General features: G+C 40.9%; 7 protein-coding genes and 1 pseudogene across 8 annotated transcripts; all 8 read right to left on the bottom strand.

Annotated features, from left to right (window-relative positions):
- Positions 1-6847: 6847 nt before the first annotated feature.
- On the bottom strand, positions 6848-12823 carry LOC311497506 (sialic acid-binding Ig-like lectin 5; the record flags this gene model as incomplete). The annotated part of the gene is made up of 8 exons (XM_084557824.1): positions 6848-8082; positions 8161-8254; positions 8498-8570; positions 8885-9271; positions 9673-9936; positions 11697-12008; positions 12142-12480; positions 12778-12823. The coding sequence occupies 8 exons, from the start codon at positions 12821-12823 to the stop codon at positions 7651-7653; spliced, it is 1947 nt and encodes a 648-aa protein (XP_084413950.1). The 3' UTR covers positions 6848-7650.
- Positions 12824-16694: 3871 nt separating this feature from the next.
- LOC311497118 (myelin-associated glycoprotein-like) lies at positions 16695-27093 on the bottom strand (the record flags this gene model as incomplete). The annotated part of the gene is made up of 9 exons (XM_084557267.1): positions 16695-17850; positions 17932-18025; positions 19007-19085; positions 19388-19702; positions 24918-25229; positions 25363-25701; positions 25965-26276; positions 26410-26748; positions 27048-27093. The coding sequence occupies 9 exons, from the start codon at positions 27091-27093 to the stop codon at positions 17419-17421; spliced, it is 2268 nt and encodes a 755-aa protein (XP_084413393.1). The 3' UTR covers positions 16695-17418.
- Positions 20111-22424, bottom strand: LOC311497470 (B-cell receptor CD22-like; the record flags this gene model as incomplete). The annotated part of the gene is made up of 5 exons (XM_084557791.1): positions 20111-20131; positions 20260-20444; positions 20579-20842; positions 20958-21221; positions 22184-22424. The coding sequence occupies 5 exons, from the start codon at positions 22422-22424 to the stop codon at positions 20111-20113; spliced, it is 975 nt and encodes a 324-aa protein (XP_084413917.1).
- A 22568-nt stretch (positions 27094-49661) lies between the features above and the next one.
- On the bottom strand, positions 49662-54858 carry LOC311497125 (uncharacterized protein). The gene is made up of 2 exons (XM_084557275.1): positions 54167-54858; positions 49662-49989 (listed from the first exon to the last, which is right to left on the bottom strand). Exons 1-2 carry the CDS (start codon positions 54442-54444, stop codon positions 49860-49862), a joined length of 408 nt encoding a protein of 135 aa, XP_084413401.1. The 5' UTR covers positions 54445-54858; the 3' UTR covers positions 49662-49859.
- Positions 54859-62059: 7201 nt separating this feature from the next.
- On the bottom strand, positions 62060-92268 carry LOC311497504 (Schwann cell myelin protein-like; the record flags this gene model as incomplete). Its single annotated transcript, XM_084557822.1, has 9 exons — positions 62060-62769; positions 62851-62944; positions 63980-64058; positions 64373-64687; positions 65305-65616; positions 65750-66085; positions 91144-91455; positions 91592-91927; positions 92223-92268. The coding sequence occupies 9 exons, from the start codon at positions 92266-92268 to the stop codon at positions 62338-62340; spliced, it is 2262 nt and encodes a 753-aa protein (XP_084413948.1). The 3' UTR covers positions 62060-62337.
- A 4838-nt stretch (positions 92269-97106) lies between these two features.
- LOC311497117 (myelin-associated glycoprotein-like) lies at positions 97107-103804 on the bottom strand (the record flags this gene model as incomplete). Its single annotated transcript, XM_084557266.1, has 9 exons — positions 97107-97816; positions 97898-97991; positions 98963-99041; positions 99341-99655; positions 101655-101957; positions 102091-102429; positions 102693-102995; positions 103129-103467; positions 103759-103804. 9 exons carry the CDS (start codon positions 103802-103804, stop codon positions 97385-97387), a joined length of 2250 nt encoding a protein of 749 aa, XP_084413392.1. The 3' UTR covers positions 97107-97384.
- Positions 103805-110259: 6455 nt separating this feature from the next.
- Positions 110260-119232, bottom strand: LOC311497503 (B-cell receptor CD22-like; the record flags this gene model as incomplete). Its single annotated transcript, XM_084557821.1, has 7 exons — positions 110260-110374; positions 110464-110575; positions 110664-110936; positions 111055-111318; positions 118111-118458; positions 118556-118891; positions 119187-119232. The coding sequence occupies 7 exons, from the start codon at positions 119230-119232 to the stop codon at positions 110260-110262; spliced, it is 1494 nt and encodes a 497-aa protein (XP_084413947.1).
- Positions 119233-126718: 7486 nt separating this feature from the next.
- On the bottom strand, positions 126719-140343 carry LOC311497502 (sialic acid-binding Ig-like lectin 13; annotated as a pseudogene). Its single transcript has 6 exons — positions 140304-140343; positions 138957-139295; positions 138497-138808; positions 131884-132222; positions 131439-131750; positions 126719-127424 (listed from the first exon to the last, which is right to left on the bottom strand). The product of its transcript is annotated as a sialic acid-binding Ig-like lectin 13 (transcript).
- Between the last annotated feature and the right edge of the window lie 1803 nt (positions 140344-142146).

Here is a 142146-nt window from a genome sequence, read left to right as displayed (position 1 = left end):
AAACATTTGATATAATTCCTTGTTCCACATTCCATGTGTTTCATGTTCCTAATAGACTCAGCAGCAACAGTCTCCAAAACACAGAGTACTGTTAACAGTGTCACATTTAGAAAAGAAAAGATCTCACCTCTTCAATGGAACTGTTTGACCTTTTTCTTTGACTTCAAGCTTGTAAATATGACGATTGATCCCACTAAATCAAATGATCATTGAACATTACATTAACCTTGTATTAATCTTTGATATATAGTTATTCTACATTAAAGATAGAATAACTTACATTTTCATGAGGTCTGTAGAAAAGCCAGCTTCCTCAGAAGGGAGGTGACACTTTGAAGAAGTGTTTAAGAAGTGACTAAAAATGAGGAACTCACAGAGAAACCAATGAGAGAGAGAGAATGAGATATTATGGACTTGTTATCAGAAATGTATTTCACCAGGACCACCCTTTTTCCTCACCTTGAAGCTGCTGTAGACATTCAGTTCTCTCAGAAATGATGTTCAAGGAATAATCTTTGACGTCTGTTGCAGACGTTAAATAGACTGATAGTAGCTCTGGGATGTTTCCATTATTTTAGAATCCAGACTGATAATCTGATAACTGGACACTTGGAGATATGCCATCAAATAAAGGTTTTGTTGAACTGATCAGTGCAGCTGTCACTAGTTTTAGTCTTTGATCATTTGTAGTTTTAATAGATTTTCTAGTTATTTACTTTGTCCTACTTTGAAAAGTGGTTTAGGTATTAAATTAGTCACTTTATCTAATAATTCATTATCATATTAGCCTAAACTCAGAACAATATTTTGATTAACATTAGTCAGGTTTGATAGAATGATAGAATCCATCTTTGTTAGGACATACAGAAATTCATATGTCAAAGAAGACATACATTTTTAATTAAAATATTTAATAAAAACATGTCTCACAGCAAGAAGGTTCTGTAGGTGTGCATGTGAGTGTATGGTTGTCTGTCTCTCTGTGTTAGCCCTGTAATAGACTGGAGACCTGTCCAGGACAAGCGGTTACAGCAAATAATTGAATATGTCTAATGGACTGAAAGTCAAATTTAGGGTTTATTTTATTGAATATAATCAATAAGTGTTCACATATCCTTGAACTGAAATAATGACAGCTCTGTCAGAGAGGGTTTTCTGCTCATGCAGTTAACAGGACATTGTTGCAGTACCTAAATCTGTGGGAATTTCAAGTGACTCGACAACCTCCAGTCAGAAAACGCATACGGAGAGACAGACACATCTAACGACAAAAAGGAAGGGGGAAACACACAGGAAATCCTGACAGGTGCAGAGGTGTGGAAAGTTCCCTCTCCTGTGACTGATTCACTGTGATGAAGATCCTTAGACCTGTGTCATTCTGAGGTGATCTCTATGTCGTTATCAGAAACCATGTTATTCAGGGTTGTGGTGCAGTCTCTGTCTGTCAGTCTGCAGCATATTGACACTGTCCACACTGGACACCTCAAACACAGAAACATATTTAAAGACTTTACTAAAGAGTACTTTTTGTATTGTACTTTGTACATCAAGAGTACTTGATAGTATCAGTGCTGTTTTATCTGTTTACTTTCTTCAAAAAAAAACATGATTTCAGAGTTTTTAGACAATCACAAAACAATAAAACATTGATTCCTGCTAGGTATCGAAACAGTTTGACGAGAGACTTTGGAAGTTACTTACAGTATATCTATCACTTTGAAAGATGTTATCACAGACAGTGAGATGCTAAAGAATGAATTCTTTAAATTAGAAACAGCGCACTCTGATAATCTTTAAATAATCTCTTTACAAACTAAGTGTTGATGGACGTCAACAGAATGTTGTTAGTGGGGGCCTTTGGGTCCTATGGGTTGAGGGGAGGGGCCTCTGTGGATCATCAGGCTGCATTCTGCTGAGGATGGCTGCTGCCATCAAGGAGTGTCATTGCTATGAGGTGGGGGCGCCTGGTGTGGTCTAGGTGGGTGGTACATGTCTAAGTAACATCCACATGAATGCCAGGTCCAAACCTTTCCCGGCAGAACATATTTCTAATAGACTCAGCTACAACAGCTTCTAAAACACAGTGGACTCATGGACTGAAGTGTCACATTTAGAAAAAGGAATATATCTCACATTTTCCAGTGGATCTCTTTAACCTTTAGCCTTTAGTTTTATAAATATGATCATTAATCCCAGAAAATCAAAGGATCATTGAACATTATATTGACCTTGTGTTAAACTTTTATTTACAGCTATGCCACATTAAAGATATAGTAACTCACATTTTCATGAGGTCTGTAGAAAAGCCAGCTTCCTCAGAAGGGAGGTTACATTTTGAAGAAGTGTTACAGAACTGACTAAAAATGAGGAACTCACAGAGAATATGCTAATGAGATCTTCTGTACTTATCCCCAAATAAGACTGTATGTTTTGACTCTTATAAACTTTGTTAGTTTCAGTCATTAGTATTTGATGAACTTCATCAACTAATTCCAGCACTAAACCAACTTTTCTGACACGAACTGTTCATTGTTCATACATTTCAAGTTTCTTAGATATTTATATTTATTATATCTGTTAAATATTCCTGCTGTACTATGAGCCATTGTACCGAAATTTCTTTTTGATGAAAATCAAAATGACAAATAAAGTGTGTCTAAGTCTAAGTGTAAGTCTATATGACGATGAGGAAAGTCTTTGTTATAAATTAACAGATTACAGATGTCTATGGACGGCACAGTGGTGTGGTGGTTAACACTGATGCCTCACATCAAGGTTCTGAGTTAGAATCCATCGGCCTAGGGCCTTTCTGTGTTGACAGTAGGCTGTAGGTGAGAGTGTAAATGTCTGGCTCCAGTCCCCCGGCAACCCACCAGAGGACAAGTGGTTACAGACTGATGAAGAATGAGAAATGAATGGATGAATGAAGATCTCTATGATGGAGGTGAGAAGCAGTCACAGTCACAATGAGCCTCATGCTTTAACCGTACATATGCATAGATATGATTCTAAATTGTCTGTACACACAGTTTTAAACCTTTAGTGCCATTCATCAATGAGTTCACACCAACTCTCATTTTGTGCTGTCAAATATTAATGATGCTACAAAAGCTATTGACGTGATTAAACACAGAAGGAAAAGACTCTACAATCATTAATGTGTTAATTGATTTATTTTGGCTAACAGTGGCTAACACAATGCAAATCTATCCACTACACAGGCCACATCAGCCATCCCATAAGGATATGTCAGAAACTGACTTCACAAACTGAATTCACAATCAGGTAACTCACATAAAGATGTAAAAATCATAAACATGCAGCACTATAATTATAGCCTCTTATCATAGCCTGATTGAGAAAATCATATTTATCCCATGAAGCTCATAATGTCAAACAAGAACTGAATTAATAGCAAAGAAAAGAATCATCAGGCTGTGATATGTCCAGATAGGTCATAACACATTACAGTTAGCAGTCATGCATTAGAATTTCTAGAATGGCATGCCAAAAGGACCACTGTGATGTTCTTGAAGTAATACACATATGTAACTCAAGACAGAAAGAAAAATATTAACAATTAAGGTACTGTATATATTCCATATCATCCTGTCTCTACACTTGAACAAATAATATAAAACAGATATTTAACTTATATATGACTAACATCTGCATTTTTAGAAAAAAAAACTACAAACTAAAAAATATGTTCCATGAATATTTACCATGATGATAAATAACGTGTCATTTCAAACCATGTTAATATTGACACAATTTTGCATCAGGCTTTGCAGACTAACCCCACTCTAAACTGTGTTGATATAGAGCCAGACTGTCCCACAGACTAAGATGCTGCTGTGCATTGGTACATTTATCAAATCAACCAGCCAGTCCTCAGTCTTTTCCCATGTGTTGGAAAAAAGACTGGGGCAAATTTTTGCACCCTTCAACTGATGGGGGACCTTCAAGATGGAGGTTTATTGTGCACTCTGGCGTCTGGTAATATTAGGAATACATTTTTGTGTCTTCCTCAACTTTGGTTTACAGTGTTGTGTCCTTTCAATGTTACACAACAAGAAAACATACATGTAAGACAGCAAGACTACCGTAATGTCCGGACTATAAGCCGCTACTTTTGTCACTTGCTTTGGACCCTGCGGCCAACCGGTCAGCCCAGCACCAGTTTGCCCTCCACCATTTCGCTCTCCACCAATTCGCCCTGCACCAACCCATCCAACACCAGCTTGCAACCCCCCAAGTCCCTTTTCTTATGCGGCATCAGACGTCTACCCTGGGGCACCCCCTCCAATGCCTGACTTCGCCACCTACCTGATAAGGAGAGAAATGGTCAGCTCAGGATTTACCCAATTTGACGACCGTCCAGAGAACTACTGGGCATGGAAAACATCTTTCCAGAGCATCACACATGACCTCAACCTAACGCATCGAGAAGAACTCGACCTCCTTGTCAAATGGCTCGGCCCAGAGTCATCCATACAGGCCAAGCGCCTCAGGTCAGTCCACATAACCAGTCCAGCGAAGGCAGTCGACATCATCTGGGAGCGCCTTGAGGACTGCTACGGCTGCCCTGAAGTCATCGAGCACGCTCTGCTGAAAAGGCTTGAAGACTTCCCCCCCCATCTCAAACAAAGATGATCTCATCTCAGACGACAAAGCAGAAATCCCGACACCTGAGCTAGCCAAGGACTTCCCTCACCTCACTCCAGTGGCCAACAAGATTCCAGCCCCAGATCCAGATGCTCAGATCCTCCTTCTCCTGGGGAGAGACATCTTAAGTGTGCACAAGGTACGTGAGCAGTACAACGGACCCCACAACACACCCTATGCACAGCGCTTAGATTTGGGCTGGGTTATCGTGGGAGAGATCTGCCTTGACGGAGCACATCAGCCTGCTAAAGTCAACGTCTACAAGACAAACGTGCTGTCCAATGGCAGAGCTTCATTCTTCACTCCATGCACTAAAAATGTCCAGCTGAAAGAGAAGATAGAACCTCATTCTCTGCACTTACCTGCCTCATCGTGTGAGTTCAGACCACCATGCTCCAGTGCTGCCACAAATAGCCTCGGAGACAGTGTCCTCACGAGGAACGCAGATGACGAAAAGATCGCCCTCTCCATCGAAGACAATGTTTTCCTGGACGTGATGGACAAAGGAGTGCACCTTGGAGATGAAAACCACTGGGTGGCGCCACTGCCATCCCGCTCACCAAGGAGACGGGTGGATGTAGCAAACAGAGTAACATGCATACGAAAATCCACCTCATCAGACCAGTGGAATTATGTCTGGACTGAGAACAAACCCAACCTTCAGGAAGGTGATGTTGTCCTGCTCAAAGACTGTCAGGTGAAATGCAACGAATGGCCTGTTGGACTTGTCACTAAGGCCTTCTCCAGCAGTGACAGCAGAGTTCGTAAGGTCATGGTCAAGACAACAAAAGAAGGGACTGTTAAGGAATATCTGAGACCTATCAGTGATATGGTTTTACTCTTTTCTAGTGTTGATCATCAGAAACGATTAAGTAAAGCAAATGTAGTGGTATAATAGCAATTATACCAGGCGGGGAGTGTTCTGACTCCTGTGTAATTGTTGTTTTTCTATTATGTTTATGTTGCTATGGTGACACCTGGTGCTAGAATTCGGTACTACCGCTACATGTATTCCTTTGTAACATAGCCGTTGCCTGTCAGTTACTCGTCAGTTTGATGAGAAGCGTGCAACAGCTGTTTCCTCGTTTTATTTATTTTATTTATTTGATCTTTGGAGTAAATACGTCCGTAAGTGTTAAATGAATAAGATACTATGAAAGAGTTACATAACTGTTACAGTTAATATTTCTAAGATAATAAGTAACAAAATGTTTGTTTTAATATATGAATACTTGTGTGTTAGCATGTCATGTCTGGCCACTCTGTATATTGCTACCTATACCTAGTAACCTAGCAACCAAATACCGTTATGTATGGTATGAGATCGTTAAATCTGATAACTGTCGTTTACTTTATGTAATATGTCTGACAGCTTAAAGAGGCGTCACTTAGTGACTTTCTGTATTTTTATGTCTTTGTAGTTTTACGGATCTGAATGGAAAGTGAGAGATGGAAAAGAAATTAAATTAAATTGAAAAGTAAAGTTTCATGGAAGAAAAGTCCCGCTCTTCATTCTATTCTCGTTAGCTAGCTATGCAGTGCTTTGTAACGGACACAACTGCCAGGACAGAATATATGGATTTTTACAGCTAACGGTCACCAGGGGCGCACTATCATGGAAGCGCAAGAGCGAGACAGACAGTTTGCGCCAGGTAACGAGAGCAAAACAAACCAAGTGAGTCCAAATGCAGTACGAGAGCTGCTTTTAAGTTAAAGGCGATCGATCTGGCTGACTTTTCTGGTATAGTAGGCTGGTTATTTTGATACAGTAAACGGCCGTGTTACTGCACCTTTACTGCTGTGTTGGCTGTTTTCGAAAAAGATGCTGGTTATTTAGTTGAGCAGCGGGTTACTGCACTTTTGCTGCCGTTAAAAACTAATTAAATTTAGCCATTGCCTCGTCAAGGGTTGTAAGCTTTGTTTGTTATACTGCACTACTACGGTAGGCTACTATGACTGCAGGAAATGCGCTATTATTTGTGCACTGCACAAATGCTGTTTGTAATGTCAAAGATGTGAAAGTTTGATCGATTGATTGATTGAAAGATTTATAGTGTTTCTCAAATGTAAATAAATGGGACGCTTTGCGTTTCCAAACAGTCATTTCTGTCCCAACAATCCCCTCCGTGGTAGAAGAAACCCTTACGGTAATTAAACATTAAAACACCAGGGGCTAATAGTCCGGTGCGGCTTATATGGAACAACCTGTATTTTCCCCAAAATTTAGCTGGTGCGGCTTATATTCAGGTGCGCCTTATAGTCCGGAAATTATGGTAGTTCTTTTTCAGCATCAGTACGTTTACATGGTCTTTAGTATCCCGAATTTGATCGGGATATTGAAGTATCCCGATTTCGTGTTTGTCCATGTAAACACCATATCCCGAATTCAGAAATCGGGATATGCTCATTTCCCGATTTCAAGAAACCCGGCTTTGCTACCTGGAGTACTCCGATAGAAGCCGGGATACTGAAGCATGTATACACCTTATCCCGATCTCTGACGGCTGCCCACTGTCTGCGCAGGCGCGAGTGACGCCAAGTGACGCACTAGATATACAAACAACATGGCGGCAACGAGAACGTTTCACTTTTGGAGCGACGAAGAGACAGAATTTTGCCTTAAAGTAATGAAAGAACTAAACATAACGACGTGTTTAGATGCAGAAAACACAGAAATGCTTATGTATTCAAATCTGTTGCGGAAAAGCTACGTGACGCTGGTTTTCCACCTCGCTCCGTTGAACAAGTTAGGTCGCGTTGGAAAACATTGAAAAAGACGTAAAACACGCATGCGCAGATGGGATGCAGCGATCGGAAAACGGGATACTGGTATTTATCATGTATACGGGGATATGAATAACCGGGTTTCGCTGTGCTCCATGTAAACACCATATCCCGAATATGCTCAAAGCCGGGATAAGCCTCAAAATCGGGATACTAAAGACCATGTAAACGCACTGATTGCCATCAATACAAAACAGTCTATTTATGTCTAGTGCTCTTCTTCTTAAATTTAACTTGAGCATATTCACACTCCACTTCCTTCTCCTCATTTCTAGGCTCTGCTTCATCATACAGGTTTCCCATCACCATTGCGTTGCTTACAAAATTTTTGCACATGCCCTCTGCCATGTACTTTTCCTCCTCCAGATAGGAGCTACCAGATGGATTCATGTCCACAGAGTCTTCTACCTTGTTTTTCTTGCTTTTCTTCTTCCAACTTACATTAGCGTAAACCACATCACTCCCTTCTCCATTCTTCTCTGAGCTTTGGCTTTCTCCTTGTACATTTTCTGGCCCAGCACTTGGCAAGTTTGTTCCGTTTTGTTCAGAGATAGTTCCAGGGTGAGCGCTGTCTGCTTGTCTCAACCCATCTGTGTTGACATATATGTCCTCTTCTCTTTCGTTGGGTACCTACAGTTACAGAGGACATGTCAGTGACAGAGTTTTATTTAGTTAAACAAGGGTACAAAGAGTATCTATTCAGAGTACCTCATTTTCCTCTCTTATCAGATGTTGGCTTGTTGCAGCTGGGCTGGTTTCACCTGTGAGCTGACTCTTACTGTCACGGTGAGTCTTCAGAGTCCTGAAACATACAGTACAATGTCTAGAATATGGGTATGTTTGGTTAATCTTTGTTTTCAAGACAAAGGTGAGTGAAATAAAAGTGTTCTGGTAGAGATCAAAGTAACCACCAAGGGTATGATAGACATGTTACATGGGGGGTTGGTGAATGTTTGATTGACATGAAATCTAGTATTACTACCCCCCCCCCCCCCATGACGAAGCCATTACTTTGTAGGGTCACCTGAGCATTTTGGCATCTTACCTGAAGAGCAGAACACATACTAGAACTAGTAAAGTGATAGTAGTGGTGATGAACACTACCAACGTCACTTGACCTGAAACACAAAATTGAATATTAATATAAAGATGTAATTCAGATGGATAATTATCCTGATAAACTCTGCTTGGTTAGTTATCTCAGATATTAAGATTAATATTGGACGTCTATAATCATGTACGTACCACTGTCAGGATGAAAACAAGATTCTGGGGAAACATCTGTACTGCTTTTGTCAATACTTACTGTATAACTACTATACTGTATCTGGGTGCTTTACTGTTGACATACAATGACATATCTAAGGTTTGTCTGATTTACTTTGAATCATTTCAGTCTTCCACCAATAACACAAGCATACAAAAAACAGACCTTGATTTTCTGCAGAACTTTGAGTCTCAGGGGTGTTGACACAAAACTGCTGCCTGGCAGATCCCAGAGAGTTGAAGCTGTGACAGAGCAAGGTGGGAAGACTCCTCTCCTTTAGTTGATTGACAGTGATGAAGCTCCTCAGGCCTGTGTCATTTAGAGACTCACTGCTGATTAAAAACTCTCCAGATTGATTGACAGGTCTCCCATCCAAATACCAGTGTAAAGTAGGAGAAGGGTTTCCCACAGTCTCACAGGAACAGGTGACCTGACTTTCAGTTTTGTTGCAGTGAGATGAGGCCAGGATCTGTGGAGGAACTGCAATGAAAGTGGAGAGAAGAGCCAAAAGAAGCCATATCAAGAAAAGTCTAAATGAAATCGAAAGATTTACTGAGAAAATAATTATTCAAATGTTTTGTAGAAATTGATTTAAACATATACATTTCCTGTCAAAGTCTCTGCCTTTTGACAGATCTGTCTAAATCACAATATAATGATCAATTGTATGTGCTGTATGTTGAGTGGCTGATGATCATCCAAGCCCAGATATTTGGTAGCTACTACACAGTCAGAAATATGTCCCCATGGATTTCTATCACCCCACATAGATTTTCAGATGGGTTTAATCATTTTATACATATTTTTCTTTTCAGTTAATGAAATAGGAATATCAAAAATAGAGAACCCCATCACTAGATTGTATTTAAAATAATGTCTAAATAATTATATGGATATCAATAAAGCCTGTTACAGAAACACATTCTGTTTTTTGAAACATTTTTGATACATACACTGAACATCTATTTGTGTGTCATTGGATCGTCCAACTCCAAGATCATTCTCAGCCTTGCAGAAAAAAGGACTGCTGACTTTAGAGGCTTCAATGTTTAAAATGTGTCCAGTCCCAATCAAAGTCTCCTGGTCTCTGTCAGCTCTGTACCAGGTGTAGTTCCTTACTGCTGGGTTGGCAGTACTACTGCAGGTCAGAGTCACATTTCTGTTCTCTGGTACTGGACCAGAGGGACTGATGGACACTGTGGTGTCTTTAGGTGAATCTGAAAAATAAATAAGAAATGTTATTATGGGTGCCACAGTTTAATGTAAATTATGATATTTGTCCCTTATACTGCGACCTAAGGATCTCACTTTTTGAATCAATTCAGTTAAAAAACCCTGATATATTTTGGCAATATGAAGGAGAGATTTTGTGCTGGCTGTTTGAAAATGATTTTTTTGCTTTGGCCAAATTTATAGAAAAGGCCTGGTATTTAAGACAAAGTATTCTGTATCCAGTTTAACAAGCTTTTTTATTTTTGTATTTATTTTTAGTGGTGTTATGTTGGGTATCTCTGTGTACGTGGCTATCTGGAGACTATTGTGTAAATTATTGCTTCAGTGTCTAATAAGCCCATGTGGGCTGGGCACCATGGTGTTTGACACTTAAATAAACTTAATCAATCAATCAAAAAAAAATGTAATAGGAAATGAATAAACAAATAAATGAATAAATATTATACCACAGAGAAGTCGTTTGACAGCCTACATTAATGGGCTACATTCTATTTTTAGCAGTAATATGTTTTCTTGATTAGAATTTTGTAGTAAAGCACATAACAGTCTTGGTAGTGTTATGTATGGCTACACATTTTAGAGCACTAAAAGTTTGACAGTTCTTTAAGGATCATCATGAAACAGTGTGGTGGATACAGGAGACACTGCAGTCTGGAGGAGACAGTTCAGTTCAGAGACTGAAATTCATCTCCATCTACATGGAGGTAGTTTGTTCCCAAAGACACAGATTCAACCTAGGGCTGCACCTAACCTTAGTTTGTACTGAGTTCAAGTTCAAGTTTATTATTATAGCCATTTCAACAATATAACAATACAGTTGATAGGAATGTGTTTTGGTATGCTCTCATGTAACACACATAATGACAACACAGCATCACAGTACTAAAGCCAAAAAAGAATAGGCACATAAATAGCAGAGGTAACAACACTTAACACACATAAAAAAAGTGCATGGTGTACAGAAGCAGTAGTAAGGTTGGGTTAAACCAGGTTATGGAGTTAACTCATAAAGTGCTTAGTGCTTAGTGCATGTTCAGGTGGCGAATAGCTTGTGGATAGGTACTATCCCTAAAACGTGATGTTTTACATGTTATGCTCCTGAACCTTCTCCCTGATGGTAACGGTGTGAATAGATGGTGTGCTGGATGGGAGATGTCAGAAATGATGTTTTTGGCTTTCCTTGAAATTCTGGTGATGAAATGTGAGGCTATGGTAGGCAGACTACAGCCAATGATTTTTGAGGCTCTGCGCACTACCCTCTCAAGCCGTTGTTTGTCCTGGCTGGTGGCACTACCATACCAGACCAAGATGGAGAAGGTGAGTACACTTTCAATGGTAGCCCGATAGAAGTGGATCATGCCTGCTTTACTGACCCCAAATTTCCTCAGCTGACAGAGAAAGTGTGACCTCTGGTGGGCTTTGGAAATGAAACAAACAGAGAGCAATACCGAGTCGCCATAGTACGGCGCCATTCATATATTGATCACACATTACCATTTTCTAGGCTCAGACGCCATCTTTCTAAAACCTGTCACTGTTTATAAGTGACAAAGAGGATTCAATTTAAACTGGTTTAAAACTAAATGATTATTAAAGTGCTACTGATGAGATTTAATGTTATAAATGAACTCACATGAAACAGTAAGTGCTGAAGTGTTACTGCTGCTTGATTGATTGCTGCCATCTTGTTTCCTGTAGACAATCTTATTATTTTAGAGTTTTAGCAGAAGACAAAGTAACTCACAGGAAACATCAGCTGTTAAACTTGTGGTAACAGATGCATCAGGGCTGCCATCTTGTTTCCTGTGGACAGCAGTGCAGGAGATTTTCCGTCCATGATGGAGGTGAGAAGCAGTGAAGGTCAGAACAGAGGTCTGGACTTTAGTTTTGTCCTGATTCTCCTGCAGTGTCTCCTGACTGTCACCCAGTCTGGGGCTCCATGTCAGAGTTGGAGGATGAGACAGACAGGGAGCTGGAGCAGAGCACGTCAGACTCACTGAGGTTCCCTCCTCCACCTCCAGTGTGGACGGAGTCAGAGTGGGTGAGGGAGGATCAGCTGGTAGGAAGGAACAGTTGGAGCAGTCAATAAATAATCATTGATTATTCATTTGTAGTAAATCTACAGCTGAATGAAACTAAATGATGGGAACTTTAAAAGACAAAACATAACAATAGATATCAAAATTTACCTTTGGTCACAATGTTGATTACGTTATTTTTGAAGCCGTATTTCAAGGGATCGTTACATTCCAGTCTGAAGTAATATGTGTCATCAGAAATCATGTTATTCAGGGTTGTGGTGCAGTCTCTGTCTGTCAGTACTCCCATCAGTTCTCCATTTTTTCTCGTTTTACTGTCAAACACATCTTCATCGTTACTTTTCTTTCTCCACATTGCTTTACATGTCTGATCTAAATAGTTGTTATATGTGCTCTCTATATCAAAGTAGCAGGGGATGGTCACACAGGATCCTCTCAGAACCTCTATAGTCTGCAGCATATTGACTCTCCACTGTCCACACTGGACACCTGAAACACAAACACAGTTTAGAAAGAAGAAAAGGAAACAGTAGTTCTCAGCAGCAGTCTAGTGGTAATGAGTGATACTCACTCTCTACAAAGTCATTACTGTTACCATGGTTTCAGTTATTTTAGATCTTCACATAATAAATCATTGATTTATTTTGTAGTTTACAGCAAATCTCACTTTGAAGGATGTTTTCTCAGACATTGAGACAATGAGCATGAATGCTTGAACTTAGCAAAAGAGTATTGTGGTCATTTGAAATAATCTTCCAAAGCAGGTGTTAATGGACTTGAACTCACCCTGCAGCAAACAGCCAATGATAAGGAAAGTCAGAGCTCCAGCCATCTTTGTTTGTCAGGAGAAAGTCTAGTTTAAAGGAGTCTGGAGTTTACACATGAAACACGTTTGGTTCATTTCTTCTATTAAGCTGTTAAAAGACATTGAAGAAATTCTTCTCTATATATTTGGTTATTTTCAAGTAAAATATTAATCAAGAAAGTGTCTATTTCTTTTAAGACAAAAAGTGAAAAAGCATTAAACTTTATTTAAAACAGTATTTAAAACAGAACTGAATTTCTTTCAGGTATCAGATCAAATACATCACATATGGTTCTCTCATTGGTGGAAACAGTGGTTCATTATTATGATTTTTAGTCAACAAAATTTTAATTCATTAAATTAAGCTCTCCAAAATGATATTCACTGAAAAACACTCCCCACTTTTATTTAGCAATGTCCAGAAGATGAAAAGACAGTAGAGAATAAAAACAGGAAGTTCTATTCTGGAAGCAGTCATGACAAACATTTGATATAATTCCTTGTTCCACATTCCATGTGTTTCATGTTCCTAATAGACTCAGCAGCAACAGTCTCCAAAACACAGAGTACTGTTAACAGTGTCACATTTAGAAAAGAAAAGATCTCACCTCTTCAATGGAACTGTTTGACCTTTTTCTTTGACTTCAAGCTTGTAACTATGATGATTGATCCCACTAAATCAAATGATCATTGAACATTATATTAACCTTGTATTAATCTTTGATATACAGTTATTCTACATTAAAGAACAACTTGCATTTTCATGAGGTCTGTAGAAAAGCCAGCTTCCTCAGAAGGGAGGTTACACTTTGAAGAAGTGTTTAAGAAGTGACTAAAAAAAGAGGAACTCACAGAGAAACCAATGAGAGAGAGAGAATAAGATATTATGGACTTGTTATTAGAAATGTATTTCACCAGGACCACCCTTTTTTCTCACCTTGAGCTGCTGTAGACATTCAGTTCTCTCAGAAATGATGTTGAAGGAAGAATCTTTGACTTTGTTGCAGACGTTAAATAGACTGATAGTAGCTCTGGGATGTTTCCATTATTTTAGAATCCAGACTGATAATCTGATAACTGGACACTTGGAGATATGCCATCAAATAAAGGTTTTGTTGAACTGATCAGTGCAGCTGTCACTAGTTTTAGTCTTTGATCATTTGTAGTTTTAATAGATTTTCTAGTTATTTACTTTGTCCTACTTTGAAAAGTGGTTTAGGTGTTAAATTAGTCACTTAATCTAATCATTATCATATTAGCCTACATTCAGAACAATGTTTTGATTGATATGAGTCAGTTTTGATAGAATGATGGAATTCATCTTTGTTTGGAGATACAGAAATTCATATGTCAAAGAAGACATATGCATTTTTAATAAAAAAAAAAACATGTCTCACAGCAAGACGGTTCTGGGTTCTGGGGCCTTTCTGTGTGGAGTTTGCATGTTCTCCCTGTGTCTGTGTGGGTTCTCTCCAGGTACTCCCACTGTCCAAAAACATGCTAGTTAGGTTCATTGGTGATTCTAAATTGGCCGTAGGTGTGCGTGTGAGTGTGAATGGTTGTCTGTCTCTCTGTGTTAGCCCTGTGATAGACTGGAGACCTGTCCAGGAGAAGCGGTTACAGAAAGTAAATGAACATGCCTAATGGACTAAAAGTCAAATTTAGGGTTTTATTTTATTGAATATAATCAATAATCAATGTCCACATATTCTTGAACTGAAATAATGACAGCTCTGTCAGAGAGAGTTTTCTGCTCATGCAGTTAACAGGACATTGTTGCAGTACCTAAACATCTGTGGGGATTTCAAGTGACTTACCAACCTCTAGTCAGAAAACACGGAGAGACAGACACACCCAACAAGAAAAAAGAGGGGAAAAAACACATAGGAAATCCTGACAAGTGCAGAGCAGTGTAGAAAGTTCCCTCTCCTGTGACTGATTAACTGTGAAGATCCTCAGACCTGTGTCATTCTGAGGTGATCTCTATGTGGTTATCAGAAACCATATTATTCAGGGTTGTAGTGCAGTCTCTGTCTGTCAGTCTGGAGCATATTGACTCCCCACTGTCCATACTGGACACCTGAAACACAGAAACATATTTAAAGACTCAGGGTTAAAGACTTAACCCTAACCCTTAAAGAGCACTTGATAGTATCAGTGCTGTTTTAACTGTTTACTCTCTTCAAACGATGTGATTAGGGTTACCATGATTTCAGAGTTTTTAGACAATCACAAATCAATAAAACATTGGCTCCTGCTAGGTATCGAAACAGTTTGACCAGAAACATTGGAAGTTAACTACAGTATATCTATCACTTTGAAAGATGTTATAACAGGCACGGAAATGCTAAAGAATGACTTATTTAAATTAGGAACAGTGCACTCTGATGATCTTTAAATAATCTCTTTACAAACCAGGTGTTAATGGACGTCAACAGAATGTTGTTAGTGGGGGCCTTTGGGTCCTATGGGTTGAAGGGAAGGGCCTCTGTGGATCACCCCACAGATACTTGGATCAGTTTGGGAACGAGTAAATTTGGAAGCCAGGTCAACACCTTGTGCTGTGCTGCCTGGTCTGGTCTAGGTGGGTGCTACATGTCTAAGTAACATCCATATGAATGCAAGGTCCAAAAGTTTCCCAGCAGAACATGTTTCTAATAGACTCAGCTACAACAGCCTCTAAAACACAGTGGACTGATGGACTAAGTGTCACATTTGGGAAAAGGAAAATATCTCACACTCCCCAGTGGATCTCTTTAACCTTTAGCCATTAATTTTATAAATATGATCATTAATCCCAGTAAATCAAAGGATCATTGAACATTATATTAACCTTGTGTTAAACTTTTATTTACAGTTATGCCACATTAAAGATATAGTAACTTCCATTTTCATGAGGTCTGTAGAAAAGACATCTTCCTCATAAGGGAGGTTAGACTTTGAAGAAGTGTTTAAGAAGTGACTAAAAAATGAGGAACTCACAGAGAATATGCTTATGAGATCTTCTGAACTTGTCACCAAATAGGACTGTATGTTTTAAGTCTAATAATCTTTGTAATTTCAACTAATTCCAGCACAAAAACCAACTTTTCTGACACAAACTGTTTATTGTTACATAATGATGAGAAAAGTCTTTGTTATAAATGAACAGATTACAGATCTCTAACACTGATGCCTCACAACAGGGTTCTGAGTTTGAATCCATCGGCCTAGGGCCTTTCTGTGTGGACTGTAGGCTGTAGGTGAGAGTGTAAATGTCTGGCTCCAGTCTCCATGCAACCCACCAGAGGACAAGTGGTTACAGACTGATGAAGAATGAGAAATGAATGGATGAGTGAAGATCTCTATGATGGAGGTGAGAAGCAGTCACGGTCACAATGAGCCTCATGCTTGAACCGTACATGTGCACAGATATGATTCTAAATTGTCTGTACACACAGTTTTAAACCTTTAGTGCCATTCATCAATGAGTTCACACCAACTCTCATTTCATGCTGTTAAATATTAATGATGCTACAAAAGTTATTGACGTTATTAAACACAGAAGGAAAAGACTCTATAATCAATCATGTGATCATTTTAATTGATTCATTGTGGCTAACAGTGGCTAACACAATGCAAATCTATCCACTACACAGGCCACATCAGCCATCCAATAAGGATATGTCAGAAACTGACTTCACAAACTGAATTCACAATTAGATAACTCACATAAAGATGTAAAAATCATAAAAGTCTCATTAAAACATGCAGCACTATAATTATAGCCTCTTATCATAGCCTGATTGAGAAAATCATAATTATCCCATGAAGCTCATAATGTCAAACAAGAACTGAATTAATAGCAAAGAAAAGAAACATCAGGCTGTGATATGTCCAGATAGGTCATAACACATTACAGTTAGCAGTCATGCATTAGAATTTCTAGAATGACATGTCAAAAGGACCACTGTGATGTTCTTGAAGTAATACACACATGCAACTTAAGACAGATAGAACAATATTAACAATTAATGTACTGTATATATTCCATATCATCCTGTCTCTACACTTGAACAAATAATATAAAACAGATATTTAACTTATATATGACTAACATCTGCATTTTAGAAAAAAAAAAGAATCCACAGCATTTTATATAATTTGCTTAAATTATTATATACAAACGAAAAAATATGTTCCATGAATATATACCATGATAATAAAGAACGTGTCATTTCAAACCATGTTAATATTGACACAGTTTTGCATCAGGCTTTGCAGACTAACCCCACTCTGGACTGTGTTGATATAGAGCCAGACTGTCCCACAGACTAAGATGCTGCTGTGCATTGGTACATTTATCAGATCAACCATCCAGTCCTCAGTCTTTTCCCATGTGTTGTGTGACATATGAGAAAAGACTGGGGCTAATTTCTGCTCCCTTCAACTGATGGGGGACCTTCAACATGGAGGTTTATTGTGCACTCTGGCGTCTGGCAATATTAGGAATACATTTGTGTGTCTTCCTCAACTTTGGTTTACAGTGTTGTGTCCTTTCAATGTTACACAACAAGAAAACATACATGTAAGACAGAAAGACTAGTTCTTTTTCAGCATCAATGCCATCAATATAAAACAGTCTATTTATGTATAGTGCTCTTCTTCTTAAATTTAACTTGAGCATATTCACACTCCACTTCCTTCCCCTCATTTCTAGGCTCTGCTTCATCATACAGGTTTCCCATCACCATTGCGTTGCTTACAAAATCTTTGCACATGCCCTCTGCCATGTACTTTTCCTCCTCCAGATAGGAGCTACCAGATGGATTCATGTCCACAGAGTCTTCTACCTTGTTTTTCTTGCTTTTCTTCTTCCAATTCACAGCAGAGTAAACCACATCACTCCCTTCTCCATTCTTCTCTGAGCTTTGGCTTTCTCCTTGTACATTGTCTGGCCCAGCACATGGCAAGTTTGTTCCGTTTTGTTCATAGATAGTTCCAGGGTGAGAGCTGTCTGCTTGTCTCAACCCATCTGTGTTGACATATATGTCCTCTTCTCTTTCGTTGGGTACCTACAGTTACAGAGGAAATGTCAGTGATAGAGTTTTATTTAGTTAAACAAGGGTACAAAGAGCATCTCTAATTCAGAGTACCTCATTTCCTTCTCTTATCAGATGTTGGCTTGTTGCAGCTGGGCTGGTTTCACCTGTGAGCTGACTCTTACTGTCACGGTGATTCTTCAGAGTCCTGAAACATACAGTACAATGTCTAGAATATGGCTATGTTTGGTTAATCTTTGTTTTCCCCACATCTCCAGTACCACAAAGGTGGATTATATTTCGTACAGCATGAGAAAACAGCAATAAAACATGATGGACAAGTGAAATAAAAGTGTTCTGGTAGAGATTAAAGTAACCACCAAGGTCATGATAGACATGTCACATGGGGGGTTGATGAATGTTTGATTGACATGAAATCTAGTATTACTGACCAGTTTTGCCAACAGTGAGTAAAAAGAAAAATATCACTGCTTCACTTTAGGACTGATCAGACGTATTGGGCATAGTTTTCTGTTTTGCTGACACATGCCAACTTTCTTATTGTGCACAGCTTACCATGTTAGCTCCAGGCCTTCAGACGACCATCAGTGTGTTAGTAGATTTGCTTCTTTATATTTTGTTGAAAAGCAAATTTTGTCTTTAATTTTATTTTTTATATTGATTTTGCTGACTTCTTTTTTATTAAGCTTAATTTGAGAATAATGTTCATTTACTTGTCCTTGTGTAATTCTTTTCTTTGTGTGGACTCCCACTGACTGTTTAATCTTGTATTTCAGAAGCTGAGAACCTAAAGTGGTGGTGGCTGTGCCGCTGTGGTGGTGGCATCTACTGCACTGAATAACCCCCATTAGTTTGTTCATGTGTGTGTGTGTTGGCTTTAGGTGTGTTTAAGGTGACCATTCCCTGAGATACTTCCTCTTGTTAGGCCTCCTCTCCACCAGTTAGCCTCAGCTCTGAAGCAACTCTCAATGGATGTGACCGATTTTTGCATCAATAAAAATGTTTTTGCCTGTCTGCATGACGACCCTGAGTGTGTTTATAAGAATGTGTTTAGTGTTTAATAATCCCTGGGTGGACCTTAGCTCCACCAGCATTACCCCCCCCCCCCCCCCCCCCCCATGACAAAGCCATTACTTTGTAGGGTCACCTGAGCATTTTTTCATCTTACCTGATGACAAAAAGCAGAACACATACTAGAACTAGTAAAGCAACGGTTGTGGTGATGAACACTACCAACATCACTTGACCTGAAACACAAAATTAAAGATGTAATTCAGATTGAAAATTCTCCTGATAAACTCTCCTTGGTTAGTTATTACAGATATTAAGATTAATGTTGAATGTCTATACTCATGGACACACCACTGTCTGGATGAAAACAAGATTCTGGGGAAACATCTGTACTGCTTTTGTCAATACTTACTGTATAACTACTATACTGTATCTGGGTGCTTTACTGTTGACATACAATGACATGTCTAAGGTTTGTCTGATTTACTTTGAATCATTTCAATCTTCCACCAATAACACAAGCATACAAAAAACAGACCTTGATTTTCTGCAGAACTTTGAGTCTCAGGGGTGTTGACACAAAACTGCTGCCTGGCAGATCCCAGAGAGTTGAAGCTGTGACAGAGCAAGGTGGGAAGACTCCTCTCCTTTAGTTGATTGACAGTGATGAAGCTCCTCAGGCCTGTGTCATTTAGAGACTCACTGCTGATTAAAAACTCTCCAGATTGATTGACAGGTGTCCCATCCAAATACCAGTGTAAAGTAGGAGAAGGGTTTCCCACAGTCTCACAGGAACAGGTGACCTGACTTTCAGTTTTGTTGCAGTGAGATGAGGCCAGGATCTTTGGAGGAACTGCAATGAAGGTGGAGAGAAGAGTTAAAAGAAGCCATATCAAGAAAAGTTGACAAAATGAAATCAAAAGATTTACTGAGAAAATAATTGTTGAAATGTTTTGTAGAAATTGATTCAGACATATAAATTCCCTGTGAAAGTCTCTGGCTTTTGACAGATCTGTCTAAATCACAAAATAATGATCAACTGTATGTGCTGTATGTTGAGTGGCTGATGATCATCCAAGCCCAGATATTTGGTAGCTACTACACAGTCAAAAATATGTCCCCATGGATTTTTATCACCCCACACAGATTTTCAGATGGGTTTAATCATTTTATACATAGTTTTCTTTTCAGTTAATGTAATGGGAATATCAAAAATAGAGAACCCCATCAGTAGATAGTATTTAAAATAATGTCTAAATAATTATATGGACACCAGTAAAGCCTGTTACAGAAACACATCCTTTTTTTTTTTAAACATCTTTGATACATACACTGAACATCTATTTGTGTGTCATTGGATCGTCCAACTCCAAGATCATTCTCAGCCTTGCAGAAAAAAGGACTGCTGACTTTAGAGGCTTCAATGTTTAAAATGTGTCCAGTCCCAATCAAAGTCTCCTGGTCTCTGTCAGCTCTGTACCAGGTGTAGTTCCTTACTGCTGGGTTGGCAGTACTACTGCAGGTCAAAGTCACATTTCTGTTCTCTGGTACTGGACCAGAGGGACTGACAGATACTGTGGTGTCTTTAGGTGAATCTGAAAATGAGGAACAGGAATTCCATTATATTAGTATATATTGGGTATACATCTGGGATCTAAAGATTTGAATACTTGAAGTTGGCTTCAGTAATTAACATGTAAAAGAGATAAGTGTAAAATTAAATTCATACACTGAACATCTATTTGTGAGTTGGTGGATCGTCCAACTCCAAGATCATTCTCAGCCTTGCAGAAAAAAGGACTGCTGACTTTAGAGGCTTCAGTGTTTAAAATGTGTCCAGTCCCAATCAAAGTCTCCTGGTCTCTGTCAGCTCTGTACCAGGTGTAGTTCTTTACTGCTGGATTGGCAGTACTGCTGCAGTTCAGAGTTACATTTATGTACTCTGGTATTGGACCAGAGGGACTGATGGACACTGTGATGTCTTTAGGTGAATCTGAAAAATGAGGAACAAGAATTTATATTATTTAAGGGCTCTAAAGATCGGAATACTTGAAGTTGGCTTCTATAATGAATATGTAAAACAGATAAGTATAAAATTTAATCCATACACTGAACATCTATTTGTGTGTCTGTGGATCGTCCAACTCCAAGATCATTCTCAGCCTTGCAGAAAAAAGGACTGCTGGCTTTAGAGGCTTCAATGTCTAAAATGTGTCCAGTTCCAATGAAAGTCTCCTGGTCTCTGTCAGCTCTGTACCAGGTGTAGCTCCTTACTGCTGGGTTGGCAGTACTACTGCAGGTCAGAGTCACAGTTTTGTTCTCTGGTACTGGACCAGAGGGACTGACGAACACCGTGACATCTTTAGGTGAATCTGATAAATGGGGAGCAAGAGGTGCATATTATTGGTATATACTGTGTGTGACATTGTTATCAGGTCTAAAATCTGGTATGTAACAATCAAATAACGGTAACACTGTCATGGTTCTGAGATTTGAGCATTTCCTGTGACCCTGTTTGGTTTTCTTTGTGTTTCCTGTTTTTATTTTGCATATTTCTTCCTTTGTGTTTCTTGTCTTATCTTACTTCCTATGTCCCCCCCCCCCCTTTATTTGTTTGCGCTCCTCCCTCATTTGTTTAACCTGTATCTCGTCATTCCTCCGGCCATGTCTATAAATAGCCCTGCCATTCCCTTCGTTCTCTTTCGAGCCGTCCGCTATGCTACCTCTGTTGTGGTCTGCTGTGTTACCCTGTTTGTCTTAGACTCATGTTTCCCCATGTTCCTTAGGTTTTGTCTTGGTTTTGGTTCTCACTTGTTTTTTTTTTGTTTTTTTTTTTGGATTTGTGTTTTTGGATTACCCTGCCTCTCAGCAGAAGCGCCTTTATTATCATTCATAAGTTTTCATTAAATTTGTTTTGCTATCTACTATCTACTCCTGCCTCATCCCTGTGTCCTGCATTTGGGTCCAACGTCAACAGAAACCATGACAGAATGACTCAACCATCATGAACCCAGCAGTCACAGTTTTTTTATGTTAATGACCTGGCAAAAAGGCAAGTGGATTTGGCCTATTTGGACCAAATGTTGGATTTTAAGCCATGGCTCATGCCAGAGTTTGGGCCTCTTTTTGGAGGCACTCGGCTTGCAATAAAGTACACTGTCAGGGAGGCATAGCCCTCATGGACATGGCATGCCCTACTAGCCGGCAGTCTGTGGAACGCCGGCCTGCCTACCACATGCCAGTGGTTCTCTGGCCTACTAGCCACCAACCTGCTAATCCCCAGGGAAATGTCTCAATATCTGTCTTTCCTGATCTCCCAATATCCCCGTCTTGCGATTTCCGGCCATCCTAGTGTTCCAGTCTGGTGACTTTCTTTGTGTTTGGACATCGGAGACCATCCCCATGTCCCAGACAGCTCCTGAGTTGGTAGTGGATTTAAGTCCAGTGCCATGGATGTTTGCTTTGCTGCTGATGCCAGCCCCACGGACGTTTGCTGTCCAGCCCATGCCTGCACTCTGGTTGTTCAATGCCCGGCCTACTCCTGCACCACGGATCCATTCTGCTGGTGCCTCCATGGCTCAGGGATAAGAGACTCCATCCCGTGTGTCTGGGACTACTCTATGCGTTGTCTTAGTTCCTGTTCCAGAGGACGAGTTAGATCCTTTTCCTGTTTCTAGGGCCATCTCTGGTCCTATTCCTGTTTCTGAGGACGCCTCTGATCCTGTTCTTGTTCCAGTTCCTGTTCCAGGGGACCTTCTCTGATGTTGTTCCTGTTTCTGAGAACAGCTCTGTTCCTGGTGCTGTTATTGTTTTCGAGGACGGCTCTGAACCTGTTCCTGTTCCCGAGGTAGTCTCTGAACCTGTTCCTGAGGCAGACTCTCTTCCTGTTTGGTCTGGTCTGGTTTTCTATGCCTCTTCTGCTCCTTCTACTCCTTCAGCTCCTTCAGCTCCTGGATTGCCTGATGGCTATTCACCACCTTCACCTTCTTCACTTCCTGCAACTCCTGAGTTGTCCGTCGTCTCTCCTGAGCGTCCTCTCCTGTCTGCCTGGCCTCCCAGTCGCCCTCCCGAGCGTCTTCTCTTGTCTGCCTGACCTCCAGGTCGCCCACCCAAGTGGCTTCTCCTCTCGGCGCGGTCTCCAGGTTGCCCTTTTGGTCAACCTAGCGAATGGGCTCAACTCTCTGTGCATCCTCCCAGTCGCCCACCTAAACTCTGACTCCCTGGAATATTTTCTACTCCTTGTTTTGTTCTCTGTCAGGTCGTCTGATATATTCCCCCTTTTGTATTAGGAACATGTGGAAGCACAAGTCTTTGTTTTGATCTTTGTTTTGCTTTGTACCTGTTTAATTTTTTGGATTTGTGTTCTTGGATTACGCTGTCTCTCAACAGGAGCACCTTTTGTAATCATTTATTAGTTTCTTTGTTTTGTTTCCTACTCCTGCCTAATCCCTGTGTCCTGCAATTGGGTTCTATTGGATGTTTCATTTAACTTAAAACATTGTTCTTCCAGTTAGAATATGTGAAACAGATACGTGTGGAATTTAATGCATACACTGAACATCTATTTGTGTGTCTGTGGATCGTCCAGCTCCAAGATCATTCTCAGCCTTGCAGAAAAAAGGACTGCTGACTTCAGAGGCTTCAATTTTTAAAATGTGTCCAGTCCCAATCAAAGTCTCCTGGTCTCTGTCAGCTCTGTACCAGGTGTAGCTCCTTACTGCTGGGTTGGCAGTACTACTGCAGGTCAGAGTCACAGTTTTGTTCTCTGGTACTGGACCAGAGGGACTGATGGACACTGTGGTGTCTTTAGGTGGATCTGAAAAATAAGTAATAAATGTCATTATGGGTGCAACAGTTTAATGTAAATTATGATATTTGTAATAGAAAATGAATAAACAAATAAACAAATAAATATTATACCAGAGACAAGTCATTTAACAGCCTACATTAATGGGCTACATTAATTCTATTTGTAGCAGGAATGTGTTTTTCTTGAATTTTGGAGGAATACACATAGTAATCTTGGTAGTGTTATGTATGGCTACTAGGGATGTGCGATATTTCATCGTTTACGATATATCGTCAAAAACATTCCTAACGGTAAGCATATGTGCGATAAAAACGATAAACTCCCATAGATGACGTATATGTGCGCGACACACTCGCAGCCCAACAAATTAAATATTTGTATTTTTGCTTACCACTCCGTCCGGTCGTACGAGAAACTAGTGCTTGCAAAATGTTCCTAGGAATTTTTTGAATCTGCACAAACCGACATTGGAGTATTAGATGCGTTATTTCGGCTGCAGTCTGAACGGAAACAGTGCGTCCCGAATTCGCGACACTCGGCGTGAAGGGGTTAAAAAGTCTGATGGAGCAGCAAATTACAACATGCAAGGTTTGCAAACAAATAGTGCATAAAAAGGACAGTAACACCGCTAATTTGTTCCACCACCTCAAATACAAGCACAAACCAGAATATGAAGAAAACCAGAAAATGCGCAAGGATGCAGAAGCAGCGTCGACTTCATCCAAAGAGTACGGCAAAAAAACAACTCAGATAAAACTTGCCGATGCATTATAGTCAAAAAAATTAGGTCAAATTGGTGTTTATTTATCGTCATTTTTATCATTACCGTGATGAATACCAGAAATTATCAGGATATATTTTTTAGTCTATATCGTCCATCTCTGATGGCTACACATTTTAGAGCACCAAAAGTTTGACAGTTCTTGAAGGATCATCAGTGAAACAGTGTGGTGGATACAGGAGACACTGCAGTCTGGAGGAGACAGTTCAGTTCAGAGACTGAAATTCATCTCCACCTACATGGAGGTAGTTTGTTCCCAAAGACACAGATTCAACCTAGGGCTGCACCTAACCATAGTTTCTACTGAGTTCATATATTGATCAAACATTCCCATTACCATTTTCTAGGCTCAGACGCCATCTTTCTGTAACCTGTTTATTCAAAGTGACAAAGAGGATTCAATTTAAACTGGTTTAAAACTAAATGATTATTAGTTAAAGTGCTACTGATGAGATTTAATGTTAGAAATGAACTCACATGAAACAGTAAGTGCTGAAGTTTTACTGCTGCTTGATTGATTGCTGCCATCTTGTTTCCTGTAGACAGCAGTGCAGGAGATGTTCTGTCCATGATGGAGGTGAGAAGCAGTGAAGGTCAGAACAGAGGTCTGGACTTTAGTTTTGTCCTGATTCTCCTGCAGTGTCTCCTGACTGTCACCCAGTCTGGGGCTCCATGTCAGAGTTGGAGGATGAGACAGACAGGGAGCTGGAGCAGAGCACCTCAGACTCACTGAGGTTCCCTCCTCCACCTCCAGTGTGGACGGAGTCAGAGTGGGTGAGGGAGGATCAGCTGGTAGGAAGGAACAGTTGGAGCAGTCAATAAATAATCATTGATTATTCATTTGTAGTAAATCTACAGCTGAATGAAACTAAATGATGGGAACTTGAAAAGACAAAACATAACAATAGATATCAAAATTTACCTTTGGCCACAATCTTGATTCCGTAGTGTTTGTAGTCCCATTTCAAGTTATTCTCACATTCCAGTCTGAAGTAATATGTGTCATCAGAAAGCATGTTATTCAGGGTTGTGGTGCAGTCTCCGTTTGTCAGTACTCCCATCAATTCTCCATTTGGTCTAGTTTTACTATCAAACACAACTTCATCATTACTACTATTTTTCCACATTGCTTTACATGTCTGATCTAAATAGTTGTTATATGTGCTCTCTATATCAAAGGAGCAGGGGATGGTCACACAGGATCCTCTCAGAACCTCTACAGTCTGCGGCATATTGACTCTCCACTGTCCACACTGGACACCTGAAACACAAACACACAGTTTAGAAAGAAGAAAAGGAAACAGTAGTTCTCAGCAGCAGTCTAGTGGTAATGAGTGACACTCACTCTCTACAAAGTCATTACTGTTATCAGATTTATAATTATTATTTTAAAAACAGAATAAACTGTCAGTTATTTTCATGATTAATTGTTAAAAGTAAAGTATAAAAAAACATTCGGTCAGTAGAACATTTCAATTATATTCTAATTATTTTAGAGTTTTAGCAGAAGACAAAGTAACTCACAGGAAACATCAGCTGTTAAACTTGTGGTAACAGATGCATCAGGGCTGCCATCTTGTTTCCTGTAGACAGCAGTGCAGGAGATTTTCCGTCCATGATGGAGGTGAGAAGCAGTGAAGGTCAGAACAGAGGTCTGGACTTTAGTTTTGTCCTGATTCTCCTGCAGTGTCTCCTGACTGTCACCCAGTCTGGGGCTCCATGTCAGAGTTGGAGGATGAGACAGACAGGGAGCTGGAGCAGAGCACGTCAGACTCACTGAGGTTCCCTCCTCCACCTCCAGTGTGGACGGAGTCAGAGTGGGTGAGGGAGGATCAGCTGGTAGGAAGGAACAGTTGGACCAGTCAATAAATAATCATTGATTATTCATTTGTAGTAAATCTACAGCTGAATGAAACTAAATGATGGGAACTTTAAAAGACAAAACATAACAATAGATATCAAAATTTACCTTTAGCCACAATCTTGATTACGTCATCAATGAAGTTCCATTTCAAGTTATTCTCACATTCCAGTCTGAAGTAATATGTGTCATCAGAAACCATGTTATTCAGGGTCGTGGTGCAGTCTCTGTCTGTCAGTACTCCCATCAATTCTCCATTTCTTCTAGTTTTACTATCAAACACAACTTCATCATTACTTTTCTTTCTCCATACTGCTTTACATGTCTGATCTAAATGTTTGTTATATGAGCTCTCTATATCAAAGGAGCAGGGGATGGTCACACAGGATCCTCTCAGAACCTCTATAGTCTGCGGCATATTGACTCTCCACTGTCCACACTGGACACCTGAAACACAAACACACAGTTTAGAAAGAAGAAAAGGAAACAGTAGTTCTCAGCAGCAGTCTAGTGGTAATGACTGATACTCACTCTCTACAAAGTCATTACCGTTACCATGGTTTCAGTCATTTTAGATCTTCACTTAATAAATCATTGATTTATTTTGTAGTTTACAGCAAATCTCACTTTGAAGGATGTTTTCTCAGACATTGAGACAATGAGCATGAATGCTTGAACTTAGCAAAAGAGTATTGTGGTCATTTGAAATAATCTTCCAAAGCAGGTGTTAATGGACTTGAACTCACCCTGCAGCAAACAGCCAATGAGAAGGAAAGTCAGAGCTCCAGCCATCTTTGTTTGTCAGGAGAAAGTCTAGTTTAAAGGAGTCTGGAGTTTACACATGAAAGATGTTTGGTTCATTTCTTCTATTAAGCTGTTAAAAGACATTTAAGAAATTCTTCTCTATATATTTGGTTATTTTTATGTAAAAATATTAACAAAAAAAATATTTATTTCTATTAAGACAAAAAGTGAAAAACAACGAATTAAAGTTTGATTTTAAAACAGAACTGAATTTCTTTTAGGTATCAGATCAAATACAATTAATTCATTAATTTGTGCTAATTTAAAAGACTTGACAGAGAATGTAAGTCTGAGGTGATGATATTTCACGAAAAGGTCAATGTTGCTGTCTAATCTCACTACAGAGATAAATGTTCAGCTCTCCAAAATGATATTCATTGAAAAAGACTCCCCACTTTTATTCAGCAATGTCCAGAAGATGAAAAGACAGTAGAGAATAAAAACAGGAAGTTCTATGCTGGAAGCAGTCATGACAAACATTTGATATAATTCCTTGTTCCACATTCCATGTGTTTCATGTTTCTAATAGACTCAGCAGCAACAGTCTCCAAAACACAGAGTACTGTCAACAGTGTCACATTTAGAAAAGAAAAGATCTCACCTCTTCAATGGAGCTGTTTGACCTTTTTCTTTGACTTCAAGCTTGTAACTATGATGATTGATCCCACTAAATCAAATGATCATTGAACATTATATTAACCTTGTATTAATCTTTGATATACAGTTATTCTACATTAAAGAACAACTTCCATTTTCATGAGGTCTGTAGAAAAGCCAGCTTCCTCAGAAGGGAGGTTACACTTTGAAGAAGTGTTTAAGAAGTGACTAAAAAATGAGGAACTCACAGAGAAACCAATGAGAGAGAGAGAATGAGATGTTATGGACTTGTTATCAGAAACATATTTCACCAGGACCACCCTTTTTTCTCACCTTGAAGCTGCTGTAGACATTCAGTTCTCTCAGAAATTATGTTCAAGGAAGAATCTTTGACTTTGTTGCAGACGTTAAATAGACTGATAGTAGCTCTGGGATGTTTCCATTATTTTAGAATCCAGACTGATAATCTGATAACTGGACACTTGGAGATATGCCATCAAATAAAGGTTTTGTTGAACTGATCAGTGCAGCGGTCACTAGTTTTAGTCTTTGATCATTTGTAGTTTTAATTTAGATTTTCTAGTTATTTACTTTGTCCTACTTTGAAAAGTGGTTTAGGTATTAAATTAGTCACTTTATCTAATCATTCATTATCATATTGGCCTACATTCTGAATAAAGTTTGTATTTCATTTAACATTTAAAGGAACTCTTTCATCGATTCTCTCTGTTTTCTATATTAAATATCTTTACATGTTGAAGTCTTTTCTTATAAAATAACCCAGTAATTACAAAGGACATCATCATAACAGACCATTTTCTGACTTTTGTAGATTAACTGTAGATTGATCAAAGATGATGGTAAATGTTTGCATCCCTAAATCTGTTTATAATTGTCAAAAGAAGACATTTGCTTTCACTCATGGTCGACACTTTAATGTCTAATAATACCAACATTTTAGTCTTTGATGGACTTTGTCTCTGAATGTAGTCGAATAGTTGATGTTATGAGTATTGTTGAGAACTATTTTAGTTTAGAAACAACTATGATGGTTTCAGCCCCTAAAACTCTAAGAATGTGTTGTTTCTTTAGGTGCTGGACTGTTAGTTGAACATAAACAAGGAAGTAATTATAAAAGACACTTTTCATAAAGGATTATTTTTGATCATTTTGTAGATTAATTGATAATGATTTCTACTGTTCACATCCTTAATGTGTTCCTAATAGTTGGAAGAGGTTTTTCCTGTCTCTCGTGGCAGACACTTTGCTGTTTTATAATAAGCACATTCAGACACTAATCTATTTTGACCTCAAGTAATCCAAGGTCATCCTCAAAGTCTGTAGTAACCTGAAGTCCTGGGTGAGCCTTCTCCCTACCTTCTCTGTAGTGTTTGTTTCAACCATTCTCACACAGTGTAAATAACCTGCTCCAAGTCTTATTTGTGGTGATGAGACAAGTTGACACTAGATGTCAGTGAGTTCACATGTATGTTATCACTGAGCAGAAGCTGATTGTTCTCAACAAATGTGGTTCAAGAAATCCTCCAGAGAAGATTTACTATCATCCCACATAGTTATATTAAGGGATACTTGTTTAAAAAGTAGAGTTTTGTAGAGACATTAGAGAATAAAAACAGGAAGTCATATGCTGGAGGCAGTCGTGATAAACATTTGATTCAGTTCATTTCAATGTTGTATTTTAAATATACATGTGTTTCATGTTTCTAACAGACTCAGCAGCAACAGCCTCCAAAGCACAGAGGAAAAGAAAATATCTCACCTCCTCCCTGTTTGACCTTTTTCTTTTACTTCAGGATTGATAAATATGATGTTTTGTCCAAATAAATCAAAGAATCATTGGATATTATTTTAAAGTTGTGTTAATCTTTGATATTCATTAAGGATATAATAACTTACATATTTATGACTAAAACGTACAAATATGCTAATGAGAGTGTGAGAATGGGATATACTGTGTTACCAAATGTGGCTGAAATTGTAGTCATTAGTCTTTCATGGACTTTGTCTCTTTGTTACAGTGGCCGAGAGAGCTCAATGAACTGCAATTTTAGAAAACACGTGCAAATAGACTCACAACACCAGCAAACACAGAAACGCCCTGCAAATAGAGAAATGCCCTGCAAATAGAGAAAAAATAAAAAATAAATAGCGATGCAAATACAGAAACGCGATGCAAGTAAAGAAACGTGCCGCAAACTCAAAAACTCACACAACGGAAATGATTCCCCCTAAAAAGCGATGGACGTTTGCTCAAAAACCATGGATTGCTCAAATCAAACCCATCTGCTAGCAGCCGGCTAACATGGTAGCCTCGCTACTTGCTCCTGGTATGATGCTACTACCACCTCACATTACCTGAGGTAAGTTAACCTAAGCTATAGCACACTCTATATGATAAATTGTTTGATTGAAATAATAATACACAAATTAGTTTAACGTTTTTTTAAGAAAATGGTATTGTCGTAACTTGTGTTCAATTTAAACTGTTGTATAGCTTTGGCTAGTTCTCTACAGCAGAAAAACATTTATTACATGTCTAAAAATACGTAGTTAATCAAAATAGTGAAACTAAATTTAGATCTTTACTTGAGCAGAGTAGTTGGATCACTTGATTATACTTTTATTAAGTGGTTTGTTACATTCAATGGTTGCTATTTATTCCTACTATAAACTAGTTATTGATAATGGTTTATTTACATAACTGCTCCTGTTAAAGATACAAAATATTTATGATTTTGACTCTACATCTGGAGGGGAATTAAACAACTGTCAGCTACGTTAACACTTTATTATCTCAGATATGAATGACGGGTGCATTTATGTTTATTACAAGATGATTCTCTCTTTGAGTAACTGGTTCCGCTCATACCCACTGTTACGTGACAGGCAGGGTCAGGGGGCAGAACTGTTTGTATGTGTGTTTTTTCCCTCCTGTTCTCCTCTTCCCCTCCTCCTTCTCACTCCTCTCAGGTTAACTCAACCCAATTAGAGTACACCTGTGGATCACACCTGGCCAATCACCCCAGGTTCCGTATAAAAGGAGCGTGCCTGCAGTGACGTGGACTGCTATTCTCTGCCTGCCTGCATTGTTGGTTTCGTGTTCTGTGCAATACTTGGTGTAGTAAACTTTGTAGTTAAACAATAGGTTTGTGGAGTGAGGAAGTGAGATTAGGTAAGTTTGGAGTACGCCATACATTTTCTCATTCATGCAGTACTTCCTTGTATATACACACTAGGTTTTAGGGTTGGTGCCACCTTTGTATTTTTGATAAGCTCCATTTTAGAGATAAGAGAGAGAGGTTTTTGTTTGTATTTTGTTTCAGTTGTAGCCTCAGTATAGGCCTAGTTTTGTTGTATGTTTTTATGATTATTTGGCACAACTGCACCGTCTCACTCTCCTCCACAATTGTGTTTTTGTATTAGTAGTGTCGCTTGATTAATAAAGCATTTTTCTTTTCTTCACCACACAAACTCTGGCATCATTTATTTTGATTGTTGTATTTATGTGTCCTTGCCTGTAAAACATCTAAGGAGTCGTAACACCCACCTGTGATGCCTCCTCCACGTCTGTCACACTGTCTGTACCAGTAGACAGCTGGTATTACATCATCTTAAATATATTTGGCCTCACAGCGAGAAGGTCCCGGGTTCGAATCCATGGGCCGACTGGGCCTTCCTCATCATCCTCTGAGGTGGCAGTGACATGCGAGAGGTCAGCCAAATCGAGCTGGTCATCGTGATGAAGGAGGACATGCACCCACTTCCACCTTTGCTCTTCCTCATTCCTCTAACCCCACCCTTAAGCCCACTGAGACTTGTACAAACCTTGTTTCACTACCGGTTTACTTTTACATTTTATAGTCTGAAATACAGTCACCATTTTGTGTATCATGTCTTGTATTCAAGTTCTATTACAGTCAGAAGGTATATTTCAAAAAATTCTCTTTGTATTTACACTCTTTAGGTCTTTTGTGCTGACTAAGACATGTTAGACATTAATCCCACGTATAGGAAATTACCTTGTCACAGTGGCGTGGGAATTTGGCAAAAAATATATACAAAAATAATAACGACTTTGATGGGAATTTACCAAAAAAACACAAATACAAATTTGAAAAATATATACAAAAACAACAACACTGATAAATATATAGAGAAATATAAAGACATTCTGTATATACAGTGTGGTGGTGGAAAAAACTTTACTATAAGATGGTGAGGTAGTGGATTGTGCAAAATAAGGCAGTGCAAAAAAAAGCAGATGTATTTGTGCAAAATGACAGTTATTGTTGACTGGTGTTGTACAGCCTGATGGCAGTTGGAATGAAGGACCGGCGGTAGCGTTCCTTCTTGCAGCGTGGATGCACCAGTCTGCTGCTGAAGGAGCTGCTTAGGTCTCCTACTAAGTGAAGTCTGATGCAGTGGGTGAGAGGGGTTGTCCTGATTGATGTCAGTTTTGGCTAACATCCTCCTCTCACCCACCTCCTCGATGGAGTCCAGAGAGCATTTCTGTTACTGGTATATTTGCTTCCTTAATCTGTTTTTAATTTTTGAAAGAAGCGGTTTGCCATCACTCATGTCAGACGCTGTAATGTTTCCGAGCTGAATGAAGCAAATGAAAGGTCATCCTCAAAGACCGCAACAATCTTCTCTGATCTTCTGTAGTGTTTTTTTTTTTTTCAGTTCAGTTAATGAAGCTGAAACTATCAGAGTCTCTAAGTCTCTATTGTTGTGATGAGACAAGTTGACACTAGATGACAGTGTGTTCATTCTTATGGTTATCACTGAGCAGGAGACTGTTGTTAAAGATTTGTTACTATCATACCTCCAACTAATATCAAGGGAAACATTATCAACACTAAACATGTTGGTATTATTGAACAGTAACACTCCACATATTGTTGTGTCTTTTTGTTTCTTTAACTTTCTGTTTAGCTCTTACATTGATTTAATGAAGTACATGGTGCTGTACTCAGGTCAGCTTCACCAGAGGGTTTACTGGTCATCATTCTGCTTTAAATATGTGCTTGACATGAAGACATTCATTTTAACAGTGTGTAAGTGATTATTCTTCATAAATGCTTGTTTCTTTTCCTATTTTACTGAGGGTGATATGTTTAGCAAGATTGTGCTGAGTACTGTCATCTGGATTCTTGTAGACAGCAGTGCAGCAGATTTTCTCTTCATGATTGCCTTCTATTATTTTTATTCACTGACAGCAAATGTAGAGGTTAAGATGGAGCTCAGGTTCTTTGTGGTTTCATTTTATTTTATTACCATGAAGAACAAATGTAGAAATAAAATCAGATTTACAATCACACTGATTCAAAGTGAAAGAGACAAAAACAAGAAATATTCATGTTAAATTAAGTCAATACATCATAGAGTTATGTAGCCTTCAGTTCATAAAGAAGAGCAACATCAATACAAAGTGTTAATGTGACCCTACTGTAGAGACTGGAGATGTTCAAGTCTTAAAGTGAGGATGGAGATCATTTACACTTCACTAAAAGTAAAACCACAGCCACCTCAGATATTACTAGAAAGATAAATCAGCAAATCTGTGATGAAGTTAAAACCAGAGGAGAGTACTTCTTTAAATTACACTGAAGAGCTGCTCATAGTTGATGCTCAACCCCCCTGTAGAAAACTGACTCCTAGACACTCAGTAGCTATTTAAGACATTACAGGAAAGATCAAACTGACAGAAAGAGGAACGTCTGACTCCATATAATCAATACAGAAATACAAGAAATCATTCAGTAAAGCTTCTGATCATTATTCTCATTTACGTCTTTGGGTAATGACGCCGTACTCTGAAGACTCTGTGACGTTTCTACGATCCAGTGACATGTAAGTTCTGTCCTCTTCATTCGGCTTCACGTTCCTCCGTGTTTTGCTGGGAGAAAACAAAACAGATGTCAGTGGTTTGTTCTGAAAACATCAGCAGAGTTTTCATATTGTATCAACAACCATGTTAAAACATACCAAAGGAACACTATGCAGATTATCAAGAAGACACTGGAACTGAAAAATCCACCAGCAACAGCCCAAGGAAGAACTCCATCGTAATGTCCAACGTCACAGTGCAGCTCAAAATCTGCCAAGAGAAATCAGAGAATGTGAACAAAAAACAGATAAAAAACCCAAGAATAAAAGTATTCACTCTGCACTGATTTGATGCTCACCATGCTGCCGTCTGGCAGATCCCAGAGAGTTGAAGCTGTGACAGAGCAAGGTGGAAAAATTCCTGTCCTTTAGTTGATTGACAGTGATGAAGCTCCTCAGGCCTGTGTCATTTAGAGACTCACTGCTGATTAAAAACTCTCCAGATTGACTGACAGGTCTCCCATCCAAATACCAGTGTAAAGCAGGAGAAGGGTTTCCCACAGTCTCACAGGAACAGCTGACCTGACTTTCAGTTTTGATGCAGTGAGATGAGGCCAGGATCTGTGGAGGAACTGCAATGGACATGTTTTAAATGTGTGACTGTAGACACACATGATGCAGTGTGTTTCAATACAAAATATATGTCATGTTTATTTCTGAAAAAATAAAGCTTTTATTTTTGATACATACACTGAACATCTATTTGTGTGTCTGTGGATCGTCCAACTCCAAGATCATTCTCAGCCTTGCAGAAAAAAGGACTGCTGACTTTAGAGGCTTCAATGTTTAAAATGTGTCCAGTCCCAATCAAAGTCTCCTGGTCTCTGTCAGCTCTGTACCAGGTGTAGTTCCTTACTGCTGGGTTGGCAGTACTACTGCAGGTCAGAGTCACATTTCTGTCCTCTGGTACTGGACCAGAGGGACTGATGGACACTGTGATGTATTTAGGTGAATCTGATAAATGGGGAGCAAGAGGTGCATATTACTGGTATATACTGTGTGTTACATTGTCATCAGGTCTAAAATCTGGTATGTAACAATCAAATAACAGTAATACTGTCTTGGTTCTGAGATTTGAGCATTTCCTGTAACCCTGTTTGGTTTTCTTTGTGTTTCCTGTTTTTATTTTACATATTTCTTCCTTGGTGTTTCTTGCCTTATCTTACTTTGTTTCCCCTCCCTTTGATCATTTTGTGCTCCTCCCTCATTTGTTTAACCTGTATCTCGTCATTCCTCCGGCCATGTCCATAAATAGCCCTGCCATTCCCTCTGTTCTCTTTCGAGCCGCACGCTATGTTACCTCTGTTCTGCTCTGCTGTGTTACCCTGTTTGTCTTAGACTCATGCTTCCCCATGTTCCTTAGGTTTTGTCTTGGTTTTGGTTCTTACTTGTTTTTGTTTTTTTTGTTTTTTTTTTGGATTTGTGTTTTTGGATTACTCTGCCTCTCAGCAGAAGCGCCTTTGTTATTGTTCGTAATTTTTCATTAAGTTTGTTTTGTTATCTACTATCTACTCCTGCCTCATCCCTGTGCCCTGCATTTGGGTCCAACATCAACAGAAGCTGTGACAGAATGACTCAACCATCATGAACCCAGCAGACACAGTTTTTTTATGTTAAGGCCCAGGAAAAAATGCAAGTGGTTTTGGCCTATTTGGACCAAATGTTGGATTTTAAGCCATGGCTCATGCCAGAGTTTGGGCCTCTTTTTGGAGGCACTCGGCTTGCAATAAAGTACACCGTCAGGGAGGCATACCCTTCATGGACAAAATATTGGCAGGCCCTATAGCCGGCAGTCTGTGGAACGCCGGCCTGCCTACCACATGCCAGTGGTTCTCTGGCCTAGTTGAGACCAACCTGCTAATTCCCAGCGAAATGTCTCAATATCTGTCTTTCCTGATCCCCCAATATCCCCCTCTTGTGATTTCCGGCCATCCTAGTGTTCTGGTCTGGTGACTTTCTTTGTGTTTGGACGTCGGAGACCCTCCCCATGTCCCAGACAGCTCCTGAGTTGGTAGTTGATTTAAGTCCAGTGCCATGGACGTTTACTTTGCTGCCAATGCCAGCCCCGCGGACGTTTGCTGTCCAGCCCATGCCTGCACTCTGGTTGTTCAACGCCAGGCCCACGCCTGTATCATGGATCCATTCTGCTGGTGCCTCCAGGGCTCAGGGATCAGAGACTCCATCCCATGTGTCTGGGACTACTCAATGCGTTGTCTCAGTTCCTCTTCCAGAGGACGAGTTGGATGCTTTTCCTGTTTGTAGGGCCATCTCTGGTCCTATTCCTGTTTCTGAGGACGCCTCTGATCTTATTCTTGCTCCAGTTCCTGTTCCAGGGAACCTTCTCTGATGTTGTTCCTGTTTCTGAGATCAGGTCTGTTCCTGGTGCTGTTATTGTTTTCGAGGACGGCTCTTAACCTGTTCCTGTTCCCGAGGTAGTCTCTGAACCTGTTCCTGAGGTAGTCTCTGATCCTGTTTGGTCTGGTCTGGTATGATGCCCCTTCTGCTCCTTCTGCTCCTTCAGCTCCTCCAGCTCCTGGGTTGTCTGATGGTTATTCACCACCTTCACCTTCTTCACTTCCTGCAACTCCTGAGTTGTCCGACGTCTCTCCCGAGCATCCTCTCCTGTCTGCCTGGCCTCCCAGTCGCCCTCCCGAGCGTCTTCTCTTGTCTGCCTGACCTCCAGGTCGCCCACCCAAACGGCTTCTGCTCTCCGCGCGGTCTCCAGGTTGCCCTTTTAGTCAACCTAGCGAGCGGGCTCAACTCTCTGCCCATCCTCCCAGTCGCCCACCTAAACTCTGACTCTCTGGATTATTTTCTACTCCTTGTTTTCAGTTTGAGCCCTGCCATTCCCTTCGTCTCTGTCAAGTCATCTGATGTTACCCTATTTGTATTAGGAACATGACGAAGCGCAAGTCTTGGTTTTGATCTTTGTTTTGCTTCGTACCCGTTTAATTTTTTGGATTTGTGTTCTTGCATTATACTGCCTCTCAACAGTAGCTCCTTTTGTAATCATTCAAGTTTTCAATAACTTTGTTTTGTTTCCTACTCCTGCCATAATCCCTGTGTCCTCCAATTGGGTTCTATTGGATGTTTCATGTAATTTAAAACATTATTCTTCCAGTTAGAATATGTGAAACAGATATGTGTGGATTTTAATACATACACTGAACATCTATTTGTGTGTCCGTGGATCGTCCAACTCCAAGATCATTCTCAGCCTTGCAGAAAAACGGACTGCTGACTTTAGAGGCTTCAGTGTTTAAAATGTGTCCAGTCCCAATCAAAGTCTCCTGGTCTCTGTCAGCTCTGTACCAGGTGTAGTTCCTTACTGCTGGGTTGGCAGTACTACTGCAGGTCAGAGTCACATTTCTGTTCTCTGGTACTGGACCAGAGGGACTGATAGACACTGTGGTGTCTTTAGGTGAAACTGGAAAATGAGAAGTAAGAGGTGCATATTATTAGTACGTACTGTGTGTTACATTGTCCTGAGGTCTAAACTGTGTTGTAACAAATAAGGAATGGTGACACCAATTATTATATTGTGGCTGAATTAAAACATTGTTTTTCCATAAAAAATATGTGAAACACTTGAGTGTAAAATATATTCCATACACTGAACATCTATTTGTGTGTCTGTGGATCGTTCAACTCCAAGATCATTCTCAGCCTTGCAGAAAAAAGGACTGCTGACTTTAGAGGCTTCAATGTTTAAAATGTGTCCAGTCCCAATCAAAGTCTCCTGGTCTCTGTCAGCTCTGTACCAGGTGTAGCTCCTTACTGCTGGGTTGGCAGTACTACTGCAGGTCAGAGTCACATTTCTGTTCTCTGGTACTGGACCAGAGGGACTGACGGACACTGTGATGTCTTTGGGTGAATCTGAAAAATGAGGAACAAGAACTGCATATTACATACAGGATCTATAGATTTGAATACTTGAAGTTGGCTTCTATAATGAATATGTAAAAGAGATAAGTATAAAATTGAATGCATACACTGAACATCTATTTGTGTGTCTGTGGATCGTCCAACTCCAAGATCATTCTCAGCCTTGCAGAAAAAAGGACTGCTGACTTTAGAGGCTTCAATGTTTAAAATGTGTCCAGTCCCAATCAAAGTCTCCTGGTCTCTGTCAGCTCTGTACCAGGTGTAGCTCCTTACTGCTGGGTTGGCAGTACTACTGCAGGTCAGAGTCACATTTCTGTTCTCTGGTACTGGACCAGAGGGACTGATGGACACTGTGGTGTCTTTAGGTGAATCTGAAAAATAAGTAATGTAGGGGAACCAGTCGTCCTCTCAATTCTCCCCCTCTCTGGAATTTAAATTTATGAAGTTGTTTTGCAGAAGAACTCTTCTAACAGATCAACCTTTTACACCTTAGCCATAAATGTGCCATGTCCAGATGCTGGACAGACCCATGCTATCGGACCTCCCTAATGCTGAGGACGCCATCTGAGCCAAAAAGACAGATTTACACTTCTTGTGGAATTTCCCACTCTTGTTTCTGGACTAATTAGTTCTGAATCGAAAGAACATCAACACGATGCCAGGAACTACAAAGACTGAATTAAGTGACTCTTCTACTTTGTATGGACAAAGTCTAGAAACCTTAATGTTATGTTCATATATGTTTTAAACTTGTGATGTACTAATTTTCCTTTTCAGAGACAAATGCAAACATACCATTTTAACAGGTTTTGCTCCCCCCTCTCCGAGAATGACCAAGAGAGTGGAACACAGATAAGAAGGTCGTAAATAACTTTCTTTCCCCAGAACCAGACCCTGATCTGCATTTCTCCTCTCTAAAAAGAGCCTAAGTTTGATAATATGACTATCGAAAATGTAATAACCTGGTAAGTTATATATTATTGTTCAGGAAGTGCTTACGATCACAATGAGATGATTTTGATCCTTGTACGATAAAGCTAGCCCAAATTCACATAATTTGTCACAGTAAGGATGGATCAACATTGCCATCAAGTGGCTATCTTTAAAAGTATTCTCTCTCTTTTAATCAATTGTTGAAGTTAAAGAATGTTGAAACTTAGATATGTTCTTATACTAATAGTAGCTATTGGTGAAATCATAACTGTTGAAATCGTTATTTTAGAAACCCCAACCTTTTATTATTAGCAAAATGTCAATGTAAATAGAACTTGAGTTTATTAATTTATTGATGCTTTTGAGTTACTTTGATGTGGTCATTCTGATACGTCATCTTGTCATGTTGTAATGTGGAGTGTTGTCGCATACGAAAAACATTGCTAACGAGCCATGATGAGTGATGGAATGATAAAATTTAGTGTAGCGCCTCTCTAGTGTATGAAACTATAGTGAGAGGTGGCTAACCTGAGCTCTTTCTTGCTATCAAGCAATAAGATTGGGTCTCTGTAATAAACTTAAATGTATACCCTAACAGTATGTGTGAAAAGTGATTTTTAAATGTTGACTTAACTTCCCCTTTAAATCAAGTTTTTAACCCTCAATTTACTCTTATGAACTTAAATACTTTTTTAAATCACAGTACCTTTTAATCACTTTTCAAGCATAAAATTATTCCCTTTGACCTTAATGAACTTAAAATATTAAACTCAGTGACCACAACTGTTTAGTGTATATAAAACAGGAATGGTTTACTCACAAGTTATGTTCAGCAGGTTCACACACTTTTTTCAGACCTTCTCAAAAACAATAATTATCACCATGACATTTAAATGGGCCCCATGAAAATAAAATAGCCGGCACTAAAGTAAACTCAATTGTTCAAATATACCGTTCAACCGATGCAGGCCTGAATGCAGCTCGGGTACGTTGTAGCCTCAAACAAATGGCTGCTTCGCCACTACAGGGCAAAAGAAAAAGGAGGAGAGGTACCTTAATCCACAGGTGTTGAAGCCTCACACACCCACGCTGGAGAATGGCCGAAACAGGAGGAGGAGAGGAGAAAGACGATCCACCCAGAGGAGGAGAAGAAGACACACACCGCCGCCGATCTCGCTGTGGCTCGGCTCCGTCGTCCGCAGCTCCACACGCGTGGTAACACAGGCTCTGCCGTCCTACGGGTCGCTAGCCGCTAGCCTGTTAGCAAAGTCCGTGCAAACTACTAGCCACTTGTTTAGCCGCTAGCTTCACTTCTTTCACTTATCTTGAGTTGAGCTGTCCGCTCAAACAGACAGTAAAGTCACCTCAAAGTCTTCCGAAGAGTCCTGGTCGAACACCTCCTCGACCCTGGTGATTCACTCACAGTCTCTTTTCCCTCACTGTTCACACCGAGCAGTCCATACTTCGTTCTCTTCCTCGGCCTCTCTCTCTATCCCGCTCTCTCTTCACTTCCTGTTTGTTATTTTTTTTTCCACAGGTACAAGGCTCACTTGCACACCTTTCAAAATAAAATACATTCAAACCCATTTGTGTGTCTATTTCTTCCTGTACTTTAGTCATAGTTACAGACATTTATAACAACAAATAATTAACATATTAAATGCATAGTTCAATACACCAATACCATTACACTATTTACTTTTTTACTGAATGCTTATTTTTACTGAATGTTTTTAACTTACTTTTTAACCTTAAATGACATTTATTAACCATGAACTTAGACATTTTTAAATCTTAACTGCTATTTATTATGCAATTAACATATTTATTTAAACATATGCCCTTTTTATTCTTCATGAATTTCCACCGGGCTACACTCTCCCCCTTTTTAAATGTCTGTGTGTCCTCATCAGACTCTAATGAACTTAACTAAGGAGTATTAAGAGTGTAATAACTCAGTATGACTAGTGTTTTCCTATTGTAATGACTATACCTCTGTGAACAATAGTCAGTGGCTGATCTCTGGATCTACCAGGTTCATCATAGGTAAGTCTAATAGTCGGCTTAACAGTTCTCTTTGATCTAGGTCTAGGCTCAGGTTTGGTTATCACTTGTCTGTTCTGATCCTCAGTCACTTCCTCTTCTTGGTCTGACCCAGATCCAGTTTCACTGATCTCTTCCAATGTTATTTCTCTTTCACACTTCTCATTCTTCTCACCCTCAGGTTCGAGTTCAGATTGGTGATCCTCCTCTTCGGGGTCAGACGCCTTCTCATTGGCAGGTTCAGATTCATGGTCATTTTCGTTTTCAGAGTCATCGTCCGGTTCTGGTTCGGGGTCGGGTTCTGCGTCAACTACTGACTTGGAGGCAGGTGTCGCTCTCGGGACTAAGTCCCTCCATTTGGCAGGATGAGGGACATAATACTCCATGTCAGAGGACGAGTCAGAAAACTCCTGAAACTCCTGAGTCTCTGGTCTTGGTTCTCTTTGACGATGCTTATGTGTGACGGCTCTGGTCTTGGGCCTAGCAGGTGGATCTTCAACCGGATTGGTGGCTGGTATTCTCACAAGCTGCCCTATAGGAAGAAGGTGGTCCCTGTGGATGGTCTTTGTCCCTGGCGTTGCATCCTCCCTTTTGATCTTGAACACAGGTAGGTTTGGCATTTTTCCCATTACCACATAGGGGGCAGGATTCCACTTACTCTCCAGCTTGTGCTTGCCTCTTAGGCCCAAGTTCCGGAGCAGAACTCGATCGCCAATCTCTATGGACTGAAAGGTAACTTTGCGGTCATACAACCTCCGGTTTCTCTGATGCCTTTTGTTTGCAGCCTCTGAGGCTAGTTGGTAGGCCTGTTTCAAGTCTTCTTTCAGTTTTGTGACATATTGGGTGTGGCATGCCTCCTCAATGCCATCTGGGGACGTCCCAAAGCATACATCCGCAGGAAGCCTCGCTTCTCGGCCAAACATTAGGTGGTATGGGGAGTACCCTGTGGCGTCACACTTTGTACTATTGTACGCATGGACCAAGTAAGGAACATGTTGGCTCCATGAACGCTTCTTTTCCCGGCCTAGCGTACCCAGCATGGAGAGCAACGTCCGATTGAATCTTTCCGGCTGAGGGTCTCCCTGCGGATGATAAGGCGTTGTCCGCGACTTGCGTATTCCCATCAAAGTCAACAGTTCCCTGATCAACCGGCTCTCGAAATCCCTTCCTTGATCCGAATGGATCCTCGAGGGCAGTCCATAGTGTACAAAGTATTTCTCCATTAGGACTTTTGCCACAACTGGTGCCTTCTGACTTTTTGTTGGAAAAGCCTGCGCGTATCGCGTAAAATGGTCTGTGACCACCAACACATTGCTGATACCTTTGGAGTCCGGCTCCATGGAAAGGAAGTCCATGCACACTAAATCCATAGGCCCATGGCTAACGATCTGGTGCAATGGAGCAGCTCTCTGTACCGGGGTCTTGTGAGTGATGCACTCAACACAATTCCTGATGTACTCTTCGACATCCACCAACATCTTAGGCCAAAAGAATCTACTGCGGAGCAGGTCAACCGTTCTCTCCTGTCCAAGGTGCCCAAGGTCGTCATGCATGGCCCTCAAGACAATCTCCCGGAACTCCTTGGGGAGGACCAACTGACTGACCACTTCCCCGGAGGGTCTTTTACTGTAACGGTACAGTAGTCCATCTTTCATGGACAGCTTTCCAAACTCTCGTTTCAACCTCGACAACTCTGGACTCATGTTGGCCTCCTCTGGCCAGCATCCATTTTTAAGAGCCTTGATGGCTGGTCCAATGGCCTCATCATTTTCTTGAGCATTTTTCAGACTTGACTTACTCATGAGTTCAAGTGACTTTAACTCCATGTGCGTTGGAAACGCATACATGTCAGGCACACAGTGGGAGGATGCCCCAAGCTGTGCAACATAAACAGGCGTACTGCAGTCAGCTACTGAAGCGCAGACCTTCTGGCAGATCGTCTTGACCCCAGACTGCGGGATAGTCACCCAACCATCACCATCTGCACCTGGCATGTTTCTTGACAACAGGTCAGCGTCAATGTTCTGTCGCCCAGGACGATACTGAACATCAAACTCATATGTTGATAGAGCAGCGAGCCAGCGATGCCCTACCGCATTGAGCTTGGCTGTACTCAACACGTACGTCAGCGGATTGTTATCAGTGCGTACTGTAAATCTTGCCCCGTACAAGTAGTCGTGGAATTTGTCGACTACAGCCCACTTGAGTGACAAGAATTCCAACTGATGTATGGGGTAATTTTTCTCAGCAGAACTCAGCTTTCGGCTTGCAAACGCAACCGGTCTCAGGCCTTCAGGGTGTTCTTGGTTCAATACAGCCCCAAGACCCTTGAAGCTTGCATCGACATGAAGAATGTACGGCTTTTGTGGATTAGCGAATGCCAGAACAGGTGCGTGGGTCAGACAGTAGATGATCTGGTGAAACGCATCTGTACAGGATTTGTCCCATCTATCTCCAAAGGGCTCTGATTCCTTCAAGTAGACTTTGTCTAAATCTGGGGCATGCTTGTTTCTCTTCTGAGTCGGAGCATAGCCCTTGGTGAGCTCAGTCAGCGGTCTAACGATTGCAGAGTAATTCTGTATGAATCTACGGTAATATCCGCAAAATCCAAGGAAAGACTGCAACGTCTTCAGGTTTGTTGGCTGAGGCCAGGTGGTAACGGCCTCAATCTTGTCGGGATCGGGCGCGACACCTTCGGCAGAAACAATATGACCTAGGTACTTGACCTTTGGCAAACAGATCTGACACTTGTCCACTGAAAGTTTCAGCCCAACTTCTCCAAGACGATCCAAAACCTTGAGCAGTCTCTCTTCGTGTTCCTCAAGCGTCTTTCCGAACACGATCAAATCGTCGAGGTACACCAGCACTTGCAAGAGGTTCATGTCTCCTACTGCCCTCTCCATCAACCTCTGAAAGGTTGCTGGAGCCCCTGTAATGCCCTGTGGCATGCGCTCAAACTGAAAAAATCCTAACGGGCAAATAAATGCCGTTTTTTCTTTGTCCTCTTCGGACATAGCTATCTGGTAATAGCCTGAACGCAAATCCAAAACAGAGAACCACTGACTCCCTGTGAGAGCATTTAGTGCATCCTCAATGCAGGGGGTGGTATATTGGTCAGGTATGGTTCTGCTATTCAACAGCCTGTAATCTATGCACATCCTAATAGCTCCCGTCTTTTTTCGGACAACAACTATAGGGGAAGCATAGGGGCTTCGCGACTCAGTTATGATCCCCGCTTGCAACAACTCTTGTAAATGCTTTCGAACATCTTCGATGTCTGCAGGGGCTAGCCGGCGCGATCGCTGACGGAAAGGCCGGGAGTCAGAGAGCCGGATTTGGTGCTCCACCCCCTTGGCCAAACCCACATCCCACTCACACATGGAGAACACATGAGACTTCTGAGCCAACTTCCGTCGTAGTCTGTTTTTCCATTGCTCAGAGATAGGAGAGTCTCCAAAGTTTATCACACTCTCATCAAACTCCGGGGAAACAGTCTCTTTGGGGGGGATAGTAGCAACCGAATCAACGAGGTACATGCCTCCAATCACTGTTCCCGGAGGTATGGAAGTCTCTCTCGAAGATTCATTCTTGACTAACACTCGCAAGCTGTTAACATCCAAAGCCCCACTGGGCACAACCATGGGATGGAGAAACACATCAGCAGGTAAGGCAGCTGCTGGTGCCGAATCTACCATCAGGATTTCTGGTCCAACTGGTTTTTTCAGCTCAACTTTGCACACCACCTGAGTGCTACCATCGGATGGTAAGATCAAAGGGCCTGGCCCCATCCATCTGACCCAGCCAGCCTCATCTTCACTGGTGGGGACAGCAGTCCCATTGAGGGCAGGCTGACCCTCCTGGACACCAACTCGAAACCCAAGTGTTTTCGTGACATCAACACCATTTTCCTTGCATTGGTTCACCAAGCGTCTCACATGGCTAGCGTTGGTGCCCACCACAACAGATGTCTCATCTCCTGTCTTCGGATTAGGACAAATGAGTGCGAGGACAGTAACAGTCTGACTGGTCCCTACCACCTCAGCTGGATACTCCAAATCAACCACCACGTAACCACGGTACGGGTAGCTAACTCCAGACTCACTCAAACCCCACAGGGAAAGACCAGACACTGGCTGAATAGGGACGTCAGGTAGGTGTTTTTGGTACCAGGGCTCAAAAATGATCGTCACCTGCGAGCCACTATCCAACAAAGCAGTGCAGGGCTGTCCATTAACCTTCAACGGCACCAGGCTAGGCGGACCAACCAAACCATCTGGTATGCTGACTTTGTCTGACATGTCAGCTGCACTTTTCTTCACAAAGCAGTTAACTCTACTAACTGTGGCATCACTTGACGGCTTGTTATTTTTTGACAGCTTCAGGGCCTGAATAAGTCTCTTGATAACTTTAGCCTGATTTTCTGGGTTTTGGCACTTCTCAGCATAATGCCCATTTTCTCCACATCGATAACAAAAATGTTCCTCTGGGACTTTAAAGGATCTTTGGGGAGAGCTGGCAACTGGCTTTGATGCATTTACAGCTGAAACAGAGGCTCGAGGTTCAGCTACTTTATTAGTGAACCTCTGCTGTAGGTGCCTTAACTGTTTTTTTAAAGCTACTATCTCGCTGTCAGAACTACACTCATCGGGCGCAACTTTTGGGGGAGTTTTCTCATCACTAGCTGGCCCATCTTGAGCTGGTTTAGACACAACAGCAGCGACAAGTGTCTTGAGTTCTTTGATCTCAGACTTCAAGTTCTGGATTTCAATTCGCTTTGCATCCACATTTTGCTTGTATGATCTGTGCACGACAGGTGTAATCTGCTTTCTCGATGCCTCGTATTCCTCTTCTGTGCGTATCTCTTTTAACAGCTGGAGAAAGGTTGGCGGCTTTTCCTTCCTCTCTCTCAGACGAAGATTGACGAGCATCAGATCAGAGGCTATGGCACCACGCAACAACTGCTCGAGCCTTGCTCTATCTGCATAACCAAAGGGAAGACCGCCTCTCTGCACAACCCTGCCCAACGACTGTTCTAACCGTCTAAGGAAGTCAGACAGCTTCTCACCTGGTTGTTGCTGCAGTAACCGAAAAGCAAAGTATAACTCTTCACCTGACTCTGCTGTCCCAAATGCATGCTCAAGCGCCTCTAAACAGTCTTCAGGGCTCACGTCAGGATCACTAGCTCGTGCAGCTTTTAAAATGTCTAGAGCAGGACCTCTAACACTTTCCATCAGTCTCCGCCTTTTCTCTTTTGGCGAGCAGTCGCACTCCTCCACCATGAGCCGTGCTTGACCCAGCCAGTGTTCGAACTGCTCTTCTCCAGCTGGCGTGGGAGATAACCCAGAGAAAACTCGTAGGCGGCGATAGCTTCCATGTTCACTTGATGACTTGGATGTCTTGTCGAGCAAATCACTCACTGCCCGAAGTATAGCCTCTGTTGACTTGGCGGCAGCCTCTTCAGTCGGGAACAATGTGCGGAGGTCTTCCACGTGTTGACTGTCTGTTGGCGGTGACCCAGACACTTGTTCACTGTCGTCAGTATTTTGATTTGCTCGGATGATTGACCATGGCCCTCCACCGTCAATAGGAGCCACTTCCGGGGGAACTAGGTCACCTATAACCGGTTCCCTACATTCACACAAAACATGGTACCGGTTGTGCTGTAGGTTGAAAGTTCGGCCTCTGACACGCACACGTCCCCAACTCTTCACTGTTTGCATTGTCTCTTCAATGGCTTCATAGGTCACATCTTCTTTAATGATAACCATAACTGCATGAGCCTCATCTACTGCTTCGCCACGGCACCATCCCTTTAACTCTGATGCTAGCTCAGCTTGAGTTGCCATTTTAGCTTAGCAGTTAGCACTATTTTAAACTTCAAACTTCCCAGAATATATATAAAACACAAGAAACCCACACTAAAATCCCAGCGGTGCCTCCATTTTATGTAGCGCCTCTCTAGTGTATGAAACTATAGTGAGAGGTGGCTAACCTGAGCTCTTTCTTGCTATCAAGCAATAAGATTGGGTCTCTGTAATAAACTTAAATGTATACCCTAACAGTATGTGTGAAAAGTGATTTTTAAATGTTGACTTAACTTCCCCTTTAAATCAAGTTTTTAACCCTCAATTTACTCTTATGAACTTAAATACTTTTTTAAATCACAGTACCTTTTAATCACTTTTCAAGCATAAAATTATTCCCTTTGACCTTAATGAACTTAAAATATTAAACTCAGTGACCACAACTGTTTAGTGTATATAAAACAGGAATGGTTTACTCACAAGTTATGTTCAGCAGGTTCACACACTTTTTTCAGACCTTCTCAAAAACAATAATTATCACCATGACATTTAAATGGGCCCCATGAAAATAAAATAGCCGGCACTAAAGTAAACTCAATTGTTCAAATATACCGTTCAACCGATGCAGGCCTGAATGCAGCTCGGGTACGTTGTAGCCTCAAACAAATGGCTGCTTCGCCACTACAGGGCAAAAGAAAAAGGAGGAGAGGTACCTTAATCCACAGGTGTTGAAGCCTCACACACCCACGCTGGAGAATGGCCGAAACAGGAGGAGGAGAGGAGAAAGACGATCCACCCAGAGGAGGAGAAGAAGACACACACCGCCGCCGATCTCGCTGTGGCTCGGCTCCGTCGTCCGCAGCTCCACACGCGTGGTAACACAGGCTCTGCCGTCCTACGGGTCGCTAGCCGCTAGCCTGTTAGCAAAGTCCGTGCAAACTACTAGCCACTTGTTTAGCCGCTAGCTTCACTTCTTTCACTTATCTTGAGTTGAGCTGTCCGCTCAAACAGACAGTAAAGTCACCTCAAAGTCTTCCGAAGAGTCCTGGTCGAACACCTCCTCGACCCTGGTGATTCACTCACAGTCTCTTTTCCCTCACTGTTCACACCGAGCAGTCCATACTTCGTTCTCTTCCTCGGCCTCTCTCTCTCTCCCGCTCTCTCTTCACTTCCTGTTTGTTATTTTTTTTTCCACAGGTACAAGGCTCACTTGCACACCTTTCAAAATAAAATACATTCAAACCCATTTGTGTGTCTATTTCTTCCTGTACTTTAGTCATAGTTACAGACATTTATAACAACAAATAATTAACATATTAAATGCATAGTTCAATACACCAATACCATTACACTATTTACTTTTTTACTGAATGCTTATTTTTACTGAATGTTTTTAACTTACTTTTTAACCTTAAATGACATTTATTAACCATGAACTTAGACATTTTTAAATCTTAACTGCTATTTATTATGCAATTAACATATTTATTTAAACATATGCCCTTTTTATTCTTCATGAATTTCCACCGGGCTACATTAGTAATATAAAATAGGTTAAGAAGATCAGGCAATAAGACACCTCGAGACAAAGAAGTAGGCGTTCTCTTCTCTTTCCGCACGAAGAATCTGGAAACCCGATCCAAACACGCCCTGAATAATTAACTCATAAAACCAGAGAGACGCTCCTCTTTCTCGGCTTTTTCTCCAGACTTTTATAGGCTACTTTCGCTCTTTCGCCGCACTTTCTCCAGACTTTTGCACTTTCCACTTTCCGTTCACGTTTTACTTTTATTTTAGTCTTCTTCTTTACGTACTTAGTCACGTTTATACTTAGTAACTTTAAGAACAACTTGAATATTGACAATACGGTCCTTTTCAAGCTCTGTTTGTTTCTCGTCGGATGTTTTTCCCGACGTACGATTTTTATAGTGACTTAAATATTTTTCTAGCTTTATTCATTTTTATACTCTACGAACCGAAGTAGGCCTACTAACCAACATCGTTTATAAGTTAGCCAGCGTAGTCAGCTGGGATATCAGAGAAAGACCCAATCTCTTCGACGGATCAAGAAATCAAGAAGCTGTTGCCATAGCAACGACATCAAGAAGACATGACGATCAAGTTTCTTTCTTCAAACGTAAAGACATTGCCAAGTGTCATCTGCCTTTGACTGAACACCTCAGGGGTGCCGAAAAGGGGGGGTAAAGGAGACGGATTCTAGGGGCCCATGATTGAGGGGGGCCCAGAAAGGCCCCTAATGATGATGAAATTATAATACAGAAAAAAATAATGACACTAAGTTATTAACTAACATATAATCACAAATGTTTTATTTTCAATGTCTTGGTAACAATAACTTTATTTGTTTTGGAAACATCAACGCCTGCAGGGCCCCCCCTTCCCTCCCTCTATTTATGTAAAATGGTTCAGTCCGACTGGATCAGCTGCAGGTAGCGCACCGGCGGTTTGTCACACAGTGCCACAGCGGGCAATGAGGAGGAGACGGCAGTATGCCTCAAAAATCCGGCAGCCAAAAAAGAAAAGAAAAGAAATTAAGAGAGGAGAAGGAGTTGAAGGGTCGACAATATGTCACCCAGTATTTCAAAAAAAAAGGTGGGTTTGTTAGTTGTGGTGGAAAGTTATGGAATATTAACTTTCTCCCTGTCTGTGGTCTATAAGCTAGCTCACTTTTCTCACCATGTTAGCTCAAGAAAACTCTGGATTTTTACATTTTACTGCTATAATAGTTAAATAATCAATCCAGTCAAACATTTATCAAGCTGTTCTTATTCAATAATAGTTGATTTCCCCTCTGTCAAAATGATGCCTCATTCTGAACAGAGTCAAGTGCACCAGCAGCTGCGGCAGCAGCAGCTGTCTGTCAGCCCCCAACTTCCCCTGCCCCTGAACCAGCCCCAGTATGTAAAAAGCATCAAAAAATTTCGCCGCTATGTTGGGGGGCCCTGTAAAGATTCTTTTCATGGGGCCCAAAATCCCTAGCGGCGCCCCTGGAACACCTACAACGCTCTCAAGCAAAGCTGGGTGTTGGAGTTGCAGATCAAGCAACAAGTCCCATCTACCGGTCCCAGAGAGACCTGCATCAGCTGTGCCGCTTCGTCACCATCTCGTCATACCGACGCTCCGCCATTACCGACGCCGAGAAGACTCTACGGAAAAGTAGGCCTAGGCTTGAATCGTCCCTACCGCTTAAGACGAAGAGTTGGTGTCACTACTTTGAAACTCCCTACTAACATCTTTTAGAGAAGATTGATTAGATATCAAATCTATTCCCTTTAGTTTAGGACTTAAACATCTCCATCTCTCACCATCGCTCCAGAAATTATTTCATACCTTATTATATTCGTTCATTTGATTACACTCCTATATGTTGCGGCTGGAATGCAGGGTGGACCCAAAATGCAGAGATATCAGTTGGCAAGGTTTAACAAGTGTTTATTTTCCAGTTCTTCAACACAAGGCAAAAAACTACAAACTCAAAATAGTCGCTCAAAGTAACAAAGCAAGGCAGGCGGCGACCGGAGGCTAGCAGACATCAGGGAACTGAAGCAGTAGAGAATGGAATCATCCGACAGTGGCGTCGAGGGTGAACTGGCTTTTATGGGGTGGTGATTGTGAGATGGAACTCAGGTGAGCTCTGCAGATCCTAAGGAGAAAGTGGGTCAGCCACGCCTCCGAGCCACCACCTGCACTGCTGGAGAAAAAGTAAAGGGAAAAACTGAACATGGCCACAAAGCAAGAACACAAGACAAAAAACCTCAAACCATAACAGTACCCCCCCACTAAGGGACGCCACCTGGCGTCCTACCAGGCTTGTCAGGGAACCTAGCATAAAAGTCAGATAACAAGACAGGGTCCAAAAGCATGGAACGTGAAACCCAAGAGCGCTCCTCTGGGCCGTACCCCTCCCAATCCACTAGAAACTGGTAACCGCGGCCTCGCCTGCGAACATCCAGAACGCGGTTGACTGTGAAGGCTGGGTGGCCATCGATGAGGCGGGGAGGAGGAGGCGGGTCCGGTGGGGGATTCAGGGGACTGTCAACCACTGGTTTCAACAGAGACACATGAAAAACTGGATGTACCTTGAGTGCTGCAGGGAGTTTCAGTCGTACTGCACTGGGATTAATAATGCGTTCAATGATATAGGGGCCGATGTATCTTGGAGACATCTTGCGGGACTCGGTCTGGAGAGGGAGGTCCCGAGCGGACAGCCAGACCTGCTGACCCACTTTGTATTCTGGGGCAGGAGTGCGGTGTCGATTGGCGACCTGCTGGTTCCGGGCAGCTGTCCGTACTAAAGCCGCACGGGCCTCCTGCCAGACCCGACGAGCTCGGCGGTAGTGGAACTGGACTGAAGGAACAGCAACCTCCATCTCCTGACTGGGGAATAGGGGGGGTTGAAAACCGTTAGAAACCATGAAAGGAGACATACCCGTAGCAGAGCTGACCAGGGAGTTGTGGGAGTACTCCACCCAGGGCAAATATGTAGACCAGGAGGTTGGGAGACGTGCTGCCACACACCGCAGTGATGATTCCAGGCTCTGATTTGCCCGTTCCGTCTGGCCATTAGATTGGGGATGATATCCGGAGGTTAAGCTGGTCGTCACCCCTAAGGCTCGGCAGAAACCCCTCCACACCTGAGAAGTGAACTGTGGACCCCTGTCTGAAACAATGTCCTGGGGGATACCATGTAGGCGAAAAACATGTTGAACCAGGAGATCAGAGGTTTCCAAGGCCGAGGGGAGCTTGGAGAGTGCGACAAAGTGAACAGATTTCGAAAAACGGTCAGTGATAGTCAGAATAGTGGTGTTACCTTCAGAGGGAGGAAGGCCGGTGACAAAATCCACAGCAATGTGGGACCAGGGGCGATGTGGAATGGGTAAGGGTTGAAGGAGACCTGCTGGGGCGCGGTGGGAGGGCTTATTCCTGGCACAGACGGAACAGGCAGTAACAAACTCCCTCGTGTCTGAGGTAATGGTTGGCCACCAGAAGCGCTGCTGCAACAAGAAAAGAGTCCGGTGTATTCCAGGGTGACAGGCCACCTTAGATGCATGCCCCCACTGGAGCACAGGAGTTCTCATAGACTGGGGAACATACAGTCGTCCGGGGGGACACCCGTCTGGTGCTGTTTCCTCCTGCTGGGCCTCTTGGACCCTCTGTTCAATTTCCCACCTGGCTGCCCCGACCACACAGGATGACGGTAGGATGGTTTCTTCTGTGGCCTCCTCTTCTCCTGATGTGAACTGCCTAGAGAGGGCATCTGGCTTGACGTTTCGTGATCCTGGGCGGTAGGTGAGGGTGAAGTTGAACCTTCCTAAGTAGAGGGCCCACCTGGCTTGGCGTGAGTTGAGTCGGCGAGCTGAACGGAGGTAGGCCAGGTTTTTGTGATCTGTCCAGACAATGAATGGCTGGACCGCCCCCTCCAACCAGTGCCGCCATTCCTGAAGGGCCAGGACCACCGCGAGTAACTCTCGGTTCCCCACGTCATAGTTCCTCTCAGCTGGAGTCAGGCGTCGGGAGAAGAAGGCACAAGGGTGAAGTTTGTGGTCAGCAGGCGAGCGCTGGGAGAGGACGGCCCCGACCCCTGAGTCGGAGGCATCAACCTCCACAATAAACTGGAGGCCTGGATCAGGATGAATAAGAACAGGAGCTGCAGTGAACTTAGTTTTTAGCTTATCAAAAGCAGCCTGAGCATCGGGTGACCATACAAAAGGTCTCTTTAATGAAGTTAACTGGGTGAGAGGGGCAGCAAGGCGACTATAGTTACGGATAAACCTTCTATAAAAGTTGGCAAATCCCAGAAATCTTTGTAATTGTTTCCGAGTGGTGGGAGCAGGCCACTGTTCCACTGCTCTGATCTTTTCAGGGTCTGGTTTGAGCTGCCCCTTCTCGACCACATAACCCAAAAAACTAATGGAGGCGGTATGGAAATCACATTTTTCTGCCTTTACAAACAACTTATTCTCCAGCAGTCTCTTCAACACCTGCCTGACATGGTCAACATGTTCTGCATAGCCACGAGAAAAAATTAAAATGTCATCAAGGAAAACAAAAACAAACCTGTTCAGCATGTCTCTGAGCACATCATTGACTAGAGCCTGAAAAACAGCAGGAGCATTTGTTAACCCAAAAGGCATAACTAAATATTCAAAGTGTCCCAAGTGCGTGTTGAAAGCAGTTTTCCATTCATCTCCCTCTTTAATCCTGATTAAGTGGTAAGCGTTTCTCAAGTCCAGTTTAGAGAAAATGACTGCATCGTGGAGTGGTGTGAAGGCCGAGTCTATCAGCGGGAGAGGGTACTTGTTTTTGACGGTGATGGCGTTTAGTTTGGTGTAGTCTATACAAGGTCGCAGAGTTTTGTCTTTTTTATCAACAAAAAAGAACCCCGCACCAACTGGGGAAGAAGAGGGACGAATGAGGCCCGCTGTAAGTGAATCATTGATGTATTTTTCCATAGACTCCTTTTCTGGTTTGGATAGGTTGTACAGTCTTTGTGTGGGCAGAGATGCACCAGGGAGCAGATCAATAGCGCAGTCATATGGCCGGTGTGGTGGAAGAGTGAGAGCTCGGTCTTTACTGAAAGCCTCTTTTAGATCATGATATTCACTGGGAATGTTTGTTAAATCTATGTTCTCAGGTGGTGTAGGCACAATGGTGGAGTGTTTGGAGATGGCTGAGAGAAGACAGTGTTGGTGGCAGTGATCACTCCAACTATATATGGAAGCTGTTGACCAGTCTATGTGTGGGTTGTGAGTTTGAAGCCAGGGCAGACCAAGAACAACAGGGGTTAAGGGGGATGATATGACATATAGTTCTGCAAGTTCATGGTGGTTTCCTGATAAGGTTAGTTTGATTGGCTGGGTTTTGTGTGTGACGCTATCAATGGGTCTGCCATCAATAGCCAGAACTCTTTTGGGTTGGTCTAGCTGGTAAATTGGGAGATCATGTTCTTGTACCAAACCAATGTCTATGAAGTTGTCATCTGCTCCCGAGTCAATTAATACGTGTACGGGAAGAGTCTGCTGTGTCCAGTGTATCATACCTGATAATCGGATGCGGTTAGTGGAGGAAGCTGTGGAGATTTGGCTCACCAGGGTCCTCCTAGCTGCTGGTGAGCCTGTCCTTTTGGTGCCTCAGGACACTGTACCCGATAATGTCCCTCCCGGCCGCAGTAGATGCAGAGTTTGTTCGTGAAGCGACGCCGTCTCTCCTCTAGGGACAACTTAGCCCTCCCCAACTGCATGGGTTCCTCCACCATCGGGGAACCAGGGGAGCTGGTGTCTGCTCTGGTGTTGCAGAATGGGGGGCCAGTGGTGGAGGGGAATGACAACATTTGTTTGGCTGGAGCAGGGGCGTGGGAACGAAACCTCTGTCCCTGAGATCTTTCCCTACGTCTCTCCCTTATCCTGTTGTCCAATCTGATGGTTAAGTTTATCAACGATTCCAAGCTATCAGACTCATCTTTGCGGGCCAACTCATCCTTTAATTCCTCTGATAACCCTTTAACAAATATCCCCTGTAGTGCTGTATCATTCCATCCACTTTCTGCGGCTAAAATGCGAAACTCGAGTGCAAATTGAGAAGCTGACTGGGATCCCTGCCTCAAGTCAAGCATACGGCTAACAGCCTCTTTCCCTTTAACAGGATGGTCAAAAAGCTTTCTCATTTCCTGGGTGAATGCTTGATAAGACTGAGTAAGTTCTGGAGAGTGAGTAGATAAAGCTAGCGCCCAAGCAGAGGCTTGGTCGGACAGGAGGCTCATGATAAAAGCTGTTTTAGCCTGATCAGTGGCATAGGAACCTGGTTGTTGATGGAAAACTAATGAACACTGATGCAAGAACTGTGAGCATGTCCCTGGGTGACCGGAATACCTGTTGGGTGTGGGGATGTAAGGTTCACGGGCCATGGGCATGGGTGCCACAGCTGATCCTGGTTCAGGTGACGGTGTGAGCGGAGGGGGAGGGGCTGCACGAGGGAGAGCACTGAGTTGATCCGCAATGGCGTCCATCCTCCCTCTTAGCTCAGTAACTCCCGTGGCTAACTGTTGCAAGTGGTCCACCACTTGTCGTAGAGTGGAGTCATGCTCACTCACCAGAACGCTCTGTGTTGTGAGCGCTTGCATGAGGCGATCTTTCTCCACTGGGTCCATTTTGGTCGGATGATTCTGTTGCGGCTGGAATGCAGGGTGGACCCAAAATGCAGAGATATCAGTTGGCAAGGTTTAACAAGTGTTTATTTTCCAGTTCTTCAACACAAGGCAAAAAACTACAAACTCAAAATAGTCGCTCAAAGTAACAAAGCAAGGCAGGCGGCGACCGGAGGCTAGCAGACATCAGGGAACTGAAGCAGTAGAGAATGGAATCATCCGACAGTGGCGTCGAGGGTGAACTGGCTTTTATGGGGTGGTGATTGTGAGATGGAACTCAGGTGAGCTCTGCAGATCCTAAGGAGAAAGTGGGTCAGCCACGCCTCCGAGCCACCACCTGCACTGCTGGAGAAAAAGTAAAGGGAAAAACTGAACATGGCCACAAAGCAAGAACACAAGACAAAAAACCTCAAACCATAACACTATATTCTATTAGTCCCTCATTTATTCATAGTTGTCACTTTATTAAATAAATATTTGTTCACACTTAAGAAGTTGTTTGTGATGTTATTTTACGGCAGAGAATGACTGGTACAAATTGTAGTAGCTAAAGGATTCACTCCTTCAGATATGCAAATTATTGAACTGAGACTGATAAATTGATTTAAACCGTGTTCTTCCTACGATAAAAGGAGGTGGTGCCCTAACGAGACATTTTAAAGGTGGAGACTACCCTACATTATTAAATGTTATTATGGGTGCAACATTCATTCATTCATCTTCTGTACCCGCTTATTCCTGTTAAGGGTCGTGGGGGTCTGCTGGAGCCTATCCCAGCTGTCATGTGTTAGAGAATAATTTCACTTGCCTATAGATAGTTTGTGTAGTTAATAGTCAATCCATCTGTGTCATAGTGTGTTTCTGTTAGATTACTGCTGGGGTCAGTTATCTGCCCTATTTTCTCTCTGAACATGCCAAGGCCATGGTCCCTCTTTGGCGTCTTCAATCTCACTCTCTGGCTGTCTACAGACACAGCTGTAGAGTTAGATGATAACGCCCTCCGTCACTGGGTGACACTTTGTATTTCCTAGCTGGTGTGAATCCTTATCTTCATGTTTATGTACTATAGCCAATTGGATTTTAACACATCTCCCCTTTGCTGCCTCGGCCCACCTTTCTAGTATAAGAATCTGAGCTTTACTGTTTGACCCTTAGAATTGAGGTGGACTCATGTACTTATATTGTGATGACGAATCTTCTGTTCTCCTCGATCGAGCCTAAATAAACTCCTTCAGCATAAGACATACAGGACTTTGGTACTTCTTCTTCTTCATCGGCATCACCACAAATTCCTCCCAAACATCATGGTTGCAACAGTTTAATATAAATTATGATATTTGTAATAGAAAACAAATAAACAAATAAACTAATTAATATTATACCACAGAGAAGTCAATTAACAGCCTACGTTAATGCGCAACATTAATTCTACTTCAACTCAGCAGTAATATGTTTTTCTCGTATTAGAATTTTGTGGTAAAACACATACTAATCTTGGTAGTGTTATGTATGGTTACACATTTTAGAGCACTAAAAGTTTGACAGTTCTTGAAGGATCATCAGTGAAACAGTGTGGTGGATACAGGAGACACTGCAGTCTGGAGGAGACAGTTCAGTTCAGAGACTGAAATTCATCTCCATCTACATGGAGGTAGTTTGTTCCTAAAGACACAGATTCAACCTAGGGCTGCACCTAACCATAGTTTGTACTGAGTTCATATATTGATCAAACATTCCCATTACCATTTTCTAGGCTCAGACGCCATCTTTCTATAACCTGTTTATTCAAAGTGACAAAGAGGATTCAATTTAAAGTGGTTTAAAACTAAATGATTATTAGTTAAAGTGCAACTGATGAGATTTAATGTTAGAAATGAACTCACATGAAACAGTAAGTGCTGAAGTTTTACTGCTGCTTGATTGATTGCTGCCATCTTGTTTCATGTAGACAGCAGTGCAGGAGATGTTCTGTCCATGATGGAGGTGAGAAGCAGTGAAGGTCAGAACAGAGGTCTGGACTTTAGTTTTGTCCTGATTCTCCTGCAGTGTCTCCTGACTGTCACCCAGTCTGGGGCTCCATGTCAGAGTTGGAGGATGAGACAGACAGGGAGCTGGAGCAGAGCACGTCAGACTCACTGAGGTTCCCTCCTCCACCTCCAGTGTGGACAGAGTCAGAGTGGGTGAGGGAGGATCAGCTGGTAGGAAGGAACAGTTGGACCAGTCAATAGATAATCAGTAATTTAAGACTGATCTGTTATACATCTAAAGTGTGTGAAACTGAATAACTGGGAATTTAAAAAAAAAACAAAAAAAAAAAAAACATAGCTTTCATAAATCATTATAAAAATTTACCATTGGCAAAAATCTTCATTGGGGCCTTTGTGAAGCCGTATTTCAAGTTATTCTCACATTCCAGTCTGAAGTAATATGTGTCATCAGAAACCATGTTATTCAGGGTTGTGGTGCAGTCTCTGTCTGTCAGTACTCCCATCAATTCTCCATTTGTTCTAGTTTTACTATCAAACATAACTTCATCATTACTTCTCTTCCACATTGCTTTACATGTCTGATCTAAATGTTTGTTATATGAGCTCTCTATATCAAAGGAGCAGGGGATGGTCACACAGGATCCTCTCAGAACCTCTATAGTCTGCGGCATATTGACTCTCCACTCTCCACACTGGACACCTGAAACACAAACACACAGTTTAGAAAGAAGAAAAGGAAACAGTAGTTCTCAGCAGCAGTCTAGTGGTAATGACTGATACTCACTCTCTACAAAGTCATTACTGTTACCATGGTTTCAGTTATTTTAGATCTTCACATAATAAATCATTGATTTATTTTGTAGTTTACAGCAAATCTCACTTTGAAGGATGTTTTCTCAGACATTGAGACAATGAGCATGAATGCTTGAACTTAGCAAAAGAGTATTGTGATCATTTGAAATAATCTTCCAAACCAGGTGTTAATGGACTTGAACTCACCCTGCAGCAAACAGCCAATGAGAAGGAAAATCAGAGCTCCAGCCATCTTTGTTTGTCAGGAGAAAGTCTAGTTTAAAGGAGTCTGGAGTTTACACATGAAACACGTTTGGTTCATTTCCTCTATTAAGCTGTTAAAAGACGTTTAAGAAATCCTTCTCTATATATTATTGTTATGTAAACATGTTAACAAAAAAGTGTTAATTTCTTTTAAGCCAATAAGTGAGAAAGAATTGAAATTTGTTTTCTAAACAGATTTCTTTCAGGTATCAGATCAAATACATCACATATGTTTCACTCATTGGTGGAAACAGTGGTTCATTAATATGATGTTTAGTCAACAAAATTTGAATTAATTAAATTAAGCTCTCCAAAATGATATTCATTGAAAAAGACTCTCCACTTTTATTTAGCAATGTCCAGAAGATGAAAAGACAGTAGAGAATAAAAACAGGAAGTTCTATGCTGGAAGCAGTCATGACAAACATTTGATATAATTCCTTGTTCCACATTCCATGTGTTTCATGTTTCTAATAGACTCAGCAGCAACAGTCTCCAAAACACAGAGTACTGTTAACAGTGTCACATTTAGAAAAGAAAAGATCTCACCTCTTCAATGGAACTGTTTGACCTTTTTCTTTGACTTCAAGCTTGTAAATATGATGATTGATCCCACTAAATCAATGATCATTGAACGTTATATATTTACCTTGTATTAATCTTTGATATCCAGTTATTCTACATTAAAGATAGAATAACTTACATTTTCATGAGGTCTGTAGAAAAGCCAGCTTCCTCAGAAGGGAGGTTACACTTTGAAGAAGTGTTTAAGAACTGACTAAAAAATGAGGAACTCACAGAGAAACCAATGAGAGAGAGAGAGAATGAGATATTATGGACTTGTCATCAGAAATGTATTTCACCAGGACCACCCTTTTTTCTCACCTTGAAGCTGCTGTAGACATTCAGTTCTCTCAGACTGACTTTGTTGCAGACGTTAAAAATAGACTGATAGTAGCTCTGGGATGTTTCCATTATTTTAGAATCCAGACTGATAATCTGATAACTGGACACTTGGAGATATGCCATCAAATAAAGGTTTTGTTGAACTGATCAGTGCAGCTGTCACTAGTTTTAGTCTTTGATCATTTGTAGTTTTAATAGATTTTCTAGTTATTTACTTTGTCCTACTTTAAAAACTGGTTTAGGTATTAAATTAGTCACTTTATCTAATAATTCATTGTCATATTAGCCTACATTCAGAACAATGTTTTGATTAACATGAGTTAGTTTTGATCTGTTGTTCTGGGTTCTGGGGCCTTTCTGTATGGAGTTTGCATGTTCACCCTGTGTCTGCGTGGGTTCTCTCCAGGTTCTCCAGCTTCCTCCGACTGTCCAAAGACATGCTCATTAGGTTAATTGGTGATTCTAAATTGGCCGTAAGTGTGCGTGTGAGTGTGAATGGTTGTCTGTCTCTCTGTGTTAGCCCTGTGATAGACTGGAGACCTGTCCAGGCGAAGCGGTTACAGAAAATGAATGAACATGCCTAATGGACTAAAAGTCAAATTTAGGGTTTTATTTTATTGAATCAATAATCAATGTCCACATATTCTTGAACTGAAATAATGACAGCTCTGTCAGAGAGAGTTTTTTGCTAATGCAGTTAACAGGACATTGTTGCTGTACCTAAATCTGTGGGAATTTCAAGTGACTTGCCAACCTCCAGTCAGAAAACACGTACGGAGAGACAGACACACCCAACAAGAAAAGGGAGGGGGAAAACACACAGGAAATCCTGACAGGTGCAGAGCAGCGTAGAAAGTTCCCTCTCCTGTGACTGATTCACTGTGAAGATCCTCAGACCTGTGTCATTCTGAGGTGATCTCTATGTCGTTATCAGAAACCATATTATTCAGGGTTGTGGTGCAGTCTCTGTCTGTCAGTCTGCAGTATATTGACTCTCCAGTGTCCACACTGGACACCTGAAACACAGAAACATATTTAAAGACTCAGGGTTAAAGACTTAACCTAACCCTAACCCTAAAGCCCAAATTATGCTTCCGCGTTGACACAGCGCGTCCGTGCGTACGGACCTATTGCGGACCTATTGCGTGTCCATCGTTCACTGTGACTACGACAAAAGCCGGAAGGTAAATAACTACACGAGGCGAGATACGTCACAAGAGTTTCGGTCGGTCGGTCACAAAAAATCATAGCGCCCTTTACCGGTGTGGCATGCATTTCGACACGTAAACCCCACGCAGAACCATCACGGTCTCACGACTGCGTCCAAGCAACTGCGTGGCCATTGCGTGACCATTGCGTGATCACTACGCGGAAGCATAATCCAGCCTTAACCCTGAAAGAGCACTTGATAGTATCAGTGCTGTTTTAACTGTTTACTGTCGTCAAAAAATGTGATTAGGGTTACCATGATTTCAGAGTTTTTAGACAATCACAAAACAATAAAACATTGATTCCTGCTAGGTATCGAAACAGTTTGACCAGAAACATTGGAAGTTAACTACAGTATGTCTATCACTTTGAAAGATGTTATCACAGACACGGAAATGCTAAAGAATGAATTATTTAAATTAGGAACAGTGCACTCTGATGATCTTTAAATAATCTCAAACCAGGTGTTAATGGATGTCAACAGAATGTTGTTAGTGGGGGCCTTTGGGTCCTATGGATTGAAGGGAAGGGCCTCTGTGCATCACCCCACAGATACTTGATCAGTTTGGGAACTAGTAAATTTGGAAGCCAGGTCAACGCCTTGTGCTGTTCTGCCTGGTCTGGTCTAGGTGGGTGGTACATGTCTAAGTAACATCCACATGAATGCCAGGTCCAAAAGTTTCCCGGCAGAACATGTTTCTAATAGACTCAGCTACAACAGCCTCTAAAACACAGAGGACTGATGGACTGAAGTGTCACGTTCAGGAAAAGGAAAATATCTCACATCTTCCAGTGGATCTCTTTAACCTTTCGCCTTTAGTTTTATAAATATGATCATTAATCCCAGTAAATCAAAGGATCATTGAACATTATATTAACCTTGTGTTAAACTTTTATTTAAAGTTATGCCACATTAAAGATATAGGAACTTCCATTTTCATGAGGTCTGTAGAAAAGCCAGCTTCCTCAGAAGGGAGGTTACACTTTGAAGAAGTGTTTAAGAAGTGACTAAAAAAATGAGGAACACAGAGAATATGCTAATGAGATCTTCTGTACTTGTCACCAAATAAGACTGTATGTTTTGAGTCTAATAATCTTTGTAACTTCTTCAACTAATTCCAGCACTAAACCAACTTTTCTGACACAAACTGTTTATTGTTATATGATGATGAGAAAAGTCTTTGTTATAAATGAACAGATTACAGATCTCTAACACTGATGCCTCACATCAAGGTTCTGAGTTTGAATCCATCGGTCTAGGGCCTTTCTGTGTGGACTGTAGGCTGTAGGTGAGAGTGTAAATGTCTGGCTCCAGTCCCCCCCGCAACCCTCCAGGGGACAAGTGGTTACAGATTGATGAAGAATGAGAAATGAATGGATGAGTGAAGATCTCTATGATGGAGGTGAGAAGCAGTCACGGTCACAATGAGCCTCATGCTTGAACCGTACATATGCACAGATATGATTCTAAATTGTCTGTACGCACAGTTTTAAACCTTTAGTGCCATTCATCAGTGAGTTTACACCAGCTCTCATTCCATGCTGTCTAATATTAATAATGCTATAAAAGCTATTGACGTTATTAAACACAGAAGGAAAAGACTCTATATCAATCATGTGATCCTTTTAATTGATTCATTTTGGCTAACAGTCGCTAACACAACACAAATCTATCCACTACACACATCAGCCATCCAATAAGGATATGTCAGAAACTGACTTCACAAACTGAATTCACAATCAGATAACTCACAGAAAGATGTAAAAATCATAAAAATCTCATTAAAACATGCAGCACTATAATTATAGCCTCTTATCATAGCCTGATTAAGAAAATCATAATTATCCCATGAAGCTCATAATGTCAAACAAGAACTGAATTAATAGCAAAGAAAAGAAACATCAGGCTATGATATGTCCAGCAGGTACTGTCATAACACATTGCACTTGAATTTCCCTCGGGATCAATAAAGTATCTGTCTATCTATCTATCTATCTATCTATCTATCTATCACTTAGCAGTCACGCATTAGAATTTCTAGAATGACATGTCAAAGGGACCACTGTGATGTTCTTGAAGTAATACACATATACAACTCAAGACAGAAAGAAAAATATTAACAATTAATGTACTGTATATATTCCATATCATCCTGTCTCTACAGTTGAACAAATAATTTAAACAGATATTTAGTTTATATATGACTAACATCTGCATTTTAGAAAAAAAAAAGAATCCACAGCATTTTATATAATTTGTTTAAATTATTATATACAAACTAAAAAATATGTTCCATGAACATATACCATGATAATAAAGAACGTGTCATTTCAAACCATGTGCAGACATTGACACAGTTTTGCATCAGGCTTTGCAGACTAACCCCACTCTGGACTGTGTTGATATAGAGCCAGACTGTCCCACAGACTAAGATGCTGCTGTGCATTGGTACATTTATCAAATCAACCAGCCAGTCCTCAGTCTTTTCCCATGTGTTGTGTGACACATGAAAAAAGACTGGGGCTAATTTTTGCTCCCTTCAACTGATGGGGGACCTTCACCATGGAGGTTTATTGTGCACTCTGGCATCTGGCAATATTAGGAATACATTTTTGTGTCTTCCTCAACTTTGGTTTACAGTGTTGTGTCCTTTCAGTGTTACACAACAAGAAAACACACATGTAAGACGGAAAGACTAGTTCTTTTTCAGCATCAATGCCATCAATACAAAACAGTCTATTTATGTCTAGTGCTCTTCTTCTTAAATTTAACTTGAGCATATTCACACTCCACTTCCTTCTCCACATTTCTAGGCTCTGCTTCATCATACAGGTTTCCCATCACCATTGCGTTGCTTACAAAATTTTTGCACATGCCCTCTGCCATGTACTTTTCCTCCTCCAGATAGGCGCTCCCAGATGGATTCATGTCCACAGAGTCTTCTACCTTGTTTTTCTTGCTTTTCTTCTTCCAATTCACAGGAGAGTAAACCACATCACTCCCTTCTCCATTCTTCTCTGAGCTTTGGCTTTCTCCTTGTACATTTTCTGGCCGAGCACTTGGCAAGTTTGTTGCATTTTGTTCAGAGATAGTTCCAGGGTGAGCGCTGTCTGCTTGTCTCAACCCATCTGTGTTGACATATATGTCCTCTTCTCTTTCATTGGGTACCTACAGTTACAGAGGAAATGTCAGTGATAGAGATACTCTTTGTACCCTTGTTTAACTAAATCAAACTCTAATTCAGAGTACCTCATTTCTCTCTCTTATCAGATGTTGGCTTGTTGCAGCTGGGCTGGTTTCACATGTGAGCTGACTGTTACTGTCATGGTGATTCTTCTGAACCCTGAAACATACAGTACAATGTCTAGAATATGGGTATGTTTGGTTAATCTTTGTTTTTCCCACATCTCCAGTCCCACAAAGGTGGATTATATTAGGTACAGCATGAGAAAACAGCAATAAAACATGATGGACAAGTGAAATAAAAGTGTTCTGGTAGAGATTAAAGTAACCACCAAGGTTATGATAGACATGTTACATGGGGGGTTGATGAATGTTTGATTGACATGAAATCTAGTATTACTGACCAGTTTTGGCAACAGTGAGTAAAAAGAAAAACATCACTGCTTCACTTTAGGACCGATCAGACGTATTGGGCATAGTTTTCTGTTTTGCTGACACATGACAACTTTCTTATTGTGCACAGCTAACCATGTTAGCTCCAGGCCTTCAGACGACCATCAGTGTGTTAGTAGACCTGCATTTACTATTTTATATTTTGTTGAAAAGCTAATTTTGTCTTTAATTTATTTATTTTTTTAATATATAGATTTTGTGTACTTTTGCTGACTTCTTTTGTATTAAGCTTAATTTGAGAATTCTGTTCATTTATTTGTTCTTGTGTAATTCTGACCACTGACCGTTTAATCTTGAATTTCAGAAGCTGAGAACCTAAAGTGATGGTGGCTGGGCCGCTGTGGTGGTGGCATCTACTGCACTGAATAACCCCCATTTGTTTGTTCTCATGTGTGTGTGTGATGGCTTTAGGTGTGTTTAAGGTGACCATTCCCTGGAATACCTCCTCTTATTAGACCCTCCTCTCCACCTGTTAGCCTCAGCTCTGAAGCAACTCTTAATTGATGTGACATATTTTTGTATCAATAAAAACATTTTTATTTTATTTATTTTTTTTACAGATGGAAACTCATCTCCTGCCTGTCTGCATAACGACAATGAGTGTGTTTATAAGAATGTGTTTAGAATTAATAATCCCTGGGTGGTCGGATTGTGTCTGTTGGTGGACCTTAGCTCCACCACCATTACCCCCGATGACAAAGCCAGTACTTTGTAGGGTCACCTGAGCATTTTGGCATCTTACCTGATGACAAAGAGCAGAACACATACTAGAACTAGTAAAGCAACAGTCGTGGTGATGAACACTACCGACGTCACTTGACCTGAAACGCAGAATGGAATATTAATATAAAGATGTAATTCAGATTGATAATTCTCCTGATAAACTCTGCTTGGTTAGTTATTTCAGATATTAAGATTAATAGTGGACGTCTATACTCATGGACATACCACTGTCTGGATGAAAACAAGATTCTGGGGAAACATCTGTACTGCTTTTGTCAATACTTACTGTATAACTACTAGACTGTATTTGGGTGCCTTACTGTTGACATACAATGATATATCTAAGGTCTGTCTGATTTACTTTGAATCATTTCAATCTTCTACCAATAACACAAGCATACAAAAAACAGACCTTGATTTTCTGCAGAACCTTGAGTCTCAGGAGTGTTGACACAAAACTGCTGCCTGGCAGATCCCAGAGAGTTGAAGCTGTGACAGAGCAAGGTGGAAAGACTCCTCTCCTTTAGTTGATTGACAGTGATGAAGCTCCTCAGGCCTGTGTCATTTAGAGACTCACTGCTGATTAAAAACTCTCCAGATTGATTGACAGGTCTCCCATCCAAATACCAGTGTAAAGTAGGAGAAGGGTTTCCTTCAGTCTCACAGGAACAGGTGACCTGACTTTCAGTTTTGTTGCAGTGAGATGAGGCCAGGATCTGTGGAGGAACTGCAATGAAAGTGGAGAGAAGAGCCAAAAGAAGCCATATCAAGAAAAGTTGACAAAATGAAATCAAAAGATTTACTGAGAAAAAAACTAATTGAATGTTTTGTAGAAATTGATTCAGACATATAAATTACCTGAGAAAGTCTCTGACTTTTGACAGATCTGTCTAAATCACAATATAATGATCAACTGTATGTGCTGTATGTTGAGTAGCTGATGATCATCCAAGCCCAGATATTTGGTAGCTACTACACAGTCAGAAATATGTCCCCATGGATTTTTATCACATTTTTATCATGGATCATCAATGAAACAGTGTGGTGGATACAGGAGACACTGCAGTCTGGAGGAGACAGTTCAGTTCAGAGACTGAAATTCATCTTCATCTACACGGAGTTCCTAAAGACACAGATTCAACCTAGGGCTGCACCTAACCATAGTTTGGACTGAGTTCATATATTGATCAAACATTCCCATTACCATTTTCTAGGCTCAGACGCCATCTTTCTATAACCTGTTTATTCAAAGTGACAAAGAGGATTCAATTTAAACTGGTTTAAAACTAAATGATTATTAGTTAAAGTGCAACTGATGAGATTTAATGTTATAAATGAACTCACATGAAACAGTAAGTGCTGAAGTGTTACTGCTGCTTGATTGATTGCTGCCATCTTGTTTCCTGTAGACAGCAGTGCAGGAGATGTTCTGTCCATGATGGAGGTGAGAAGCAGTGAAGGTCAGAACAGAGGTCTGGACTTTAGTTTTGTCCTGATTCTCCTGCAGTGTCTCCTGACTGTCACCCAGTCTGGGGCTCCATGTCAGAGTTGGAGGATGAGACAGACAGGGAGCTGGAGCAGAGCACGTCAGACTCACTGAGGTTCCCTCCTCCACCTCCAGTGTGGACTGAGTCAGAGTGGGTGAGGGAGGATCAGCTGGTAGGAAGGAACAGTTGGACCAGTCAATAAATAATCATTGATTATTAATTTGTAGTAAATCTACAGCTGAATGAAACTAAATGATGGGAACTTTAAAAGACAAAACATAACAATAGATATCAAAATTTACCTTTGGTCACAATCTTGATTACGTCATTAGTGAAGCCGTATTTCAAGTTCTCACATTCCAGTCTGAAGTAATATGTGTCATCAGAAACCATGTTATTCAGAGTTGTGGTGCAGTCTCTGTCTGTCAGTACTCCCATCAATTTTCCATTTGTGCTAGTTTTACTATCAAACACAACTTCATCATTACTTCTCTTTTTCCACTTTGCTTTACATGTCTTAACTAACTTGTCGTCATATTCCTTTTTTATATCAAAGTAGCAGGGGATGGTCACACAGGATCCTGTCAGAACCTCTATAGTCTGCGGCATATTGACTCTCCACTGTCCACACTGGACACCTGAAACAAAAACACACAGTTTAGAAAGAAGAAAAGGAAACAGTAGTTCTCAGCAGCAGTCTAGTGGCAATGAGTGATACTCACTCTCTACAAAGTCATTACTGTTACCATGGTTTCAGTTATTTTAGATCTTCACATAATAAATCATTGATTTATTTTGTAGTTTACAGCAAATCTCACTTTGAAGGATGAAAAGTCTAGTTTAAAGGAGTCTAAGGTTTATACATGAAACACGTTTGGTTCATTTCTTCTATTAAGCTGTTAAAAGACATTGAAGAAATCCTTCTCTATATATTTGGTTATTTTTATGTAAAAATATTAACAAAAAGAAGTGAAAAGAATTAAAGTTTGTTTTTAAAACAGAACTGAATTTCTTTCAGGTATCAGATCAAATACATCACATATGTTTCACTCATTGGTGGAAACAGTGGTTCATTATCATGATTTTTAGTCAACAAAATTTAAATTAATTAAATTAAGGTCTCCAAAATGATATTCATTCAAAAAAACTCTCCACATTTATTTCGCAATGTCCAGAAGATGAAAAGACAGTAGGGAATAAAAACAGGAAGTTCTATGCTGGAAGCAGTCATGACAAACATTTGATATAATTCCTTGTTCCACATTCCATGTGTTTCATGTTTCTAATAGACTCAGCAGCAACAGTCTCCAAAACACAGAGTACTGTTAACAGTGTCACATTTAGAAAAGAAAAGATCTCACCTCTTCACTGGAACTGTTTGACCTTTTTCTTTGACTTCAAGCTTGTAAATATGACGACTGATCCCACTAAATCAAATGATCATTGAACATTACATTAACCTTGTATTAATCTTTGATATCCAGTTATTCTACATTAAAGATAGAATAACTTACATTTTCATGAGATCTGTAGAAAAGCCAGCTTCCTCAGAAGAGAGGTTACACTTTGAAGAAGTGTTTAAGAAGTGACTAAAAAATGAGGAACTCACAGAGAAACCAATGAGAGAGAGAGAATGAGATGTTATGGACTTGTTATCAGAAATGTATTTCACCAGGACCACCCTTTTTTCTCACCTTGAAGCTGCTGTAGACATTCAGTTCTCTCAGAAATGATGTTGAAGGAAGAATCTTTGACTTTGTTGCAGACGTTAAATAGACTGATAGTAGCTCTGGGATGTTTCTGTTATTTTAGAATCCAGACTGATAATCTGATAACTGGACACTTGGAGATATGCCATCAAATAAAGGTTTTGTTGAACTGATCAGTGCAGCTGTCACTAGTTTTAGTCTTTGATCATTTGTAGTTTTAATAGATTTTCTGGTTTTTTACTTCGTCCTACTTTGACAAGTGGTTTAGGTATTAAATTAGTCACTTCATCTAATAATTCATTATCATATTAGTCTACATTCAGAACAATGTTTGTATTTCATTTAACATTTAAAAGGAACTCTTGCATTGATTCTCTCTGTTTTCTATATTAAATATCTTTACATGTTGAAGTCTTTTCTTATAAAATAACCCAGTAATTACACAGGACATCCATCATAACAGACCATTTTCTGACTTTTGTAGATTAACTGTAGATTGATCAAAGATGATGATAAATGTTTGCATCCCTAAATCTGTTTAGAATTGTCAAAAGAAGGCATTTGCTTTCACTCATGGTCGCCACTTTAATGTCTAATGATATCAGCATTTAGAAATGTGGTCAAATAGTTAATGTAATTGTATTGTTGAGAACTATTTTAGTTTATAACTACCCAGAAACAAACATGAAGGTTTCAGCCCCTAAAACTCTAAGAATGTGTTGTTTCTTTAGGTGCTGGACTGTTAGTTGAACATAAACAAGGAAGTAATTAAAAAAGACACTTATCATAAAGGATTATTTTTGATCATTTTGTAGATTAATTGATCATGATTTCTACTGCTCACATCCTTAATGTGTTACTAATTGTTGAAAGAGGTTTTTTCCTGTCTCTCATGGCAGACGCTTTGCTGTTTTATAATAAGCACATTCAGACACTAATCTATTTTGACCTCAAGTAATCCAAGGTCATTCTCAAAGTCTGTTGTAACCTGATGTCCTGGGTGAGCCTTCTCCAGGTTCTACTTCTTCATTCTCTTCCTCTCTGTAGTGTTTGTTTCAACCATTCTCACACAGTGTAAATAACCTGCTCCAAGTCTTATTTGTGCTGATGAGACAAGTTGACACTAGATGTCAGTGAGTTCACATGTATGTTATCACTGAGCAGAAGCTGATTGTTCTCAACAAATGTGGTTCAAGAAATCCTCCAGAGAAGATGATTTACTATCATCCCACATAGTTATATTTTTTTGCTCAAAGTCTTTTTATTGGCATATACGCAATAAACGTACATCACAGGTTTAAGATTTAAATGTAAATGCATCAATACAAACAAAAAAGACAAAAACAAACAACAAAACAGAACAAAATGCTCGAACAGAGCCCCACCCCCCCACCCCAAAAAAAAATAAATAAAAAATAAATAAAATAAATTTACTGTACCATTTAACTTGCTGGCCCCGATTCTACATACAAGCACATAAAGCACATACATCATACGCATTGTCTGCATGTTGGAACAGCTCACAAAACAAAATCAAGAAAACAGATAAATTAAAGTAGTAGTGTATGACAGGTCTGAAAAAGGAGATCTATACACACATACATATTTGCATACAAATACATATCCTCCCCTTCTCAATTACAAATGCGATCAAAGCAGAAGTGGTTCCCGTGAGTCCCAAATTCTCTACAACAGAAGATCACTCCAACATAGCATCAACATGGGTGATATCCAACCTCTCCACGTGTGCCAGAAAAGGCTTCCACGTGTCATAAAATTTCTGAGCGCACCCTCTTGTAGAATAGCGGATCTTCTCAAGTGTCAGGTGGTGTAAAAGGTCACCGACCCACATCTTAAAGGTTGGAGGGTGTATCTCCTTCCACCTACGAAGTATCAATCGTCTGGCAATGAGAGATGCAAAAGCTATTATATTCTTTGCATGTCTATTGTAATGAGTATCTTGTGTGATTACTCCGAATATCGCAGTAACGGCAGAGGATTCTATAGATATCTGTAAAACATCTGATAAAGTTTTAAATATTGCACGCCAGAAGTTTTTTAGTTTTGAGCAAAACCAGAACATATGTGAGAGGGTAGCTGGTGTTCGTCTGCATCGATCGCAGATAGGATCGAAGCCGGGTATAAACCTTGCTAGTCTCATTTTAGACCAGTGGAGGCGATGCAGAATCTTGAATTGAATAACTGTGTGCCGCAGACAAATTGAAGAGGTATGTATTCTATTTAAAGCCTTTCCCCAAGTTTCTTCAGGAAGTTCTAACCCCAAATCATCCTCCCATTGCTTTTTTAATGATGTCAAGGGTTCCAGGTTATATGTACTTAGTAGGGAATAGACTTTACCAATAGTCCCCTTGGAACCCTGATTAAGTCTCAGAATGGTATCTAAGAGGGAATGGGGTGGCTGCGATGGGAAATGAGTAAATGATGCTGTTATAAAGCTGCGAAGTTGTAAGAATCTAAAGAACTGAGACCTGGGAATGTCGAATTTTAACCTTAACTGATCAAAAGATGCAAATTTAGTGTCAACAAACAAGTCTTCTATTGTAGTAATTCCTCTATTGGTCCATTCATTGAAAGCTGTATCTACGGTTGATGGGATAAATTGATGGTTTTTAATTATAGGAGCACAAATGGGTAGATCTCTAAGAAAAAAAGCTCGTCTGAACTGTACCCAAATTTTTTAAGGAGTGTTTTACAATCAGATTTGAGGTGAATTTAGATATAGGCTCCAAAAGAGGAAGTTTTGAGCAAAGTAGTGAATGTAAGGAAGTTTGAGGACAAGATAATTTTTCCATTCGCAGCCATTCTGGTGAAGTGTTATTAGATGGAAACTCCTTCCAGTACAACATTGATCTGATATTAGAAGCCCAATAATAATACTGAAAATTCGGGAGTGATAAACCCCCATATTGACGGTGTTGTTGTAAGATTCCTTTTCTTATTCGAGGGTTTTTCTTATTCCATATAAACCTAGATATTAATGTGTCCACGGACAAGAAAAAGGACTTGGATAAATATAGGGGAATACACTGAAAGATATACAAAAATTTGGGTAATACATTCATTTTAATTGTGTTAATGCGTCCTCCTAATGACAAGGGCAGTAAACTCCATCGTTCCAGATCTTGTTTAAGGCGAGTTAATAAAGGTGAGAAATTAGCTGCGAACATGTCTTTAAAGGTGTGTGTTATCCAGACTCCTAAGTATTTAATTTTTTGTGGGCTGACTTTAAATGGAAATAGGTCAAAGTTAAGTTTCTTAGCTGTCGCGTTTACTGGCAGAATTTCGCTCTTTTGTAAATTAATTTTATACCCAGATATTTTGCTGAATTCCTCAAGTAGGTTTAGGGTGGAGGGCAGACTGCTTAAAGGGTCAGACAGATACAAAAGCGTATCGTCAGCATATAGGGACACTTTATTTTCTGAGCCATACCTCTGAATTCCCTTTATACTGTTTTCACCACGTATCGCCAGGGCCAATGGTTCTATTGAAATAGCAAATAGGAGAGGAGATAATGGACAGCCCTGTCGGGTTCCGCGATGAAGGGAAAAGTAAGGGGAAAGATTGTTGTTTGTTCGGACAGCTGCTAATGGGGAGGAATAAAGAACTCTGATCCAAGAGACAAAACGTTCACCAAAACCAAATTGTTTGAGAGTGTAAAAGAGATAATCCCACTCCACCCGATCAAAAGCCTTCTCTGCATCAAGCGATAATAATATTTCTGGAATGTCGGGTGGAGTGGGACCATGAAGGATGTTTAATAGGCGTCTTACATTAAAAAAAGACTGGCGGCCTTTAATAAAACCCGTTTGGTCATCTGCCACAATAGAGGGCACAACCGTCTCTAAACGGCGGGCTAGCATTTTAGCGAGAACTTTACTATCCACATTCAAAAGTGAGATAGGGCGAAATGAGCTACATTCGAGGGGATTTTTATCTTTTTTGGGGATAAGAGAAATCACTGCTTGTCGCATGGTTGAAGGTAAAGAACCAGTACTAAGTGAATCTTCAAATACAGAAAGCAAGATGGGAGAGATCTGGTCTGCAAATTTTTTGAAAAATTCACTTGGAAAGCCATCTGGCCCTGGAGATTTTCCATTTTGCAAAGACTTTATTGCATTAATGAGCTCCTCTACAGAGAATGGCTTGTCTAGATCTACTGCGATTGTGTCATCAATTTTTGGAATTTGTATTTTCCTAAAAAAAGAGTCAAATAAAGTATGGTTACTAAGGGATTCACTATCATACAACTTTGAGTAGAATCTATGAAAGCATGTGTTAATTTTAGAATGGTCTATTTGTCTTGTGCCCGATTCGTCATTTATCTCTGCTATTGTCCTATTTACGGATTTCTGATGGAGCTGTTGAGCCAAAATCTTTCCCGTCTTCTCACCATGTTCATATGTTTTACTTTGCAATTTGTTTATTAAATTTTCTGTATGTCTGGTTGACAGCAGATTAAATTCAGTTTGCAGGGTTAATCGCAATTTAAATAAATCACTTGACGGAGTAACGGCAAGTGTTGCATCTAAACTGAGAATATCATTTGTTAACTGTTCAATTCTCTTATTGCGCTGTTTTCTTTGTTGCGCACTATACGATATTATTTGTCCCCTAAGGTATGCCTTCATTGACTCCCACACAGTTGAAGGGGACATACCTGGGGTCTGGTTGTCTTGAAGAAAAAGAGTTATTTCAGATGAAATATACTTAATGAAGTCTCCATCTGAAAGTAATAAAGTATTAAGACGCCAGGGGTGATAGTTGGTGTGGGAGATTGGTAAACAAAGTGTCATCAACAGGGGGGCGTGGTCAGAAATAACTATAGCTTGGTATTCACATCTGCTCATCAATGACATAAGCTTTTTATCCAGAAAAAAATAATCTATGCGGGAGTATGTTCCATGGACTGGTGAAAAGAAAGAGTAGCCTCGAGCTGTAGGGTTTTTAAAGCGCCATGCATCAGCTAAACCATTTGCATTAAGAAAAAGCTGTATTTGAGAAGCTGCGCTGGATATGGACACAGTCCTAGCCGAGCTGCGGTCCAAAATGGGTGATAATGCACAGTTCATATCTCCTCCGAGGATGAGACAATGTGTGTCCAAATTGGGGATAAGAGTGAAGAAGTTTACAAAGAAAGAGCTGTCATCCCAGTGTGGTGCGTAGACATTCGCTAGAACGACCGGTGTATTGTACAACCTCCCCACAATAATTAGGTAACGCCCTGAGGAGTCTGTTTCAACTTTTGACATAACAAATGGGATTTTCTTGTTTACAAGGATAGCCACGCCTCTAGATTTGGAATGGAAATTGGAATGGTAAGATTGCCCAATCCATCCCCCCCTTAATCGAAAGTGATCAAATGTTCGAAGATGCGTCTCCTGAAGAAAAGCAATTCCCACTTGTAGTTTACTCAAATGATCTAGTACTTTTTTCCGTTTGACCGGGTGATTTAAAGATTTTACATTCCAGCTTACAAAGGTCACATCGCAGTTAACTGATCTATTCGGAGAGTCTTTACCAACCATAGATGTATTTAAGATAGAGAGTGGTTAATGATGCATTGGTTCCACCTGTATATTCTAAAGTATTGTAAGGACACTTAGATAAAAGAAAATAGAGAATAGTAATAAGCCAATGAAAAAAAAGACTGCTGTCAAACTCTGGTACAGTAAATTTCCCACCCTCACCCACCAGAACAAGGTGAATCCCAAACCCCTCGCAAAAACATCTACACATTCAAGTGCTTGGGTAACTAGCTATTGCTCTCAAAAGAACCAGCTCTGCCTAACAAACATAGCATTATATTAGGCACTCTTAATAACAACAAAGTCAATTATTTCAAAATCCAGACTTAAAGTTTCAAAAACATTATCTTCTTTTTTTTTTTTCCTCCTCTAGGTTTAAATGGTAATGTGAACACCAACCTCATTAACATTTAAAACTAAGCTATTCTCACTCACTTCAGATCGTGCTCAGTCACTTGATGACTCCTGCAGGATTTTCATTTTCACATAGGTCATGGCTTCCTCCGGGTTTTGAAATCGTTTGTCAGATCCGTTGTGCGTAATCCGGAGCTGTGCCGGGTAGAGAAGCCCGTATTTAACACCAGCTCGTCCACGGAGTAGTCCTCTCACCTGGTTGAAAGCAGACCTAGCTTGTACGACGCTGGGGGGATAGTCCGGGAATATGGAGATGTCGGTCCCTTGGAAACGAAGCGGTCCGGTCTCCCTGGCTCGGCGCAGAACTTCAACGCAGTCCTGGTAGTAGTGGATTTTCGCCACGATAACGCGAGGCTTTCCGTCCTGACCCCTCGCTCGTAAACCCCTGTGCGACCTGTCGATTAGCACGTCCTTGTCCATCTTCAACACCTCTCTCAGTAGTTTGGAGACGGCCAGTGGTGTACTTGAGCCCGGAGTTTCAGGGATATTTAGTATTCTGATGTTCGAGCGCCTCATTCTGCCTTCCATATCGGTGCATTTCTCCCGCAGATTGTTGACTTCGGTCTCGAGTTTTCCCACCTTCGTCAGCAGCGCAGTCACGTCGTCGGAGCACGATGAGAGCCCCTGCTCCATCTGCGACACAGTGGTCTTCATCGCCTCCATGTCGGAGCGGATAGCCGAGGTGTGGTTTGCTAGCTCCGTTTTTACCGCCAGAAGCTCGGATTTAATGGCGTCAAAATCCTCAGCCAGAGCGGTCTTTATTTCCGACCTGAGCAGCATGGCAATGTCAGTCTTCAAGGATGTTAGGATTTCTGCCTTCATGTCTGCGATATCCATCTGGTCGTCGGGCTGACGAGTGTCGGGCGCAGGTGGCGTCGCAGTTGAGCTTGAGGCTTTAGGCCCAGTCGTGGTGGCTCCGCCGGTGAACTTGTATTTCCTCAAATTGCTGGCCATTGCCTCAACGATGTCCCCAATAAAGTCGTATAATGAAAAGTGGTTGATCAAAAAGTATGTTTAGTCGGTTTCTGCTGGAATATGGTGCCAAAAGACAACTTTTAAGTCAAATTTAAGCAGAGCAAGTCTCTCCTGCAGTCTACTCCATCGCCTGCTCACTAGCGCCCCCTCCCACATAGTTATATTAAGGGATACTTGTTTAAAAAGTAGAGTTTTGTAGAGACAGTAGAGAATAAAAACAGGAAGTCATATGCTGGAGACAGTTGCTACAAACATTTGATTCAATTCATTTCAATGTTGTATTTTAAATCTACATGTGTTTCATGTTTCTAACAGACTCAGCAGCAACAGCCTCCAAAGCACAGAGGAAAGAGAATATCTCACCTCCTCCCTGTTTGACCTTTGTCTTTTACTTCAGGATTTATAAATATGATGTTTTGTCCCACTAAATCAAAGAATCATTGGATATTATTTTAAAGTTGTGTTAATCTTTGATATTCTGTTCATCATTACAAATATGCTAATGAGAGTGTGAGAATGAGATATACTGTACTTGTTACCAAATGTGGCTGAAATTGTAGTCATTAGTCTTTCATGGACTTTGTCTCTTTGTTACAGTGGCTGAGAGAGCTCAACGAACTGCAGTTTTAGAAAACACGTACAAATAGACTCACAACACCAGCAAACACAGAAACGCCCTGCAAATAGAGAAACATGCTGCGAATACAAAAACGCCCTGCAAGTACAGAAACGCACTGCAAGTACAAAAACGTGATGCAAATACAAAAACGCCCTGCAAGTACAGAAACGCGATGCAAGTAAAGAAACGTGCTGCAAACTCAAAAACTCACACAACGAAAATGATTTAAGAGGACCCTAAAAAGTGATGGACGTTGTTTGCTCAAAACCATGGATTGCTCAAAACAAACCCATCTGCTAGCAGCTGGCTAACGCGGTAGCCACGCTACTTGCTCCTGGTATGATGCTACTACCACCTCATGTTACCTGAGGTAAATTAACCTAAGCTATAGCACACTCTATATGATAATTTGTTTGATTGAAATAATACTACACAAATTCGTTTAACGTTTTTTAAAGAAAATGGTAACTTGTGTTCAATTTAAACTGTTGCATAGCTTTGGCTTGTTCTCTACAGCAGAAAAACGTTAGGTTACGTTGTAACCTTGGTTCTCTGAGTGAAGAGACTATCTCTCCACTCCGTTACATATTCCATATGTACGGGGAATGACCTCCCCTGCATGTCAGGGTACGTGGATACTTCTTTAAGACACACCGGCTCGCCCGGTCACGCCCCCAGGTTTACCCTATAAAGCACCTGTGCTGGCGTGAAATCAGTGATAGTTTGATCGACACTGGTCTCCGAGCGGCCCTAAGAGCTGGAGAGATAGTCTCTTCACTCAGAGAACCAAGGTTACAACGTAACCTAACGTTCTCTTTCGTCTCGAGACTATCTCTCCACTCCGTTACATATTCCATATGTACGGGGAACTCTTTAAGACACCCCGTGAGGAGACGGTGCAGCCCATAACCCGAAATGCAAACGTGCAACAAACGAACTATTTACAAATGTACACTATTTACATACCACCCAGGTCAAGGCCCGCAAGGCGCAAGGCCAAGCCTGAGAGGCAGAGGGCTGCTCAGGTCGAGCCGCAAGACGCAGGATTGACCCAAGAACACAGGAAAAAGGCCCCACAAGACGTAAAGGCCAGTTACTGTGAAAGGGGGTGACCACTCAGACCAACTGACTCGGTCGAGGGTCAACAGGTGATGGGGAAGGAGGCACAGCCCCCTAACAAGTCTCACCCAGCACCCTGTCCCCAAAGGAAGGGGTGGCTGAGATGTTTAGGCGGTAAAACCTTGAAAAGGTGGACTGAGACGACCATGTGGCCGCGGCACATATGGTGGCCAGAGAAGCTCCTCGCCACAAGGCCCACGAGGTGGCCACACCCCGAGTTGAGTGTGCCCGAACCCGGGGTGGGACAGGTATACCAGAAAGTGCGTATGCCTGCTGAACCATGTCCACGACCCAGTGGGACAGCCTCTGTTTTGACAGGGGTCTCCCCAAACGACTGGTGTCGAAACAGATGAAGAGCTGATCAGTCTTCCTGACAGCCTGAGTGCGCCGGATATACTCCTTCAAGGCCCTAACCGGACACAGCACAGACTGGCGTTGCCCAGACATCCCATCTCCGCCAGAAGGGAGCGCTCGTAGTTCTACCGACTGAGATAAGTGAAACTCGGAAAAAACCTTAGGCAGGAAAGCTGGGTTGGGGTGGAGGACCACGCTTGACCCATCTGGTGAGAACCTGCAGCAGTCACTGTGGACCGACAGTGCCTGGAGCTCACTCACCCTCCTGGCAGAGGTTATGGCCAGCAAAAATGCAGTTTTAAGGGAAAGCCACATCACCTCAGCAGCCCCAAGGGGCTCGAAGGGAGGGCCCCTAAGCGCGTCGAGGACCACGTCCAGATCCCATGGAGGGACTGTAGGTCTAGTCCTGCAAACCGTAAGCCGCCGTGCACCTTTAAGGAACCTTGAAATCAAGGAGCAGGTGGCCTCACTCAGGGCGTGTTCACCGCCACGCACTGCCTTGATCGCCGCCACCATACCTCGGAGGGTAACGGCAGACTTTCCTGCATCCAGCTGGCCCTGCAAGAACAGCAGGATGTCCTTGGCCATGGCTGAATAGGGGTCCACCTGGTGGGCCCTACACCAAGTGGAAAACACCCCCCAGCGATATGAGTAGGCCATCCTAGTAGATGGTGCCCTTGCTTCCTGTATAGTCCTCACCACTGGCGCTGGCAAACCTAGATCCAGGAGCCTGTCCCTCTCAGGGGCCAGGCCACCAGTCTGAGGCCCGCTGGGAAGGGGTGGAACAGGGTTCCATTTGCCTGAGACAGCAGGTCCCTGCGCTGTGGGAGTTCCCACGGCATTCCGTCCAAGAGTTGAGGAATCGCCGAAAACCATGGCATGTGGGGCCAAAACGGAGCCACCAGAATCAGCCTCCCCCCTTCCATCTGCAACCTTCGGAGAAGAGGCTGGAGAAGGGAGAAGGGGGGAAAAGCGTAGAGCAGCCTCTGGGGCCATGGGTGAGCCAGAGCATCCCACCCTTCGTTGTCGTTCCTCAGGGAGAAGAGGAGTTGACAATGTGTTGACTCCCTGGAGGCGAACAGGTCGACCTCCGCCCTGCCGAGGTGACCCCAGATCTGCTCCACCACCTGCGGGTAGAGCCTCCATTCTCCTGGACATGGGCCCCCTCTCGACATGATGTCCGCAGCCGTGTTCAATGACGCCGGCACATGTACTGCTCTGAGCGAGCAGAAGAGGGGGTGGGCCCATTTCAGCAGCCTGGTTGCCAGCTTGCACAAGATGAGGGAACCCAGGCTCCCCTGCTTGTTGATGTAGGCAGCTGCCACCGTGCTGTCGGTCCTGACAATGACATGGTGGTCTCTCAGTCTCGGCAGGAACTGGTGAAGTGCAAGAAAGACGGCTCTCAACTCCAGGACATTTATGTGCTGGGTTGTCCAAGGACCGGTCCAGCAACCGCTGACCCCCCAGCCCTCGTGGACGGCGCCCCAGCCTGCCAAGGATGCATCGGTGGAGACCACTTGGCGATAGACCACTGGTCCCAGAGTACTCCCTTTCTGTATGTTGTCCGAAACTCTCCACCAGTGAAGGGCTGTGTGAAGTCCCCGGGAGACCACCACCTCGGAGTGGTGGGACCTCTGTGGACATAGGCCCAGGCTCAGCAAGGACCGTTGGACAGGTCTCATGTGCAGCAGGGCCAGAGGGACTACTTGCACCATTGCCGCCATCAAGCCCATAAGGCGAAGGCAGAGCCCCCAGCTGACCCGAGAATGCAGCTGGAAGTGTCTGAGGCAGGCCCTGAAGGCCTGCCGCCTCTTCTGTGACAACACGATGGTTGCAGTCCTGGAGTCCAGGACTGTGCCTAGAAACGTCGTCACCTGGGCAGGCTGGAGCCTGCTCTTCTCGTAATTGAGGCGTAGCCCCAAGCCCTGAATGTGCTCCAGGAGCAGAGCCACGTGACTGTGGCATTGCTCCTCCGAGACTGCACAGACCAGCCAATCGTCGAGGTAATTGAGGATCCTCAGTCCTCGGCGCCTCAGTGGTGCAAGGACCGCATCCATGCATCGAGTAAATGTACGGGGGGCCAGGGAAATGCCAAAAGGCAAGACCTGAAATTCGAAGACCCTGCCCTCGAAGCCGAACCTCAGGAAACGCCAGTGCCCCTTCCAGAGGGGAATCTGGAAGTATGCATCCTTGAGGTCGATGGTGGCAAACCAATCTCCCGCAGTGATGGCCTGCCTCACCCTGGGGACTGTCAGCACCCTGCATCTCAGGGGGCGAAGGAACTTGTTGAGCCCCCTGGAGTCCAGAATAGGACGAAGCCCCCCGTCCTTTTTGGGTACCAAAAAATAGCGGGAGAAAAACCCAGCCTGGTGATCTCCCTGGTCCACCTGCCGTATGGCCTTCTTCTCCAGAAGGGAGGACAGCTCGGCCCGCAGAACTTCTGCATGCCAGGAGTCGCTCACCGTGGTGAAAGTGGCCAGTCTCGTCACACGGGGTCGGCGAAGAAACTGCAGACGGTAGCCCTGTGTCATGGTGGATACAATCCATGGGTCCGCCTCCAAGCCCAGCCACGCTGCCCTGAAACTGGCGGACAGGGGAGGCTGGCTGACTGGGTTTCGGGGGGCTGCCTGGAAGACCCCCGAGCCTTAGATGACGGTCCCCTGCCCCTTGCTTGACGGCGGGTGTTCCGTCTACGGAGAGCCTCCAGCTGTGGTCTGAGGTCCCCCGGTCCCCATGCCGGAACCTCAGGTGTTGGACGAGGTGCGGGCGCTATTTTTGCCCGTCTCGAACCCCTGGAGCGCCTCAAGAGGCTCCCCGAGACTTCCTGCGCGCAGCGGCGATTTTCCTGTGCCTGCTGCAGCAGCCTAGCAGCATCTGGGCCAAACACTGCTGAGGGGTCTACGGGCAGCTTTAGCAGGCAGTCCCGATCCCCCTGCTGTAGCTGGGACTGAGACAGCCACAAGTGGCGTCTGACCACCCAAAGGGATGCCAGAGCTTTGCCTGCGGTCTCCGCTTGCTCCTTCATAACTGAGGAGAGGCATGAGGAAGCTGCCTGAAGCTCGCCCACAACACCGGATCCCCCTGAACCGTCCTGTAGCTGACGAGACAGCTGGCGAACGTACAGGGACATGATCGCTCCAGTGTTAGCCAGGCCGGTCTGAGTAGCCATGGCTCTGTGCAGCTTGGCAATCAGGCCGTCCATAACCCTGCAATTCTTGCTAGGGCAGGCGGCTCTGCCGAGAACAGAGCTGGAGGGAGAGACCAGCGGGGTAAGAGCCGGGTCCAGTGGCGGAAGCGACCCACAGGCGACCTGCTCCTTATCCTGCATGTCAGAGAGCCTTCTGCATGAAGTAGACGGCCTAGTTCTGGCAGCTGGTGTGGTAAACTGTTTGCAAACCAGGTCTTTGAAGTCGGGCAGGAGGGGGATCTGGGCCGGTATGGGGCGCATATCCGCATCCTCCTCGAACCGAGAGGCGGGTGCCGAGGGTTTCTCTGGCAGGGCAACATCCAGGGCCCTGGTGGCCCTGCTAATAACCCCAGCGAAATGGTGGGCCACCTCCCCTTTCTGGGTGTCACCTGGCAGTTGCTGCTCACATGGGACATCATTGTCATCGGAGAAGACTGTCTCTACATCGACGTCATCGTCGTCGTCCTCCTCCTCCTCCTCCTCCTCAAGTAGAGGGACGGGGGGAGGGATGAGGTCAGCGTGAGGCCGGGCCGTCGAAGGCCCGGGAGCAGGAGGGGCCAGCGTGGTTGGCCAGGCTGGATGTGCCCCTTGACCCCCTGTGGCCTCAGCAAATCTCCCAGTTTTACCCCTAACTTCATCAGAGAGGGGTGGGCCTGCCCGCTTAGCACTGAAGAAGCGACAACGCGCTTCCCTGGTCCTCGCAGGCATTATAAAACAGTCCATGCAGCTCTCCGGGGCCTCCCTAGATAAGGAGGCATGCTGGTGCCCCAGACACAGCACACACTTAACGTGCCCATCCTCCAGGGGCATGGGCACCCCACAACCGAGACAGCAGTGTCCCTGCTGACTTTCCATACTGCCTTTTGTTTTTTGTTTTTTGATACTGTATATGTAGATAGATAGATAAATATATTTCTTTCTTCCTTTTTTATTTTTTATTTTTATGTTTATTTTTTGGTGTGTGTGTGGCGGGGGCGGGGCCTTCGGCAGTGACGAGGAAGCTTCTCTCTCTTTCCACTTCCTTGTTTACACGTGACACGTGGAGATAGCCCTCGTGCTAGCGCTCTAGCAAAGCCAGGCCGCTAGCTATGAAGTCGTTGTTGTATGGACTTTGTTCAAGCCGGCCTTCCTCTGGCCGGCACCGGGTCGGGCGGCTGAGGCGGCTGGCTGCAGAGTGGACGTCTGCGTTCAACCGAAACTCACCGGACGCGTCAGCTCGCGAGCCGCAAGCAATACGCCGGTAAGGGAACAGCCGTCGTAGCCGTAGCTTTCACTCCTCTTTGGAGAAGCACCGTCACCGGGGCAAGCCACCGGTGATAGCGCATAACAATGAATGAAACAAAGGATCAGCATCCAGGGTGGCTGCCCGTAGACAGACACCTCCGATAAGGTAAGTGGATACCTGCTGTCAGGGTTCGAATTACAAAGTGGCTTTCGGGGGAGCCCTATTTTCCGATCCTCCCTGACTGACTTTAACGCTTTTGGTGCGTGTTCGGCCATCGCCCCCCCACCCCTTAATATAATACTAAATAATATATATATATATATATATATATATATATATATGGGAGTATTTGGCCGCTATTCGCGGAGAATTTAGTAACGTCAATGATTCTGATAAGCTCAGGCCGGTCGCGTTCGCCTCGCGGCCGCTCAATTTGTGATCCGCTGCGTAAATCCTTCGGCCGGCCGACCGGGAAACTTTTCCCGGCCACTTCGCCCCTGCGTCAGACGCTGTCAGTGTTAGGGCAAACTGCTCTGTCCACGCTTCTGAATCAACCGGGTTTAGGCTTACCAACTCAGTGAGAAGTTCAAGTGGAGTGCAGCGCCGCCACGCATGGATGGTCACAACAGGAGACACAGCATTGCAGTGGAGACAGATGTTCGGAAATAGTAATGTAATGAGCGAATAAACACACAACATTGACACATTTTACTATTATTATTTATTTCAGGAACCTTAATGTACAGAAAATCTAAATCTATATGCGACACAAAAATGGACAGTGTTTTAGAGCTCCCCCTAAATGTCTCAAAGTAGGCTTTCAGGGGAGCCCAGGTCCTTTTCAGGGGAGCCGAGCTCCCCTTAGCTCCCCCGTAATTCGAACCCTGCCTGCTGTAACCCTCTTTACTTTCACTTTCTTAGATTAGAACTCTGCACCCTGATTGAGGTGGAGATCAAACAATCACTGATTTCACGCCAGCACAGGTGCTTTATAGGGTAAACCTGGGGGCGTGACCGGGCGAGCCGGTGTGTCTTAAAGAAGTATCCACGTACCCTGACATGCAGGGGAGGTCATTCCCCGTACATATGGAATATGTAACGGAGTGGAGAGATAGTCTCGAGACGAAAGAGAACATTTATTACATGTCTAAAAATATGTAGTTAATCAAAATAGTGAAACTAAATTTAGATCTTTATTTTAGTTGAGCAGAGTAGTTGGATCACTTGATTATACTTTTATTAAGTGGTTTGTTACATTCGATGGTTGCTATTTATTGACAATGGTTTATTTACATAACTGCTCCTATTAAAGATACAAAATATTTATGATTTTGACTCTACATCTGCAGGGGAATTAAACTACTGTCAGCTACGTCAACACTTTATTATCTCAGATATGAATGAAAGGTGCATTTATGTTTATTACAAGATGATTCTCTCTTTCAGTAACTGGTTCCGCTCATAGGCTACCCACTGTTACGTGACAGAATTGTTTGTACGTGTGTTTTTTCCCTCCTGTTCTCCTCTTCCCCTCCTCCTTCTCACTCCTCTCAGGTTAACTCAACCCAATTAGAGTATACAGCTGTGGATCACACCTGGCCAATCACCCCAGGTTCCGTATAAAAGGACCGTGCCTGCAGTGATGTGGACTGCTATTCTCTGCCTGCCTGCGTTGTTGGTTTCGTGTTCTGTGCAACAATACGTTTGTGGAGTGAGTAATTTAAGTAAGTTTGGAGTACTCCATACATTTTCTCATTCATGTAGTACTTCCTTGTATATAATAATAATAATAATACATTTTATTTAAAAGCGCTTTTCAAGATACTCAAAGACACTTTACATAAAAAGGACATCAAATTAGCAAACCAATGTGAAATATAACATCAAAAACACAATGAACTGAGCTAAACATTAAAAGCAATTTTAAAAAGATGTGTTTTTGTCAGAGATTTGAAGGTAGGAAGGTCGGTACAGTCGCGGATGTGTTTGGGGAGAGAGTTCCAAAGGGAGGGGGCAGCTGCAGAGAAGGCTCTGTCGCCCCAGGTTCGATGCTTGGTCTTGAGTGGTGGAGTAAGGAGGTTTGCGTCACATGAACAGAGGCTGCGGGATGGATTGTGGCGGTGGAGCAGGTCAGTGAGATAGGAGGGGGCCTGGTTATGGAGGGCTTTGTGTGTGAGGAGGAGGATTTTGAACTGAATACGGAACTGGGAGCCAGTGGAGTTTCTGGAGGACAGGAGTGATGTGATCACGGGAGCGGGTGTGGGTGAGCAGACGTGCAGCAGAATTTTGGATGTACTGAAGTTTATTTAAAGTTTTGGATGGTGTGCCATAGAGGATGCTGTTGCAGTAGTCAATTCTGGAAGTGATGAAGGCGTGAATGAGGGTTTCAGCAGCAGAGAAGGAGAGTGATGGACGGAGTCGGGCAATGTTCTTGAGGTGGAAGAAGGCAGTTCTGGTGATTTGATTGATGTGATGATCAAAGGAGAGGTTACTGTCAAAGATGACTCCGAGGTTGCGGCTGTTGGGGGATGGAGACAGGGTGGAGTTGTCGATGGTGAGGCGGAAACTGTCTGTGGTGTTGTTGAGGGATTTGGGGCCGATAATGATAATGATTGATTTGTCACAATTTAGTTTGAGGAAGTTGATCTGCATCCAGGATTTGATGTCAGCGAGGCAATTGGAGAGAGTGGAAAGAGTGGCGGGAGTGATGGAGTTGGTGGAGATATAAAGCTGGACGTCATCAGCATAACAGTGGAAATGTAGACCGTGGTGGCGAATGATGTTGCCAAGGGGGAGCAGGTAAAGTATGAAGAGGAGAGGACCAAGCACCGAACCCTGGGGGACACCTTGGTACAGAGGAACAGTGGAGGAGGTGCAGTTGTTGATGTGGATGAATTGTTGTCGGTCTGAGAGGTATGATTTGAGCCAGGAGAGTGCAGTGCCAGTGATGCCGAGGGAGGACTCAAGGCGGGAGAGGAGAATGGTGTGAATTATGGTGTCGAAAGCTGCAGTGAGGTCCAGGAGGATGAGGATGGTGACGTGGCCGGAGTCTGCGGAGAGGAGGATGTCATTGGTGACTTTCAGGAGGGCTGTTTCGGTGCTGTGTTGGGAACGGAAACCGGATTGAAATGGTTCGAACAGGTCATTTGAGCAGAGGTGGGCTTTGAGTTGTGTGGCGACAATACGCTCCAGTATTTTGGACAGAAAGGGGAGATTGGAGATGAGCCGGAAGTTCGACAAGATGTCAGGGTTGAGTCCAGGTTTTTTGAGGATGGGGATGATAGCAGCCAGTTTGAGTGAACGGGGAACTGAGCCAGACCTGAGGGAGGAGTTGATGATTTCTGTGATGAGTGTGGAGATGGCTGGTAAAGAGTCCTTAATGAGGTGAGATGGGATGGGATCCAGAACACATGTAGAGGTTTTCATGCCTATCATAATTTTGGGCAGCTCCCCTGGTGACACGGGGGAGAACTGAGACAGAGGCTGAGAGGTGAGGAGGGGAGGAGCAGGTGAGGGAGTGGGAGTGCAGGCCGTGGGGGCAGGAGAGGAGGACAAGTTGTTGTAAATAGTGTCGATCTTTGTTTGGAAGAATGAGAGAAAGGAGTTGCATTTGTCAGTGGTGAATGAGTTGGAGGTATTGTCGCTGGGCTTGAGGAGTTTATTTACTGTAGAAAACAGAGCCTTGGGGTTGGTGGAGCCAGAGTGAATGAGGTGAGAGTAGTAGGTGGACCGGGCAGTACTGAGAGCATCCTTGTACTGCTGAAGGTAATCTGTATAGGCTTGTAGATGGACAGTTAAACCGGTTTTCTTGTGAAGTCTTTCAAGCTGTCGTTTTTGTGATTTCATTTTGTGTAGTTCAGGAGTGTACCAGAGGGCGGAGTGGGTGAAGGAGACAGTTTTAGTTTTGATGGGGGCTAGCTGGTTGAGACAGGAGGAGAGTGTTACGTTGTAGAATTTGGTGAGGTCAGAGGGATTGTCAGTTAACAGAGGGGGGGAAGCAGATATTTTACTAGTAAGAGAGGCAGAAAGGGCTGAAGGGGAGATGGATTTGAGGTTTCTGAAAGATATTGTCCATTTATCCTTAGCGGTGGGAATGGGGATGTTGATGTCCATGATGATTGCCAAGTGGTCAGAGATGTTGAGGTTGACGCTGGAGAGGTGATGTAAGGTGAGACCAGTGGAGCAGACCAGGTCCAGGATGTGACCACGGCTGTGGTACACTAGGTTTTAGGGGTTGGTGCCATTTATTTTTGATAAGCTCCATTTTATAGATAAGAGAGAGGTTTTTGTTTGTATTTAGTTTCAGTTGTAGCCTCAGTACAGGCCTAGTTTTGTTGTATGTTTTTATGAATATTTGGCACAAAGTCTCACTCTCCTCCACAATTGTGTTTTTGTATTAGTAGTGTCGCTTGATTAATAAAGCATTTTTCTTTTCTTCACCACACAAACTCTGGCATCATTTATTTTGATTGTTGTATTTATGTGTCCTTGCCTGTAAAACATCTAAGGAGTCGTAACACCCACCTGTGATGCCTCCTCCACGTCTGTCACACTGTCTGTACCAGTAGACAGCTGGTATTACGTCATCTTAAATATATTTGGCCTCACAGCGAGAAGGTCCCGGGTTCGAATCCATGGGCCAACTGGGCCTTTCTTCATCATCCTCTGAGGTGGCAGTGACATGCAAGAGGTCAGCCAAATCGAGCTGGTCATCATGATGAAGGAGGACATGCACCCACTTCCACCTTTGCTCTTCCTCATTCCTCTAACCCCACCCTTAAAAGGGAACTCCGGCGCAAAATGAACCTGGGGTTAATAACACATGTGTACCGAGTTCGACCGTTCTCTGGTATTTGTTTTCATGTATTTGTTTTGTTAGTCAAATGTGACCAGTTTTCTTGCAAACCGCTAATTAGCGTATAACGCTAGCCTTCGGGGCACACGTACACATAAAAAGAAATCGCTATTTCTATACCACTAACAAGGCTCACAATATCACCACACTTACACGGTAGCATAACTAGGGTCTCTACATGTAAACCGAACCATTGAGAACTTTGCAAGTATACAGGCAGTTTATTAAAAAAGGAATACAGTACCGTTCGCGTCCGGCTCGCTTATCCAGGCGGGCGCCATCTTGGGGAAACTGAACTCTCTTCGTTCAGTGCTCTCAGTGCTTTCTTCCGGCAACAGACAGTTCAGTTTCCCCAAGATGGCGCCCGCCTGGATAAGCGAGCCGGACTCACGTTAACCAAAGAATGGAAATATTCTTTGAGCACTGGCAAAAGTGGTGCAATTATGTCACAAATAAATGGCCTGACTGTATTTCCCTGTTTCATTTGTAATTTTGTTATTGTTGTGTTTTTTCAATTGTATGTTTAAACTGTTTTTTTTATATACCTGAAAAAGTAAGATAATAAGTTTATTGTTTGTTATAGAATATGGAAATCTGGAATAGATGTATGTGAGATTCTGAACATTAATAAAATACAAATTAAAAAAAAAAAGAAATTGAACTGTTCATCAAATTAATTAATAATTTAACAATATTTGCTTCCTTAATCTGTTTTTGAAAGAAGCTGTTTGCCATCACTCATGTCAGACGCTGTAATGTTTCATAGCTGAATGAAGCAAATCACAGGTCATCCTCAAAGACTGCAACAATCTTCTCTGATCTTCTGTAGTGTTTTTTTCAGTTCAGTTAATGAAGCTGAAACTATCAGATGAAAGTCTCTATTGTGGTGATGAGACAAGTTGACACTAGATAACAGTGTGTTCATTCTTATGGTTATCACTGAGCAGGAGACTGTTGTTAAAGATTTGTTACTATCATACCTCCAACTAATATCAAGGGAAGCATTATCAACACTAAACATGTTGGTATTATTGAACAGTAACACTCCACATATTGTCGTGTCTTTTTGTTTCTTTAACTTTCTGTTTAGCTCTTACATTGATTTAATGAAGTACATGGTGCTGTACTCAGGTCAGCTTCACCAGAGGGTTAACTGGTCATCATTCTGCTTTAAATATGTGCTTGACATGAAGACATTCACTTTAACAGTGTGTAAGTGATTATTCTTCATAAATGCTTGTTTCTTTTCCTATTTTACTGAGGGTGATGTGTTTAGCAAGATTGTGCTCAGTGCTGCCATCTGGAGTCTTGTAGACAGCAGTGCAGTCGATTTTCTCTTCATGATTGCCTTCTATTATTTTTATTCACTGACAGACAGCAAGTGTAAAGGTTAAGATGGAGCACAGATACTTTGTGGTTTTATTTTATTTTATTACCATGAAGAACAAATGTAGAAATAAAAGCAGATTTACAATCACACTGATTCAAAGTGAAAGAGACAAAAACAAGAAATATTCATGTTGAATTAAGTCAATACATCGTGGAGTTATGTAGCCTTCAGTTCATAAAGAAGAGCAACATCAATACAAAGTGTTAATGTGACCCTACTGTAGAGACTGGAGATGTTCAAGTCTTAAAGTGAGGATGGAGATCATTTACACTTCACTAAAAGTAAAACCACAGCCACCTCAGATGTTACTAGAAAAATAAATAAGTAAATCTGTGATGAAGTTAAAACCAGAGGAGAGTACTTCTTTAAATTACACTGAAGAGCTGCTCATAGTTGATGCTCAACCCCCCTGTAGAAAACTGACTCCTAGACACTCAGCAGCTATTTAAGACATTACAGGAAAGATCAAACTGACAGAAAGAGGAACGTTTGACTCCATATAATCAATACAGAAATACAAGAAATCATTCAGTAAAGCTTCTGATAATTATTCTCATTTAGGTCTTTGGGTAATGACGCCGTACTCTGAAGACTCTGTGGCGTTTCTATGATCCAGTGACATGTAAGTTCTGTCCTCTTCATTCGGCTTCACGTTCCTCTGGGTTTTGCTGGGATAAAACAAAACAGATGTCAATGGTTTGTTCTGAAAACATCAGCAGAGTTTTCATACTGAATCAACAACCATGTTAAAACATACCAAAGGAACACTATGCAGATCATAAAGAAGACACTGGAAATGAAAAATCCACCAGCAACAGCCCAAGGAAGAACTCCACTGTAATGTCCAACGTCACAATGCAGCTCAAAATCTGCCAAGAGAAATCAGAGAATGTGAACAAAAACCAGATCAAAATCCAAGAATAAAAGTATTCACTCTGCACTGATTTGATGCTCACCAAGCTGCCGCCTGGCAGATCCCAGAGAGTTGAAGCTGTGACAGAGCAAGGTGGAAAGACTCCTCTCCTTTAGTTGATTGACAGTGATGAAGCTCCTCAGGCCTGTGTCATTTAGAGACTCACTGCTGATTAAAAACTCTCCAGATTGATTGACAGGTCTCCCATCCAAATACCAGTGTAAAGTAGGAGAAGGGTTTCCCACAGTCTCATAGGAACAGCTGACCTGACTTTCAGTTTTGTTGCAGTGAGATGAGTCCAGGATCTGTGGAGGAACTGCAATGAAAGTGGAGAGAAGAGTTAAAAGAAGCCATATCAAGAAAAGTTGACAAAACGAAATCAAAAGATTTACTGAGAAAATAATTTTTTAAATGTTTTGTAGAAACTGATTCAGACATAAATTCCCTGTGAAAGTCTCTGGCTTTTGACAGATCTGTCTAAATCACAATATAATGATCAACTGTATGTGCTGTATGTTGAGTGGCTGATGATCATCCAAGCCCAGATATTTGGTAGCTACTACACAGTCAAAAATATGTCCCCATGGATTTTTATCACCCCACATAGATTTCCAGATGGGTTTAATAATTTTATACATATTTTTCTTTTCAGTTAATGAAATGGGAATATCAAAAATAGAGAACCCCATCAGTAGATAGCATTTAAAATAATGTCTAAATAATTATATGGACACCAGTAAAGCCTGTTACAGAAACACATCCTGTTTTTTGAAACATTTTTGATACATACACTGAACATCTATTTGTGTGTCTGTGGATCGTCCAACTCCAAGATCATTCTCAGCCTTGCAGAAAAAAGGACTGCTGACTTTAGAGGCTTCAATGTTTAAAATGTGTCCAGTCCCAATCAAAGTCTCCTGGTCTCTGTCAGCTCTGTACCAGGTGTAGTTCCTTACTGCTGGGTTGGCAGTACTACTGCAGGTCAGAGTCACATTTCTGTTCTCTGGTACTGGACCAGAGGGACTGATGGACACTGTGGTGTCTTTAGGTGAATCTGATAAATGGGGAGCAAGAGGTGCATATTATTGGTATATACTGTGTGTTACATTGTTATCAGGTCTAAAATCTGGTATGTAACAATCAAATAACAGTAATACTGTCTTGGTTCTGAGATTTGAGTATTTCCTGTGACCCTGTTTGGTTTTCTTTGTGTTTCCTGTTTTTATTTTGCATATTTCTGCCTTGGTGTTTCTTGTCTTATCTCACTTCCTTTGATTGTTTTGTGCTCCGCCCTCATTTGTTTAACCTGTATCTCGTCATTCCTCTGGCCATGTCTGTAAATAGCCCTGCCATTCCCTTTGTTCTCTTTCGAGCCATCCGCTATGTTTCCTCTGTTCTGCTCTGCTATGTTACACTGTTTGTCTTAGACTCATGGTTCCCCGTGTTCCTTATGTTTTGTCTTGGTTGTGGTTCTTACTTGTTTTTTTTGTTTTTGTTTTGTTTTTTGTGTTGTTTTTGTTTTGTTTTTTGTTTGGGGGGGGGGGGGGGGGGGGGGGGCAGAAGCACCTTCATTATCATTCATAAGTTTTCATTAAATTTGTTTTGTTATCTATTATCTACTCCTGCCTCATCACAGGCATAGGCATAGCCTTCATGGACAAAATAATGGCAAACCCTACTAGCCGGCAGTCTGTGGAACGACGGCCTGCCGACCACATGCCAGTGGTTCTCTGGTCTTGTAGCCGGCCATCCTAGTGTTCCGGTCTGGTGACTTTCTTTGTGTTTGGACTTCGGAGACCATCCCCATGTCCCAGACAGCTCCTGAGTTGGTAGCTGATTTAAGTCCAATGCCATGGATGTTTGCTTTGCTGACGACGCCAGTTTTGCAGACGTTTGCTGTCCAGCCCATGCCTGCACTCTGGTTGTTCAATGCCTGGCCCACGCCTGCACTACAGATCCATTCTGCTGGTGCCTCCAGGGCTCCAGGATCAGAGACTCCATCCCGTGTGTCTGGGACTACTCTGTGCGTTGTCTCAGTTCCTGTTCCAGAGGACGAGTTGGATGCTTTTCCTGTTTCTAGCGCCATCTCTGGTCCTATTCCTGTTTCTGAGGACGCCTCTGATATTATTCTTGCTCCAGTTCCTCTTCCAGGGGACCTTCTCTGATGTTGTTCCTGTTTCTGAGAACAGCTCTGTTCCTGGTGCTGTTATTGTTTTCGAGGACGGCTCTAAACCTGTTCCTGTTCCTGAGGTAGTCTCTGATCCTGTTTGGTCTGGTCTGGTTTCCGATGCCCCTTCTGCTCCTTTCACTCCTTCAACAGTTAGAATATGTGAAACAGATAAGTGTGGAATTTAATGCATACACTGATGGACACTTTGATGTCTTTAGGTGAATCTGAAAAATGGGGAGCAAGAATTGCATTATATTAGTATATACTGTGTATATATCTGTGATCTAAAGATTTGAATACTTGAAGTTGGCTTCAATAATGAATATGTAAAAGAGATAAATGTAAAATTAAATTCATACACTGAACATCTATTTGTGTGTCTGTGGATCGTCCGACTCCAAGATCATTCTCAGCCTTGCAGAAAAAAGGACTGCTGACTTTAGAGGCTTCAATGTTTAAAATGTGTCCAGTCCCAATCAAAGTCTCCTGGTCTCTGTCAGCTCTGTACCAGGTGTAGTTCCTTACTGCTGGGTTGGCAGTACTACTGCAGGACAGAGTCACATTTCTGTTCTCTGGTACTGGGCCAGAGGGACTGATGGACACTGTGATGTCTTTAGGTGAATCTGATAAATAAATAAATGTTATTATGGTTGCAACAGTTTAATGTAAATTATGATATTTGTAATAGAAAACAAATATTAAAATAAATACAGAAATATTACACCACAGATAAGTCATTTAACAGCCTACATTACAAGGCTACATTAATTCTATTTTCAGCAGTAATATGTTTTTTTTTGTATTAGAATTTTGTAGTAAAACACATTATAATCTTGGTAGTGTTATGTATGGCTACACATTTTAGAGCACTGAACGTTTGATAGTCCTTGAAGGATCATCAATGAAACAGTGGTGGATACAGGAGACACTGCAGTCTGGAGGAGACAGTTCAGTTCAGAGACTGAAATTCATCTCCATCTACATGGAGGTAGTTTGTTCCCAAAGACACAGATTCAACCTAGAGCTGCACCTAACTATAGTTTGTACTGAGTTCATATATTGATCAAACATTCCCATTACCATTTTCTAGGCTCAGACGCCATCTTTCTATAACCTGTTTATTCAAAGTGACAAAGAGGATTCAGTTTAAACTGGTTTAAAACTAAATGATTATTAGTTAAAGTGCTACTGATGAGATTTAATGTTAGAAATGAACTCACATGAAACAGTAAGTGCTGAAGTTTTACTGCTGCTTGATTGATTGCTGCCATCTTGTTTCCTGTAGACAGCAGTGCAGGAGATTTTCTGTCCATGATGGAGGCGAGAAGCAGTGAAGGTCAGAACAGAGGTCTGGACTTTAGTTTTGTCCCGATTCTCCTGCAGTGTCTCCTGACTGTCACCCAGTCTGGGGCTCCATGTCAGAGTTGGAGGATGAGACAGACAGGGAGCTGGAGCAGAGCACGTCAGACTCACTGAGGTTCCCTCCTCCACCTCCAGTGTGGACGGAGTCAGAGTGGGTGAGGGAGGATAAGCTGGTAGGAAGGAACAGTTGGACCAGTCACTAAATAATCGTTGATTATTAATTTGTAGTAAATCTACAGCTGAATGAAACTAAATGATGGGAACTTTAAAAGACAAAACATGACAATAGATAATATCAAAATTTACCTTTCGCTAAAATCTTTATTGGGGGATTTGTGAAGCCGTATTTCAAGTTATTCTGACATTCCAGTCTGAAGTAATATGTGTCATCAGAAACCATGTTATTCAGGGTTGTGGTGCAGTCTCTGTCTGTCAGTACTCCCATCAATTCTCCATTTGTGCTAGTTTCCCTATCAAACACAACTTCAGTACCGCTTTTTTTCCACATTGCTTTACATGTCTGATCTAAATTGTTGTTATATTTCTTCTCTATATCAAAGGAGCAGGCGATGGTCACACAGGATCCTCTCAGAACCTCTATAATCTCCGGCATATTGACTTTCCATTGTTCACACCGGACACCTGAAACACAAACACACAGTTTAGAAAGTAAAAAAGGAAACAGTAGTTCTCAGCAGCAGTCTAGTGGTAATGACTGATACTCTCTACAAAGTCATTACTGTTACCATGGTTTCAGTTATTTTAGATCTTCTCATAATAAATCATTGATTTATTTTGTAGTTTACAGCAAATCTCACTTTGAAGGATGTTTTCTCAGACATTGAGACAATGAGCATGAATGCTTGAACTTAGCAAAAGAGTATTGTTGTCATTTGAAATAATCTTCCAAACCAGGTGTTAATGGACTTGAACTCACCCTGCAGCAAACAGCCAATGAGAAGGAAAGTCAGAGCTCCAGCCATCTTTGTTTGTCAGGAGAAAGTCTAGTTTAAAGGAGTCTGGAGTTTACACATGAAACACGTTTGGTGCATTTCTTCAATTAAACTGTTACAAGACATTTTAGAAATTCTTCTCTATATATTTGGTTATTTTCAAGTAAAAATATTCATAAAAAGTGTTTATTTCTATTAAGACAAAAAATGACACAAAGAATTAAAGTTTGTTTTTAAAACAGAACTGAATTTCTTTCAGGTATCAGATCAAATACATCAGAACATCATATATGTTTCACTCATTGGTGGAAACAGTGGTTCATTATTGACTGAAAGGATGATTTTAATTCATTAATTTGTGCTCAATTAAATGACTTGACAGAGAATGTAAGTCTCTGAGGTAATGCTAGTTCACTAAAAGGTCAATGTTGCTGTCTAATCTCACTACAGAGATAAATGTTCAGCTCTCCAAAATGATATTCATTGAAAAAGACTCTCCACTTTTATTTCGCAATGTCCAGAAGATGAAAAGAGAGTAGAGAATAAAAACAGGAAGTTCTATGCTGGAAGCAGTCATGACAAACATTTGATATAATTCCTTGTTCCACATTCCATGTGTTTCATGTTTCTAATAGACTCAGCAGCAACAGTCTCCAAAACACAGAGTACTGTTAACAGTGTCACATTTAGAAAAGAAAAGATCTCACCTCTTCAATGGAACTGTTTGACCTTTTTCTTTGACTTCAAGCTTGTAAATATGACGATTGATCCCACTAAATCAAATGATCATTTTACATTACATTAACCTGCTACATACATACTTCTACATTAAAGATAGAATAACTTCTATTTTCATGAGGTCTGTAGAAAAGCCAGCTTCCTCAGAAGAGAGGTTACACTTTGAAGAAGTGTTTAAGAAGTGACTAAAAAATGAGGAACTCACATAAACCAATGAGAGAGAGAGAATGAGATATTATGGACTTGTTATCAGAAATGTATTTCACCAGGACCACCCTTTTTTCTCACCTTGAAGCTGCTGTAGACATTCAGTTCTCTCAGAAATGATGTTGAAGGAAGAATCTTTGACTTTGTTGCAGACGTTAAATAGACTGATAGTAGCTCTGGGATGTTTCCATTATTTTAGAATCCAGACTGATGATCTGATAACTGGACACTTGGAGATATGCCATCAAATAAAGGTTTTGTTGAACTGATCAGTGCAGCTGTCACTAGTTTTAGTCTTTGATCATTTGTAGTTTTAATTTAGATTTTCTAGTTATTTACTTTGTCCTACTTTATCTAATAATTCATTATCATATTAGCCTATATTCAGAACAATGTTTTGATTAACATGAGTCAATTTTGATAGAATGATAGAATACATCTTTGTTAGGAGAGACAGAAATTCATATGTCATGTTAATAAAAACATGTCTAATGGCAGCACCGTGGCGTGGTGGTTAGCACTGATGTCTCACAGCAAGAAGTTGATTTGAATCCAGTCCGACTGGGCCTTTCTGTGTGGAGTTTGCATGTTCTCCCTGTGTCTGTGTGGGTTCTCTCCAGGTTCTCCAGCTTCCTCCCTCTGTCCAAAGACATGCTGGTTAGGTTCATTGGTGATTCTAAATTGGCCGTAGGTGTGGATATGCGTGTGAATGGTTGTCTGTCTCTCTGTGTTATCCCTGTGATAGACTGGAGACCTGTCCAGGGTGTACCCCGCCTGTTGCCCAGTGATGGGGGGCATAAACTCCAGACCCCTGTGACCCTCCAGGAGAAGCGGTTTCAGAAAATAAATGAATATGCTTAATGGACTAAAAGTCAAATCAAATTTAGGGTTTATTTTATTGAATATAATCAATAAGTGTTCACATATTCTTGAGCTCTGTCAGAGAGGGGTTTCTGCTCATGCAGTTAACAGGACATTGTTACAGTACCTAAACATCTGTGGTAATTTCAAGTGACTTGCCAACAGTGTCCAAACACTGCACACATGAGGACATTCAGACTTACTTGGATCTATAATAAGGAGGAGCTCAGATTCTTTGTGGTTTCATTTTCTTTTCACATAAAGTGCAAATGGAGAATCAAACAAAGAATTACAATCACATAGTCTAAAACAACAAGGTTCCATGTTTAATTAAGTCAATACACCACGTACTTATGTAGCCTATTGTCCATAAAGAAGAGAAACATCAGTACAAAGTGTTAATGTGAGCCTAGAGACAGAAGATGTTCAAGCCCTTAAAGTGAGGATAGTAATCTCTCAGACACATCTCTAATAACAAGTGAATCACGTCCACCTCAGATATTACTATAAAGATAAATCTATGAATATGTGATGAGGTTTAAACCTAAATAAACTCTACAGGCTCCAGAGGAGAGTAATTCTTTAAATGACACTGAATAGCTGGATATGACTGTAGACTGTAAAATCTCAATTCAATTCTCCATTTGTTCTAGTTTTACTATTGAACACAACTTCATCATTACTTTTCTTTTTCCACATTGCTTTACATGTCTGATCTAAATAGCAGGGGATGGTCACACAGGATCCTCTCAGAACCTCTATAGTCTGCAGCATATTGACTCTCCACTGTCCACACTGGACACCTGAAACACAGCAACATATTTAAAGACCTTTCTAAAAAGTACTTGATAGTACCGTTTTACCTTAGGCAATCATCATCACTTATGTGGCTACCGCCCCGCCCCACCCAGAGAAGAAAAAACGGTAACGGTAACAGCGTTGTAACTGAGGAAATAGTAATTAATTAGATTACTCGTTACTGAAAAAAATAACGCCTTTAATAACACTGTTTATTTTAAAGCCGTTATTCCCATCACTGATCATCCCACAGATACTTGGTCAGTTTGGGATCTAGTGAATTTGGAGCCCAGGTCAACACCTTGTGCTGTTCTTCATGTTTTTTTAGTTGTTCCTAAAGTGTTTTTGTGTGTGTGTCTGTGTCAGGCTGCATCATGCTGGGGATGGCTGTTGCCATCAAGGAGTGTCATTGCTATGGGGTGGGGGTACCTGGTCTGGTCTAGGTGGGTGGTACATGTCTAAGTAACATCTATATGAATGCCAGGTCCAAAAGTTTCCCAGCAGAACATGTTTCTAATAGACTCAGCTACAACAGCCTCTAAAACACAGTGGACTGATGGACTGAAGTGTCACATTTATGAAAAGAAAAATATCTCACATCATCCAGTGGATCTCTTTAACCTTTAGCCTTTAGCTTTATGAGTATGATCATTAAGCACACTAAATTAAAGGATCACTGAACATTACATCAATCTTGTGTTAAACTTTTATTTACAGCTATGCCACATAAAAGATAGAGTAACTTACATGTTCATGAGGTCTGTAGAAAAGCCAGCTTCCTCAGAAGGGAGGTTACACTTTGAAGAAGTGTTCAAGAACTGACTAAAAAATGAAGAACTCAAAGAGAATATGATAATGAGATCTTCTGTACTTGTCACCAAATAAGACTGTATGTTTTGAGTCTTATAATCTTTGTTAGTTTCAGTCATTAGTATTTGATGAACTTCATCAACTAATTCCAGCACTAAACCAACTTTTCTGACACAAACTGTTCATTGTTATATGACGATGAGAAAACTCTTTGTTATAAATGAACAGATTACAGATGTCTATGGACGGCACAGTGTGTGGTGGTTAACACTGATGCCTCACATCAAGGTTCTGAGTTTGAATCCATCGGCCTTTCTGTGTGGACCGTATAGTGTAAATGGTTGACTCCAGTCCCCCCACAACCCACCAGAAGACAAGTGGTTACAGATTGATGAAGAATGAGAAATGGGAACAATGAGAAATGAATGGATGAATGAAGATCTCTATGATGGAGGTGAGAAGCAGTCATGGCCACAATGAGCCTCATGCTTGAACCGTACATATGCACAGATATCATTCTAAATTGTCTGTACACACAGTTTTAAACCTTTAGTGCCATTCATCAGTGAGTTCACACCAACTCTCATTTCATGCTGTCAAATATTAATGATGCTACAAAAGCTATTAACGTGATTAAAAACAGAAGAAAAAGACTACGATCATTGATGTGATCATTTTAATTGATTTATTAAACACAATAAGTGACTAACACAATGCAAATCTATCCACTACACAGGCCACACCAGCCATCCAATAAGGATATGTCAGAAACTGACTTCACAAACTGAAATCACAATCAGATAACTCACATAAAGATGTCAAAATGATAAAAATCTCATTAAAACATGCAGCACTATAATTATAGCCTCTTATCATAGCCTGATTGAGAAAATCATAATTATCCCATGAAGCTCATAATGTCAAACAAGAACTGAATTAATAGCAAAGAAAAGAAACATCAGGCTGTGATATGTCCAGCAGGTACTGTCATAACACATTGCAGTTAGCAGTCATGCATTAGAATTTCTAGAATGACATGTCAAAAGGACCACTGTGATGTTGTTGAAGTAATACACATATGTAACTTAAGACAGAAAGAAAAATAATAACAATTAATGTACTGTATATATTCCATATCATCCTATCTCTACACTTGAACAAATAATATAAACAGATATTTAACTTGTATATGACTAACATCTGCATTTCAGAAAAAAAACAATAATAATCCACAGCATTTTATATAATTTGCTTACATTATTATATACAGTACAAACTAAAAAATATGTTCCATGAACATATACCATGATAATAAAGAACGTGTCATTTCAAACCATGTTAACATTGACACAGTTTTGCATCAGGTTTTGCAGACTAACCCCACTCTGGACTGTGTTGATATAGAGCCAGACTGTCCCACAGACTAAGATGCTGCTGTGCATTGGTACATTTATCAAATCAACCAGCCAGTCCTCAGTCTTTTCCCATGTGTTGTGTGACACATGAAAAAAGGCTGGGGCTAATTTTTGCTCCCTTCAACTGATGGGGGACCTTCAACATGGAGGTTTATTGTGCACTCTGGCGTCTGGCAATATTAGGAATACATTTTTGTGTCTTCCTCAACTTTGGTTTACAGTGTTGTGTCCTTTCAATGTTACACAACAAGAAAACATACATGTAAGACAGAAGGACTAGTTCTTTTTCAGCATTAATGCCATCAATACAAAACAGTCTATTTATGTCTAGTGCTCTTCTTCTTAAATTTAACTTGAGCATATTCACACTCCACTTCCTTCCCCTCATTTCTAGGCTCTGCTTCATCATACAGGTTTCCCATCACCATTGCGTTGCTTACAAAATCTTTGCACATGCCCTCTGCCATGTACTTTTCCTCCTCCAGATAGGAGCTACCAGATGGATTCATGTCCACAGAGTCTTCTACCTTGTTTTTCTTGCTTTTCTTCTTCCAATTCACAGCAGAGTAAACCACATCACTCCCTTCTCCATTCTTCTCTGAGCTTTGGCTTTCTCCTTGTACATTGTCTGGCCCAGCACATGGCAAGTTTGTTCCGTTTTGTTCATAGATAGTTCCAGGGTGAGCGCTGTCTGCTTGTCTCAACCCATCTGTGTTGACATATATGTCCTCTTCTCTTTCGTTGGGTACCTACAGTTACAGAGGAAATGTCAGTGATAGAGTTTTATTTAGTTAAACAAGGGTACAAAGAGCATCTCTAATTCAGAGTACTTCATTTCCCTCTCTTATCAGATGTTGGCTTGTTGCAGCTGGGCTGGTTTCACCTGTGAGCTGACTCTTACTGTCACGGTGATTCTTCAGAGTCCTGAAACATACAGTACAATGTCTAGAATATGGCTATGTTTGGTTAATCTTTGTTTTCCCCACATCTCCAGTCCCACAAAGGTGGATTATATTCCGTACAGCATGAGAAAACAGCAATAAAACATGATGGACAAGTGAAATAAAAGTGTTCTGGTAGAGATAAAAGTAACCACCAAGGTTATGATAGACATGTTACATGGGGGGTTGATGAATGTTTGATTGACATGAAATCTAGTATTACTGACCAGTTTTGCCAACAGTGAGTAAAAAGAAAAATATCACTGCTTCACTTTAGGACTGATCAGACGTATTGGGCATAGTTTTCTGTTTTGCTGACACATGCCAACTTTCTTATTGTGCACAGCTTACCATGTTAGCTCCAGGCCTTCAGACGACCATCAGTGTGTTAGTAGATTTGCTTCTTTATATTTTGTTGAAAAGCTAATTTTGTCTTTAATTTTATTTTTTATATTGATTTTGCTGACTTCTTTTTTATTAAGCTTAATTTGAGAATAATGTTCATTTACTTGTCCTTGTGTAATTCTGTTCTTTGTGTGGACTCCCACTGACTGTTTAATCTTGTATTTCAGAAGCTGAGAACCTAAAGTGGTGGTGGCTGTGCCGCTGTGGTGGTGGCATCTACTGCACTGAATAACCCCCATTTGTTTGTTCATGTGTGTGTGTGTGTTGGCTTTAGGTGTGTTTAAGGTGACCATTCCCTGAGATACTTCTTCTTGTTAGGCCTCCTCTCCACCAGTTAGCCTCAGCTCTGAAGCAACTCTCAATGGATGTGACCGATTTTTGCATCAATAAAAATGTTCTTGCCTGTCTGCATGACGACCCTGAGTGTGTTTATAAGAATGTGTTTAGTGTTTAACAATCCCTGGGTGGACCTTAGCTCCACCAGCATTACCCCCCCCCCATGACAAAACCATTACTTTGTAGGGTCACCTGAGCATTTTTTCATCTTACCTGATGACAAAAAGCAGAACACATACTAGAACTAGTAAAGCAACAGTTGTGGTGATGAACACTACCAACATCACTTGACCTGAAACACAAAATTAAAGATGTAATTCAGATTGAAAATTCTCCTGATAAACTCTCCTTGGTTAGTTATTACAGATATTAAGATTAATGTTGAATGTCTATACTCATGGACACACCACTGTCTGGATGAAAACAAGATTCTGGGGAAACATCTGTACTGCTTTTGTCAATACTTACTGTATAACTACTAGACTGTATTTGGGTACTTTACTGTTGACATACAATGATATATCTAAGGTTTGTCTGATATACTTTGAATCATTTCAATCTTCCACCAATAACACAAGCACACAAATAGACCTTGATTGTCTGCAGAACTTTGAGTCTCAAGAGTGTTGACACAAAACTGCTGCCTGGCAGATCCCAGAGAGTTGAAGCTGTGACAGAGCAAGGTGGAAAGACTCCTCTCCTTTAGTTGATTGACAGTGATGAAGCTCCTCAGGCCTGTGTCATTTAGAGACTCACTGCTGATTAAAAACTCTCCAGATTGATTGACAGGTGTCCCATCCAAATACCAGTGTAAAGTAGGAGAAGGGTTTCCCACAGTCTCACAGGAACAGTTGACCTGACTTTGAGTTTTGGTGCAGTGAGATGAGTCCAGGATCTTTGGAGGAACTGCAATGAAGGTGGAGAGAAGAGTTAAAAGAAGCCATATCAAGAAAAGTTGACTAAATGAAATCAAAAGATTTACTGAGAAAATAATTTTTTTAATGTTTTGTAGAAATTGATTCAGACATATAACTTCCCTGTGAAAGTCTCTGGCTTTTGACAGATCTGTCTAAATCACAAAATAATGATCAACTGTATGTGCTGTATGTTGAGTGGCTGATGATCATCCAAGCCCAGATATTTGGTAGCTACTACACAGTCATAAATATGTCCCCATGGATTTTTATCACCCCACACAAATTTTCAGATGGGTTTAATCATTTTATACATAGTTTTCTTTTCAGTTAATGTAATGGGAATATCAAAAATAGAGAACCCCATCACTAGATAGTATTTAAAATAATGTCTAAATAATTATATGGACACCAGTAAAGCCTGTTACAGAAACACATCCTTTTTTTTTTTTAAACATCTTTGATACATACACTGAACATCTATTTGTGTGTCTGTGGATCGTCCAACTCCAAGATCATTCTCAGCCTTGCAGAAAAAAGGACTGCTGACTTCAGAGGCTTCAATGTTTAAAATGTGTCCAGTCCCAATCAAAGTCTCCTGGTCTCTGTCAGCTCTGTACCAGGTGTAGCTCCTTACTGCTGGGTTGGCAGTACTACTGCAGGTCAGAGTCACAGTTTTGTTCTCTGGTACTGGACCAGAAGGACTGATGGACACTGTGGTGTCTTTAGGTGAATCTGAAAAATAAGTAAAAAATGTCATTATGGGTGCAACAGTTTAATGTAAATTATGATATTTGTAATAGAAAATGAATAAACGAATAAACAAATAAATATTATAACAGAGACAAGTCATTTAACAGCCTACATTAATGGGCTACATTAATTCTATTTGTAGCAGGAATGTGTTTTTCTTGAATTTTGGAGGAATACACATAGTAATCTTGGTAGTGTTATGTATGGCTACTAGGGATGTGCGATATTTCATCGTTTACGATATATCGTCAAAAACATTCCTAATGGTAAGCATATGTCATCCTGCGATAAAAACGATAAACTCCCATAGATGACGTATATGTGCGCGACACACTCGCAGCCCAACAAATTAAATATTTGTATTTTTGCTTACCACTCCGTCCGGTCCTACGAGAAACTAGTGCTTGCAAAATGTTCCTAGGAATTTTTTGAATCACAAACCGACATTGGAGTATTAGATGCGTTATTTCGGCTGCAGTCTGAACGGAAACAGTGCGTCCCGAATTCGCGACACTCGGCGTGAAGGGGTTAAAAAGTCTGATGGAGCAGCAAATTACAACATGCAAGGTTTGCAAACAAATAGTGCATAAAAAGGACAGTAACACCGCTAATTTGTTCCACCACCTCAAACACAAGCACAAACCAGAATATGAAGAAAACCAGAAAATGCGCAAGGATGCAGAAGCAGCGTCGACTTCATCCAAAGAGTACGGCAAAAAAACAACTCAGATAAAACTTGCCGATGCATTATAGTCAAAACAATTCAGGTCGAATTGGTGTTTATTTATCGTCATTTTTATCATTACCGTGGTGAATACCAGAAATTATCGGGATAAATCTTTTTGTCTATATCGTCCATCTCTGATGGCTACACATTTTAGAGCACCAAAAGTTTGACAGTTCTTGAAGGATCATCAGTGAAACAGTGTGGTGGATACAGGAGACACTGCAGTCTGGAGGAGACAGTTCAGTTCAGAGACTGAAATTCATCTCCACCTACATGGAGGTAGTTTGTTCCCAAAAACACAGATTCAACCTAGGGCTGCACCTAACCATAGTTTGTACTGAGTTCATATATTGATCAAACATTCCCATTACCATTTTCTAGGCTCAGATGCCATCTTTCTGTAACCTGTTTATTCAAAGTGACAAAGAGGATTCAATTTAAACTAGTTTAAAACTAAATGATTATTAGTTAAAGTGCTACTGATGAGATTTAATGTTAGAAATGAACTCACATGAAACAGTAAGTGCTGAAGTTTTACTGCTGCTTGATTGATTGCTGCCATCTTGTTTCCTGTAGACAGCAGTGCAGGAGATGTTCTGTCCATGATGGAAGTGAGAAGCAGTGAAGGTCAGAACAGCGGTCTGGACTTTAGTTTTGTCCTGATTCTCCTGCAGTGTCTCCTGACTGTCACCCAGTCTGGGGCTCCATGTCAGAGTTGGAGGATGAGACAGACAGGGAGCTGGAGCAGAGCACGTCAGACTCACTGAGGGTCCCTCCTCCACCTTCAGTGTGGACGGAGTCAGAGTGGGTGAGGCTGGTAGGAAGGAACAGTTGGACCAGTCAATAAATAATCATTGATTATTAATTTGTAGTAAATCTACAGCTGAATGAAACTAAATGATGGGAACTTGAAAAGACAAAACATAACAATAGATATCAAAATTTACCTTTGGCCACAATCTTGATTCCGTAGGTTTTATAGTCCCATTTCAAGTTATTCTCACATTCCAGTCTGAAGTAATATGTGTCATCAGAAACCATGTTATTCAGGGTTGTGGTGCAGTCTCTGTCTGTCAGTACTCCCATCAATTCTCCATTTGGTCTAGTTTTACTATCAAACACAACTTCATCATTACTACTATTTTTCCACATTGCTTTACATGTCTGATCTAAATAGTTGTTGTATGTGCTCTCTATATCAAAGGAGCAGGGGATGGTCACACAGGATCCTCTCAGAACCTCTATAGTCTGCGACATATTGACTCTCCACTGTCCACCCTGGACACCTGAAACACAAACACACAGTTTAGAAAGAAGAAAAGGAAACAGTAGTTCTCAGCAGCAGTCTAGTGGTAATGAGTGACACTCACTCTCTACAAAGTCATTACTGTTATCAGATTTATAATTATTATTTTAAAAACAGAATAAACTGTCAGTTATTTTCATGATTAATTGTTAAAAGTAAAGTATAAAAAAACATTCGGTCAGTAGAACATTTCAATTATATTCTAATTATTTTAGAGTTTTAGCAGAAGACAAAGTAACTCACAGGAAACATCAGCTGTTAAACTTGTGGTAACAGATGCATCAGGGCTGCCATCTTGTTTCCTGTAGACAGCAGTGCAGGAGATTTTCCGTCCATGATGGAGGTGAGAAGCAGTGAAGGTCAGAACAGAGGTCTGGACTTTAGTTTTGTCCTGATTCTCCTGCAGTGTCTCCTGACTGTCTCCCAGTCTGGGGCTCCATGTCAGAGTTGGAGGATGAGACAGACAGGGAGCTGGAGCAGAGCACGTCAGACTCACTGAGGTTCCCTCCTCCACCTCCAGTGTGGACGGAGTCAGAGTGGGTGAGGCTGGTAGGAAGGAACAGTTGGAGCAGTCAATAAATAATCATTGATTATTAATTTGTAGTAAATCTACAGCTGAATGAAACTAAATGATGGGAACTTTAAAAGACAAAACATAACAATAGATATCAAAATGTACCTTTAGCCACAATCTTGATTACGTCATCAATGAAGTTCCATTTCAAGTTATTCTCACATTCCAGTCTGAAGTAATATGTGTCATCAGAAACCATGTTATTCAGGGTTGTGGTGCAGTCTCCGTTTGTCAGTACTCCCATCAATTCTCCATTTGTTCTAGTTTTACTATCAAACACAACTTCATCATTACTTTTCTTTCTCCATACTGCTTTACATGTCTGATCTAAATGTTTGTTATATGAGCTCTCTATATCAAAGGAGCAGGGGATGGTCACACAGGATCCTCTCAGAACCTCTATAGTCTGCGGCATATAGACTCTCCACTGTTCACACTGGACACCTGAAACACAAACACACAGTTTAGAAAGAAGAAAAGGAAACAGTAGTTCTCAGCAGCAGTCTAGTGGTAATGACTGATACTCACTCTCTACAAAGTCATACCATGGTTTCAGTTATTTTAGATCTTCACATATAAATCATTGATTTATTTTGTAGTTTACAGCAAATCTCACTTTGAAGGATGTTTTCTCAGACATTGAGACAATGAGCATGAATGCTTGAACTTAGCAAAAGAGTATTGTGGTCATTTGAAATAATCTTCCAAAGCAGGTGTTAATGGACTTGAACTCACCCTGCAGCAAACAGCCAATGAGAAGGAAAGTCAGAGCTCCAGCCATCTTTGTTTGTCAGGAGAAAGTATAGTTTAAAGGAGTCTGGAGTTTACACATGAAAGATGTTTGGTTCATTTCTTCTATTAAGCTGTTAAAAGACATTTAAGAAATTCTTCTCTATATATTTGGTTATTTTTATGTAAAAATATTAACAAAAAAAATCTTTATTTCTATTAAGACAAAAAGTGAAAAACAACGAATTAAAGTTTGATTTTAAAACAGAACTGAATTTCTTTTAGGTATCAGATCAAATACAATTAATTCATTAATTTGTGCTAATTTAAAAGACTTGACAGAGAATGTAAGTCTCTGAGGTGATGATATTTCACGAAAAGGTCAATGTTGCTGTCTAATCTCACTACAGAGATAAATGTTCAGCTCTCCAAAATGATATTCATTGAAAAAGACTCCCCACTTTTATTCAGCAATGTCCAGAAGATGAAAAGACAGTAGAGAATAAAAACAGGAAGTTCTATGCTGGAAGCAGTCATGACAAACATTTGATATAATTCCTTGTTCCACATTCCATGTGTTTCATGTTTCTAATAGACTCAGCAGCAACAGTCTCCAAAACACAGAGTACTGTCAACAGTGTCACATTTAGAAAAGAAAAGATCTCACCTCTTCAATGGAACTGTTTGACCTTTTTCTTTGACTTCAAGCTTGTAAATATGACGATTGATCCCACTAAATCAATGATCATTGAACATTATATTAACCTTGTATTAATCTTTGATATCCAGTTATTCTACATTAAAGATAGAATAACTTCCATTTTCATGAGGTCTGTAGAAAAGCCAGCTTCCTCAGAAGGGAGGTTACACTTTGAAGAAGTGTTTAAGAAGTGACTAAAAAATGAGGAACTCACAGAGAAACCAATGAGAGAGAGAGAATGAGACATTATGGACTTGTTATCAGAAATGTATTTCACCAGGACCACCCTTTTTTCTCACCTTGAAGCTGCTGTAGACATTCAGTTCTCTCAGAAATTATGTTCAAGGAAGAATCTTTGACTTTGTTGCAGACATTAAATAGACTGATAGTAGCTCTGGGATGTTTCCATTATTTTAGAATCCAGACTGATAATCTGATAACTGGACACTTGGAGATATGCCATCAAATAAAGGTTTTGTTGAACTGATCAGTGCAGCTGTCACTAGTTTTAGTCTTTGATCATTTGTAGTTTTAATTTAGATTTTCTAGTTATTTACTTTGTCCTACTTTGAAAAGTGGTTTAGGTATTAAATTAGTCACTTTATCTAATCATTCATTATCATATTGGCCTACATTCTGAATAAAGTTTGTATTTCATTTAACATTTAAAGGAACTCTTTCATCGATTCTCTCTGTTTTCTACATTAAATATCTTTACATGTTGAAGTCTTTTCTTACAAAATAACCCAGTAATTACAAAGGACATCATCATAACAGACCATTTTCTGACTTTTGTAGATTAACTGTAGATTGATCAAAGATGATGGTAAATGTTTGCATCCCTAAATCTGTTTATAATTGTCAAAAGAAGACATTTGCTTTCACTCATGGTCGACACTTTAATGTCTAATAATACCAACATTTTAGTCTTTGATGGACTTTGTCTCTGAATGTAGTCGAATAGTTGATGTTATGAGTATTGTTGAGAACTATTTTAGTTTAGAAACAACTATGATGGTTTCAGCCCCTAAAACTCTAAGAATGTGTTGTTTCTTTAGGTGCTGGACTGTTAGTTGAACATAAACAAGGAAGTAATTATAAAAGACACTTTTCATAAAGGATTATTTTTGATCATTTTGTAGATTAATTGATAATGATTTCTACTGTTCACATCCTTAATGTGTTCCTAATAGTTGGAAGAGGTTTTTCCTGTCTCTCATGGCAGACACTTTGCTGTTTTATAATAAGCACATTCAGACACTAATCTATTTTGACCTCAAGTAATCCAAGGTCATCCTCAAAGTCTGTAGTAACCTGAAGGCCTGGGTGAGCCTTCTCCCTACCTTCTCTGTAGTGTTTGTTTCAACCATTCTCACACAGTGTAAATAACCTGCTCCAAGTCTTATTTGTGCTGATGAGACAAGTTGACACTAGATGTCAGTGAGTTCACATGTATGTTATCACTGAGCAGAAGCTGATTGTTCTCAACAAATGTGGTTCAAGAAATCCTCCAGAGAAGATGATTTACTATCATCCCACAAAGTTATATTAAGGGATACTTGTTTAAAAAGTAGAGTTTTGTAGAGACAGTAGAGAATAAAAACAGGAAGTCATATGCTGGAGGCAGTCGTGACAAACATTTGATTCAGTTCATTTCAATGTTGTATTTTAAATATTCATGTGTTTCATGTTTCTAACAGACTCAGCAGCAACAGCCTCCAAAACACAGAGGAAAAGAAAATATCTCACCTCCTCCCTGTTTGACCTTTTTCTTTTACTTCAGGATTGATAAATATGATGTTTTGTCCCAATAAATCAAAGAATCATTGGATATTATTTTAAAGTTGTGTTAATCTTTGATATTCATTAAGGATATAATAACTTACATATTCATGACTAAAACGTACAAATATGCTAATGAGAGTGTGAGAATGAGATATACTGTAAGTGTTACCAAATGTGGCAGAAATTGTAGTCATTAGTCTTTCATGGACTTTGTCTCTTTGTTACGGTGGCCGAGAAGGCTCAATGAACTGCAATTTTAGAAAACACGTGCAAATAGACTCACAACACCAGCAAACACAGAAACGCCCTGCAAATAGAGAAACGCCCTGCAAATAGAGAAAAAAATAAAAATAAATAACGATGCAAATACAGAAACGCGATGCAAGTAAAGAAACGTGCCGCAAACTCAAAAACTCACACAACGGAAATGATTCCCCCTAAAAAGCGATGGACGTTTGCTCAAAAACCATGGATTGCTCAAATCAAACCCATCTGCTAGCAGCCGGCTAACACGGTAGCCTCGCTACTTGCTCCTGGTATGATGCTACTACCACCTCACATTACCTGAGGTAAGTTAACCTAAGCTATAGCACACTCTATATGATAAATTGTTTGACTGAAATAATAATACACAAATTAGTTTAACGTTTTTTTAAGAAAATGGTATTGTCGTAACTTGTGTTCAATTTAAACTGTTGTATAGCTTTGGCTAGTTCTCTACAGCAGAAAAACATTTATTACATGTCTAAAAATACGTAGTTAATCAAAATAGTGAAACTAAATTTAGATCTTTACTTGAGCAGAGTAGTTGGATCACTTGATTATACTTTTATTAAGTGGTTTGTTACATTCAATGGTTGCTATTTATTCCTACTATAAACTAGTTATTGATAATGGTTTATTTACATAACTGCTCCTGTTAAAGATACAAAATATTTATGATTTTGACTCTACATCTGCAGGGGAATTAAACAACTGTCAGCTACGTTAACACTTTATTATCTCAGATATGAATGACGTGTGCATTTATGTTTATTACAAGATGATTCTCTCTTTCAGTAACTGGTTCCGCTCATACCCACTGTTACGTGACAGGCAGGATCAGGGGGCAGAACTGTTTGTATGTGTGTTTTTTCCCTCCTGTTCTCCTCTTCCCCTCCTCCTTCTCACTCCTCTCAGGTTAACTCAACCCAATTAGAGTACACCTGTGGATCACACCTGGCCAATCACCCCAGGTTCCGTATAAAAGGAGCGTGCCTGCAGTGACGTGGACTGCTATTCTCTGCCTGCCTGCATTGTTGGTTTCGTGTTCTGTGCAATACTTGGTGTAGTAAACTTTGTAGTTAAACAATAGGTTTGTGGAGTGAGGAAGTGAGATTAGGTAAGTTTGGAGTACGCCATACATTTTCTCATTCATGCAGTACTTCCTTGTATATACACACTAGGTTTTAGGGTTGGTGCCACCTTTGTATTTTTGATAAGCTCCATTTTAGAGATAAGAGAGAGAGGTTTTTGTTTGTATTTTGTTTCAGTTGTAGCCTCAGTATAGGCCTAGTTTTGTTGTATGTTTTTATGATTATTTGGCACAACTGCACCGTCTCACTCTCCTCCACAATTGTGTTTTTGTATTAGTAGTGTCGCTTGATTAATTAAAGCATTTTTCTTTTCTTCACCACACAAACTCTGGCATCATTTATTTTGATTGTTGTATTTATGTGTCCTTGCCTGTAAAACATCTAAGGAGTCGTAACACCCACCTGTGATGCCTCCTCCACGTCTGTCACACTGTCTGTACCAGTAGACAGCTGGTATTACATCATCTTAAATATATTTGGCCTCACAGCGAGAAGGTCCCGGGTTCGAATCCATGGGCCGACTGGGCCTTCCTCATCATCCTCTGAGGTGGCAGTGACATGCGAGAGGTCAGCCAAATCGAGCTGGTCATCGTGATGAAGGAGGACATGCACCCACTTCCACCTTTGCTCTTCCTCATTCCTCTAACCCCACCCTTAAGCCCACTGAGACTTGTACAAACCTTGTTTCACTACCGGTTTACTTTTACATTTTATAGTCTGAAATACAGTCACCATTTTGTGTATCATGTCTTGTATTCAAGTTCTATTACAGTCAGAAGGTATATTTCAAAAAATTCTCTTTGTATTTACACTCTTTAGGTCTTTTGTGCTGACTAAGACATGTTAGACATTAATCCCACGTATAGGAAATTACCTTGTCACAGTGGCGTGGGAATTTGGCAAAAAATATATACAAAAATAATAACGACTTTGATGGGAATTTACCAAAAAAACACAAATACAAATTTGAAAAATATATACAAAAACAACAACACTCTGATAAATATATAGAGAAATATAAAGACATTCTGTATATACAGTGTGGTGGTGGAAAAAACTTTACAAATAAATAATTGCTAAAACTTTAAAAACTATAAGATGGTGAGGTAGTGGATTGTGCAAAATAAGGCAGTGCAAAAAAAAGCAGATGTATTTGTGCAAAATGACAGTTATTGTTGACTGGTGTTGTACTGCCTGATGGTAGTTGGAATGAAGGACCTGCGGTAGCGTTCCTTCTTGCAGCGTGGATGCACCAGTCTGCTGCTGAAGGAGCTGCTTAGGTCTCCTACTAAGTGAAGTCTGATGCAGTGGGTGAGAGGGGTTGTCCTAATTGATGTCAGTTTTGGCTAACATCCTCCTCTCACCCACCTCCTCGATGGAGTCCAGAGAGCATTTCTGTTACTGGTATATTTGCTTCCTTAATTTGTTTTTAATTTTTGAAAGAAGCTGTTTGCCATCACTCATGTCAGACGCTGTAATGTTTCCGAGCTGAATGAAGCAAATGAAAGGTCATCCTCAAAGACCGCAACAATCTTCTCTGATCTTCTGTAGTGTTTTTTTTTTTTTCAGTTCAGTTAATGAAGCTGAAACTATCAGAGTCTCTAAGTCTCTATTGTTGTGATGAGACAAGTTGACACTAGATGACAGTGTGTTCATTCTTATGGTTATCACTGAGCAGGAGACTGTTGTTAAAGATTTGTTACTATCATACCTCCAACTAATATCAAGGGAAACATTATCAACACTAAACATGTTGGTATTATTGAACAGTAACACTCCACATATTGTTGTGTCTTTTTGTTTCTTTAACTTTCTGTTTAGCTCTTACATTGATTTAATGAAGTACATGGTGCTGTACTCAGGTCAGCTTCACCAGAGGGTTTACTGGTCATCATTCTGCTTTAAATATGTGCTTGACATGAAGACATTCATTTTAACAGTGTGTAAGTGATTATTCTTCATAAATGCTTGTTTCTTTTCCTATTTTACTGAGGGTGATATGTTTAGCAAGATTGTGCTGAGTACTGCCATCTGGATTCTTGACAGCAGTGCAGCAGATTTTCTCTTCATGATTGCCTTCTATTATTTTTATTCACTGACAGCAAATGTAGAGGTTAAGATGGAGCTCAGGTTCTTTGTGGTTTCATTTTATTTTATTACCATGAAGAACAAATGTAGAAATAAAAGCAGATTTACAATCACACTGATTCAAAGGGAAAGAGACAAAAACAAGAAATATTCATGTTGAATTAAGTCAATACATCATAGAGTTATGTAGCCTTCAGTTCATAAAGAAGAGCAACATCAATACAAAGTGTTAATGTGACCCTACTGTAGAGACTGGAGATGTTCAAGTCTTAAAGTGAGGATGGAGATCATTTACACTTCACTAAAAGTAAAACCACAGCCACCTCAGATATTACTAGAAAGATAAATCAGCAAATCTGTGATGAAGTTAAAACCAGAGGAGAGTACTTCTTTAAATTACACTGAAGAGCTGCTCATAGTTGATGCTCAACCCCCCTGTAGAAAACTGACTCCTAGACACTCAGTAGCTATTTAAGACATTACAGGAAAGATCAAACTGACAGAAAGAGGAACGTCTGACTCCATATAATCAATGCAGAAATACAAGAAATCAGTCAGTAAAGCTTCTGATCATTATTCTCATTTACGTCTTTGGGTAATGACGCCGTACTCTGAAGACTCTGTGACGTTTCTACGATCCAGTGACATGTAAGTTCTGTCCTCTTCATTCGGCTTCACGTTCCTCCGTGTTTTGCTGGGAGAAAACAAAACAGATGTCAGTGGTTTGTTCTGAAAACATCAGCAGAGTTTTCATATTGTATCAACAACCATGTTAAAACATACCAAAGGAACACTATGCAGATTATAAAGAAGACACTGGAACTGAAAAATCCACCAGCAACAGCCCAAGGAAGAACTCCATCGTAATGTCCAACGTCACAGTGCAGCTCAAAATCTGCCAAGAGAAATCAGAGAATGTGAACAAAAAACAGATAAAAAACCCAAGAATAAAAGTATTCACTCTGCACTGATTTGATGCTCACCATGCTGCCGTCTGGCAGATCCCAGAGAGTTGAAGCTGTGACAGAGCAAGGTGGAAAAATTCCTGTCCTTTAGTTGATTGACAGTGATGAAGCTCCTCAGGCCTGTGTCATTTAGAGACTCAATGCTGATTAAAAACTCTCCAGATTGACTGACAGGTCTCCCATCCAAATACCAGTGTAAAGCAGGAGAAGGGTTTCCCACAGTCTCACAGGAACAGCTGACCTGACTTTCAGTTTTGGTGCAGTGAGATGAGGCCAGGATCTGTGGAGGAACTGCAATGGACATGTTTTAAATGTGTGACTGTAGACACATATGATGCAGTGTGTTTCAATACAAAATATATGTCATGTTTATTTCTGAAAAAATAAAGCTTTTATTTTTGATACATACACTGAACATCTATTTGTGTGTCTGTGGATCGTCCAACTCCAAGATCATTCTCAGCCTTGCAGAAAAAAGGACTGCTGACTTTAGAGGCTTCAATGTTTAAAATGTGTCCAGTCCCAATCAAAGTCTCCTGGTCTCTGTCAGCTCTGTACCAGGTGTAGTTCCTTACTGCTGGGTTGGCAGTACTACTGCAGGTCAGAGTCACATTTCTGTCCTCTGGTACTGGACCAGAGGGACTGATGGACACTGTGATGTATTTAGGTGAATCTGATAAATGGGGAGCAAGAGGTGCATATTACTGGTATATACTGTGTGTTACATTGTCATCAGGTCTAAAATCTGGTATGTAACAATCAAATAACAGTAATACTGTCTTGGTTCTGAGATTTGAGCATTTCCTGTAACCCTGTTTGGTTTTCTTTGTGTTTCCTGTTTTTATTTTACATATTTCTTCCTTGGTGTTTCTTGTCTTATCTTACTTTGTTTCCCCTCCCTTTGATCATTTTGTGCTCCTCCCTCATTTGTTTAACCTGTATCTCGTCATTCCTCCGGCCATGTCCATAAATAGCCCTGCCATTCCCTCTGTTCTCTTTCGAGCCGCACGCTATGTTACCTCTGTTCTGCTCTGCTGTGTTACCCTGTTTGTCTTAGACTCATGCTTCCCCATGTTCCTTAGGTTTTGTCTTGGTTTTGGTTCTTGCTTGTTTTTTTGGTTTTTTTTGGATTTGTGTTTTTGGATTACCCTGCCTCTCAGCAGAAGCGCCTTTGTTATTGTTCGTAATTTTTCATTAAGTTTGTTTTGTTATCTACTATCGACTCCTGCCTCATCCCTGTGTCCTGCATTTGGGTCCAACATCAACAGAAGCTGTGACAGAATGACTCAACCATCATGAACCCAGCAGACACAGTTTTTTTCTGTTAAGGCCCAGGAAAAAATGCAAGTGGTTTTGGCCTATTTGGACCAAATGTTGGATTTTAAGCCATGGCTCATGCCAGAGTTTGGGCCTCTTTTTGGAGGCACTCGGCTTGCAATAAAGTACACCGTCAGGGAGGCATACCCTTCATGGACAAAATATTGGCAGGCCCTATAGCCGGCAGTCTGTGGAACACCGGCCTGCCTACCACATGCCAGTGGTTCTCTGGCCTAGTGGAGACCAACCTGCTAATTCCCAGCGAAATGTCTCAATATCTGTCTTTCCTGATCCCCCAATATCCCCCTCTTGTGATTTCCGGCCATCCTAGTGTTCTGGTCTGGTGACTTTCTTTGTGTTTGGACGTCGGAGACCCTCCCCATGTCCCAGACAGCTCCTGAGTTGGTAGTTGATTTAAGTCCAGTGCCATGGACGTTTACTTTGCTGCCAATGCCAGCCCCGCGGACGTTTGCTGTCCAGCCCATGCCTGCACTCTGGTTGTTCAACGCCAGGCCCACGCCTGGATCACGGATCCATTCTGCTGGTGCCTCCAGGGCTCAGGGATCAGAGACTCCATCCCATGTGTCTGGGACTACTCTGTGCGTTGTCTCAGTTCCTCTTCCAGAGGACGAGTTGGATGCTTTTCCTGTTTGTAGGGCCATCTCTGGTCCTATTCCTGTTTCTGAGGACGCCTCTGATCTTATTCTTGCTCCAGTTCCTGTTCCAGGGAACCTTCTCTGATGTTGTTCCTGTTTCTGAGATCAGCTCTGTTCCTGGTGCTGTTATTCTTTTCGAGGACGGCTCTTAACCTGTTCCTGTTCCCGAGGTAGTCTCTGAACCTGTTCCTGAGGTAGTCCCTGATCCTGTTTGGTCTGGTCTAGTATGATGCCTCTTCTGCTCCTTCTGCTCCTTCAGCTCCTCCAGCTCCTGGGTTGTCTGATGGTTATTCACCACCTTCACCTTCTTCACTTCCTGCAACTCCTGAGTTGTCCGACGTCTCTCCCGAGCATCCTCTCCTGTCTGCCTGGCCTCCCAGTCGCCCTCCCGAGCGTCTTCTCTTGTCTGCCTGACCTCCAGGTCGCCCACCCAAACGGCTTCTGCTCTCCGCGCGGTCTCCAGGTTGCCCTTTTAGTCAACCTAGCGAGCGGGCTCAACTCTCTGCCCATCCTCCCAGTCGCCCATCTAAACTCTGACTCTCTGGATTATTTTCTACTCCTTGTTTTCAGTTTGAGCCCTGCCATTCCCTTCGTCTCTGTCAAGTCATCTGATGTTACCCTATTTGTATTAGGAACATGACGAAGCGCAAGTCTTGGTTTTGATCTTTGTTTTGCTTCGTACCTGTTTAATTTTTTGGATTTGTGTTCTTGGATTATACTGCCTCTCAACAGTAGCTCCTTTTGTAATCATTCAAGTTTTCAATAACTTTGTTTTGTTTCCTACTCCTGCCTAATCCCCGTGTCCTCCAATTGGGTTCTATTGGATGTTTCATGTAATTTAAAACATTATTCTTCCAGTTAGAATATGTGAAACAGATATGTGTGGATTTTAATACATACACTGAAAATCTATTTGTGTGTCCGTGGATCGTCCAACTCCAAGATCATTCTCAGCCTTGCAGAAAAAAGGACTGCTGACTTTAGAGGCTTCAGTGTTTAAAATGTGTCCAGTCCCAATCAAAGTCTCCTGGTCTCTGTCAGCTCTGTACCAGGTGTAGTTCCTTACTGCTGGGTTGGCAGTACTACTGCAGGACAGAGTCACATTTCTGTTCTCTGGTACTGGACCAGAGGGACTGATAGACACTGTGGTGTCTTTAGGTGAAACTGGAAAATGAGAAGTAAGAGGTGCATATTATTAGTACGTACTGTGTGTTACATTGTCCTGAGGTCTAAACTGTGTTGTAACAAATAAGGAATGGTGACACCAATTATTATATTGTGGCTGAATTAAAACATTGTTTTTCCATAAAAAATATGTGAAACACTTGAGTGTAAAATATATTCCATACACTGAACATCTATTTGTGTGTCTGTGGATCGTTCAACTCCAAGATCATTCTCAGCCTTGCAGAAAAAAGGACTGCTGACTTTAAAGGCTTCAATGTTTAAAATGTGTCCAGTCCCAATGAAAGTCTCCTGGTCTCTGTCAGCTCTGTACCAGGTGTAGCGCCTTACTGCTGGGTTGGCAGTACTACTGCAGGTCAGAGTCACATTTCTGTTCTCTGGTACTGGACCGGAGGGACTGATGGACACTGTGATGTCTTTGGGTGAATCTGAAAAATGAGGAACAAGAACTGCATGTTACATACAGGATCTATAGATTTGAATACTTGAAGTTGGCTTCTATAATGAATATGTAAAAGAGATAAGTATAAAATTGAATGCATACACTGAACATCTATTTGTGTGTCTGTGGATCGTCCAACTACAAGATCATTCTCAGCCTTGCAGAAAAAAGGACTGCTGACTTCAGAGGCTTCAATGTTTAAAATGTGTCCAGTCCCAATCAAAGTCTCCTGGTCTCTGTCAGCTCTGTACCAGGTGTAGCTCCTTACTGCTGGGTTGGCAGTACTACTGCAGGACAGAGTCACATTTCTGTTCTCTGGTACTGGACCAGAGGGACTGATGGACACTGTGGTGTCTTTAGGTGAATCTGAAAAATAAGTAATGTAGGGGAACCAGTCGTCCTCTCAATTCTCCCCCTCTCTGGAATTTAAATTTATGAAGTTGTTTTGCAGAAGAACTCTTCTAACAGATCAACCTTTTACACCTTAGCTTAGCCATAAATGTGCCATGTCCAGATGCTGGACAGACCCATGCTATCGGACCTCCCTAATGCTGAGGACGCCATCTGAGCCAAAAAGACAGATTTACACTTCTTGTGGAATTTCCCACTCTTGTTTCTGGACTAATTAGTTCTGAATCGAAAGAACATCAACACGATGCCAGGAACTACAAAGACTGAATTAAGTGACTCTTCTACTTTGTATGGACAAAGTCTAGAAACCTTAATGTTATGTTCATATATGTTTTAAACTTGTGATGTACTAATTTTCCTTTTCAGAGACAAATGCAAACATACCATTTTAACAGATTTTGCTCCCCCCTCTCCGAGAATGACCAAGAGAGTGGAACACAGATAAGAAGGTCGTAAATAACTTTCTTTCCCCAGAACCAGACCCTGATCTGCATTTCTCCTCTCTAAAAAGAGCCTAAGTTTGATAATATGACTATCGAAAATGTAATAACCTGGTAAGTTATATATTATTGTTCAGGAAGTGCTTACGATCACAATGAGATAATTTTGATCCTTGTACGATAAAGCTAGCCCAAATTCACATAATTTGTCACAGTAAGGATGGATCAACATTTCCATCAAGTGGCTATCTTTAAAAGTATTCTCTCTCTTTTAATCAATTGTTGAAGTTAAAGAATGTTGAAACTTAGATATGTTAGATAGTAGCTATTGGTGAAATCATAACTGTTGAAATCGTTATTTTAGAAACCCCAACCTTTTATTATTAGCAAAATGTCAATGTAAATAGAACTTGAGTTTATTAATTTATTGATGCTTTTGAGTTACTTTGATGTGGTCATTCTGATACGTCATCTTGTCATGTTGTAATGTGGAGTGTTGTCGCATACGAAAAACATTGCTAACGAGCCATGATGAGTGATGGAATGATAAAATTTAGTAATATAAAATAGGTTAAGAAGATCAGGCAATAAGACACCTCGAGACAAAGAAGTAGGCGTTCTCTTCTCTTTCCGCACGAAGAATCTGGAAACCCGATCCAAACACGCCCTGAATAATTAACTCATAAAACCAGAGAGACGCTCCTCTTTCTCGGCTTTTTCTCCAGACTTTTATAGGCTACTTTCGCTCTTTCGCCGCACTTTCTCCAGACTTTTGCACTTTCCACTTTTCGTTCACGTTTTACTTTTATTTTAGTCTTCTTTACGTACTTAGTCACGTTTATACTTAGTAACTTTAAGAACAACTTGAATATTGACAATACGGTCCTTTTCAAGCTCTGTTTGTTTCTCGTCGGATGTTTTTCCCGACGTACGATTTTTATAGTGACTTAAATATTTTTCTAGCTTTATTCATTTTTATACTCTACGAACCGAAGTAGGCCTACTAACCAACATCGTTTATAAATTAGCCAGCGTAGTCAGCTGGGATATCAGAGAAAGACCCAATCTCTTCGACGGATCAAGAAATCAAGAAGCTGTTGCCATAGCAACGACATCAAGAAGACATGACGATCAAGTTTCTTTCTTCAAACGTAAAGACATTGCCAAGTGTCATCTGCCTTTGACTGAACACCTACAATGCTCTCAAGCAAAGCTGGGTGTTGGAGTTGCAGATCAAGCAACAAGTCCCATCTACCGGTCCCAGAGAGACCTGCATCAGCTGTGCCGCTTCGTCACCATCTCGTCATACCGACGCTCCGCCATCACCGACGCCGAGAAGACTCTACGGAAAAGTAGGCCTAGGCTTGAATCGTTCCTACCGCTTAAGACGAAGAGTTGGTGTCACTACTTTGAAACTCCCTACTAACATCTTTTAGAGAAGATTGATTAGAGTAGATATCAAATCTATTCCCTTTAGTTTAGGACTTAAACATCTCCATCTCTCACCATCGCTCCAGAAATTATTTCATACCTTATTATATTCGTTCATTTGATTACACTCCTATATTCTATTAGTCCCTCATTTATTCATAGTTGTCACTTTATTAAATAAATATTTGTTCACACTTAAGAAGTTGTTTGTGATGTTATTTTACGGCAGAGAATGACTGGTACAAATTGTAGTAGCTAAAGGATTCACTCCTTCAGATATGCAAATTATTGAACTGAGACTGATAAATTGATTTAAACCGTGTTCTTCCTACGATAAAAGGAGGTGGTGCCCTAACGAGACATTTTAAAGGTGTAGACTACCCTACATTATTAAATGTTATTATGGGTGCAACATTCATTCATTCATCTTCTGTACCCGCTTATTCCTGTTAAGGGTCGTGGGGGTCTGCTGGAGCCTATCCCAGCTGTCATGTGTTAGAGAATAATTTCACTTGCCTATAGATAGTTTGTGTAGTTAATAGGCAATCCATCTGTGTCATAGTGTGTTTCTGTTAGATTACTGCTGGGGTCAGTTATCTGCCCTATTTTCTCTCTGAACATGCCAAGGCCATGGTCCCTCTTTGGCGTCTTCAATCTCACTCTCTGGCTGTCTATAGACACAGCTGTAGAGTTAGATGATAACGCCCTCCGTCACTGGGTGACACTTTGTATTTCCTAGCTGGTGTGAATCCTTATCTTCATGTTTATGTACTATAGCCAATTGGATTTTAACATATCTCCCCTTTGCTGCCTCGGCCCACCTTTCTAGTATAAGAATCTGAGCTTTACTGTTTGACCCTTAGAATTGAGGTGGACTCATGTACTTATATTGTGATGACGAATCTTCTGTTCTCCTCGATCGAGCCTAAATAAACTCCTTCAGCATAAGACATACAGGACTCTGGTGCTTCTTCTTCTTCATCTGCATCACCACAAATTCCTCCCAAACATCATGGTTGCAACAGTTTAATATAAATTATGATATTTGTAATAGAAAACAAATAAACTAATTAATATTATACCACAGAGAAGTCAATTAACAGCCTACGTTAATGCGCAACATTAATTCTATTTCAACTCAGCAGTAATATGTTTTTCTCATATTAGAATTTTGTGGTAAAACACATACTAATCTTGGTAGTGTTATGTATGGTAACACATTTTAGAGCACTAAAAGTTTGACAGTTCTTGAAGGATCATCAGTGAAACAGTGTGGTGGATACAGGAGACACTGCAGTCTGGAGGAGACAGTTCAGTTCAGAGACTGAAATTCATCTCCATCTACATGGAGGTAGTTTGTTCCCAAAGACACAGATTCAACCTAGGGCTGCACCTAACCATAGTTTGTACTGAGTTCATATATTGATCAAACATTCCCATTACCATTTTCTAGGCTCAGACGCCATCTTTCTATAACCTGTTTATTCAAAGTGACAAAGAGGATTCAATTTAAACTGGTTTAAAACTAAATGATTATTAGTTAAAGTGCAACTGATGAGATTTAATGTTAGAAATGAACTCACATGAAACAGTAAGTGCTGAAGTTTTACTGCTGCTTGATTGATTGCTGCCATCTTGTTTCCTGTAGACAGCAGCGCAGGAGATGTTCTGTCCATGATGGAGGTGAGAAGTAGTGAAGGTCAGAACAGAGGTCTGGACTTTAGTTTTGTCCTGATTCTCCTGCAGTGTCTCCTGACTGTCACCCAGTCTGGGGCTCCATGTCAGAGTTGGAGGATGAGACAGACAGGGAGCTGGAGCAGAGCACGTCAGACTCACTGAGGTTCCCTCCTCCACCTCCAGTGTGGACGGAGTCAGAGTGGGTGAGGGAGGATCAGCTGGTAGGAAGGAACAGTTGGACCAGTCAATAAATAATCATTGATTATTAATTTGTAGTAAATCTACAGCTGAATGAAACTAAATGATGGGAACTTTAAAAGACAAAACATAACAATAGATATCAAAATTTACCTTTGGTCACAATCTTGATTACGTCATTAGTGAAGCCGTATTTCAAGTTCTCACATTCCAGTCTGAAGTAATATGTGTCATCAGAAACCATGTTATTCAGGGTTGTGGTGCAGTCTCTGTCTGTCAGTACTCCCATCAATTCTCCATTTGTTCTAGTGTGGTCAGCACTATCAAACACAACTTCCTGGTTCTTTTTCCATACTGCTTTACATGTCTTAACTAACTTGTCGGCATATGTCTCCTGTATGTCAAAGGAGCAGGGGATGGTCACACAGGATCCTCTCAGAACCTCTATAGTCTGCGGCATATTGACTCTCCACTGTCCACACTGGACACCTGAAACACAAACACACAGTTTAGAAAGAAGAAAGGGAAACAGTAGTTCTCAGCAGCAGTCTAGTGGTAATGAGTGATACTCTCTACAAAGTCATTACTGTTACCATGGTTTCAGTTATTTTAGATCTTCACATAATAAATCATTGATTTATTTTGTAGTTTACAGCAAATCTCACTTTGAAGGATGTTTTCTCAGACATTGAGACTATGAGCATGAATGCTTGAATTTAGCAAAAGAGTATTGTGGTCATTTGAAATAATCTTCCAAACCAGGTGTTAATGGACTTGAACTCACCCTGCAGCAAACAGCCAATGAGAAGGAAAGTCAGAGCTCCAGCCATCTTTGTTTGTCAGGAGAAAGTCTAGTTTTAAGGAGTCTGGAGTTTACACATGAAAGATGTTTGGTTCATTTCTTCTATTAAGCTGTTAAAAGACATTTAAGAAATTCTTCTCTATATATTTGGTTATTTTTATGTAAAAATATTAACAAAAAAAATCTTTATTTCTATTAAGACAAAAAGTGAAAAATAACGAATTAAAGTTTGATTTTAAAACAGATCTGAATTTCTTTTAGGTATCAGATCAAATACAATTAATTCATTAATTTGTGCTAATTTAAAAGACTTGACAGAGAATGTAAGTCTCTGAGGTGATGATATTTCACGAAAAGGTCAATGTTGCTGTCTAATCTCACTACAGAGATAAATGTTCAGCTCTCCAAAATGATATTCATTGAAAAAGACTCCCCACTTTTATTCAGCAATGTCCAGAAGATGAAAAGACAGTAGAGAATAAAAACAGGAAGTTCTATGCTGGAAGCAGTCATGACAAACATTTGATATAATTCCTTGTTCCACATTCCATGTGTTTCATGTTCCTAATAGACTCAGCAGCAACAGTCTCCAAAACACAGAGTACTGTTAACAGTGTCACATTTAGAAAAGAAAAGATCTCACCTCTTCAATGGAACTGTTTGACCTTTTTCTTTGACTTCAAGCTTGTAAATATGACGATTGATCCCACTAAATCAAATGATCATTGGACATTATATTAACCTTGTATTAATCTTTGATATCCAGTTATTCTACATTAAAGATAGAATAACTTCCATTTTCATGAGGTCTGTAGAAAAGCCAGCTTCCTCAGAAGGGAGGTTACACTTTGAAGAAGTGTTTAAGAAGTGACTAAAAAATGAGGAACTCACAGAGAAACCAATGAGAGAGAGAGAATGAGATGTTATGGACTTGTTATCAGAAACGTATTTCACCAGGACCACCCTTTTTTCTCACCTTGAAGCTGCTGTAGACGTTCAGTTCTCTCAGAAATAATGTTCAAGGAAGAATCTTTGACTTTGTTGCAGACATAAAATAGACTGATAGTAGCTCTGGGATGTTTCCATTATTTTAGAATCCAGACTGATAATCTGATAACTGGACACTTGGAGATATGCCATCAAATAAAGGTTTTGTTGAACTGATCAGTGCAGCTGTCACTAGTTTTAGTCTTTGATCATTTGTAGTTTTAATTTAGATTTTCTAGTTATTTACTTTGTCCTACTTTGAAAAGTGGTTTAGGTATTAAATTAGTCACTTTATCTAATCATTCATTATCATATTGGCCTACATTCTGAATAAAGTTTGTATTTCATTTAACATTTAAAGGAACTCTTTCATCGATTCTCTCTGTTTTCTATATTAAATATCTTTACATGTTGAAGTCTTTCCTTACTAAATAACCCAGTAATTACAAAGGACATCATCATAACAGACCATTTTCTGACTTTTGTAGATTAACTGTAGATTGATCAAAGATGATGGTAAATGTTTGCATCCCTAAATCTGTTTATAATTGTCAAAAGAAGACATTTGCTTTCACTCATGGTCGACACTTTAATGTCTAATAATACCAACGTTTTAGTCTTTGATGTACTTTGTCTCTGAAATGTAGTCGAATACTTGATGTTATGAGTATTGTTGAGAACTATTTTAGTTTAGAAACAACTATGATGGTTTCAGCCCCTAAAACTCTAAGAATGTGTTGTTTCTTTAGGTGCTGGACTGTTAGTTGAACATAAACAAGGAAGTAATTATAAAAGACACTTTTCATAAAGGATTATTTTTGATCATTTTGTAGATTAATTGATAATGATTTCTATTGTTCACATCCTTAATGTGTTCCTAATAGTTGGAAGAGGTTTTTCCTGTCTCTCATGGCAGACACTTTGCTGTTTTATAATAAGCACATTCAGACACTAATCTATTTTGACCTCAAGTAATCCAAGGTCATCCTCAAAGTCTGTAGTAACCTGAAGTCCTGGGTGAGCCTTCTCCCTACCTTCTCTGTAGTGTTTGTTTCAACCATTCTCACACAGTGTAAATAACCTGCTCCAAGTCTTATTTGTGGTGATGAGACAAGTTGACACTAGATGTCAGTGAGTTCACATGTATGTTATCACTGAGCAGAAGCTGATTGTTCTCAACAAATGTGGTTCAAGAAATCCTCCAGAGAAGATGATTTACTATCATCCCACAAAGTTATATTAAGGGATACTTGTTTAAAAAGTAGAGTTTTGTAGAGACATTAAAGAATAAAAACAGGAAGTCATATGCTGGAGGCAGTCGTGACAAACATTTGATTCAGTTCATTTCAGTGTTGTATTTTAAATACACGTGTTTCATGTTTCTAACAGACTCAGCAGCAACAGCCTCCAAAACACAGAGGAAAGAGAATATCTCACCTCCTCCCTGTTTGACCTTTTTCTTTTACTTCAGGATTGATAAATATGATGTTTTGTCCAAATAAATCAAAGAATCATTGGATATTATTTTAAAGTTGTGTTAATCTTTGATATTCATTAAGGATATAATAACTTACATATTCATGACTAAAACGTACAAATATGCTAATGAGAGTGTGAGAATGGGATATACTGTGTTACCAAATGTGGCTGAAATTGTAGTCATTAGTCTTTCATGGACTTTGTCTCTTTGTTACAGTGGCCGAGAGAGCTCAATGAACTGCAATTTTAGAAAACACGTGCAAATAGACTCACAACACCAGCACCACAGAAACGCCCTGCAAATAGAGAAATGCCCTGCAAGTACAAAAACGCGATGCAGATACAGAAACGCGATGCAAGTAAAGAAACGTGCCGCAAACTCAAAAACTCACACAACTGAAATGATTCCAGAGGACCCTACGTTGTTTGCTCAAAACCATGGATTGCTCAAAACAAACCCATCTGCTAACAGCCGGCAAACGCGGTGGCCTCGCTACTTGCTCCTGGTATGATGCTACTACCACCTCACATTACCTGAGGTAAGTTAACCTAAGCTATAGCACACTCTATATGATAATTTGTTTCATTGAAATAATACTACAGAAATTCGTTTCACGTTTTTTAAAGAAAATGGTATTGTCGTAACTTGTGTTCAATTTAAACTGTTGTATAGCTTTGGCTAGTTCTCTACAGCAGAAAAACATTTATTACATGTCTAAAAATACGTAGTTAATCAAAATTGTGAAACTAAATTTAGATCTTTACTTTAGTTGAGCAGAGTAGTTGGATCACTTGATTATACTTTTATTAAGTGGTTTGTTACATTCGATGGTTGCTATTTATTCCTACTATAAACTAGTTATTGATAATGGTTTATTTACATAACTGCTCCTATTAAAGATACAAAATATTTATGATTTTGACTCTACATCTGCAGGGGAATTAAACAACTGTCAGCTACGTTAACACTTTATTATCTCAGATATGAAGGAAGGGTGCATTTATGTTTATTACAAGATGATTCTCTCTTTCAGTAACTGGTTCCACTCATACCCACTGTTACGTGACAGGCAGGGTCAGGGGGCAGAACTGTTTGTACGTGTGTTTTTTCCCTCCTGTTCTCCTCTTCCCCTCCTCCTTCTCACTCCTCTCAGGTTAACTCAACCCAATTAGAGTATACACCTGTGGCTCACACCTGGCCAATCACCCCAGGTTCCGTATAAAAGGACCATGCCTGCACTGACGTGGACTGCTATTCTATGCCTACCTGCATTGTTGGTTTCGTGTTCTGTGCAATACTTTGTGTGGTAAACTTTGTAGTTAAACACTAGGTTTGTGGAGTGAGTAAGTGAGATTAGGTAAGTTTGGAGTACTCCATACATTTTTCTCATTCATGTAGTACTTCCTTGTATATACACACTAGGTTTTAGGGTTGGTGCCACTTTTGTATTTATTTTTGTTAAGCTCCATTTTAGAGATAAGAGAGAGGTTTTTGTTTGTATTTTGTTTCAGTTGTAGCCTCAGTATAGGCCTAGTTTTGTTGTATGTTTTTATGATTATTTGGCACAACTGCACCATCTCACTCTCCTCCACAATTGTGTTTTTGTATTAGTAGTGTTGCTATAAAGCATTTTTCTTTTCTTCACCACACAAACTCTGGCATCATTTATTTTGATTGTTGTGTTTATGTGTCCTTGCCTGTAAAACATCTAAGGAGTCGTAACACCCACCTGTGATGCCTCCTCCACGTCTGCCACACTGTCTGTACCAGTAGACAGCTGGTATTACATCATCTTAATTATATTTGGCCTCACAGCAAGAAGGTCCCGGGTTCGAATCCATGGGCCAACTGGGCCTTTCTTCATCATCCTCTGAGGTGACAGTGACCAGCCAAATCGAGTTGGTCATCATGATGAAGGAGGACATGCACCCACTTCCACCTTTGCTCTTCCTCATTCCTCTAACCCCACCCTTAAGCCCACTGAGACTTGTACAAAAACCTTGATTCACTACCGGTTTACTTTTACATTTTATAGTCTGAAATACAGTAACCATTTTGTGTATAATGTCTTGTATTTAAGTTCTATTACAGTCAGAAGTTATATTTCAAAAAATTCCCTATTTTCATTTCAAAGTAATCAAATAACACAAAGTCGTTGTAAATGCAGTTGTAATTTATTCCAATGCAAAACTCATTGAGCAACACTGTTGCATCTAATTCTCAATAGCTCCTCAAATGTTTTATCATTGAGTCTGCACCGTTCTGGTCTGAATATCTTTCCTGCAACACTAAAGATTCTCTCAACAGGTGCAGAGGAAGCTGGTATGGCAAGATATTTACAAATGACCTTTTAGGCCTGCTATTATTTTCCATGTTGCTGTTATTACAGGTGTTAAATCTATAAACGTTTGTAATCTGAAGTTGTAAGGGACTTCTGAAACTTAAAAAGTCCGGTGTTGACCATCAAATTGTGTAGAAAAGAAGCTTTCAAACAAATGTCCACCTCAAATTGTTTGGCAACCATTTTAAATACTTGGTTAAAGCAAAGCATTCTGGGATATTTAGTCACATTCCATTGTGTTCCACAAAATTACAATTCCAATAAATCAAACTTAATTTTGTGTTCTGTGACTAGAGCTTTTAACATTCATTGCTGGGGGGAAAACATTTCCTGTTAATGTAATCTGTACAAGTAGTTCAAACTAATATCATTTATAGAATATGTAATGAAATCATATCTGACATATATTGTAAAGCTTCATTGTTAAACACTTCACTTATGTATATGAATTTCTTTGAATTTGTATTGAATTGCAATTCTGCTTCCTTTAATTCAAATTCGAATTGTAATTCTAGATCCTGTTTTTGACATCAATTCAAATTCAATTCAAATTCAAGAATTGAATTGGAATTTAGGAGTCATTCTCAATTCAATTCTGAATTGTGCACAAGCCTGCTGTCTGTACCCGGCTGGCCTTAGGCAGATGGGTCCCTCCATATGAGCTGGGTTCTGCTCAAGGTTTCTTCCTGTTAAAAGGGAGTTTTTCCTTGCCACCGTCGCCTTCAGGCTTGCTCTGGGGGTTTCAGGCCGGGTTTTGACAATTTGTATTGTTATTGACGCTATATAAATAAAATTGAATTGAATTGAATTGATCGACACTGTGATATCTTTAGGTGAATCTGAAAAATGGGGAGCATGAATTGCATTATATTAGTATATACTGGGTATACATCTGTGATCTAAAGATTTGAATACTTGAAGTTGGCTTCAAGCTGGCCAGAGAGTCTGACCAGCTTGTTGAGTCACTGCCTGTCCTTCTCTGAACTCCCACTGCTCCAGCAGACCACTGCATACAGGATGGCAGAAGCCACCACAGAGTCATAAAAAGTCCTGAGCAGTGTTCTGCACACTCCAAAGGACCTCAGTGGTCTAAGCAGGTGGAGATGAATTTGGCCCTTCTTGTACAGGGCGTTTGTGTTGTGTGTCCAGTCCAGTTTGTTGTTGATGTGAACACACAGGTACTTGTATTATTTGTATTTAAAATGGTCAAAATGGACCAAAACCTCAAACACTGCCGAGAAGTAGTTATTAACTCCTCGGAGGATCAGGGTTTGAGCAAACGATGTCCATCGCTTTTTAGGGTCCTCTGGAAACATTTCCGCTGTGTGAATTTGCAGCCATTTCTGTATTTGCAGCGCGTTTCTGTGTTTGCAGCGCGTTTCTATATTTACTGGTGTTGTAAGTCTATTTGCGTGTGTTTTCTAAAGTTGCAGTTCGTTGAGCTCTCTCGGCCTCCGTACTTTGTGGCTTATTGTTGAAATTCAACTGTTCATCAAATTAATTAGTAATTTAACAATATTTGATTCCTTAATCTGTTTTTAATTTTTGAAAGAAGCTGTTTGCCATCACTCATGTCAGACGCTGTAATGTTTCCTAGCTGAATGAAGCAAATCACCTCAAAGACTGCGATAATCTTCTCTAATCTTCAATTCAGTTAATGAAGCTGAAACTATCAGATGAAAGTTTCTTTTGTTGTGATGAGACAAGTTAACACGAGATGACAGTGTGTTCATTCTTATGGTTCACTGAGCAGGAGACTGTTGTTAAAGATTTGTTACTATCATACCTCCAACTAATATCAAGGGAAGCATTATCAACACTAAACATGTTGGTATTATTGAACAGTAACACTCTACATATTGTCGTGTCTTTTTGTTTCTTTAACTTTCTGTTTAGCTCTTACATTGATTTAATGAAGTACATGGTGCTGTACTCAGGTCAGCTTCACCAGAGGGTTTACTGGTCATCATTCTGCTTTAAATATGTGCTTGACATGAAGATATTCACTTTAACAGTGTGTAAGTGATTATTCTTCATAAATGCTTGTTTCTTTTCCTATTTTACTGAGGGTGATGTGTTTAGCAAGATTGTGCTCAGTGCTGCCATCTGGAGTCTTGTAGACAGCAGTGCAGCAGATTTTCTCTTTATGATTGCCTTCTATTATTTTTATTCACTAACAGACAGCAAATGTAAAGGTTAAGATGGAGCACAGATACTTTGTGGTTTCATTTTATTTTATTACCATGAAGAACAAATATAGAAATAAAAGCAGATTTACAATCACACTGATTCAAAGTGAAAGACAAAAACAAGAAATATTCATGTTGAATTAAGTCAATACATCATGGAGTTATGTAGCCTTCAGTTCATAAAGAAGAGCAACATCAATACAAAGTGTTAATGTGACCCTACTGTAGAGACTGGAGATGTTCAAGTCTTAAAGTGAGGATGGAGATCATTTACACTTCACTAAAAGTAAAACCACAGCCACCTCAGATATTACTAGAAAAATAAATCAGTAAATCTGTGATGAAGTTAAAACCAGAGGAGAGTACTTCTTTAAATTACACTGAAGAGCTGCTCATAGTTGATGCTCAACCCTCCTGTAGAAAACTGACTCCTAGACACTCAGCAGCTATTTAAGACATTACAGGAAAGATCAAACTGACAGAAAGAGGAACTTTTGACTCCATATAATCAATGCAGAAATACAAGAAATCATTCAGTAAAGCTTCTGATCATTATTCTCATTTAGATCTTTGGGTAATGACGCCGTACTCTGAAGACTCTGTGACGTTTCTACGATCCAGTGACATGTAAGTTCTGTCCTCTTCATTCGGCTTCACGTTCCTCTGGGTTTTGCTGGGATAAAACAAAACAGATGTCAATGGTTTGTTCTGAAAACATCAGCAGAGTTTTCATACTGAATCAACAACCATGTTAAATCATACCAAAGGAACACTATGCAGATCATAAAGAAGACACTGGAAATGAAAAATCCACGAGCAAGAGCCCAAGGAAGAACTCCACTGTAATGTCCAACGTCACAGTGCAGCTCAAAATCTGCCAAGAGAAATCAGAGAATGTGAACAAAAACCAGATCAAAACCCAAGAATAAAAGTATTCACTCTGCACTGATTTGATGCTCACCAAGCTGCCGCCTGGCAGATCCCAGAGAGTTGAAGCTGTGACAGAGCAAGGTGGAAAGACTCCTCTCAGACAGTGATGAAGCTCCTCAGGCCTGTGTCATTTAGAGACTCACTGCTGATTAAAAACTCTCCAGATTGATTGACAGGTCTCCCATCCAAATACCAGTGTAAAGCAGGAGAAGGGTTTCCCACAGTCTCACAGGAACAGGTGACCTGACTTTCAGTTTTGGTGCAGTGAGATGAGGCCAGGATCTGTGGAGGAACTGCAATGGACATGTTTTAAATGTGTGACTGTAGACACATATGATGCAGTGTGTTTCAATACAAAATATATGTCATGTTTATTTCTGAAAAAATAAAGCTTTTATTTTTTGATACTTACACTGAACATCTATTTGTCTGTTGGTGGATCGTCCAACTCCAAGATCATTCTCAGCCTTGCAGAAAAAAGGACTGCTGACTTTAGAGGCTTCAATGTTTAAAATGTGTCCAGTCCCAATCAAAGTCTCCTGGTCTCTGTCAGCTCTGTACCAGGTGTAGCTCCTTACTGCTGGGTTGGCAGTACTACTGCAGGTCAGAGTCACATTTCTGTCCTCTGGTACTGGACCAGAGGGACTGATGGACACTGTGATGTCTTTAGGTGAATCTGATAAATGGGGAGCAAGAGGTGCGTATTACTGGTATATACTGTGTGTTACATTGTCATCAGGTCTAAAATCTGGTATGTAACAATCAAATAACAGTAATACTGTCATGGTTCTGAGATTTGAGCATTTCCTGTAACCCTGTTTGGTTTTCTTTGTGTTTCCTGTTTTTATTTTACATATTTCTTCCTTGGTGTTTCTTGTCTTATCTTACTTTGTTTCCCCTCCCTTTGATCATTTTGTGCTCCTCCCTCATTTGTTTAACCTGTATCTCGTCATTCCTCCGACCATGTCTATAAATAGCCCTGCCATTCCCTTTGTTCTCTTTCGAGCCATCCGCTATGTTACCTCTGTTCTGCTCTGCTGTGTTACCCTGTTTGTCTTAGACTCATGCTTCCCCATGTTCCTTAGGTTTTGTCTTGGTTTTGGTTCTTACTTGTTTTTTTTGTTTTTTTTTGTTGCATTACCCTGCCTCTCAGCAGAAGCGCCTTTGTTATCATTCATAAGTTTTCATTAAATTTGTTTTGTTATCTACTATCTACTCCTGCCTCATCCCTGTGTCCTGCATTTGGGTCCAACGTCAACAGAAACCGTGACAGAATGACTCAACCATCATGAGCCCAGCAGTCACAGTTTTTTTATGTTAATACCCAGGAAAAAAGGCAAGTGGTTTTGGCCTGTTTGGACCAAATGTTGGATTTTAAGCCATGGCTCATGCCAGAGTTTGGGCCTCTTTTTGGAGGCACTCGGCTTGCAATAAAATACACCGTCAGGGAGGCACAGCCCTCATGGACAAAATAATGGCAGGCCCTATAGCCGGCAGTCTGTGGAACGCTGGCCTGCCTACCACATGCCAGTGGTTCTCTGGCCTAGTGGAGACCAACCTGCTAATTCCCAGCAAAATGTCTCAATATCTGTCTTTCCTGATCTCCCAATATCCCCGTCTTGCGATTTCCGACCATCCTCGTGTTCCGGTCTGGTGACTTCCTTTGTGTTTGCACGTCTGAGACCATCCCCATGTTCCAGACAGCTCCTGAGTTGGTAGTTGATTTAAGTCCAGTGCCATGGACGTTTGCTTCCCTACCCATGCCTGCACTCTGGTTGTTCAACGCCCGGCCCACGCCTGCACCACGGATCCATTCTGCTGGTGCCTCCAGGGCTCCGGGATCAGAGACTCCATCCCGTGTGTCCGGGACTACTGTGTGCGTTGTCTCAGTTCCTGTTCCAGAGGAGGAGTTGGATCCTTTTCCTGTTTCGAGCGCCATCTCTGGTCCTATTCCTGTTTCTGAGGACGCCTCTGATCTTATTCTTGCTCCAGTTCCTCTTCCAGGGGACCTTCTCTGATGTTGTTTCTGTTTCTGAGAACAGCTCTGTTCCTGGTGCTGTTATTGTTTTCGAACGACAGCTCTAAACCTGTTCCTGTTGCCGAGGTCGTCTCTGAACCTGTTTTTGAGGTACTCTCTGATCCTGTTTGATCTGGTCTGGTTTCCGATGCCCCTTTTGCTCCTTCTGCTCCTTCTGCTCCTTCAGCTCCTCCAGCTCCTGGGTTGTCTGATGGCTATTCACCACCTTCACCTTCTTCACTTCCTGCAACTCCTGAGTTGTCCGACGTCTCTCCCGAGCATCCTCTCCTGTCTGCCTGGCCTCCCAGTCGCCCTCCTGAGCATCTTCTCTTGTCTGCCTGACCTCCAGGTCGCCCACCCAAGTGGCTTCTCCTCTCCGCGCGGTCTCCAGGTTGCCTTTTTGGTCAACCTCGCGAGCGGGCTCAACTCTCTGCCCATCCTCCCAGTTGCCCACCTAAACTCTGACTCTCTGGATTATTTTCTACTCCTTGTTTTCAGTTTGAGCCCTGCCATTCCCTTTGTTCTCTGTCAAGTCATCTGATATGTTACCCGATTTGTATTAGGAACATGACGAAGCGCAAGTCTTGGTTTTGATCTTTGTTTTGGTTCGTTTCATTTTTTGGATTTGTGTTCTTAGATTATGCTGTCTCTCAACAGTAGCGCCTTTTTTAATCATTCAAGTTTTCAATAACTTTGTTTTGTTTCCTACTCCTGCCTAATCCCTGTGTCCTGCAATTGGGTTCTATTGGATGTTTCATTTAACTTAAAACATTGTTCTTCCAGTTAGAATATGTGAAACAGATACATGTGGAATTTAATGCATACACTGAACATCTATTTGTGTGTCTGTGGATCGTCCAACTCCAAGATCATTCTCAGCCTTGCAGAAAAAAGGACTGCTGACTTTAGATGCTTCAATGTTTAAAATGTGTCCAGTCCCAATCAAAGTCTCCTGGTCTCTGTCAGCTCTGTACCAGGTGTAGCTCCTTACTGCTGGGTTGGCAGTACTACTGCAGGTCAGAGTCACAGTTCTGTTCTCTGGTACTGGACCAGAGGGACTGATGGACACTGTGGTGTCTTTAGGTGAATCTGAAAAATAAGTAATAAATGTCATTATGGGTGCAACCGTTTAATGTAAATTATGATAGGGCCTATTTGTAATAGAAATGAATAAACAAATAAACAAATAAATATTATACCACTGACAAGTCATTTAACAGCCTACATTAATGGGCTACAGTTATTCTATTTTTAGCAGGAATGTGTTTTTCTTGAATTTTGGAGGAATACACAAAGTAATCTTGGTAGTGTTATGTATGGCTACTAGGGATGTGCGATATTTCATCGTTTACAATATATCGTCAAAAACATTCCTGACGGTAAGCATATGTCATCCCACGATAAAAACGATAAATTCCCATAGATATATGTGCGCGACACACTCGCAGCCCAACAAATTAAATATTTGTATTTTTGCTTACCACTCCGGCCGGTCCTACGAGAAACTAGTGCTTGCAAAATGTTCCTAGGAATTTTTTGAATCTGCACAAACCGACATTGGAGTATTAGATGCGTTATTTCGGCTGCAGTCTGAAGGGAAACAGTGCATCCCGAATACGCGACACTTGGCATGAAGGGGTTAAAAAGTCTGATGGAGCAGCAAATTACAGCATGCAAGGTTTGCAAACAAATAGTGCATAAAAAGGACAGTAACACCGCTAATTTGTTCCACCACCTCAAACACAAGCACAAACCAGAATATGAAGAAAGCCAGAAAATGAGCAAAGGATGCAGAAGCAGCGTCGACTTCATCCAAAGAGTCCGGCAAAAAAACAACTCAGATAAAACTTGCCGAAGAAAGATTAGGCCGAATTGGTGTTTATTTATCGTCATTTTTATCTATATCGTCTATCTCTGATGGCTACACATTTTAGAGCACAAAAGTTTGTCAGTTCTTGAAGGATCATCAGTGAAACAGTGTGGTGGATACAGGAGACACTGCAGTCTGGAGGAGACAGTTCAGTTCAGAGACTGAAATTCATCTCCATCTACATGGAGGTAGTTTGTTCCCAAAGACACAGATTCAACCTAGGGCTGCACCTAACCATAGTTTGTACTGAGTTCATATATTGATCAAACATTCCCATTACCATTTTCTAGGCTCAGACGCCATCTTTCTATAACCTGTTTATTCAAAGTGACAGAGAGGATTCAATTTAAACTGGTTTAAATCTAAATGATTATTAGTTAAAGTGCTACTGATGAGATTTAATGTTAGAAATGAACTCACATGAAACAGTAAGTGCTGAAGTTTTACTGCTGCTTGATTGATTGCTGCCATCTTGTTTCCTGTAGACAGCAGTGCAGGAGATTTCTCGTCCATGATGGAGGTGAGAAGCAGTGAAGGTCAGAACAGAGGTCTGGACTTTAGTTTTGTCCTGATTCTCCTGCAGTGTCTCCTGACTGTCACCCAGTCTGGGGCTCCATGTCAGAGTTGGAGGATGAGACAGACAGGGAGCTGGAGCAGAGCATGTCAGACTCACTGAGGTTCCCTCCTCCACCTCCAGTGTGGACGGAGTCAGAGTGGGTGAGGGAGGATCAGCTGGTAGGAAGGAACAGTTGGACCAGTCAATAGATAATCATTGATTATTCATTTGTAGTAAATCTACAGCTGAATGAAACTAAATGATGGGAACTTTAAAAGACAAAACATAACAATAGATATCAACATTTACCTTTAGCCACAATCTTGATTACGTCATCAATGAAGTTCCATTTCAAGGGATTCTCACATTCCAGTCTGAAGTAATATGTGTCATCAGAAACCATGTTATTCAGGGTTGTGGTGCAGTCTCTGTCTGTCAGTACTCCCATCAATTCTCCATTTCTTCTAGTTTTACTATCAAACATAACTTCATCATTACTTTTCTTTCTCCATACTGCTTTACATGTCTGATCTAAATGTTTGTTATATGAGCTCTCTATATCAAAGGAGCAGGGGATGGTCACACAGGATCCTCTCAGAACCTCTATAGTCGGTGGCATATTGAATCTCCACTGTCCACACTGGACACCTGAAACACAAACACACAGTTTAGAAAGAAGAAAAGGAAACAGTAGTTCTCAGCAGCAGTCTAGTGGTAATGACTGATACTCACTCTCCACAAAGTCATTACTGTTACCATGGTTTCAGTTATTTTAGATCTTCACATAATAAATCATTGATTTATTTTGTAGTTTACAGCAAATCTCACTTTGAAGGATGTTTTCTCAGACATTGAGACAATGAGCATGAATGCTTGAACTTAGCAAAAGAGTATTGTGGTCATTTGAAATAATCTTCCAAAGCAGGTGTTAATGGACTTGAACTCACCCTGCAGCAAACAGCCAATGAGAAGGAAAGTCAGAGCTCCAGCCATCTTTGTTTGTCAGGAGAAAGTCTAGTTTAAAGGAGTCTGGAGTTTACACACGAAACACGTTTGGTTCATTTCTTCTATTAAGCTGTTAAAAGACATTTAAGAAATTCTTCTCTATATATTTGGTTATTTTTATGTAAAAATATTAACAAAAAAAATCTTTATTTCTATTAAGACAAAAAGTGAAAAACAACGAATTAAAGTTTGATTTTAAAACAGATCTGAATTTCTTTTAGGTATCAGATCAAATACAATTAATTCATTAATTTGTGCTAATTTAAAAGACTTGACAGAGAATGTAAGTCTCTGAGGTGATGATAGTTCATTAAAAGGTCAATGTTGCTGTCTAATCTCACTACAGAGATAAATGTTCAGCTCTCCAAAATGATATTCATTGAAAAAGACTCCCCACTTTTATTCAGCAATGTCCAGAAGATGAAAAGACAGTAGAGAATAAAAACAGGAAGTTCTATGCTGGAAGCAGTCATGACAAACATTTGATATAATTCCTTGTTCCACATTCCATGTGTTTCATGTTCCTAATAGACTCAGCAGCAACAGTCTCCAAAACACAGAGTACTGTTAACAGTGTCACATTTAGAAAAGAAAAGATCTCACCTCTTCAATGGAACTGTTTGACCTTTTTCTTTGACTTCAAGCTTGTAAATATGACGATTGATCCCACTAAATCAAATGATCATTGGACATTATATTAACCTTGTATTAATCTTTGATATCCAGTTATTCTACATTAAAGATAGAATAACTTCCATTTTCATGAGGTCTGTAGAAAAGCCAGCTTCCTCAGAAGGGAGGTTACACTTTGAAGAAGTGTTTAAGAAGTGACTAAAAAATGAGGAACTGACAGAGAAACCAATGAGAGAGAGAGAATGAGATGTTATGGACTTGTTATCAGAAACGTATTTCACCAGGACCACCCTTTTTTCTCACTTTGAAGCTGCTGTAGACATTCAGTTCTCTCAGAAATGATGTTCGAGGAAGAATCTTTGACTTTGTTGCAGACATTAAATAGACTGATAGTAGCTCTGGGATGTTTCCATTATTTTAGAATCCAGACTGATGATCTGATAACTGGACACTTGGAGATATGCCATCAAATAAAGGTTTTGTTGAACTGATCAGTGCAGCTGTCACTAGTTTTAGTCTTTGATCATTTGTAGTTTTAATTTAGATTTTCTAGTTATTTACTTTGTCCTACTTTGAAAAGTGGTTTAGGTATTAAATTAGTCACTTTATCTAATCATTCATTATCATATTGGCCTACATTCTGAATAAAGTTTGTATTTCATTTAACATTTAAAGGAACTCTTACATCGATTCTCTCTGTTTTCTATACTAAATATCTTTACATGTTGAAGTCTTTTCTTATAAAATAACCCAGTAATTACAAAGGACATCATCATAACAGACCATTTTCTGACTTTTGTAGATTAACTGTAGATTGATCAAAGATGATGATAAATGTTTGCATCCCTAAATCTGTTTATAATTGTCAAAAGAAGACATTTGCTTTCACTCATGGTCGACACTTTAATGTCTAATAATACCAACATTTTAGTCTTTGATGGACTTTGTTTCTGAAATGTAGTCGAATACTTGATGTTATGAGTATTGTTGAGAACTATTTTAGTTTAGAAACAACTATGATGGTTTCAGCCCCTAAAACTCTAAGAATGTGTTGTTTCTTTAGGTGCTGGACTGTTAGTTGAACATAAACAAGGAAGTAATTATAAAAGACACTTTTCATAAAGGATTATTTTTGATCATTTTGTAGATGAATTGATAATGATTGCTACTGTTCACATCCTTAATGTGTTCCTAATAGTTGGAAGAGGTTTTTCCTGTCTCTCATGGCAGACACTTTGCTGTTTTATAATAAGCACATTCAGACACTAATCTATTTTGACCTCAAGTAATCCAAGGTCATCCTCAAAGTCTGTAGTAACCTGAAGTCCTGGGTGAGCCTTCTCCCTACCTTCTCTGTAGTGTTTGTTTCAACCATTCTCACACAGTGTAAATAACCTGCTCCAAGTCTTATTTGTGGTGATGAGACAAGTTGACACTAGATGTCAGTGGGTTCACATGTATGTTATAACTGAGCAGGAGCTGATTGTTCTCAACAAATGGGGTTCAAGAAATCCTCCAGAGAAGATGATTTACTATCATCCCACAAAGTTATATTCAGGGATACTTGTTTAAAAAGTAGAGTTTTGTCCAGTAAATCAAAGAATCATTGGATATTACTTTAAAGTTGTGTTAATCTTTGATATACTATTCATTAAGTATATCATAACTTACATATTCATGACTAAAATGTACAAATATGCTAATGAGTGTGTGAGAATGAAATATACTGTACTTGTTACCAAATGTGGCTGAAATTGTAGTAATTAGTCTTTCATGGACTTTGTCTCTGTGTGGCTTATTGTTGAAATTAAACTATTCATCAAATTAATTAATAATTTAACAATATTTACCTCCTTATCTGTTTTTGATTTTTGAAAGACGCTGTTTGCCATCACTCATGTCAGACGCTGTAATGTTTCCTAGCTAAATGAAACAAATCAAAGGTCATCCTCAAAGACTGCAACAATATGAAGTCTTTGGTCTCCTCCATCGTCCCTAACCCTAACCCAGACAGAAAATGTAAAGGTTAAGATGGAGCACAGATACTTTGTGGTTTCATTTTATTTTATTACCATGAAGAACAAATGTAGAAAAAAAAGCAGATATACAATCACACTGATTGAAAGTGAAAGAGACAAAAACAAGGAATATTCATGCTGAATTAAGTCCATACATCATAGAGTTATGTAGCCTTCAGTTCATAAAGAAGAGCAACATCAATACAAAGTGTTAATGTGACCCTACTGTAGAGACAGGAGATGTTCTAGAAAGATAAATCAGTAAATCTGTGATGAAGTTAAAACCAGAGGAGAGTACTTCTTTAAATTACACTGAAGAGCTGCTCATAGTTGATGCTCAACCCCCCTGTAGAAAACTGACTCCTAGACACTCAGTAGCTATTTAAGACATTACAGGAAAGATCAAACTGACAGAAAGAGGAACTTTTGACTCCATGTAATCAATGCAGAAATACAAGAAATCATTCAGTAAAGCTTCTGATCATTATTCTCATTTAGGTCTTTGGGTAATGACGCCGTACTCTGAAGACTCTGTGACGTTTCTACGATCCAGTGACATGTAAGTTCTGTCCTCTTCATTGGGCTTCACGTTCCTCTGGGTTTTGCTGGGATAAAACAAAAAAGATGTCAATGGTTTGTTCTGAAAACATCAGCAGAGTTTTCATATTGAATCAACAAAACATACCAAAGGAACACTATGCAGATTGTAAAGAAGACACTGGAAATGAAAAATCCACCAGCAAGAGCCCAAGGAAGAACTCCACTGTAATGTCCAATGTCACAATGCAGCTCAAATCCTGCCAAGAGAAATCAGAGAATGTGAACAAAAAACAGATCAAAACCTAAGAATAAAAGTATTCAATCTGCACTGATTTGATGCTCACCAAAATGCTGCCTGGCAGATCCCAGAGAGTTGAAACTGTGACAGAGCAAGGTGGAAAGACTCCTCTCCTTTAGTTGATTGATAGTGATGAAGCTCCTCAGGCCTGTGTCATATAAAGACTCACTGCTGATTAAAAACTCTCCAGATTGATTGACAGGTCTCCCATCCAAATACCAGTGCAAAGTAGGATAAGGGTTTCCCACAGTCTCACAGGAACAGGTGACCTGACTTTCAGTTTTGGTGCAGTGAGATGAGGCCAGGATCTGTGGACGAACTGCAGTGAACATGTTTTAAATGTGTGACTGTAGACACATACGATGCAATGCGTTTCAATACATAATACAGTATTGCAGGAAAGGGCAGTACATTTTTTTTTTTTTTTTAACATTTTAATATTTTACTGCGGAAATAATTAAAATAATAAACTATAGCATTTTCTATCCTAAAAAACTTAAAAAGTTAAAAATTATCAAAACACATTAAAAGAAAAAAATAGTACTGGTAGACAATGACTGGCGAGTTACAATGGAGAGCGCGTGTCATGGTTGGTTGTGTTAGAGCTTGATTGAACGCTGAATTCCACGGCGTATATGGATTTGTTATTTTAATTATCTTTGCAGTAAAATTATTACGTATGTATGTTTAAGAGTGTAGAAAGTATTTATGAGTATGGGAAAGGTTAATAAGAGTGCGGGAAGGGTTCATAAAGGTTTAAAATACACTTACAACAGTATAATTAATTAAATAAATACATGTAAAACAGTACAAATAATAAAATAAATATGTGGTCGCTACTTCGCGGATTCTCACTGTTCACGGGGGGAGTCTGGAACGTAAACCCCGCGATAAACGAGGGAACACTGTATATGTCATGTTTATTTCTGAAAAAATAAAGCTTTCATTTTTTGATACATACACTGAACATCTATTTGTGTGTCTGTGGATCGTCCAACTCCAAGATCATTCTCAGCCTTGCAGAAAAAAGGACTGCTGACTTTAGAGGCTTCAATGTTTAAAATGTGTCCAGTCCCAATGAAAGTCTCCTGGTCTCTGTCAGCTCTGTACCAGGTGTAGTTCCTTACTGCTGGGTTGGCAGTACTACTGCAGGTCAGAGTCACATATCTATTCTCTGGAACTGGACCAGAGGGACTGATGGACACTGTGATGTCTTTAGGTGAAACTGGACAATGAGAAGTAAGAGGTGCATAGTATTAGTATATACTGTGTGTTACATTGTCATGAGGTCTAATCTCTGTGTTGTAACAAATAGGGAATGGTGACACCAATTGTTATATTGTGGCTGAATTAAAATATTGTTTTTCCATAAAAAATATGTGAAACAGTTGAGTGTAAAATATATTTCATACACTGAACATCTATTTGTGCGTCTGTGGATTGTCCAACTCCAAGATCATTCTCAGCCTTGCAGAAAAAAGGACTGCTGACTTTAGAGGCTTCAATGTTTAAAATGTGTCCAGTCCCAATCAAAGTCTCCTGGTCTCTGTCAGCTCTGTACCAGGTGTAGCTCCTTACTGCTGGGTTGGCAGTACTACTGCAGGTCAGAGTCACATTTCTGTTCTCTGGTACTGGACCAGAGGGACTGATGTACACTGTGGTGTCTTTAGGTGAATCTGAAAAATGAGGAACAAGAACTGCATATTATATACAGGATCTAAAGATTTGAATACTATGGAAGTTGCTTTCTATAAAGAATATGTAAAACAGATAAGTATGAAATTTAATGCATACACTGAACATCTATTTGTGTGTCTGTGGATCGTCCAACTCCAAGATCATTCTCAGCCTTGCAGAAAAAAGGACTGCTGAATTTAGAGGCTTCAATGTTTAAAATGTGTCCAGTCCCAATCAAAGTCTCCTGGTCTCTGTCAGCTCTGTACCAGGTGTAGCTCCTTACTGCTGGGTTGGCATTACTACTGCAAGACAGAGTCACAATTCTGTTCTCTGGTACTGGACCAGAGGGACTGATGGACACTGTGATGTCTTTAGGTGAATCTGAAAAAAAAGTAATAAATGTTATTATGGTTGCAATGATTTAATGTAAATTATGACATTTGTAATAGGAAAAAAACACTGGAGTCTGGAGGACACAGTTCAGTTCAGAGACTGAAATTCATCTCCATCTACATGGAGGTAGTTTGTTCCCAAAGACACAGATTCAACCTAGGGCTGCACCTAACCATAGTTTGTACTGAGCTCATATATTGATCAAACATTCCCATTACCATTTTCTAGGCTCAGACGCCATCTTTCTATAACCTGTTTATTCAAAGTGACAAAGAGGATTAAATTTAAACTGGTTTAAAACTAAATGATTATTAGTTAAAGTGCTACTGATGAGATTTAATGTTAGAAATGAACTCACATGAAACAGTAAGTGCTGAAGTTTTACTGCTGCTTGATTGATTGCTGCCATCTTGTTTCCTGTATACAGCAGTGCAGGAGATGTTCTGTCCATGATGGAGGTGAGAAGCAGTGAAGGTCAGAACAGAGGTCTGGACTTTAGTTTTGTCCTGATTCTCCTGCAGTGTCTCCTGACTGTCACCCAGTCTGGGGCTCCATGTCAGAGTTGGAGGATGAGACAGACAGGGAGCTGGAGCAGAGCACGTCAGACTCACTGAGGTTCCCTCCTCCACCTCCAGTGTGGACGGAGTCAGAGTGGGTGAAGGAGGATCAGCTGGTAGGAAGGAACAGTTGGACCAGTCAATAGATAATCAGGCATTTAAGACTGATGTGTTACACATCTGTAAGTGGATGATACTGAATAATTGGGAATTAAAAAATAAAAATCAACATAGCTTTCAAAAATTAATATAAAAGTTTACCATTGGCAAAAATCTTTATTGGGGCCATTCTGAAGCTGTATTTCAACTTATTCTCACATTCAAGTGTGAAGTAATATGTGTCATCAGAAACCATGTTATTCAGGGTTGTGGTGCAGTCTCTGTCTGTCAGTACTCCCATCAATTTTCCATTTCTTCTAGTTTTACTATCAAACACAACTTCATCATTACTTTTCCTTCTCCATACTGCTTTACATGTCTGATCTAAATAGTTGTTGTATGTGCTCTCTGTGTCAAAGGAGCAGGGGATGGTAACACAGGATTCTCTCAGAACCTCTATAGTCGGAGGCATATTGACTCTCCAGTGTCCACACTGGACACCTGAAACACAAACACACAGTTTAGAAAGAAGAAAAGGAAACAGTAGTTCTCAGCAGCAGTCTAGTGGTAATGAGTTGTAGCCTGGTGGAAAACAAAAAAAAAGGGATAATATCAATTAGATCTTCCCTTATATAGTTGCTGACTATAAATTTATGTGTTAAAATGTATATCTGGTAAATGTGCAAATAAGTTAAAATGAAGTTTTAACAATATTTCGTAACTAAGACTGCAAAAGAAAGAAAAAATGCAGATTGCTCCTTTATTTTGTTGGCTTTGCACCTGATTGGTTGTTGTGGGTGTCAATTAGTGCCACCTGTGGTGATTGGTGAGAGGTGGGGAAGTGACGAGAAGAGGGGAAGGAGCGAGGTGGAACCCGGAAAAAAAAAAAAAGAAGAAAGAAACAAAAGAGAGTAGCGGGTTGTGGCGAGAGATTGGAGAGAGAAACTACGGGAACAAAACACAGAGACGGCTGAGCACTGAAGCGGGTTATCGCTAGTGATGGCGAGATGAAGCCTCATGAGGCATCGAACCACTTCAGCCAACTGGTTCGAGAAAGGGTTCATCTCTCGAAGCTTCATGTGCACATGAAACCACCTACTGGCCAAGTGTATAATCACAGGCAGCTGTAGCTCTTAACCACATAATGTGTGATGCATTGATTTTTTGTGTCTGTAATTAGTGATGGGCAATCGAGGCTTTGTTGAAGCCTCGACACGTGATTCAAAAAAAGGTTCATTACTCGAAGCTTCAGTGACATTGTGCTCTATTTTTTTGCATCTAGTGGACAATAAAATGTAGTGCAATGGAGACGTGTCTTACTGGTTCATGCTTGTGTGGGACTTGATTTGCCATGCACATTCCTATTCGACTACGTTATATGGATATGTGGTTTAAAGTTTATTATAAGAAAATGATATGCATATAACAATAAAATAAATAATAAAAAATGAACCAATGGGAATCGATCCCTTGCTTCAATAACGAAAGAGCGGTGATTTCACAGTGTACCACTAATCCCGTTAGTGGCACTCAGTTGTCGTTGGACCATTTTGATTACGTCACTACTACACTCTGTGGACCGTCGCTAATTTGCACTAATGTTTATGTTTCAGCGCTTACATCAACTATTTTCTTTTGCTCTTGGTATCATGGTTTAGTAGTGTGACTATATATAGTCAGAAGTGCGTGTATAGTTTTCGGCTATAGGTTTATATTAGATATATATAACTATATCTTATCTGTATCTCTCTCTCTCCCTGTCTAATATAACGCTATTTAGGACTATCTATGTAACTATGTCTATCTATCAGTACAGTGTTATCGAACTATGTAACTAATTTATCTATTTCTCTCTGAATCTCTAATTACGATCTATCTCCACAAAATACGCAACTAACTCCAACTACAGCAACAAACCAACCTACTCTGCAAAGAAACATTCAAATGAGCACCACCAAATAGGGATAGTGTATCCGGGATACCCCTGAACACACTCGATCCGCCAAGTGATTCACATGACAAACCGAACCCCTCAGGTGATTCGTTTGCTGCTGAAGCGTTCGAAGCACAATATATATTGTGTGTGTAACTTTTCCCAAAATGGTAGTATCATATGATATGGCAGGTTGTGTGTTTTTCCGTCACTTTAGGCAAATGGCATGGGCTTAAACAGGCAGAGGAAAGTGAAAGTGCTTGTGGAACTAGGCTTCGGACGTCATTAGTTTTGGCCCCTCCCCTAAATGAAGCAAGCCTCGATACGCGCTTCGCAGAAACCCCGCCTCCATTACTCGACACACGCTTCGAAGCCTCGACACGTCTCGTAACATCACTAGTTATCGCAAGGACATTGTTTTGCATTAGCTTCACCAGTTGGAGTACGTTGTTTCTTCAGGACTCGAGTAAGGCTCTGCGTGCGCCACGAGTATCGGCTAAGTACGCCAGGAGGGCTCGGTTTCCGCTGGTCGTTTGGATTCATCAGTTGGACAAAACGGGAAACATTAACTGTGCTTAACTCCGTGGAGACCGGGAGTTACGGCCGCAACGCACCGGAGCAGTAAACAGGCCTGCAACTGGTATTGCGTGTGTGTGTGCGTGCGTGTGTGTGTGGGCCCATGTGTGTTTATACTGTTTAGCAGTGATGGGCAGTAGCGTCGCTACTTGTAGCGCGCTACTAGCTTAACTTCTTTTGTCAGTAGCTTGGCAGTAACGTCGCTATTTACAAAACCAAGTAACTTTTCAGTAGCTAAGCTCTTTTATTGATCAAGTAGCGCGGTAGCGTCCTCGAAAGCTAATTTCTCCTGGACATTTCTGACATTTCACACACAACAGCATTTCCCTGCAGCCAACAAACACACAAATTAGGAAAACAGGATGTTTCTGTGTCGACAAAAACACGCCGGGTACAAGCGCATGCGTAGGCCTACAGAATGTTCACGGTGACGACATAGACAAGCGACACACACATACTGGAGAGAAAAGAGAGAGAGCCCAAGATCCGTGGAAGAGCATGAGCATACACCGTAGTGGCCATACCTTCAAAAATATGTCACTTTAGTGGCCAATGTTCCCTCTAAGCTGCGCGTTTGCGCAATCGCGCACTGCTCGCACGTTCTCCGCGCACAAGAAAATCAATGCAGCGCATAAAAAAATCCAACATGAACTATAAATAAATTAAACAAGTAAATTGTTATTTGTTTATGTACCATTCTGCAATGTAACTCAGTGAGTGACAGCTGTCCAGCCAATTATATGATGCGGTTCACTTACGCTGCCAATCATGACAGTACGTGCCCCGCCCATATGCGCCGTGGCGCCGCTGTTTTGCAGGTTAGCTAGGTAACAGTGCGGTTAA

Source organism: Chelon labrosus (assembly GCF_963514085.1).
Source record: "Chelon labrosus genome assembly, chromosome: 12".
In the NCBI taxonomy this organism is placed as follows: Eukaryota; Metazoa; Chordata; class Actinopteri; order Mugiliformes; family Mugilidae; genus Chelon; species Chelon labrosus.
Note: the sequence above shows the minus strand (reverse complement) of the source record. Positions and strands in the feature narration are given on the sequence as shown.

Bases quoted from the DNA above. Each gene is read 5' to 3' on its own strand.
- LOC311497125 (XM_084557275.1), bottom strand. From the start codon at position 54,444: ATGGACCCAGTGGAGAAAGATCGCCTCATGCAAGCGCTCACAACACAG. The intron at 49,990-54,166 runs GTATTCCGGTCA...CTTTTTCTCCAG, and splicing joins TACATCCCCACACCCAACAG to CAGTGCAGGTGGTGGCTCGG.